This window comes from Vigna unguiculata, chromosome 7 (genome assembly GCF_037176805.1).
Source record: "Vigna unguiculata cultivar grain cowpea cultivar isolate G323 ecotype 2 chromosome 7, ASM3717680v1, whole genome shotgun sequence".
NCBI classification, from domain to species: Eukaryota; Viridiplantae; Streptophyta; class Magnoliopsida; order Fabales; family Fabaceae; genus Vigna; species Vigna unguiculata.
Window position 1 is genome coordinate 38,897,770 of NC_140798.1, and position 127,453 is coordinate 39,025,222.

At 28.4% G+C, this 127,453-nt stretch overlaps 8 protein-coding genes and 1 non-coding gene across 11 annotated transcripts; 5 read left to right on the top strand and 4 right to left on the bottom strand.

Moving 5' to 3' along the window:
* Positions 1-14,199: 14,199 nt before the first annotated feature.
* Positions 14,200-18,876, bottom strand: LOC114191899 (receptor-like protein 4). The gene is made up of 9 exons (XM_028081346.2): positions 18,581-18,876; positions 17,453-18,508; positions 17,217-17,367; positions 17,056-17,127; positions 16,607-16,675; positions 16,444-16,512; positions 16,227-16,304; positions 15,598-15,803; positions 14,200-14,847 (listed from the first exon to the last, which is right to left on the bottom strand). Exons 1-9 carry the CDS (start codon positions 18,675-18,677, stop codon positions 14,741-14,743), a joined length of 1,905 nt encoding a protein of 634 aa, XP_027937147.1. The 5' UTR covers positions 18,678-18,876; the 3' UTR covers positions 14,200-14,740.
* An 11,309-nt stretch (positions 18,877-30,185) lies between these two features.
* Positions 30,186-32,161, top strand: LOC114190069 (uncharacterized). Its single transcript, XM_028078834.2, has 5 exons — positions 30,186-30,339; positions 30,457-30,608; positions 30,933-30,978; positions 31,572-31,726; positions 31,807-32,161. The coding sequence occupies exons 2-5, from the start codon at positions 30,476-30,478 to the stop codon at positions 31,848-31,850; spliced, it is 378 nt and encodes a 125-aa protein (XP_027934635.1). The 5' UTR covers positions 30,186-30,339; positions 30,457-30,475; the 3' UTR covers positions 31,851-32,161.
* A 6,341-nt stretch (positions 32,162-38,502) lies between these two features.
* TRNAD-GUC (transfer RNA aspartic acid (anticodon GUC)) lies at positions 38,503-38,574 on the top strand. Its single transcript has one exon. It is a non-coding gene; the product is annotated as a tRNA-Asp (tRNA).
* A 5,289-nt stretch (positions 38,575-43,863) lies between these two features.
* LOC114192342 (small polypeptide DEVIL 4-like) lies at positions 43,864-44,366 on the top strand. The gene has a single exon (XM_028082037.2). It carries the CDS (start codon positions 43,977-43,979, stop codon positions 44,115-44,117), a length of 141 nt encoding a protein of 46 aa, XP_027937838.1. The 5' UTR covers positions 43,864-43,976; the 3' UTR covers positions 44,118-44,366.
* An 8,417-nt stretch (positions 44,367-52,783) lies between these two features.
* On the bottom strand, positions 52,784-54,713 carry LOC114192812 (uncharacterized). 2 transcript variants are annotated; one of them, XM_085675852.1, is made up of 4 exons: positions 54,494-54,713; positions 53,901-54,015; positions 53,700-53,800; positions 52,784-53,602 (listed from the first exon to the last, which is right to left on the bottom strand). In XM_085675852.1, exons 2-4 carry the CDS (start codon positions 53,996-53,998, stop codon positions 53,058-53,060), a joined length of 744 nt encoding a protein of 247 aa, XP_085531978.1. In that variant the 5' UTR covers positions 53,999-54,015; positions 54,494-54,713; the 3' UTR covers positions 52,784-53,057. The 2 variants fall into 2 exon arrangements, with proteins under 2 accessions (XP_085531978.1, XP_027938434.1); XM_028082633.2 differs by lacking the exon at positions 54,494-54,713 and having other exon boundaries at positions 53,901-54,440.
* Positions 54,714-66,503: 11,790 nt separating this feature from the next.
* LOC114190745 (leucoanthocyanidin reductase-like) lies at positions 66,504-68,753 on the top strand. The gene is made up of 5 exons (XM_028079749.2): positions 66,504-66,796; positions 66,984-67,124; positions 67,621-67,858; positions 67,952-68,155; positions 68,318-68,753. The coding sequence occupies exons 1-5, from the start codon at positions 66,587-66,589 to the stop codon at positions 68,575-68,577; spliced, it is 1,053 nt and encodes a 350-aa protein (XP_027935550.1). The 5' UTR covers positions 66,504-66,586; the 3' UTR covers positions 68,578-68,753.
* A 2,464-nt stretch (positions 68,754-71,217) lies between these two features.
* Positions 71,218-78,682, bottom strand: LOC114192431 (Transmembrane Fragile-X-F-associated protein). The gene is made up of 14 exons (XM_028082148.2): positions 78,257-78,682; positions 76,982-77,072; positions 76,788-76,872; positions 76,579-76,648; positions 76,154-76,223; positions 74,827-74,896; positions 73,725-73,770; positions 73,384-73,636; positions 73,077-73,282; positions 72,896-72,970; positions 72,581-72,641; positions 72,347-72,427; positions 72,006-72,085; positions 71,218-71,551 (listed from the first exon to the last, which is right to left on the bottom strand). The coding sequence occupies exons 1-14, from the start codon at positions 78,397-78,399 to the stop codon at positions 71,473-71,475; spliced, it is 1,410 nt and encodes a 469-aa protein (XP_027937949.1). The 5' UTR covers positions 78,400-78,682; the 3' UTR covers positions 71,218-71,472.
* An 11,626-nt stretch (positions 78,683-90,308) lies between these two features.
* On the bottom strand, positions 90,309-93,297 carry LOC114189911 (transcription factor bHLH30-like). Of its 2 annotated transcripts, XM_085675548.1 has the most exons (3): positions 93,052-93,297; positions 91,991-92,596; positions 90,309-91,018 (listed from the first exon to the last, which is right to left on the bottom strand). In XM_085675548.1, the coding sequence occupies exons 2-3, from the start codon at positions 92,564-92,566 to the stop codon at positions 90,557-90,559; spliced, it is 1,038 nt and encodes a 345-aa protein (XP_085531674.1). In that variant the 5' UTR covers positions 92,567-92,596; positions 93,052-93,297; the 3' UTR covers positions 90,309-90,556. The 2 variants fall into 2 exon arrangements, with proteins under 2 accessions (XP_085531674.1, XP_027934437.1); XM_028078636.2 differs by lacking the exon at positions 93,052-93,297 and having other exon boundaries at positions 91,991-92,935.
* Positions 93,298-116,666: 23,369 nt separating this feature from the next.
* On the top strand, positions 116,667-117,510 carry LOC146884865 (CLAVATA3/ESR (CLE)-related protein 12-like). The gene has a single exon (XM_085675376.1). It carries the CDS (start codon positions 116,743-116,745, stop codon positions 117,220-117,222), a length of 480 nt encoding a protein of 159 aa, XP_085531502.1. The 5' UTR covers positions 116,667-116,742; the 3' UTR covers positions 117,223-117,510.
* Positions 117,511-127,453: the final 9,943 nt, after the last annotated feature.

Sequence of the window (127,453 nt, forward strand, 5' to 3'; positions counted from 1 at the left end):
AAATCATCATATATTATCGTATAAAAAAAATCCTCATATTGTAAAAAAAAGAAAAAAAAATGTTTTTGATGTCTTAAATATAAAGCATACTCAATACTCTATATGTAAATAAGGAGGAAGGATTTAGAATCATTCATAATAGTAACTATTAAGATTTTATATACAGATGCCATTTTACAATTAATAATCGCTTATTTTAAACAGTAACAAAAACATTTTAGCATAAACCAGATACATTCCGGTGCATAATAACTACTTAAATAAAGTAATTAATTTAGAAGCAAATAAAGAAAATACTAGTCAACGAATCATTACAATCAGTAACTGGTACGGAATAATAAATAGTATGGGGCCAAATTACACTTACCCGATATTAATGAAGTAAAATTTATATAACAAGAAAAAATGACCTAAAATGGTATTTCCATTTGAAACGTGGTGGAGTCCCTTTTATGACAATAATTTTGTCTACATCCAATACCAAAAATCAACCTCACACACACCTAAAGATATACACTAACATTTTGTGAGCTTGTCTTGAAGGGATAAGAAAAATTATAGCATTGGGTGATTATAGAATTAAAAGTAGAATTTAGACAAGAGGTAATAAAAGGAAAATAATATACAAGTAGATGAATATATAGGATATTTAAAAAAATAAAAAAATAAAAGAATTATTTGGTAAGATTAAGAAATTTTGTGGTGAATATGGGATGGAGGTGTGGGTTGTGTATGTGATGCAGGACCCACAGTGAGAGGGTGTGGACCATGAGTTGGTGAAGTTCATATTAGAAACATGATGGGGTTCACGAGGAGGGTGGACCTTCATTTTGTGAAGTTCATCCCCCCTAAGCTTTTCTCCTGCTACCCCAGTCTCGACACACACCCACTCTTCTCTTTTTATCTCCTTTCCTTATCTTAACCAAGCTCTTTCTGTTTCAAGATAATGCAACTCTAACACCGCATCTTCTACCTTTCATTGCCACATCAAAATCTCCTACATTATCAGATTAACCATGTTTTTATAGACATCATCATCGTCATCATCAATAACACTGACAATAAATGATGCTGTGTTTTTTTTTTTACCTAAAAGATGCATGCTCTCAACCAAAAACAAATTCTTCCCCATCCATATCCATCCATCAGTCCCCACCTAACTTAACATCCCAGTTCCAGTTTGTCTTTTCGACCAGGTTCGCCTAAGTATTATTCCACAATTTTAACAAAAATGGAAAAGGAATAAAGAAAAGGCACATCCATTGCACTATCCTCCTTTTGCTCACCAGGACATATATATATATTCATTCATTTGTATTGTTTGTCCCATGATTTCTTTATCCACAATCCTAGTTCTTAGAATGACTAGGATTCGGCTAAGACTGCACTCATTCGGACAATTATTGTGAAGCTCAGCTACAATTATATACCACAATTTAGCCTTTTGGAGTTACTCTCCACATTGCATTACTGTCCTTACATCTTCCTAATACCTATTGCATTACCATCACATCACTCACAAACAACCTTCTTATTATTATTAATTATTTTTATAGCTGTGTGTGAGTTGTGGGAATAAATGAGAGGCAGACATGCTATGAACAGGGAAACAGTTTGAATGATAGGATGAGAGTGTAAAAATAGTTTTATGAATAAAAAGAAAAATCGAAAAGCGTGTTAGCATGTAGAACAAAATTCCGTATTATTGGGGAAATACATGATGTACGGAAAGAGTCCTTTGGCATGGGAAGGAATGGACCACATATCATCAACAAGTTGATGAAAACCCGAGGGCTCTAAGACGGTGGGCCACTTTATTAGTTTTTGTTTCATCACTCGGTTTCTCTTCAATGCTTTGCTTTACAACCTATTTCTTCACTGGTTTTGGCTTTTGTGGACCCTCCCTAAATTAGGGTAAGAGAATCCCACCCAAACTTTTCAATTATGGCCTCCAACAAAATTTTAAGGATAATCTTATTCCATGCATGGACATGGACATGGACATGGTGGATCATTAATTATTACCAATTATATATATGCACCCTATACATTAATCCAATAATGCAAACAATCTAATTCATTCAAGTGGTTTAGCTCTCATTTCTTCTATCATAACTCATCAATTCCCTATTCAAAAATATTTTTTGCAAATTTGTTAAAATTTTTCTAAGAATCTTAATTGGCAAGTAATTTTTTCGTAGATAATTATTTTTTACAAAATTATAAAATTCGTAAGTATTTTCTTTAAAATTTATTACGAAAATTATTTTATACAAAATATTTTACAAAAAAATTGACAGCAATTTCCTGCAAATTATTTTTCATAACAAAATTTATAAATATTTCCTAAAAAAAATTCAAAACAAAATTGGCAGGAAATATGAGTTTTTTTAATAGTGATTATATACAACTTAGTTATGCATTATGTTATATATTCTTCCAAAATTGTATTTTATGTTCATATTTTATAAAGATACAATAATATATTGTTTATATTTTCGTGGTTTTTCTTCAATTTAAAAACTGGCTTCAAGATTTTTAATTCTAAACTTTTAATAAAATTGTTTTTTTTAATTTCATTTTGAAAAAAGAATTTTGTACAAAATTATTTAAATTTTTTACTCAAACACTTCATTTGAAACAGGTGCTCCCCCAAAAATCTTGTTTTATGAAAACTGCTTTTTTAAGACCTGATAAACACTCATTAATTTGTCGAAAATTGAACCAACTTTATTTTAAACCCACTATATACTCACCCATAAAAAATACCCACTGCTGCACATTCTTTATTTTATTTTATTTCAAGTGTAGTTCGTATTTTAACCGTATATTGTTTTTATGATTAAAATTTATAGTAAGTAAGTCTACAATGTTAAATAATATAGATTGTTGTAATACACAATGTTGGTTTCATTATTAAATTTTCAAAATATTAAAACTCAAATTATTAAAAATAATAAATTAAAAGAGATTTAGAGAACCCAAAATCCTCATTTCCTACAACAATCCAAAGGAATCACTCGATAATATTGAAATAGAAACCAAACTTTTAGCTTATGATAAATGATTTAACATTTGAACGATTTTGATATTATGTGTTTACCTCATTTAACATTTGATAACATTAACTGATTACTTCATTTAACCTTTGTGCAAAATCAAATAAATAATATGTGCTTATGAACGAAAAAAAAAATGTTATAGTCAATAAGTCCACATTGCCCACAAAAAGGACTCCATAAATTGATGTTATGATCAATTTGATGAAAGAAATCGTTTTAATAAACGGAATAAACAAAAACTAATTGAGAACTTAGAAAGCAAGGTGAAAAAAAATGCAAAGCAACACAATAATAATGAAATGAATTATAATATTAAACCTAAAAATAATCATAAACTACGGATATTGGGGTACGTGAAATTAGTTTATTTGAAAAAGTCTTCGTAAATTTAAGCAAATGTTTTCAAACAAAAGTATAGACAATAAACAGGGTATGTTAGGTTTAGAGTTCAATTTGATCAAAGTAGATATAACATAAAACTACATGATTTGATTAAAATTAAATAACTAAAATTATACATATTTTAGAATAAAAATGCATTTTAGCCTTTACTTTTAAAACAATAAAAAAAATTTTGATTTTTCATATATGAGATAAAAAAGGTGGAAAATATGAGGTAATGAATAAATGGTCGTTGTTGAGTTGAAGTGTGGTGGGAAACAAATATCCATTTGGATTTTTGCGCGCATCTAATAGTCTCCAACTTGTGTTATTTAAATTCCGTGGACGCGACGCATCCCAAACCACAACCATTTTAAAAAAAAATAGAAATTAAATAAATAAAGTGTTAATAAGTATGAATTCTTTATTTGAATTAAAAATGATGTTATATAAATAAAAATTAAGAAGGTAGTAATGGTAAGTAATGAACGAAGCCAGATGGGATGGTTTGTAAAAGTCTTTGGGTTGATATTATTTGTACGCGGAAACAGTTTGGTGGTCAAACACGTGCACACTGACCTCTGCAATGCGAAGCTAATTAAGACTCTAATTAATAATTAATTACCCTAATTTCATGCTTATCTTAATCGTTTGCGTAAATCACAAAGTTCTACTCTATGAGATCTGGCTTTCATGATGAAAGTTATATACTAGGAGTAAAATCCCTTTTATTTAATTTCTCAAAGATGTTGACATGTGAATCTCTAAAATTGTTTTATCTTAAGCATGTTACTCTTTCTCTCATATTTCTTACTAATTGTATTGGTAATGTAAAAAATGGATTAATTGTTGTGAGAGAGTGTACACGTCACCTAATTCTGTGTTCTACATTGTTGTTGTGCTTTATATTCAATTCAGACAAACCAAATTATGTTTATTTCGTACATTTTAATTACGAGTTGATAAATAATTTTCATAATTCCCCTTGAACTCTTTTGTGACATTTTCGGTGTAGGAGTGGCACATTATGGGGATTTTATTCCCTGTTGTGGAATAAAGCAATGAAAACAAAACCTAGAGCTAGTGTTGATGATTTGATCTTGTAAAGGAAGGAATAATGAACGGTGAAAGGGTTACTTTTGTTTCGGGTACAGGAAATTTGGATTCTGTTAGTTTTTTCTATATTATTTTCTGTTGTATTTTTAAAATATCATGATTATTATTAATTTTGAAATTTGTTGGCTTTTTCGGTATTATTTTTTTGTTGTATTTTTAAAATATCATAATTATTATTAATTTTGAAAACTTAAAATATATTAAAAAAATATCGAGAGAAACAATTGATTAAACTTAGCATGATTATCAGGAAATTTCAATTAATTATTAAATTTTTTTAGTTGTTCTTTTATTGTGTTTTTAAAATATTTAGAAGTGATCTTAGTTGTGGCAAAACGGTCAGTTCGACCCGTTTTAGTCCGTTCATCTTTATTGCAAAAAAAACGATCAAGTTAGATTAGTCAGTCATTTTTAATTTATTTATTTATTTTTATTTTTTTAAATATTTTTAATTTTCTTTTAACTTTTTTAATTTTTATTTATAAATTATATATACATATATTTACATTTGTTTATATAATATTAACTTTTTAATTTTTAAACATAAAAAAATTGAAAAGAAAAAAACAGGTTGATGACTCAAGGTGGACTCACGCCAATTAGACGGATTAGACAGATTAGACCACAATGGATTGATGGGTTGAAAATTTTAATCAAATTCGTCATTTTTCTGACGGGCTGGTGTACATATTCGGCGGGCCTGACCTGTTTTGACATCCCTAACAATACTATGATAGGTGACCATTAATTTGAAAGTTTTAAAATATTTTTAAAAAATTTAAAATACTATGAGATTGAACTATGTTATATATAGTTTGGTCCCACAGTCTAGCCTTTCCAAGTGTGTCACAAGTATTAAGTAATGCCTTCTGAGATAAAAAGCCTTTATGATACAGGTCACAGGTGGGAGGGAGGCTAATAATTTTTAAGAAACTGGTTGATTGTCATTGTCATTCTCTTCTCTTTCACCTTTCAAAATTAAACATTAAATTGCACAATACTCTCCCACAGTTTCTGGAAATTCTGCTTAGGCAAAAATTTAAATTCACCAATTAAGTGTTCGTTGCGTTGTTGTTTGATTCCAATTGGAACTACTAATTTAATTAGAGAATTAAAGAAAAAAAAATACTTAAGTTTTCTCCTTGCACTCAGACCTTCATATTTAGTCTTTTCGGAATTTTTAATTTTCCAAAGGTTTTCATAAAAAACACGGTTGTCAGAATAAGTGATTCACTAAATTTAATTTGAACCACTTATGGTTCATTTATTTTAATTGGTCAAATATTCTTTAAAGAAACTTATCTCACCGTATCTTGTAGCTATTAATTTGTATTTGGCCTTTGATATTGTAGGAATAGACTAAAGCATAAACCGGTGTCATTTAATTACAGATTATGAAACTTGTTATTTTTTATTTTTTTACGTAAATGGACAAATCGAATTCCAAATCACGATTTCTTCAAGAAAAAAAAAACATTTTCTCAAGTATGATTTTAATTTTTATTTGTATTATACAAATTAAGTTTATAAAAGTTCGTTTAGGGCTTATATAATTTTTGTATTCAGAATACATGATTTGATTATTTTTGACAGACTCCGGTATAAATTGAATTGAATTTTTTCAATTAAGCTTAAATATTATTGAACCAAATTTTTAATATGTTAAGTAAAACTGTAATATGAATTTAAAGTATTTGTTAAAAGTTTAAGATGAATTGAAAGTTTCACGTAAGATAAAATTGGAAAAGAAAATGACTAATATATAAATATAATATCCATATATTCAGAATTTTAAATAGTTTTAAATATTTGGGTGGAAGTAATGTACTGATTTTTTATATGTGCTTACCGAATCTTTTGATTCGATGAAAAATCTCACATATTTTCTTTTTAACTTAAAGCACAAAAGATTATTTAATAAATATAATAAAATATTAAAGAAAGTAAAAAGAAAAAAATACTTATAAGGGTCTGATTTTTATTATTTTTATATTGTTTATCTTTCGTCTCATTTAAAAGTTGACACAACTTTTTACGCATACAATTGTCAAAATAAGTTCAGTTTCCTTGAAAATTTCACAAAGCATATTAATGAGAAAAACTGTAACTTGAATTGAATCAGATTATTATTTTTTATTTGACTCGTTTAACCTGCTAACTAAATAAACTTAGGTCCATGGACTGACTCATTTAAACAATAGTAATTATATTTAAAAATTGAAGTGATGTTTTCTTAAACATACATATATTATAGTTTATATTTCTATATATAAAATCATTATACCCGAAAATTTAAATTTAAATTCAATTATACGACTTGAAATTTTAAATTATATATATTTGTTTTTTTCTTTAAGTAGATTCATTTGATATTAATTTTTTATTTTTTTTAAAGTAGACCAAGATGGTCTGTTAGCTTACGTGGAGTTAGAATGAAAATTTTGCAAACCAATTAAAAAACGAAACCGGTCCAATACAGATTTTGTTGTGTTATGTTAGTCCAGATCAGACTGGCCCCATATTACCGAGTATTTGCAAAATTTATGAAATTCAATTTCGGTCAATTCAAAATCAAAATTACATAATCAACCATTATTCTCGTCCACATTCAAATAAAATCATGTTTGTAAACACAGGAATATTTCAAACGTGAGTTAAAAAGAGTTAAAAGTTTTACATTAGATAGAATAGACAAAGTTAAACATTATATAAAAATAAAGATCCATAACAACATTGTCTTAAAGTTTTAGAGTTAAAATTATGTCTAAGATCTTATATGTGTAAGACTAATATCATATAACCATATGGAACTACAATCTCTCAAATATAACTAATTTAATTTACACTAAAAACATATTTCTAATCAAGTATTTTTCTAAACACAAAATATATAAACCCCAAATCATATATAAAAAACACGACCTTTAGATAAAAATTAAACGAAAAAAAATCGATTTTGTTTATAAAGGTGTATTTATATATACTTTCAGAAGCAAATTTCAGTATTTTCGTGGTTTGCCTTGAAGGATAATTTATACATTCCCGTTGATATGGTTTTGCTGCGTTGAAATTCAAAGGAAATTGCCCTCGTATCAGGTCACTGTCTCTCACAGGTCACACCAAAACCTCCACTCTTATTTTGACAGAAATAATGACATTGCATCTTTCATATTATTATCTTCATTAAAAGTTTTGAATTTTATTAAACAAATTATGATTTTTTGAGTATTCAATAATATTAAAAAAAATTAAAACTGAAATAGGTTTTTACTTAATATATTAATTATTATAAATTTCGTAAATAAATGTTGTGGTAGTGAAAGAGAGATTAGAAGTTGTGGATATGACATGTGATAGTGGACAAGTGGAAACGTAGATGTTTGACACCTTTTTTATCAGTTCGTTACTTCCACATCCTTCACCCAATATATTTTCATTCTGGGCAATTATGTTAAACTCACATTTAACTGAAATAAATGAAAGGTCAACTTAAATGCATAAAGAAAATAATTGTAATACAGGACCACCTTACATTAATACCGTCTAATCCGGTGCTGCTTTGCATCCTCTAAAACAAATAATTAAGCAAATAACACAGGTTGCACCAGAATTACAACATTGACTTCTGAATGTCTTGTTCAAACAACTAAATCTTTCAACTAATCTTTTGGTTCTAGAATGTTTTAGAACACTAGTTCTATTGCATGTAAATGCAATAATTAAGCCAGGTGAAAAATAAGAATGGCACCAAGAGAAAGCAGTCTACAAGAGCTGCTACCGATAAACGAGAGTCAAAAGCATGTAATTCTTTCACACTAGATTTATCGTGACATGGAATATCAAAATGTTTTTTTTTTTATGTCTCGCGTTGATAAAAGATAAAATAATTTTATTATATATTACCAGGTGCAAACATTTTTTATAAGTGATTTTATAAAATTGAATTAGATTTTAAATTACCTAATTAATATTTATTTTTGTATGGAATGATATGAAAAATTATTACGCAGTCTAGAAATATCAAGTTGTAAAAGTATTTTCATTGTATCACATCATATGAGAGGATTGACGGATCATTTTTTTTTTTAATATGTTGTGGAATATTTAATTTTCATTGTACATATAAAAAAATAGTTATTAGCAGATATTAATCCTTCAAACAGATACTTTAAATGATAAAAGCACCCTAATTTAAAAGAAAAAGAATGATTGTCATAAAACTCATATGACCAAATATGATTAATTTTTTTATAAATTAAAAAACTTATTTATATATAATCGTCCAAATTATGAAATGCTTTTGAATGCAGTATGTCTGATTATAGAAGTTAGAGGTAGAATTATTGAGTCTGAATCCGTGTTTTGAGTCAAAGCATCGGTGGAAGAGAAAACGATTAAAAATGAAATAAATTGAGAGTGTTTAGTTGGAAATAATTGTTGAGTGACAGGGTTTGTTAAAGTCAATTTGAGCACATGCTGGTTAAAGTCAATTTCAACACTTATGTGAGTGACTGTGCATGGGTTTGGCTTGGTCAAAACTGGATGAATACATAATCCAAATTCTTCTTTCAAAATCAAAATGTCGTTGTAGATACGCTTTTAGATGGAACTTATTGTGCAAACAGGGCCATTTCAAAACGCGCGTTTAGTTTACCGCGTGTTTGGAAACTCCAAGAAGTCGTATTTGAGATTTTAAGTACGCTGTATCAAACATTGCTATGTTGATGACTATAAGGAAAACTGAATTTGACCTTAGTAATTTATGTAAGAAAAAGTTGGAATAAAATTTGTACGGGTTACGGATATGCAAACCCAATTCTTATCTAACCTTTTTGTGGTATACAAAGCAATTGCCGAATTGGATCAATGGATATTTGGGCTTAAAGATTTCGGGGTGGCTAGAAGTAGTACTATCATGATGGACCGAAAGCGGAATATAAAAATGGCCTAACCTAATAGAAAATAGCGCGCTTCAGACTTTAATTGACCTAGGCCCGATCTGAAAACGAGTATTGGATCGGACCCGACCCATATCATGGCCAGTACAAGATACAATTCAAAAGGAAAAATAAAAAATATATTTTAAATTGTACGATTCACAATAAAATATTTTTATTTCAAAATATTTTCAAATTTTATATTATAAAACTTGAGATTAAAAAATAAGGATAAAATTATAACTTTTAAATATATAGAGGTGCGTAAAGAAGCACCCAGAAAATATAAAATAGTATTGCAAGGTTCAAGTGGGCTCAATAAATGGGCTATGTGAGTTTCTTTATTGACCCTTTATTTTGAAATGGACTTTTCAGCAAGTAAAAGTATACTTTTTGGAAAACTTGTTTCAAAATGAACGAAAGATGTTCAAGTTTACAGGAATGTAAGAAAGAAATCGTGAGGAAATAAGTCAATGAAGATTTTTTTTTTATCCCTATTATTTTCTCTTCATTTCCCTTCTTTATTGTTTAAATATTGATTTGTAGAATATACATTTGAAATTTTGTAAAATTTTGAAACTTAGGTTCGAAATTTAGTTATTTAACATTTTTTATTTATGATAAGGTTTTTTGTTTGTTTCAAAATTGTTAACATTAAAGTAAACATTAAATTTTTTATTTTGGAAATATGGTACAATAAAAATAAAGGTTTGAAAATTAGTGTATATCATAAAAAGTAGCCTCTGGAAAACGTCTAATCAAGAAATCTCTACCGTGTTAGATTCCTCGTATTTGTAATGTGAACGAGTTGAACAGACAAATATTCCATTTTCAACTCACAAAATATATTTTGAGACCTCATTTATTAATTAAATAAATAAACTTAAATTTGGTATTTGTAATTTAAGTCATGTGACGTGGTAATTGAGTGAAGCTGGAGGGAGGGTGTCTTTGAAGTTGTACACTGAGATTGAGTGATGGAGTACATTCTTAAAAGAAATTACCATTGACACGAAAAAAAGTTTAGAGTGAAGCAATCCGCAGAAAAAAAAGAAGTGATTTTGGTGGTTGTATAAGCATTTTTAATTTTATACGTATAAATTGTATACATTATTAAAATTATATAATAATATTTTTTAATAATTTGATAAGTAAATTAAAATTAAAAATATACATATTTATTTTTTAAAATAAATAAGTTTTAATAATAAATTTTCTAAACAATTCAAAATGAAAATTATTTTATATAAGAAATAAAAATATTATTTTTGTTCATTAATTAAATTCTTAATAAACATCTGAGAATTAAGAATATATAAATAATATATAATTGTATAAAAATGTAAGAAAAGATAAGAATTTTTTTAAAAGCCATTAGCTATATTATTATCAAATAGTATAAAATTAAAAAAAAAATGGTTATATAAAATTTTAAAAGTATAAAAACTACAAACTTCTAAACATATATAAGTAATAAATAATAAAATAAAGAAATTGTTTTCTAGAACCACTATATGAGTTACAATATATATATATATATATATATATATATATATATATATATATATATATATATATATATATATATATATATATATATATATATATATATAAATGGTAGACCTAAATGTAAAATTTTTATAGTTATCAACGATTTGTCTATAAAGTTTGTACACTTGTCTAGAATGTAATTCCTAATTTTCTAAATTTATTAGGGATCTAATTAAAAAAATTTAAATTTATCGCCAACCTAACTCAAAATATCTAAATTTATTAAAGAGCTCATTGAAAATTAATAAATTTATTAGGGACTTATATGTAAAGTTTTTAAATTTAACAAGGACCTAATTGTAAAATTTTTAAATTTATTAGAAACTAATTAAAATTTTTTAAATCTATCAGGGACCTACATGCAATATTTTTAAATTTATCAGGGACATACTTGTAAAGTTTTTAAATTTATTAGAGAACTACTTGCAAAGTTTTTAAATTGATCAGAGACCTACTTGCAACTTTTTTAAATTTATTAGGAACTTACTTATAAAGTTTTTAAATTTATCATGGACCTACCTACAATGTTTTTAAATTTATCAGGGACCTACATGCAAAGTGTTTATAGTTATCTGGGACCTATCTGCAAAGTTTTTACATTTATCAAGGACCTAACAACAAATTTTCTAAATTTATCAAGGCCTTAATTGAAAATTTTGTATATTTATCATAGACCTAATTGAAAATTTTTAAATTTATCAGGGACCTAACTCAAAAGTTTCTAATTTTATCAGGGACCTCATTGAAAAATTTAAAATTTATTAAAGACCTATATGCAAAGTTTTTAAATTTGCGAAGGACCTAACTACAAAGTTTTTAAATTTACTAGGGAACTAATTAAAATTTCTTAAATTTAGCAAGGACCTATATGTAATTTTTTAAAATTTATCAGGCACCTACTTGCAAAGTTTTTAAATTTATTACGGGCCTATCTCCAAAATTTCTAAATTTATCAAGGACCTACCTGCAAAATTTTTAAATTTATCAGGGACCTATATTCAAAGTTTTTATAGTTATTTGGACCTATCTGCAAAGTTTTTACACTTATCATGAACATAACACCAAATTTTCTAAATTTAGCAGGGCCTTAATTGAAAATTTTTCATATTTATCATAGACCTAATTGAAAATTTCTAAATTTTTTGGGGACCTAACACAAGTTTCCAAATTTATGAGGGACCACATAGAAAATTATTAAATTTATTAGGAACCTAAATGCAAAATTTTAAAATTTAACATAAGCCTACCTACCTGTAAACTTTTTAAATTTATTAGGATCCTACATGCAAAGTTTCTAAATTTATCAAGGACCAAATTGAAGATTGTTAACGTTATCATGGACGTAGTTGAAAATAGTTAAATATATGACGGACCTGCAAAGTTTTTAATTTTGTTTGAAATTTATATACAAAGTTTTTAAATTTATTAGAGACTAACCTGCAAAGTTTTTAAATTTATCTGGGACCTACCTTCAAGTTTTTAAATTTATCATGGACTACCTACAAAATTTTTAAATTCATTAGGGACCTACCTGCAAAGTTTTTAAATTTATTAGGGACCTACCTGCAAAGTTTTTAAATTTATCAATGACTACCTGCAAAAGTTTAAAATTTATCAGGGACCCGATAAATTTTTAAATTTATTAGGGATGTACATACAAAATTTTGATAGTTATTTGAAACCTATTTTGCAAAATTTTTAAATCAAGGACATAACCCCAAATTTTCTACATTTATCAAGACCTAATTGAAAATTTTTCAAATTTATCATAGACCTATTGAAATTTTCTAAATTTATTAAGGACCTAACTCAAAAGTTTTTAAATTTTTCAAGAATCTCATTGAAAATTTTAAAATTTATTAGAGATCTAATTGAATTTTTTTTTTTAATTATTAGGGACCTAATTGAAAATTTTTAAATTTCTTTTGGACCTACCTACAAAATCTTTTAAATTTATCAGTGACCTACATGTAAAGTTTTTAAAATTTATCAGGGATCTATCTACAAATATTTTAATTTTAACAAAGAGCTAATCTATAAATTTTGTAATATATATATATATATATATATATATATATATATATATATATATATATATTTAACTTATACAAATAGCGGTTCTAGCATACAATTTTTTTATTTTTTTATTTATTACTTATATATGTTTAGAAGTTTGTAGTTTTTATATTTTTAAAATTTTATATAACCATATTTTTTAATTTTATACTATTTGTTAATAATATAGCTAATGGCTTTTAAAAAATTTCTTATCTCTTATTACATTTTTATACAATTATATATTATTTATATATTCTTAATTTTTAGATGTTTATTAATAATTTAATTAATGAACAAAAATAATGTTTTTTTGATTTCTTACATAAAATAATTTTCATTTTGAATTGTTTAGAAAATTTTATTATTAAAACTTATTTATTTAAATAAATAAATATGTATATTTTTAATTTTAATTTAATTATCAAATTATTAAGAAAATATTATGATATAATTTTAATAATATATACAATTTATAGATATAAAATTAAAAACATTTATACATTCACTGGGATCACATACTTTTTTTTATGCGGACCACTTCATTCCCAAAATTTTCTTTGATGTGAATGGGAGTTTCCTTAAGCAAATGCACTCCACAGCTCAATTTTATTGTACAACTTCAAACACACACACATCACACTTCACTCAATTGCCACATCAACTCAAAAAATTAATTAAAATCTAAAAGTAAAATGTCTTCAAGTGACACGTTAATGGGTTAAAAAAGGGTAAGATTAAGTATCACTAACCTTGTCACAGATACGCATGAGTACGGTGAACACAATTGATTACGGCATTCAGAATTTGTCCAACAACCTTTAGACACAAATTATGGTTTATTTGGTTTATTTGGTTATTAGGAAGGACATTGTTTTAAAAATTCTCGTTTTTGTGCCTACCATCACATATTTGCATTGTTTTCACATTGCATTTATTCCTATGAAATATTAGTTTTCAAGTTATGTTTTTGTTTCAAATACTTTACCGTTTCTACTAAAAGTGTTTGTTAGATATCTACAGGACTGCCAACTGTTGGCATCAATTCTAAATTGTAGCTTTAGGTAACGCGAAGGGACCAAATCAAAATACAAATATTTATGTGCCTAAAAGGCATGGAATCTTCTGTGCGATCCTTTACTTGGTAAATCCGTGGAAAAATTTCAGACAATAATACAATGTACAACAAAACTCACAGATGCTTTGCTACATAAATGAGTATACAGGGTTGTGTATGAATCGAGCAGAGCATGAAAAACTGGAGGCCAAGTTCTTGCTCCAATTGTATACATTGATGGGTTATTTATTTGTCAGTTATGTGTGTTCATCAAAATCTACAGATGGCTAGAGATACAACAAGAGATATTCCTTTCTTTGATGATTCGGGAAACTATTTTCACCGTGTGTGGCAATAGGTATCTTGAGCAATCCTCGACATGGCAAAGTTGTAGAAGAAAAGCAGACCGACCAACCCCTGTAAACCATTTTCTTTTCTTTCTTTCTTTCTAATGTGACCTTGCCTGATGACTCAGGGGATGCTGCTAACCTGTTACATTTAATTACGTTCTCTAAGCAATAACTGTGTATGTTTAGCCGAAACCTGTGAAATGAATCTTCAATATGAGTTGAAAAAAAAAATTATAGTGGAGTAAAAGGTGAAGGTAGTCCCTTGGCATGTTGACTCTCTAGCTCAAGAAGCATCAACGATTTCTGCCTCTGATAGCGGTTTCTCTTGGCAGCTAATGCTGCAAAAGAAGTCACAGAACAGTCGATATCAGCACAGGATTTCAATATTTAGAGTCGATACATACAACTCTTTAAACTAAGTCTATATAAAACCGAATATCTCATCATTTGATGGAATTTAAGCAGCGAGAACCCAACACTTGCTAGATGTAATTAGATGATCCATTTCATCGAAGAAAAAAAAATATTACAGCATATGCTACGTCCAAGGCCCTTAAAAAACGGTTAGATTGGATTTAAATGACTTCTACTTCATTTATCTTTGATCAAACCCCACATTAAACCGGAAATGGAGGTTATTCATAGGAAAAAATAATGATTAATGAAGATCTGGTACATTAACTTAAATGATTTAAATTCCGATAAAGAATGTACATCATTTTGCCACATTTTGGAATAATGACACATGATGAAACTTGAATAATACACATGACAGCTGAAGTAAAATAATATTTATGAAGGATGCTTTTAATGATCATGACAGGAGCAGTTAGATTTGATTGAAAGTTCAACCAGTAAGAGTTTGCCAGAACAAGAAAAACTAATGTAAATACTGCACAAAAATGAAATTCTATGTGTATAAAGTATATTCATAAAGGAGTTCGAGAGTTACAGAAAAGAGCAACAACTACTCCGAGAAAGCAAATAAAGCAACGTTAGGTTAGCCCCAGAAAACCAGTACACATCACTAGGAATATTATAAATAAAGATGCATGACAAACACAGAATCTTATTGAAATCATACTTACAAATTAATTCATGAGGAAGGCCAAAATCATAATCGTTCTTTTTCCTCCTGATGTAGATATATGCCAGCAGCAGTACCACACACAAAACAAAAAGACATGACAAGCCTATTGCAAGTTTACCCCGACTGGATAATCTGCCATGCTCCCAAAACATAGGACATGACGGAAGAGATGGTACACCGCACAATCCCTTGTTGCCAGACAGACTGAATAAAAAACAAATCACATTGAATATTGAAAAGAGATTATTTCTCATTGGATTATACAATCGGTAACACATGTGTGATATGTGGTTCTTTTTTGCATCCATTGGAAGCTAAATAACTAGTAATTTAAGCTGAGTCTAGCATTCAAAGCTGATGACGATTGAATTGATTGACATGCTGATTCCTCATCTTGGATGGGCATAGTGTAACAGTTTTTTTCTTTTTTTTTTTTATCAGGATAGTGTAATAGTTTAATTTAGGAGGTCACACATATGGAGAGATAGGGAAAACAGTCAGACAAGAGTAAAAGATAAGCCAAATAAGGATTATTATATACACAAGCAAGTTTATTCAACATTTCAATCTGAACACAACATTATGAAGAAGCAGATAGAGCAGAGGTAGCAAATTAAAGTGACATACTCAATAGCTCCACCACGCACACCAACAGAATAAAGTTGCTCTGGAACTCGCCCTTCCAATAGGTTACCGTTCAGTAGCCTGACGTGATTAAACAGATTAGAAAATGATATATTTTTTATAAAGCAGAAGCATTGCAGCATCCCCATTTGTGACAGAAAAAGATATTGAACCTATAGAGACGATCACATTAATTGATGCAGATGTAGTTGATACTTACACGAGCTTCAGATTCGAAGATGCCAAACCGTCAGGTATGGATCCCGTTAACTGATTGTTGGATAAATCCCTACAGTAAAGTAGGAGGAGAATTTTTAAGGAGATGTAGCATTATTACTCGTCTGATAGAATTAGTAGCTAACTGGGATAATAACTGATCTTACACTTGTATCAGAGATTTTTGACCCAGTCCAGCTGGTATTTCGCCCGCTAAGGAATTAGAACTCAAATTCCTGTAAAATTAAGTTGCCCATAATATGAAATGAGCAACACTAAACTCGCAAAACACGAGTTGCATGAAACAGAATACGTATATGGCAAAGGTATACAAAATCGTTGCCAACATTGAAACTGAGAGCAACACTCAATCATAAATAATGAATGTGGATACCAGACAGAAGCCTTCACTAAAAAAAATTATGGAAAAAATGGCAATATGAAATACGACAAACAACAAACTTAGAGAAAGGCCAGGTATGGAAAATCGAAATACTTGCAGTATCCATAGTATTCATTTATTAGGTGGAATGCATAACAGATACCAGTAGTACCTACACCACCACATTACATATCAGAAAAAAAATGGGTTAAAAGTAGAGACGGTGATACTTACAAGCTTACCAAGTTGGATAAAAGACTAATCTGGTCGCTTATGTACCCTTTCAAGCCCTGAGTGGCAAGATCTCTGAAACCGAAACAGGTATTAGGATTCACTGCAACATGAATTGGCAGAGTAAATAAATTGAAAAAGGGTGGAAAGAAGAGTTACATTACATCTCACTTATGACGAGAGCAGTTTTATCGGTAGTCATGCGGCAGGTAACACCCTCCCAAGCATCCCAAGTAGTAGGGGCGCAGGGATCACCATTCCAACCCATTCTATCAGGAACACGAAGCGACTCTTTCAACGCCTTCATCGCACTCGCTGCAAACACATTACAATTTGTAACTTTCTTTATGCGGGTATGAAACAGTGAACGAAATAAAATTATACAAAATGTGTGTGAGACCTTGGAGAGGGAGGGTGGCGGGATCGATAGGGACCAATGCGTAATTCTCAACGCCACTAATGAGAGGGGCACCCACAGCCGGCACGAGCTTCAGTGTGAACACGTTGGAGCTCAAGTTCTTGAGGGTGTAATGCAAAGTCAACGCAGAGAAACCACCAACTTGTTTGTATATGTCAACCCTGGTCTTATTATCGCCGTTGATGAACACGTCGAAGACCCTCTCCCCTGCTTTTTTCACGCTGGAATCGATTTCCGCGAAGTGCAGCCACACGGTATAGTCCATCTTCGCGTCCACCTCCAATTCGTACTCCAGCGTCCCCTCCGTGGTCACCGCCGACTGGTACACCTTCATGGGGAAGTAATTAGGGTCCTCGTCGGCGCCGGAGATCGAGTTCGACGTGGAGAGGAAGCGGACGTCGTTGGAATCTTGGGGGCTTTTACGGAATGCAGAGTCCGGCTGCCAGGAGCGGGCGAAGCGGTCGGTGTCGTTGGAGAAGGCGGCTCCCCAATGCTGGGAGGCGCCGCAGGAAATGCGGCCGTAGTTGACGAGGATAATGTTGTCGGGTGCGTCGTAGGCGGCAGGGTGCACCTGGATGAGCTCGATGGAGGAGACGAGGGGGGCATCGGTGGCGAAGCCGTAGAAGCAGAGATCGAGGGAGGAGGAGGTGTTGGAGAGGGAGGCGAAGAGGTCGGAGTAGGCGCCCTTGGCGGCGGTGGACTCGGGCCAGGGGGAGCGCCAGCTGAAGAGGACGGTGGAGGAGAGGGCGACGTCGAAGGAGGGAGGGCGGGACTTGGCGTCGTAGTTGTCGTAGACGGTGAAGGTGCGGATAAGGTAGCGAGAGGAGGAGGGGAGGGAGGGGAAGGTGTAGCAGTTTTTCTTGCCGTAGGAGGAGGGAGGGAAGAAGCGGAGGGTTTTCTCGGAGGGGAGGGGGAAGTTGAGAGGCTGGGAGACGAGGGCGGAGGAGCCGGCGGAGAAGAAACGGTCGGAGAGCCATGTGGTATTGAAGGAGTCAGTGGAGTTGGCAGAAGTGCCACAGTTAATGTGGTAGGATAAACCTGCGGAATGAATGGAAGTGTGTTAGCGAAGAACGAAATGTGAGAGGAAAGAGGAAGAACGAAGTTTATTACCGTAGGGGTATGGAGGAGGAGGTGGAGGTGGTGGTGGTGCAGAGGTGGTGATGGTGATGATGAAGAAAAAGAAAGAGATGTAGAAAGGTAAAGACATGGCGTGTGTGAAAGTGAATGAAGGTGGAAGTGAGGGATAGAGTGGGGTTGTGATAAAGGCAGAGAGATGGCGAGATTAGCGGGAGAATATGGTTGAGTTGAAGGAGAAAGTAGGTGTGAACACTTTACTTCACGCAAATATGCAATGACCTTTGTTTCATTTCTCAAACTCATGCTTACTTCTTCACAACATTTTTTTCAAACAAAATTACGTGTTAATGTCATCTCCAACTTATCACACTCCTTTAAATAATCATTATAGAAATACAATATGACCATTTTTATAAGAATATATATATATATATATATATATATATATATATATATATAAATATTATGAAATTAGTTACACTTTTCACGGGTTCTGCTTTTTTGACGTTATTAAAACATTCAAGCCATCAATTTATAAACTGTTACACCAACATAAATTATATGACATCACTATTCATTCTGTCCGTCTTTTATTTTTATTTTTTTATCGGCACGTCTTTTATTAGTTTTATTTTTTTAATGATATATGTTCAAGTTAAAAATCATTAAATCACCGCAATATTATTTTATATTAGTGAAAATGTCAAATATAATTTACTTAGCTTTTCATGTCAGTTTACAAAATATGGAAAATGACACATAAAAAGAAAAAAATTAAAACGTGATTTGTTTGACAAAAGTTTTACTTAACAAAATACATTAATTGTTTGAATCGGTATAAATTTGATTCAAAATAAGTTCATATCAAAAAAATTTATATTTTTTATTATATTTATTCTAATTAACATTCCGAAAATTATTTTTTAATCACTTTTTTGTGACAAAATTTTAACAATGTCGACATGATAGCACTAAATTAAATGAATAATTTTTTATAAATAATCTATCATAGCTTAAAAAGAAAAGATAAATATTTGATTTTTTATTAAAAAAAATTGTCAAAATTTATTAAGAAAAACTTTGTCAAAGTATTAGAGTCATTAACATTTACAGATTCTATACTTATCGCATTACTTTTTATTATGTCATAGCAATAGATTAAGATCAATATCTTTTTTAATATATATTATCATATGTTTTCTTGAAATAACAAAATAGAATTAATATCTTTATTTAACTCCTATAAGTGAAATTGAAATTTTTATAATTTTAAATATTCCTTTTTTATAAAATTATATAATTTTTTTTATCATTAAACATTTCTAATCCATTATAGAAATTGATTACTTTCGTAAAAAAATTCCCCAAATACACCAATATGTACAAATAACTTTTACTCATAATAAACTTAAGATAAATAATATTTAAAAGCTTATATGTAATTTAATTAGTTACGATTTTATATTTTACACAATATACAATATACTTTTCTAGTAAGTAAGGACTTAGAAAATAATTAAGGGATATTAGTCTTAATTGATTTCTAGAGGAAAATAAGATAGGATGTTATATTTTAAATTTTTTATTTATTTTTTATTATCTCTTCAAGTTCATTCTGTTAATTAAACTTAACACTTTATAGGTTTAATTATGTTTTGAGTCCTTAATAAATATGGAAACTTTCAATTAAGTGTCTAATACATTTTTGTCGTCTACTTAGTCTTTGAAATTATATAACTTTTCAATGAAGTATCACTATCTACATATAAATGCTGTTTTACTTGCACAATGTCATCTTTCTTGAATGTCATCACATCATATTTTGTTCTAAGAGACATGATGATATCTTTCCCAATTATTTATTGTATTTAACTAAAATTATTTTCAAATTTAATTAAATTATAAAATTAAAAATAGGAAAATAAAAAAATATAAAATATAAAATATGTAATTATAAAATTATAAAATACAAAATTATAAAATAAAAAATAGAAGAATGCAAAAGTTAACAAATTATAAAATTATAAAATTATAAAAATATATAATTACAAAATTACAAAATATATAAATATATAATTATATAATTGCAAAACAATAAAATTATGAAATTGTGAAATTATGAAAATACAAAATTACCAACTTGTATTTTTTTAATTTTGATTTTTTGTAATTTTATAATTCATAAATTTATATTTATATATTTAATATTTAATATTTTTATAATTTATATTTTTTCTTTTGAAATTTATAATTTTATATATAGGTAAAAATATTTTTCATTAATACATTAGATATTTGAGATATTTGGAAAGATTTCGACTCGTCGTCACGACATTTAAGAAGGGTAATAGTGGAAGATAACTCTCATATTACAAAATTTACAGAATTATTTAACTACAGTGACTCAATTGAAAATTTTCAAATTTATCTGAAACTCAAAACATAATTAAGCCAAATTTTTAAAAGTTATTTATTGGAATTTTTTAACAATATTGACATGAGTTATTTTTTATTTATTTAAATTTTTGTTTTAGACCAAATTGTTAATTTTATTAGAGATTTATTTATATCGATGAAAACTTTTTTTAATTAACATTTTTTGTGTTCTATTATACTTTATCATAAATATTAAAGTTATTTTTTCTCAATAGTTTGATATAATTTTGTGAAAGTTCTAATAATTTTTTTACCAAAAAATAATTATTATTTTTAAGAACCTTTTAGTTTTCATGGATCGAAAAGTCAATAATACAATTTCAATCAACAATATTGTAAAGCTAACTCTGATTAATACTATTTAATAATTATAAACAAATATATTAAATATTGATATCTCAACCTAAAATCTTAAAATAATGAGTTTATGGGTCTTTATATTTATATAGTGCTTTATTTTCTCATCTCTAGTCAATATAAAACTTAGACTCACACTTGAATTCCTAACAAATATAATATAAATTTAATGGATTATTTAGTAATATCAACCGAAAATAAAGTCTAACAAATTTTAATCGATATTTGTCTTCGACCAATACTCATTAAAAATTTCATAACATCGATACTTTAATTGAGTAAACTACTATCTCGTTAGAAATTTAAATTTACAAAAATAATTGAATAAGAACTAATTTTTATCAACTAAACTGCAATTTTTCATGGTAAGAAAATAATTTTAATTGACCACTTTATTAACTACTTCTAAATAACTTAATTGTAAGTAACCAACAACTAACTATAGAACACCAGGTAGGACCTCTCAAGAAAGTTTTACAAAAATAAATAATTTTTAGTCCTATAACAGTCTATCACCTTTGAAATCTGCTATAACATTCTATAACTAGTTGGTATGACGTTTATTTTCCATCGTTAATACTCTAATTATTATTTAAAAATATATTAACAAAATCTGTCTGATGTAATTTTATATTCCAAAGTTGCTTAACACTTAACCAATGTAAGTTAAAATTAATTTTCTAATACATAATTTTCTTGTGTCTTTTCTTTTTAAGTTTGTAAGTTGTTGAGATAATTTTTCATGTATGATTATGATTATATATATATATATATATATATATATATATATATATATATATATATATATAATTTATTCTTAGATAAGTTTAAGAAACTCCTTTATCTAAGAAGAAGCTTCGGAACAATGATTAGTGTGGCCATTTTTAAAACTATAAGTATAAAGCTTTGTACTTTATCAAATCAGTGAATATATCTATTAACGTGCCAAAAACTTTTATTTTATTTGACATAAAAAGGTTAAAAGTAGGGATGCTTCACTGGTTAAAATGGATAACTCGGTCATATTTTATCTGATTTATCACGAATTGATTATTTAGTGAGTTAATTTAACTCGATTTATTTATTAACGAGTTAAAATAATTTGAATCTGGTCCGACCCATTACAATTTAATAAGTTAAATGAGTTTATTCACTTAATTAAAAAAAATATAATTTTTGTTCTTTAGTTTCAAAAATCTAAATAAATTGCAATATATTTCAAATACAGTCCAAATGGATGTTAAATTCCAAATATAAACCAAAATCAAAAAAATATGAATTACTAATATATTGACTAAAAAAACAACTTAACCCGACCCAAATGCAAAACCTAACATAATAAAAGATACTTATGTGATCCTTTATTTGCGAGTTGATAAGCCAACCCAAGTGAGTCGGGTAAAAAATTAGTCCATATTAAAATTTGTAAACAATTCTCAACTCAATCCAATCTGAACTCGTGGTGAGTCAGGTCAGCTCGCAGATTCCAACCCATTTCAACGATTCTCATGAAAAAAAATTCTAATTTTCTCAATCAATATTAACTTTTTATTCTAATAATCTAAGCAATAAAATCTTACGTCAAAGATAATAGAGGTACTGATGTAAATATTTAGCGCTAATTGATCCATAATAGCATGAGCATTTGCAGAATTGCATTTGGTTTTCTTGAATTCGTAATTGGGTTTGTTTATTTAACCTTAACAAAACTCTTTCTGCGCAAATGGGTGAAATTTATTTATTTTTGTTGAGTAAATAAGAGAGTAAACATGAAGTGATAATTTGATGTTAAAAGGTAGTAATAGGAACATTAAATTTGATAAGTGTAAATATATTAAATAATTTTATGATGCATAGTATATATAAAATAAGTTTAAAATATGTTAGTAGTAAATGTGAGTGGGTGAGTAGTGGGGTTTGATATGCGAAACGTTAATTTGTGTGGGAAAACGTGGTACCCACTAAGTATAGAGTCAACCCACCACTACCTGCACGGCACGCCTAATCTAGTCAAGGGGCAGGTGTGGCATTTATTCTATATACATTCCTCATTTTTCATAATTTTTATAATTCTTAACGTGCACAAATTCACTTAATTTCTGTTGCTACATTTAAATTTAACCAATTCAATGTTTTTTTTTTCAAATTTAAACGAACATGTTCATCAAAATTTATGATTTCAGTTTTTGAGTTAAAGGTAGTGTCAAATATTTTACTCATTTGTGGTTTGGTTTATCATCACTCGGACTGAAGAAAAATAAAAGGTGAGCTTAGTAAAACGGGGTGCAACTAGTAAATGTGAAGTTTTATTTCTAATTCAACCAAAAATAGATCTTCTTCCTTCGTTCTTTACTTCGTTGTCCCCCTCCTTTCTGTTTGTCTCCTTATAAACTCAATTTCCTTTCTCCTTTCTTAATTATTAGCTAATTTCAGAAGAGTGTAGAGAACAATTTGGGAGCGTTATCTTCTTCTTTCCTTTATTTCTTCTTCTTCTTTCTTTAGAAGGCACATGCATGTATGGAATTTTATAAGAACAAATGTTTTGACGACACTGAGTTTATTTTATGATAGTTAATGATTAGGGTTTTAGCTTTGAAGCCATCAAGAGATTTATTTGGCGTGCAAGTAAAGTCATAGGCAAAGAAACTAGCCTTGTTTTAATTTTCAATCTATGTTTTATTATATATATTGAATGGAAACGTTTGTATGTGGATAAGGATATGATAGATAAGTAAATAATTTAGTTGTCTACTTTTTTTGGAGTTTAATGTTGTTACGTATACATTTTTTTTTATTTGTGAAAGAGGTTAATCCTTCTTTTTGTGTGTTATTGAACTAAGAACGAGATTATTTGATTTATTAAATGGTTGGTATATAATTGAAGTCCATCTAATGGTAACATAGACATTTTGAAAGCTATACTTTTAATTAATTTGGTGTTTCCACGGCGGTTTCTAAGTTAACGAAATTTAAACTTGGCTTTGAGAACTATTGTATTATATTTATCTTATTATATGAAATAAATAATTCGTGTGAAGGTTGTATAAAAGTCAACTTATATAAGGTTTCAAAATGGATTGTCTTGTTATTGGTTTGAGTTAGATTGAGTTGAAATAAATTTAGTTTTTTTTTTTTAAAAGTAAAATATTGTTGAATAATATTTGAATAATTTGAATGTATAATTTTTGTTTGTCAAGTTATATGAGTTAAGTTTTTACTGCAATAGATATTAAAAAATTGAAATAACAAAATATTTTAAATGGGTCAACATATTAATCCACGGATTCGTAGTAGATTAACTTAAATTACAAAATTTTTGACTCACCAAAAAGATAAATCAAATTAAGCTAGAATATTTTCAGTTTAAATTTGAATATATGTGGACCAAATTAATTCATTTTGACACCTTGAATCTATTTAAGAAATAACATGATATTAGTAGGGATGACAAATAAACTCGTCATCGTGGGTATTACCTGAACTCGTCCCTGTTTTGATGAGGGGTTCCGCATTGACTGGGTATGACTATGAGAAATCTCCGACTTTTTCAATTAAATATGGAGATGGGTATGAGAATGTACATATTTGTCCCGTTTGTGTTTAAATTATTAAAATATTCATAATCAATTAAGTGACCTTTTATATATATATATATATATATATATATATATATATATATATATATATATATATATATATTACTACACACTTTCTATTTTTTATTTATTCTAGTTGTTTGGTTTATTATGAAATTTATTTGCATCTCCAATTTATTTTTCATCTTATCATGATCTTTGTAAGGCCCCCTTTTTATTTTCTGCCCTAAAAGTTAGTGGGCTGCCCTTGTAAGTGAGCCTAAGGCCGGCCCAACAGATAAAGTCTCAGGGTCTGCCCTAAACACTTCACTTCTTGGCATTTCAGAAAATCGTTATCCTTGCATTAGAGCTGCAGCCGTCTTCTACCTATGTTAGGGTTCCAACGTTCAGAATCACGTTCGACTTTGTCTTTGTTCTGCTCACTTGCGAGTCGGGTTCTAGAGCGGTTGTGCTCTTCTGTGCTGAAAGACCTGTACGAACCCATTTCCAGGTAGGGAAGCTCTAGCTCACTTGCATATTTCGTTTTCGTTAAGTATGAACTGTCGTGTTGAAGTTATGGGCTGGTATGATGTGGTTATGAGCTGTGAATGTGTTAATGTATGTGGGATGGGCTGGCTGGGATCGCTGTTGCAGGAAAACAGTGGCGAGACCTGCTAATCTCGCCCAAGCGAGCCAGTCTCGCCTAGGCGAGACAAACAAGGACTCGCCCAAACCCCTTTTTGCGCGAAAAGTCGCCCAGGCGACCTGCTCAACTTTTGAGCGAGTGAACATCTTGCCCAGGCGAGAAGGGACTCGCCTAAGCGAGATCCCGTGTTGGCTCCTTGTTCCTCCTTCGAGCCCTCGCCTAGGCGAAGGGGTACCGCCTGAGCGAGAACGTCTCGCCTAAGCGAGACTCTTCGGCCTGAGCGAGGGGTTGGGCGAGACAAGGCGCTGTTTGGTGGTTTGATTGCTCTTGGATGATTGGAAATTGTTTGGGTATGATTGTTGTGATAAGATACATGTCCGTGTGTATGCATATGTGCACAATGGATTGCTAAGTATGTATGATATGATTCATGAATGGTGAATGACGGATATTGTGGAACCTTGACATGTGAAATGAATGAGTGGACTGGAATTAAAGTAACATGGTATTGATATGAGAAGAGGTCCTAGACTCATGGGATGGTGATGATCAGTAGCATGGATTCAAAATGTGATGAGTATGAGGAATTGGCCTCAGGGGTTGGTGTGAAATTTCAAACGTGATTTAACGTTCTAATATTGTGAATTTATGATTGTTGGTCCGTGTCAGCGTGTAAATTCCTTGGGGTCTCTAGGTGAGACCTCCAAGGTCGCGCTTCAGTGGTCGGGACGTAATTCCATGACCCCTGTTAGTGGGTGTCCATGGTGGTGCCCCATCTGTATGACTAGGTAAGGATCCAAGTTAAGGTTGCATCCTGACGCTCTAAGGAGCCAGTTAGTCTCACTTAGAGCAGACTGACTCCTGTGGTGAGAGTAGCAGGAGGCCTGAAATTCATTAAGGGCTAACCTTGTGGTGAGGGAGATTTGATTCATCGTAACACTTGTAACACATAGCTCGGGGTGAGCAGCTCAGGGTCGAGCAGAGGTATCCACAAGTGCAAGCATCCGCTGAATCCGACTAAGTTATACATATTCGGATGAGTCGAGTCGAGTCGTAGTGTATTGAATGAAGAGTCATGATATGCTTGGTTGCTGTATGAGTATGGGATGATGAAAATATAATTGACTGTATGATGAATATGTTATTGGCTCTAGCTTACCCTTCTGTTGTTTGTTGTATGTTCTGTGGTGTGGCTTTTCTTTTGCGATGATCATCAATTTGATTGATGGGAGCAGATGGACGAGATTTTCATGACCAGCAAGGAAATGGAGATTTCGCTGCCTAGTCCACGTGGATTGGACTATAGCTTCCTTTGGACTTTTCTTTAAGGCTATGGCCCCCGGTATTTCGTTGTATTGGATTGTAAACTTTTAGTTAAACCGTTATCCTGCTTTTGTTGGCATCGTGGTGTGCCTAGTTTTGGGGTAGGGGAAGTGTTGAGAACCCCAGGACTGCGTTGTTATACTATCTTATGTGTGACGTTTCCTTTAATTTCGTTTAATAATTAAATGAGACGTTACAATCTTTATGCAATCATGTTCAAATGATGTATGTAAATTAAATATTTTTTATGTCTCACATTTGAATATTTCCATTCTTTTTTAATTTTTTAATTTATTATATATTTTTCTTTTACAAGAGAATGTTTAACCCTCCCAATTTAAGTGTTCAATACCATAAACCTTTCATTTACCATGTAATATAAAAAAAATTATCTTGGTTACTCTATTATTATTAATTTTTGTTTCATTTGAAGAACTCTTTTGTTTCGTTAAAATAATTTTCATTATTTCTCAATCATTGACTATCTTGATATTTGAAAAGTTTTCTTAGATCTCTAATGTATTTTTTCATTTTATCATATCCGTAATTATACATTTTTTTCCTTTGTGCAATTTCATTCAATAGTCTCTCAAATTGTTTCTATCATACACATTTGATAAATTTTTAATATTTCTACTTGTTGTTTATTTTTATCATGTTGAATACTATTTTGATATATTTTATATAATTATTTTTTATTTTCTAACTCATTATCATATTGTAATTTTGTCACTTTAATTGTATAAATATTTTTTTTACTATAACATAAAAATTTAATGTAATTGCCATGATTTTTCTTTATCACCATCTCCAACATATATTGAAGTTCAAAAGATTCAAGATCTATGTTAAATTGTTTTTATTATTAGTTTAATTTGTTGCTTTGTGTAATCTTGATTTGGTGATATATTATAACTTTTATTAGTATATAAAAAAGAGATTCATTATAATTTAAAAAATTGAAGTAAACGGACATTTAAAATATATTTTAATTTGAATATTTGTTTTCCTTATATATATATTTTTTAAAATATTTTTAAATTGTATAAACCAAGTTGCATTAATATTTGCAAATTTAATAAATGTTTTAATTCTCATGAAATTTTATTTAGTACTCTAACTTGACATTATACAATTGTATTTTTTTTATAAATATTTGATATCGAGGAAACAACCATTCTCTTAATATTGAATATTTGATAATATTATGTTTCCTTTGTCGTAACTTTTTATTATTTTATAAAAACTAATTAATTAATTAATATTAAAACAATAAGAAAACGAATACGAGTATGAGTACGTGTACTAATATATACCCGTTACCCGATGGAAATAATGATGAGTAAAAAATTTAAAATTCATTGAATTTGGATATGGGGATGAGGATGAATTTTTTGTATGAAGATAAGTATGAAAAAGTGAAACCCGCTGCGTCCTGTTGCCATCTTTGGATATCAATATCTTGCATGTAAACAACATAAAAAATAACATAATTAATATCAACAATATTAATATTGCTTTTGAAATTGATTACAATATCACAATGGAGATTTGTTTCTTATTAATCACGCAGTATACCTAATAAGTACTCACTTCTTTTATAAACTAAGCATAAATTTGATCCAAAGACACAAACAATGTCTCATAACCATTTGAAATTACACAATGTTTCAAATATGCCAAAGTATTTTTATACCATCAACTCTTTTTTTTGTTACCAATTATTGATAGATAAGAAACTTATAATATACATAAAAATATTATCTTAAACAACTATAAAGACCACCACTTGGTCATTACTATATATTTCAATGAATTTTCATCAAAATAATTATATAAGTAAAACTCTAGACACGTTGTTATAAAATAATAGTAAAGACATGTTTACCATAATGTGTAAGATAAAAAAAAAAAGTTTAAAGTGTACCAACACATTCATTGTTTTAACAAATACCACTAAGGAATCACATCATACTCTCTCCACAATTTGAAAACTTTCAAAAGATGATATTGACCTACTATTCACAATATATTCAAGTTAGGTTAGATTACCTACTAGGTAACCACCGCTAATACAATTATATATATATTATATCCAATCATTAAAAAAAGTATCAATTAAATAGTTACACAATTATAATAAAACTATGTAATAATCACAACATTTGAAGGATAGTTTAAACTACTATAATTAAGTTTCATCAGAAAAAGAATATTATTTAAGCGAAATTATTTTATTTAAATGTTCTTTAATAAAATAAAGATAGTTCACAATCATTTATTTGTTTAAATAATAAAATAATACTCGAATGAGTAGAGTCGTCAAATTGGGTCAGAACTTGTAAGTCAATTCGGCCGATCACAGGTTCGGGTTGGATTGAAAATTTTTTATAAATCTCAGTATGAGTCAATTTTTGACCCAGTCCACCAAAATTCTGACTTACCTAAGTTGAACCCGTGGTGAGCAGGGTTGACTCACTACCCACCCGCAGATAAATGGCCACAAATTTTGTTTGTATTTGGGTTGACTTGGATTGTTGTTTTTAGCCAACATATTGGGTTGACAAATGCAAACCTAATATTTTTGTGATTTTGGTTTGTATTTGGAGTTGAACATTATTTTGGATTATATTGAAGTTTATTTAGATTTTAATTATAACTATAATTTAGTGTTTTTGGGGACTGAAGAAAAAATTGTGTTTTTTTTTTTAATTAAGTGAGCCAACTTGTTTAACCCACAAACCCATATTGAATTGGTCCGGGTTCAATTTTTTTTGACTCATTAATAAGTGAGTCAGTCAAGTTGGGTTGACTCACTAAGCAACCAATCTGTGATGGACCAGATCGGGCCGGATGGCCCATTTTGATAGTTCTATGAATATGAAAGTCCAAAGTTCATAAACTTATTAAAAGGCTCAATTTCACTTGAAAGATAATATATGGCTTGAGTGACACAAATATAAGTACTCATTCAACATGCATTCTATAAGTCATCGCTCTAAATTTCAACAAGTCTAAAAATTTAATCAATATATAAATAAACTCAATGGTTTATAGTGAAACAAGAACAATTTTACCCAAAAACATATAACGATAATATTAACTAAATGTAGGCTTTTTTGACATCCCTACTTTGACGGTACGTAGTTCAAATGGTTTGGTAAAAAAAGTCGGAGAGGTGTAACAAGAAAAAGGGGTGAAAAAAAAAGCCCAATGCATGTGTCGTGGAGCCCAAAAAGGCATGGAGGGGGTGTGAAATGGAAGTGGCACTAGCACTGGACTTTTCTTATCCGTTGGATGGGTTTATTGGATGACAAAACCCACTCTATCTCACTTTTTTGTTTGGACGCGTTGAACCCCATCCATTTCCCTTATCCTTATCTCAGTGTTCGCTACAAATTACCACCCAAAATTCGTTCAGTTTTATTGACAGGAGAAAGTTTTAGTCTTTCTTGGTAACTTTGTATTGCTTGTTTCTTGCTCAATGTTTGAATTGCTTCACGATGATTCTTGTTTCACTGTTGGATACACATATTTGGTTTGGTTGCTTCTCATCACGAACACTGTTGCAGGAATCAACCAAGCTCAAAGATGGTGGTGAAGATTCGATTGGCAAGGCTCGGCTGCAGGAACCACCCATTCTATCGCGTGGTTGTTACTGACAGCAAAACACCAAGAGATGGCAAGCAACTTGAAGTTGTAGGCTTCTACAATCCTATCTCAGGTTATTCTCTTATTCTTAACTTATTGTAAAATGGTTCTGTCCAGTGAGGTTGAAAATTTCCTTTTTCAAAAGAAACATTTACAGGGTTATACCATTCAAAATTCCAATTTGCTCTTCAGTACAAGGTAAACATTTTCTTTCCTAAAAGAAACTAAAATTACAATTAAGCCAGTGTCGTACATTTGTATAATACGAAAACCTGCTGCGAATGTAGTGTGTATTCGTTACCGTTATGTCTAATGTTTTTCCATTAGGAATTACAAAGATCATGGAGGATAGTTGTAGTTGGTGCTAATTTTTCTTCAATGTATTACTTTTCTGCAGGCAAGGATGATGAAGAAAAAATGCGTCTCAAACTGGAAAGAGTGAAGTAAGTAACTTTCTCTAATCCTAGGTTATCTAGTTGTGAGTGTATCAATGCGGGAAAATAGTTTTACTGCCCGGAAGATGCTTTGATTATTTGCTTTGCAAAACCTCACCAGGAACATGTAGAGTGCAGGCTTCTAGGGTAATATGAAACATTGTAAAATACTAAAATTCAAGGCTCATAGTTTTTGTTGCCCCGACCAGAATTGTAGCTCCGAATTTTTCAATTTTTTGTTTTCTAGTCTCCTGACATTTCCTTAATACAATAAAATTGTGTTTACACTATATATATATAATTTTTTTTTTCTTTATACATGTATACTTCTGCTAAATTACTTGGTAGATGTTTTCATGGTGGTAATGGGCTTGTGTAATTGTGTAGACGGCCATTGGCAGTATAATGAGATATATTGAAGTTGCGTTTCTTTATTTCTATAATTCAAAGATTAGGATTAAATTACCTATGTCAATTGTCTTTGAGAAAGATAAGCTATTGTTTCTGATTGCACGAATGAAAACCCAAATTTATATTTAAGAATTTAACAGGACAGCCATCTCCATTTGTTTGATAGCATAAATTCTCCCTATGTTTTATAGGTATTGGCTTTCTGTTGGAGCTAAGCCTACAGAGCCTGTCGAGTATCTACTGTATCGAGCAGGTTTAGGACGTGAGGGTGGACCATTTGAGAAGTTCTCTTTTGCTGCTCTTAACCAAGAGCAACCAACCAATGTTGATGACAGTAAAGACAATGGTGAACTGGACTCTCCTCCATAAACCTCTTTCGGTGATATTTTTCGATTTCTTTCTCATTTCTTTTACCATTTATTCTAGGTACATCTCCAGAAGCTATATTTTCTATTGGCCTACAAGTTTGAAGAGAACACCTCCACAGGTTTGGAGGAGTTAGGTGGTGCTGTGAACATGTCACCCAAAGCAAGGGCAAGACTTTGATCAATTGTTTGTACTGTTCAATACCACCTAGAACAATTTATAGGTTATCTTGCTGTTGAGAGACTGATTTCATTTGTTTTCTGGAACTTTTGTATTGGAAAGACGTTAGTACGGTAGCAAAAGCAGTTCATTTATTTTGGCTCTTGTATGCATGTATGACATTATTTTCAACACTTGTGCTTTTGCAATTCTTCTTGATTCTGGGGATTAATTTTGAAATATTTTCTATTTCTTATGTGTCTGTGTGTATGCTATAAAAGAAATAACAAACTATGCTTGAAAACATTTGAAAATTCTGTAATATTTTTATAAATGAACAGAACCTTGTCTCCAAAGTTTGAGTTTCATACACTGTCCTGCACGCACACACGAGACTTAGCTTCTGTCCTACAAGATTTGGCAAGGAGAAACGCTTCAAGGTTCATATTGAGCAATTTTTTGTTTACTTTATTTTGTATTTGTTTGATTCTGCATGGAGTCCGCGGAATTAAGAGAATGAGTTTGAGATCTCCGCACTGTCAATTTGGGTTTTCTGCTCTTATTTCCGGAATTAGTAATTTAGTGGCATATATTGTGCTGTATGTGGATTCTTAGACTGTTCAGGCAATCAAATCAACGCTTTTGATGAGTACTTATTCAACTGATGATGATTTTCCATTAGAGAGTTCTTGTTCAGTTTGCAAGATGTTTATGATTAGGAGCGTTTATCCTGTTCTGAATCCATGCACTTGTCATGCTTCATCTAAAAATCTGTAATTACTGGATCTTTAGAATCGTGGTTTACACATAAACCAAGTCCAAGGTAACTAAGCTCATGAACCACTTTTCGTTCCTATTTTTGTATAATCGTGTGATATGCCTTAGTAACATAATAACTAAAAGGTATCTTTACTGAAATGCTTTATAAAGATTCAAATTTTGGGTGAACAACTCAGGATTATACAATTTGTTCTTTCTATTTAGAGTCTTGGATTTGTTTGTGTAGTGTCCATGTTTCCTAGAGAGCAGTTTCTTCCTTTACCTCCAAATGTTTATTCTTTCACCCATATAAAAAAAAAAAACTTTTCACTTTTGTCTTTATCGAATGCACAATGTAAAAAATTAAAATGATTTCTGGATCACAAAAAAATATTTTTTCTTGAAAAATTGATTTTCAGATTGCTCATTCTGTAATTTTTTTCTTTAAGTTTTTGAATTTCCAATTTGAAAAATAAAAATCATTTCAACTTTTGGATTATATAATTTACAAGAAAAAAAACTTCCAATCATACAATTCGGAAGTAGTGAAATGGAAACTTTTTTCATTTGAAAATCCAAGAAAAAATATATTTTTTTATCGACAAAAAATAAAAATATATAAATGTACTCGAGATAAAAAAGTGTCTCGATCCATATTCTCCAATAATAAATATATGAAGATGCTTGAAGAAGCTGGCACTGTAGAGTCATAAAAAAAGCTGTTGATTAAAAGCAATCTTGCATATTAAAAGAGGAATAAAATCGATAAAAATAAAACATGAAAATGAAAATAAATATAAGATGTTATGAAATAAAGCGATAACAGAGAGAATAGAGAAGAAACAATAGATAATAGAGAATGAGAAAATAGGGAGCAACTCATCTGTATCTTATTATTGATAGGAAGAGTCCTATTTATAGATACAATATGTAATCCATAAAGGAAACAAATCAACTTAGTTAATACAAATATCTACCATAAAGAGTAATGAATCATATGAGGAGTAAATGTATCAAATCAATGGACAATCATTAATTCATAACACTCCCCCTTGAGTGTCCATTGATAAAGAATGTGCCTCGTTAAAACCTTACTAGGAAAAACCCTTTGGGATAAAAAAAACCTAGTGAAGGAAAAAGAGTACAACATTCTGTATTCTTTAATACAATATTGTTCATCACATATTCTATTTCTCCCCCTCATGTAAACTTACATCATTAAGGTGACAGAGTCCGAATTTGTGAGTCATTTGCTCAAAAGTTTTTCTTGGAAAAAACTTTACAAATAGACTTGTCATATTTTCAGATGAACGAATTTTTTGGATATCTATATCATCCTTTCAATTGAACAATATACTATTGTCTTCATATATGGTTGTTGATTCCATCTTTCTCGGGGATAGTCACAAGTTTCTTGCACATGTTAAATTATAAACCTTAACCAAACATATTCACAACTTTCCTCGTAATTTTGTATGATTAGACGATGTTGCTACTATGGTTTGTTTCATATACCTTAATGAAACCATTGTGCTACCACATTTGAACAAACATCTTGTTTGTGATCAACCATTGTGACATTGTAAGAATATGTAAAATAACATGCATATCCATAACCCATTGGTCTGAATTTGAATCATTTGGATGGAATATATTCGTAGTACCCTTAAAGTAACGAAGTATATGTTTTACTCCAAACCATTTTCTTCTTGTAGTTGAAGAACTATATCTTGCTTAACAAATTTATAGCAAATGCAATATTAGATCGAGTATAATTCGCAAGATACATTAGTGTTTCTATGACACTAAGATATGGTGCTTCTAGACCAAAAAGATTTTCATCATTTTCTTGAGGTCTAAGAAGAGTCTTTATCAACATCTAACGACCTCACAACTATTGGAGTGCATAATGGACATGACTTGTCCATTTAGAACATTTTAAGCACCTTAATCATATAAGCCTCTTGATGTATAAAAATACTTTTATTTAAATACTCAATTTCTAATTTCAAACAAGACTTTGCCCTTCAAAGATCATTCATCTCAAATTCTTTCAATTTCCTTGTGAGCTCATTAGTAGTTTCAACGATGTTTATGTCATCTACATAAACAATAATTATGAAAAATTGATTTTCTAATATTTTCATATAAATACAAGGACAAAAAGGATCATTTCCATATCCTTATTTGAATAAGAACTCAATAAGATGGTTATACCACACACGTCTTGATTTCTTTAATCAATAAAAGAGCATGTTCAATTTTATTGAATAACCCTCTTTAGAATTTGTCTCGTTGGGCAAATAAAATCCTTCAGGGATTTTCATATAAATATGATTCTCAAAAGAACCGTATGAATAGGTTGTAACATCATTCATTAGATGTAAATGCAAACCTTGTTGTGCAACTAGAATAATCGAATATTGCAATGTTGTTGCATCCAATACTAGTGAACATGTTTTTTTTTTTTCACTAATCAATACAAGGTTTTGTGAACAACCTTGAGCAACCAATTATGCTTTGTATCTAACAATTTCATCATTTTTAATTTGATTTTTGCGCAAAAATCCATATGTACCCAATGGGTTTCACAACTTCAGGAGTGCGAACTATACGTCCAAAAACATTTCGTTTAGCAAACAAATATAATTATGCTTCTTTGCATATTTTCATTTTGGCCAATCTTTTCTTTGCCGACAATCTTCAATGATCATTACTTATTGATCCTCATTGTCATTCATAGCATTCATCGCTATGTTATAAGTAAAAGTTTCGTCAATGTTAACTTCATTTTGGTTTCATATTATATGTTTCATGACATAATTTATTGAGATCTCATCATTTTCAACCATTTCAGGTACCTGAGGTTCTTCTGGAACCGAACCATTAATTATGTCAAATGAATCTTTTGGGATTTCAACCTTTTCGATTAGGTTATTTTGCATATTAGCCCCCTTTCTCATTCAAGAGTTTTTATCTTTGGGACCAATAGGTCTACCACGCTTCAAACGTGTTCACATGAGTTTTTCAACCCCTTTTTTTTTCGCATCATAATAACTGATCATGTCAAACAAGGCAATCATTTTGATTTGTAAACTTCTGGTTTACCATGACATGCATTTAAATTGTACTAATAAACTTGTAGTACAAACTATAAGAGAATGTTGATAATTTCTCCAATACACTTTCTTTTTCAACTCAATCATAGAGATATAAAGATATTTCATATCTTTTTCATTGTTTGTCTCAATATAATATCCATTTAGACAAATATCATTGAAACTTAATAAGTTTCTATTCAACTTCTTGGTAGAAGTATAATAGCTCTTCTAGAGTCTTCAAATATATTTGTAGTACTATAAATAATACTAACATTGATGTCTCACATTATCAAACAAGAGAAAAATTTATTACTCTTGAGAATTATATAAGTTGTTGCAGAATTAATAAGACACATCTTTTAGTACTAGTGCAAAACATTCATTTTTCATATAAACGTAAATATCAATATGAGATTTTTTTCAACACTCTCATAATCAATTAGGTGATCAATGCTTTTATTTGCTTTAGCAAAGAAAATAACAATATCAAGATGAGTAGCATCCATATGGCCATAATCAGAATCACCATCTTCATAAGCAAATTGTGTTTTATGTTCTTCTCATTATTTGTAAGATGCTCTGATGTACAATAAGTACAACTCAAATGGCTTTTACCATCGTAATGATAATATATACCTTCATCTTTTTGTCAATATTTTCACATTTTCCTTTTCCTTTTTTTTCACATTATCGTGCCACTTCTGGTGACAAAATGTGTCTTCGAAATTTTCTTTATAACCATGTCCAAAATCAAGATCATGATCGATCATGAAAATATAAATCAAATGTTACTGCATTCACTTCTGGGAATGGAGCAGAACCAATTTGGACAGGTTTCATGATTTTTTATCAAAAGCTCATTGCTTTGTTCAGCCATACAAAGGCATGAAATAAATTCATAATATTGATTGCTGCATTCACTTCTGGGAATGGAGCAGATTAGGCGGATCTCATGATTTTTCATCAAAAGCTTTATTGCTTTGTCCAGCCAGCCATACATAGGCATGAAATAAATTCACAATATTTGTGAAATCTCTTCTCACAATATTTTTGTTATGAGCAAATTAGTTGCTTAGATGCTTTATTTCTTTATTTAATGGTATCCCAATATCCATTGCATCTAAATATATTTCAACATTTAAAATCCAATATAAGGAATTCTTCCTTGTAATATCAATGGTCACAAATCCAAAATTTGCAACTTTTCGCGTGTTTAGAACTAGCATATAACATAATAATATTAATAATAATAATAATCACCGTCATAATAAAAATAAAAATAATAAGACGAAGATGAAAATTGATAAAGTTAAATAATTCTTATCACAAGAGGAAGAATATAAGGTAAAATTATAATTTGAGAAAGGATTAGAAAGAGCCTGGATTGAGAGACGCATAACACTGTCGTTATAGAGAAAAAGCTTCCACTAGTCCTCAATTGATTGGAGCATCGTGCTGATAACGTGTTATGAAATAAAGCGATAACAGAGAGAATAGAGAAGAAACAATAGATAATAGAGAATGAGAAAATAGGGAGCAACTCATCTGTATCTTATTATTGATAGGAAGAGTCCTATTTATAGATACAATATGTAATCCATAAAGGAAACAAATCAACTTAGTTAATACAAATATCTACCATAAAGAGTAATGAATCATATGAGTAAATGTATCAAATCAATGGACAATCATTAATTCATAACATAAGAGAGTTAAAATTGAAGGTTTTCAGTTGAAGAAATAAAGAGAGAGAAAGGAGATAGATAACAAATTAGAATAGGTGATAAATAGTCATAATTTATTGTTGTTGGAACATAATTGGAGAAAACATTTTTTTTAATTATTTTAATAAAAAATTGTTTGTAGAAGTAACTATTTTTTTTTTTAAACCAGTCTAAGCATAGCGTACTCCAACCCAAGAGTTTCTTCAAACAAGAGCTGCTTCCTAAAGCATCCACTCTAAACAAACGTTATTCATAAAGAAAAGTCTCATGCTCAAATATGAATGGTTAGGAGTTATTAGAAACCCTTTGATATAAAACTTGGAGTTACTTAATTTTTTTAGTTGTTTCTGCAATTAATTATTGCCTTAAAATAAATAAAAAGCAGTATTTTACATAAATCTATAACTAAGTATACATTAAAAAATATAAAAGTTATTAACTTTTTATATTAAGAAAATTTAAGTATAAATTTGTGACATAAACCACAGATGTAGTAACTCCTCTCATGACTTCTTCCATTGTACATGTAATTAGTAATTGTCTGTTTGAACATCTTTCCAAGAATTACAAGTTGACTTTATAAATTCAAAATCCCGCACGTTAATATGTCTAGATTTTAAAAGCTACAAATATTAAAATATATTTTTCTGCTCACTTTTTTAATGTATTTCTTTATATTCATTAAATAAAAATTACATTCACACAAATTTCAAAAATTAATAAAAAATTACGCTATAATCCGTGTTACCAATATGACATTTATTATTATTGTTTCTTTTATTCAAACACAGCTGTTAGCACCATTGGATAAATTTCATATTCAATTTTAGGTTACAATTATGCGTATCTTAAAACTTCTGTCAAGTAAGTCGTTGTAATATAGTGGTGAGTATTCTCGCATGTCACGCGGGTGACCCGGGTTCGATCCCCGGCAACGGCGTTTGTTTATTTTAAATATTTACTACTCCTTTAATATTGTATTATAAATAGAATATTTTTATTTCAGAACATAAGTCGTTGTAGTATAGTGGTAAGTATTCCCGCCTGTCACGCGGGTGACCCGGGTTCGATCCCCGGCAACGGCGTTTTTACCTTAACTTTTAAAATTATGTAATTATATAATTATAGATATCATTTTTGTTGTTGTTGTTGTAGTATAGTGGTTAATGTTTTTGTCTGTCATCCGGGTAATATGGGCTCGATTCCCAGCAACGGCGTTCACCATGGATGCTTTTTTCCGTACTAATCCTTTAATTACGTTGTTGCTGATAGTGGTTTTCATGTTTCAAACCGATGATTTTTCTCACATTCAATATCTTTGGGGCTGGTATATGATCTTAAAGTGCACAGTGTCATTCTCCTTGTCGAAACTAATCAGTCAATTTCTTAATTGAATTTCGTTTGAATATTGCATAAAGTAGATGTGTAATGTAGGTTCCCATCAAGAATATTGCATGTAAGAATTTTTTTACCCTTACAAAAATTATTATAATATATTTCTCAGTGATGCAATGATCGCATTCTCATTATTTGTAAATTGTTATTTTTATGCATGTTAAAGTAACTAGCTTGTTAGAAATCACACACACACACAGAGCACTCATTCAGTATCATCATTTTATCTTTTATCATTTTCAATCAATATGAATTGCTTCTACAGGACTCCCTTGCTGTTCTTTGAACTTTACGATGTGTGGCCACATCAAATGGGAATCACTTGCATAATCTATCAATTCTCTGCTAACTTCCAATTAGTTCTTTACAGACACTTAAGTACGTGTAACTAGAACACAGAACCTAAACTAGCTTTAAGTAACTGGAGTTACTTAGTGTTATCCAACATTCTGAGGCAATAAAATTTACTCTTTGGTAAATTAATTCATAGTTCTTGTTATACCTTTAATTTTTGCTGCATTTCTGGCCAATTATTTATCAATCCCGTTTATTATGAGCTTGATGAAGGTGGGGTTTGATTTTATGATTCTATTTCAGCATTTATAATCGAGGTGGTAAGTTCTTTTCTTTTTATCAGTAGAAAATTGAGCCAAGAGCAAGAAAGGTATCTTGCAGGGAGAAATGCTCTATTAGGCTCTTAGACTATATTTGGATAAAAATTGAGAATACAATTAAATCACATCAGTAAATTTAACATCATATGCAATAAAAAACTTTGCACATTAGATTTGCCAGTATTTTTACTTGTATGCTTTTCAAGTTTTTTATTTCTATCTGATATACTTTATTTTTACATTTACACACTGACAAGAATAAAAATATATACTTTTGAACTCTCACGAGTGTCATCGAAACACGCACATAGACTTCAGAGAGAGATTATATAAGAACCTTGAATGATAGTATAAATGTGTTCCTCGATGAATGCAGAAAAAGTCTTGATGTAGCAGATGAATCCCCACGGAGGAATGAAGATTATAATTATGGTACTCTAGAAAGACCCAACAAGTTTGTCTGTATTTTGGATATCAAAATTATTTATCTTGATGAGATAGAACGACTTTTGATCTGAAAAGAAAGATAAACAAGTGTGATGGAGATGTAAGAGGAATCTTTTGACCGCACGTGTGAAGCTGCTTTTTTCTAAGAAATGTTGAGAAGGTGTTGAATTATGGAAATGGTGATAAAAATAACATAACACTATCTTAGAATGACACCTTTTATATTTTCCTTCTTTTCTGGCCAGCTGTTATCCCATCATGACTTAAAACTCCATGTTGCCTTTAGACTTTAGAGAGGCCACGAAAAGACCTTGTAACTTCTCACTTTCTATTTCTCGTTTCGTTGCTACTTCACGGAGTGAATTATGGTAACTTCTTGTCAATGGATGACCATTTTACCTGAAGATATGATCCAACTTTGGATCTTCAAAAGTTTAGCACTTTAATAATTTCCTCGTACTCTTTCTCCTCAAATTACGGGATAATAATTGGATTACATTATTTTTTTTAGGAGTAGTTGAGGTAACACACTTATCACTAGATGTGAGAGACAACAGTTATTTATGTATGGCTAAAAATGACTCTGCTAAAGCAAATTATATCAACATGATTATTGTATAACCAAATAGAAGAAGTATTAGTTGTCACTGCCAATCTCAATATGTTGGTAAGAATCCTCATCAATAACTGTGGCTTCAATTCTAAAGTTGCAAATACATCTTGGTAACAGAGTCAATTGATCTGTCATTGTTACATAACCAGCTATGAACCATGTTTGTGTACATAGTAAATTAGCTGGTATTGTGTCCGTACACAAGTGAAACTGTAATTGTTACGTAACTAGTAAACCACAGTGTGAGTTTATGATTACGCTTAAGGAAGGTGTGTGGAAGAAATTTACGTTCCCATCTGTGATCTGTTGGAGAGAGAGGACAGTGTTCCGAATAAAGAATGCAGGAAAATTAAAATCCTTCACAGATGTTGTGGTGAAGAAACATGTGGTGAGTTTGTTCCGTACTAAACAAGCATGAAGAAGAGAATGGAAATGGGGTAGTGGCTTAATGACTGAAAGTACACGTGACTATTAAATTACTATATATGTTGATTATACCGCAGGCAATGGTATTGTGAATCACGAGAACTTCACGTGTAACTCTGACCTCCTTGTTCAGTACAACCGACCAATTTTTTTTTAGCTTCAAGATATGCTGTGTTTGGACCACTTTGATCACAGAGCATTTCAGACATTAATGTTATCACCTCTGTCTCTAATGCTGTTAAGTTCCCACTGTTTCTCAATTACAAAGTTCTGCACCCATGGCTCAAACCAATATAATAAAGTTATAATTTTTATGAGGGTCCAATGCACACGTTTAAATATTTTCAAATCACCATTTCTCTAAGAAAATGAAGTTACCTAGAAAACCTCATTGTTCAAATTAAACGACCCCAGTTTGGTTTCGGATTTCTTATGAGTGATGAAATCTTAGCAAAGTGATGCTGTTTGAATTTCGATAATTTTGTGTAGGGAATGATGCTGAGTCTGCTATATGTTACTGTGAAAAATAGAAGAAAAACTTGGCATGTTAACCTTGACAAGAATTGATTGATGCAAATAAACCGAGGGGATACACAATGAAATATGTGAAGATCTACCGGTTTCTGAGACAGGATCAGATAAAGCTTTTGCAAAATTTTGTTGGGGATTTGTGCATAATTTCACGGTAAAGAGGAATTTTGTGTCAAATCAACGTGATTGAGAAAAGAAAGAAGGAATTGTTCTAAAATTGAAAGAATAAACTGAAACAAGAAGCAATACTAACGCGGGAATAGAACAGTAGTCTATTAGGGGGAAAGTGGTAAGAAAACTCTGTAGTTACTGTTCAAAACGCGTGAGAGGAAGAAACATGAGATTGTATATATTAAGAAGAGTTTTTCTCTCATAAAAAGTTTAATTTGATAGATAATTTCTATTCAATGTGTTGTCACAAGGAATATAGGACATTCATTTCTCTGAACAGGGAATGGAAAAAGAAAATAAAGCTTCGTTTATGAATTATAAAAATTGAAAAAACAAAGATTAAATCATTCAATTTATTCATGAATTCTAAACTAATTTTTTAAAGTATAAAAGAGGAAGTTTTTGGATTAGTTTATAGATGCATAAAACGTTACTGAGGTGTAGCAGGTGTAATACTGAGGTGAGAAGAAGAAGCTGGTAGAAGCAACAAATTGCTGACAAGCGCATTATTCAATATCAAATGCTTAAAATCTCATAAAGACCAAAGCAAAGAAGGAATAAAATAGTAGCACAGATTATTATTTAGAACAAGTCTTTGGAAAAAGGTTAGCATTTGGGAAGAGCACGAGGTAGAGCAAGTGGGTGATCATCCTCTGCAATCTATGACTAATTTAGTAACTCACTGAACTGGCTTTTTATCACATTTCAATAAAAATTTATGCCCCTTCTTATGGAATCTTAGTCAAAAACTTGAAACTTACGTCCTTGGCTACTTTTATTGGGCATATGAGATGCTGCACAACAAAAACAAAAGTTTCTCCCTTTTGTTTCATCTACTTAGCAAAATACTTTCAGGCCTGTGCAAAAGTCACTTTAGCTTATTTTTATATCTTTTCTGGGAAGAGATACCAACAAGGATTTATCTGGATTTCTTCCTGTAAGGTGAAACAAAAATACAGTGTGAAGGGGCAGAAATTTCTGGCATGTGTACGAATCTTGTGATTCAAATCCATTGCTCATGCAAATATCTCATTACTGCTTCTATATTCTTGCTGTCTCCTCCAAAGCTGTCAGAGTCCTGTAACATATTCTGATATTCAGTTGGCTTGGATATCCATCATGCAGCTTTTTGCTGCACATTTTAAACTAAGCTCAACAAAAATCTCCGAAACCCCAAATTTTTAAATCTTCTAAACCAATGTACAGGAGCATGTTTTCATCTGTAATTATTATAATTTATTAAGCCTTCCTTTCTTTTAGTCAGTGAAATTGACATAAAGACATTAATCTCATATTATATGCACATATAATATGAGAGTGCACAGGGTATACTGTTTAGTGCAGATTGTTGAAAGCCACTGGTTTTCATGTAAGAAAATCTGAAGTGAATTTTACAAAAAATGAAGCCAAATCTAGTATACTATTGGTTAGGATGAGGTGAGGGTCATGACATTCTGTTTCTGAGAGATAACCCGAGAGGTTCAATAATTTATAGATTTTGTGGCATTGGATAAGCATGATTTTAAGCCATGGGAATGCAAAGTTTGATGCTGAAAGCTGGGGCCCTAATTATGTGCACCTTTTTTAGATGAAGTCAAGGTAGTAGTAAGTTAGTCCATTATGATGTGAAAAAAAAAAAAACCTTTGTAATGGTTGTTGTTACGAACTGATATATATGTAGGATTGAACAGAGCTTTACTTACCCAACTTCCTGATCCACGACTCACTTCCCTGATAATGTGGATCCAGGGAAAGATAGAAAGAAAGAATGAGAAAAAGAAGAAAAAGGAGAAGGCTTTTTGAGTTTTGTCCTAATGGGCAACCATAAACTCCTCCATCATGCACAAGATTAAGGTAAGGTTATAAAGTAAAGTAAAATAAAAGGGGTTGAAAAATTGGAGACCCATGATGTTGGTGGGTGGTGGGTAGACATAGGATGATAGAGTGTGACATGGCAATGGAAGAAAGAGAGGGGTGGCTGAATTGCTTGGGTTGTTTTTATCAATTCCCGGTTATTGGGGTAAGGATTCCCAAAGGGTGAGGTGGGGCCCAATTGCTGTTTGTCTGGTGGGTTTAGAGGCACTGCACGCCCTTTCATGCCCCATCGCTGCCTCTTTACTAGACCAATGTGAGATAGGACCACAACCTCAACCACTTCTATAAGAACCCCTCATCCCTCACTCACTCACAACACAACTCAACTTCAAAACTTCAAAGCTTCAAAGCTTCAACCTTTAACTTCATCAAACCTTAAAACAAAGGGTAACCCCACAATAATTAACTCTGCAAAATGAAGATGGCTAGTCCTTCCATGGGAGGTTCTAAGAGAAGGCTCTCAGGAAGAGGGCTTGGAGGTGCCCTCAGAGAGCAAAGGGCAAGGCTATACATAATCAGAAGGTGTGTGGTCATGCTCCTCTGCTGGCATGACTAGTACAGCTACTACTACTCCTACTATTACTACTTCACCTCTTCAAAAATCCAACCTTGATTCCATCACTGTGGAAAACAAGATTGGTTGTTTCTCTCCTCTTTATTCTTCTCTTCCTTTCATTCATAGTGTGTATATAGCTGACAGCTGGTTATTGTGGAAGAAGAGTGTTAACAATTTTTTGTATGGCTTCGCGTTATGTACATCACAATAACACAGAATTATTTATAACAATTTCAATTTTATCATATACATTCTCTGTTTATTCTCCTACTGTTTCCGTTTTTTCTTTAGCTTTCTTTTCTGTTCTTCTTTATTTGATGCACTGATTCACTGGGATCATTCTCGTACCCTCCAGGGTAATTCATTTAATGTTTCTTCTAGTGTTCTTCATCTCTCTTGTTCTCTCACTTTCTCCATGTTGGTTAGATCCACTTGGAGGAAATATTATTTCAAAAAATACAGCATATTATAGTTAACAGCTTCTGCATATTCAGAATCTATAGAACAAAATTTGTATCTTAATATCATCTTTTATGAGTTCACTCTGACATGCCAATTTTGAAGAGTGATTCTAGTTAAGGAACATGAGTCCCCCAAAATCCCTTTCTCAACAGAATTTTGTACAGTTTTCTTACGAAGAGGCTTTACCTTGCCATGTAAATATGGTGCTTAATTTCTTCCCACAGATTTGGAAACTGGGAAAGAATCTTCTGACATGGTGATAGCTGGGAATATTCAAGAGAAAGAAGAGTTAATCCGAATCCAAATTATATTTTGAAGTCTTTGAATTTCCGCAATTTCACTGAACTGCAATAGTTGTACACACATAAATTTCATATTTTACAGCAGTTGTGTGTATGAAGGCTCTTAATTAACTCGTTAAAACTACTGTATACAGAAATTTTTGGCTTATGAAATTTACTTAGAGAGAACGAGTTACCTTCCGAAAAAATAGTTTAATACAGTGTAAAAGGTAATATAAAGATTTAATCTTTTTGCTAACTTTATTAGCATGAAACTTTCACCTAAGCTGAAAAAAAAGTAGACATGACATGGAGACATAGGTGTTGTTGGTTAAGACTTAGATGTCATGGTGAGCAATAATGAAAAATTAATGAAAAAAGAGAGCTTAAGAAAGAAAAAGATGTTATATAAGTGAGTTTAAGGTAATAGGAAGTGGTTTTGAATAATTATTGGCATGGTGTAGGCCCTGTTAATCATTTGAAGTAAAGATTTTGTTGATGACTGAAAAATTGGAATAGTTAGCACACAGTTGTAACATTTTATATGGATGGATTTTGGAATCTACCTTTTTATCTTTTACCTAAAAGGGCGGCATCTATAAAGTGTTTGCAGCTTGAACTCAAAGCGTTACACTGTTCGTTTTTCAACCTAAATTGATGTGCTACTTCTTCCATTATTTCGGCCTTTCAAAACAAGTTTTCACGAGTTTCAGTTTTTTTTTTTTTGTTTTTTTTTTCTGTCTTTCTTTCGTATTATTAAAATATATTCATTTTGATATTTTAAAATATATTTAAAACTTGTTTAATATATGAGGATAAATACATTGGACGACACATCTAGCAGAAAGTCTGAAGTTAGTTTTTACACATTGAAAGATTGTCATTAAATTCCAAAGTTTGTTAGTTATTTGTAATTAAGTCTTTTGATTAGGCTATCAGAATTTGGTTAAACTAACTGAATATTGTTTAAAAGTTTTAAATAATTCAGAAATTTATGAATCATCAAGCAAGTGATTTGATCTTTCAACCGTTTAAAACTTTTTAAATAGGTTCCGTAATCATAATTAAGAAATGTTTGGTCTAATTTTGACAGGATTTTAATTCAAGGATATTAAAAATATTTTATAATTTTAGAGAATCAACTATAGATATTTAAAGTATACCTAACTCATTTTTTAAAAATCAAATTGAACTAGTACATGAATATGCATGTCATCAATAAGTGCTTCAATCAACTTAAGATTTAAGCTTTAGTTATATATACTTGGATGAAAATAACTTGTTATTTAATGGAGTTCCCTCAAATTTGAACATGGTGACAAAAAATAAATATTTAATATAATTTGAAAATTGTTTAAAAAATAATAAATGCATGCTATTTAACGATTTAGTCATTTTGTAAAAGCAAAAAAGCAACCACTTACGATGGTATTGGGAAACATGAATTGAGTTAAAACTCCATAGGTAGGACAAAGACATTTGGTTGGTGTGCACATGAATAACCTTGTTCTCCCATCTTAGTGAAATGGAGAGAGCAATTATCCTCTTTGTCTTCAACCTAACAACATTAGATAAACTTTTTTAATCACAATATATTATTTTAAATCAAAGTATTAAAATAAAGTGTTTCCTTCTTTTTAAAGTCTCAAGGGGAAAGAAGTGACTTCTTTTTGTCCAGAAGGAAAAAGAAAAGAGAAAAAAAAAGTGTTTCTGTTCAATTTTTTGGTGAGAAAAAAAAAAAGGTGTCTAAATTAAAACTCTAGACACCGCACTTTTAGCTAAACCAAGCAACAAAAAGGTTGAGTTTACGGTCAAATCTTTATGGAAGGTGGGCCTTGCTGAATTATTGGCTTTGAGCCCACTTTCACGTGTGCCACGTATCCACTTGAATGGGCCTACTTCTTTTATTTATGCATCTAATTCATCAATATTCACCAAAAAAAAAATAAAGAAAAAACTATCATCACCACATGAAAAATGATGAATAAATACAAAACAAATGAATGGGGTGGTGACCCGTTGAAGTTGTATGAAAGTATTACAATCCACAAATTATATTTGTAAACAAATACGTATTATCATGTGTAATTCTAAAAAAGAAAATACGACTCCAGAAAAAAATAGTCTCAAAATCACAATAAATTTTATATCGCTGTATAGTTTTGTTTTTTTGGATAAGTGTCTTAAAAGAATATGCAAATTGGCTCCACAGTGAATAAGGATAAAATAGTAAAATTACTGTAAAATTGTTTTTCTTAGGTGGTTTAGTTTTTTTTATTTTATTTTGTATGAATTAGTTGTTGAATACTCATATCAACTATGTCTTTTTGAAAGTTAAGATGTGACAAAAATGGAGTTATGCAACAATGATTAAATTTAACGATTCACCTAATAATGAAAAACGATTTTAAGACTGAAGATTTATTACTTAACAACATAATTATAGTGGCGCAGGCTTTTGTCGGTGTGCAATTAGGGCAACATTGTAAATAAGGGTAGCTCAATGGGTTGTTTCTCAAATTAAAATGAAAACGAAGGCGACGGATAAAATAATTTGAATAAACCAACTTTTTTAAGATTCTTTGAATATGTTTTATTTAAATTTTAGATTAGAAATTAATAACATAATTAAACTATTTATTATATTTAATTATAATAGTATAAATTTGATACTAATTGGTAATCAATAAATATACATATGAATATTTGTTTTACGGCGGGTACTTCCCTTAATTATAAATATACTGAAATTATGAATATGAATATAATAATAACTATAAAAAATTCTCAATATGTATCTTTATACTGAAATTTTTAGTATAAAACATTCAAAAGTTCTTTATGAAAAGTGATCAATAATTTTATATTTACCAAAATTGTAAAAATCAATCTAAATCTTAATACAATATTATTTTAATTGGATTCAAGTTTTATATTAAATTAAAATTAATTCACCACAAAAAAATCTTTAAACAACAACAATTTTTTTTTAAAAAAAAATAATTATTATAACGACAGATATTAATCTAAGAACTAAAAATTATTTGTATATCTAAAATAATATCTATTATGTATAAAGGAAATATAACTGGTAAATGAATTAAACTATAAATTGACCTCTAATATTAGTTACTTAAATTTTAATTATTAAAGTAAGTAGTGTCTATCTTGATCTGTAATTAAAATCAATTTAGAGTTTAATTCAAATTGATTATAATTTTTTTATATTTATAATAGAAATTATTTAATATGAAAAATAATTTTTTAATTTATAAATTGATATCAAAATTAGTCAATGTAGTTTTTTTCAAAAACATAATAATTATAAATTATTTTATTTATTTATTTGAAATATTAAAATTATAGAAATCTTATGTTTAAACATTTAATACAATTAAAATTAGTATTTTTTATAATCAAACGTACTGATTACAATAAACAAATACAATACACTATATCATATTTTGTGAGTAAATATCCTTGTATAACGGACGAGTTCCTAATACAAATATGAATATTAATAAAATAATATTTAGTAAAATTTAGCCTTAAATATGTTTTTTAAGTATGCTCCACATATTTGTCTTTTCCAACAAAATTTCACGAATTGTATGAAATTTCAAAGGGCCAAATCATTAACTGAAATGAAAATTTAAAATTTTGAAAGAATAAAACTGTGAAAGCATTGTTGAATGGTGTGGATGAGAATATATTTTAGCTCAATGATGGAAATAAAAAAAGACAAGTTGAAGAGAACAAAATATCAAGAATATTGAAAGCATCCATTGATCTGAGTCCATAGAAAAGGATCTAATTAATAATCATATGATTTCTAGCACTTTCCTTTTCATCTCTTTCTATCATATTTATAATGTGTAACTATACTAACTTAATTCTACCATCTTAACCTAACTTGGATCTAGGATGACACGTCACTTTTTCTATACTCTTTCAATTTTTAATGTGATTTTTTTTTTCTGATTCTTAATTTGAAATATGTGTTTAATTTTGGTTTTGCTAAAATCAAATTTGTCGCTTATTTCTTTTATAATGAGATTATCCGTGTATCACTGTTTGTATTGTATTGACGGTGTTAACATACATCAAATCACATCTGCTATAATATATAATGGTATCACCTTTAAAAAACTAGAAGACAAAGGGTTTAGACTGAAAAAGTAGACATAACTAATTTTGCAGGTAAGCACTACAGTATAAAACATATATTAGATTAGATTAGGTTTAGTTGCATTGCATAGGATAAAAACCACGGAATTTTGTTTTGGATAATTTTAATTACAAAACTATAAAGCTCATTGAAGAAAAATTTCGCAATAATTAACATATATAATGAGCTTATCGATGTAATATTTGATATCATAATATTAATACTAAATCCAGGACTCTGTAGTCCTAACCAAAACATCTTAAACTATTAGTTCGGTATATGAGAGAGACGTCTATATTATTTCACTACCAAAATCAAAAGAAATTTATAAAATCTTTTCTCTCTTAATTTATTGAGATATTTTTCATAGATAAAATTTAAAGAAATACTATAAAGAACACAATATCGATGAGTGTTTTTTTTTTACCAATCAACTTTGAAATTCATATACATAATAAAAATAAATTATAATGTGTTAATAAATTATTCTCGACTTATTTTAATAACAATCTGAATTTACAAAAATATATTACACAAATTTTATATATATATATATATATATATATATATATATATATATATATATAATCATCCCTATTTTGCACTCATTCTTAGAGCAACGTGTATGCACAAATATTTATTATAATTCATTTACTTCAAATAATATCCTACTGCAGGATGAGAATATTGGAAGTGCATGCAGAATGATGAGTTATATATATATATATATATATATATATATATATATATATATATATATATATATATATATATATATATATATATATATATTAAGATGAAGAAAGAAGTGTGCTATGTTGTGGATGAGAGGGGTGTAGGAGAGAGAATAGTGGGGTGTTTGGTTGGGTCAAATAAGGTTTAGGGCACCCACGTGCGCCACCCTTATCACAAAACCCCACTGCGTCCTTTTGATTCTTTTCCAGTCACACCATGTCTCTTCTCTTGTCTTGGTCCCCTCCAGTTTTCATACATCCCCCTCTCCTCATTTTGTATGCACCCCTTCCTTCTCTTATCCACTTATAAAAGCCATTATCATCTTATCAACAAATACTTAATCATCACTCAACTTTTCTCTTATTTCATCACCTATTAAAACCTATAAGTAAAAGTGCTTCATTGTTTCCCCCGAAAACAGGGAGAAGGAAGAAAGCGTAAAACAAAAAGTGTCGTTTCTTGTAAATATAGAATATACGTGTTCACAGAGTAAGCATAAATTATATTAGATGATGTTAAACAGACAACAACAATTGTGCTGGGTGTTGATGGTTTCTGACTCCTAACGTAATGACATTCCCTGCACTGCACCTCAACTAATAAAATACCGCTTAATCATGATTAGTAGTGATTACCTAACGAAGGTTATTTGAATCTTGAGATTTATATATTATTTCATAGGTCATAGCACAACATGTATGATGCAATTGTTGACATGGTAATTATAAAAAAAACAGTGACACATTGTTGTTCCTTGGATCCAACAAGCGTATAACTAAGACGTTAGGGCTGTAGTGAAAATGTGCAGGAAGATGATTTTGGTCTATAAACTACAAAATAAGTAATATGATTGCATTGGCTTATGTTGGGCAATGAAGTGAAGAAAAACAAGTTATAATTTTGCGGGTGGTCATTGTCTAAGCCAGATAATTTGTCTGTGAATAACAGCACAGGCAGCATTGTCTTTGGTCCGATAGCTAAATATTTTCAACACTATAAACTGACCATTGCCGGTTTAAATATGTTGCCTCGTGAAGAATTCAATAAGAATGAGAGACACAATTTCATTATGATTTGGATTGTCTCTTCTTCGATGACCCACCATTTTCTAATACAAAGACCACAAAAGAATCATTTATAGCGTCTGTCTCTCTTGTAGAATGAGACGTTAATTAAGATGAAGGGATCAAAGGTTAACAAATGTTTGCATTCGAGGTAAATCAAGACAAAGATAAGGGAAAAAAAAAGGTTATCAACTCATAATTATACATGATATACTTATGCATCGGAAAATACAGCTATTCTAGAGAAGAAACAAGATTAGCATGGCATTAGAAAGAACTATACACTATGCCTTAATTAAATGCCATATATTATTCCTTTTTTTTTGGGTCAAAGTAAAAAAAAAAAAAAAAAACTTCAAAAATATGTTACTTTTGAGGGACACCCTGAAGTAGCTATAGGCATTAATGGTACCCCTGAAAATGAAAGCAAGCTCGTGCCCAGCTCTTGCAAGCCAAAACAAGCTGGAATAAACTGTAAGACTCTTGATGTTCATGAATCTGGCACCACTACAACATTTTTTTAGGGTTTATTGGTAGACAATGCATTTGAGTGTAGGGAATTTATACTTGAAAGTTCTTAGAACAGTAACGTACATGCGAATCTTTCGCTTCCACAGTAAGAAACATGTGTCTGGCTACATTTGAGCAAGTGAGGTCCACATCCAAGATCTTTGAACCTGGAAGGGACATACTACAATTTCACCACAACAAAAGCAAGGTTTTTGATTCAGCATGGTTGTCAAAGCATCGAAGCAAAACCTCACTGTCCTCCACCAAAACACAAGTGGTCAAAGAAGCAAAAGTTCTATTAATTTAGTCCTCATACTAAAACCAGAATTTCTCAAAAAAATAATCGCAGATATCTTTGCTTCCCATCTGAGGTGAACAACCACGTTATAGTCAATCGCATCAGAGGGCTTTGGAACAATGTTGTGCAGCTAAAACAGAAGAATAAGAACTCTGTAGGTAGTAGCAGCAGCTGTCCTAGTTAATGTCACAAGACTTTCAAGTGTGTGAAATTATTTCAGAGTGGTGCCAACAAGTAAGCATGCATCTATTGGAAACAAATCACATCAAATAAATATCTACTCCAAAGCATGTCATTAACCGGAGCAAATTAGATATTTGTTACCGTAGAAATAAAACCACAAATAGACGTTTCATATATTAGAATAATATTTCATTTGAATTTGGCATCTAGCAAATAACAGGCCAAAGATTAAATCATGGTTGAATGCTTAAAATGTTTCTGAGTGAAGAAAAAAGGGGTACAAATTATGATTGCAAAAGAACAGTTTACATTCTCATCCTAAAGCAAAGCAAAACACACGAGTAGAAAAACTTCTGTGGCAGATGATAAAAAAATTTAGACTTGCAAAGAAAGTTTTACCTGAGGAACGTGAAATGATTCTTGTCCTACATCAAGATTTGAGCATCGCTTTTCGATATGAGGAGGTTGACGAGTCACGGATTTGGGAGTGACTTGATCCACTTTCCGTATAGTTTTTTCTATAATTTTACTGGTCATTACATATTACTAAGTAAAATCCATGCTAAGAGTGCTCAAATGCACCCGAGTAATCCAATGATATTGTGATTCTTGTCCTAAATTATGTGCATATAAGTCAGACAAAATTTTGTTTGGAATTTTGATATATTATAACATCTCCTTAGTTAAAGCTTATTAAACTTCAAAACTTGTTACAGTAAACCCTTTAGATTTCAATATGGTTCTACTATTTTTAAAAGTTTTCAATTAGATTTCACTAAAAAAACGTAGCAATTTAGTCTGTTTCATTATATTACCAAAATGCTGTTAAAAAGATGAAGACGTGCAGATTTTTTTTAATGAGTCAGTCTAATTTTAAGTAATCAATCAACAACAACATCACTTTAATTTTTGTTAATTTAACAAAAGAGACTATTAAATCATATCTGCCAGAGCACAACACAAAATTATGAATGATCTTCTCCACAGCACAAGACCCTGTTACATCTCCAGTGGAGTTGAAAATTCATCTTCATTTACACTTGACACCAGTATTAGGAATGAACTTCTTCATGCTGCAAGCTGAAACTGGATATTTGCAATATCTTACAAACCCAACAATAAATTCTTAACATTCCAGATTCTCGTATATTCCAAACTTTTGTTTTTCATCCTGACAAATCAGAAACATACAGCGAGACAAAGTGGTTCGCATAAGAACCCTCCCTCAACTAAGAAATTCTACCTTCTCTGCCTCGGCAGAACTCTGTTCCTTCTAGATATACCTTTTCTTGCAAACTTAGATGTACGAATTACCTTTATGTCATTGATTGTGCCTATGTGGTTGCCATGCTTAATGGCATTGCTTGTGAAATTGGGCTCTCCAAGACTATGATTCCTTTTACTTTTACATCTAAGATCTCTACTAATTTCAACTCTAGCATGATGTCTCCTAGGTTCCAAACACTTCCTTAGGTGGGAGGCTTTATAATCTCTACTACGCGAAATTGATCTTATCCTTTTTGCAGATGTTGGAAAATGGTGCGAAAGACTTTCACCTGAGTAATCTTCTTCTCCTGAGTAGAATTTCTTTTTCATGTCCATTCTGACCTTTCTTCTTATTCTTCTTGTTCTCCTGATATTGTGTAGCTTAATACACAAGAAAGTGCAAGAATACTCCCAAACATGGAAACACGAAGAGAAACATGCCCATATCATTTTGCAAGAAGACCGGCAAAGACATCCACATATGCCCAATTTATGCACCAGATAGAAGAACAACAGAACTGCAAATAAACAGAACATACAAACCTAATTTCAGACATGTCAAATTAAATAGTGCCAGGTTCGTGTCAAGCACTACAACCAAACAGTTGAACTCACCAATGTACGATAGCATAAATACCATGGCTAATTTCAGGATATTGGCAATGCAAAAATTTTCGACATAGCACATGAAATCCCATGTTGGTCCACACACTGAGCTGAAACATATCCAGAGACAGATATATGAAGCATGAAGTGGTAGTGAAGAAATACATACATGAATGGTAGTGAGAGTAGAATAACCCTGCATGGTTTTACCTGCAAGATTTTCCAGAAAGAAATTCAATGGGAGAACTAAATAGTTTGCCAACAGCCTGTCCTAAGCCCGAAGCAAACGAGTCAATGACGTTGCCCATATTCAAGAATCAAAGAGCTGTAGGAGATATTCATGAACTGTTAATACTATTTATTACTAAACAGAAGTATTCAGTGAGGGTTAAGCAGAACACTGATGGGAATGCATTCAGGAAGAAGCAAATAAATATCTTTGATTTCAATATTATAGTCTGTGATTTCTCAATATCCAAAACCTAATTTTTCCACAATCTATGGGCATGGTTACAGCTTATAATTAATGTCTTTATATTTAACATAAAAATCAAAAACACATACATGTGTATATTAATTTATAGCAAACAGAGTAAATTAAAAGAGACTGGTGCATGAGCATAGCAGCATCTATGTTTTTTGTATGCGGTGTGGACAGTTATTGTTACTACACTATTGCATTTCTTGCTTTTCTTTAATTCTAACTTGTGTAACTCTAAACTAAATGAGGTTAATTGAGGGTTCTTCTCCGTTGAAAGAAACAAAGGACAACGCAACCCAATAACAACAAAATACAGAAGTACCTGTATGTGGATGAATAGTCAAAAAAATGTAACGTGATTGAACAAACACTGAGAAGAAGAAAAGATGTGAAAGAAGGTGGATAGGCTTCTATTGTAGGGCATTGATTCCAACATAAAAAATTAACATCATTTCTAACCACTTTATTGTCTCTCTTGTTCAGGATGCACCCACCATGATAAGAAGTTAAAGAAAAAGTGAAAAAAAATTGAAAAAGTGGTAACCGTTAAAATTTATTACATATTTTTCAAAGAAAGAAAAAACTGCCCACAAAAAAGCTTGGTCTAATACATTCATCATAACTGCCTGAAGAAGAAGAATCAATATTGAATAAGCACACTCTCGGGTTCGGAGTTTATAAGTGAATAATATCGAATAAATAAGAGTAAGTAAAATAGATAATCATGGTCGGATTCCAAATTAGAATTTTATTGATCTTTGATTCGATCTAAATTTATATTTTTTAATATAATATTTTTATTGTTAAAATTAGGAATTTATTAATATTTGATTCAATCTAAATTTATATTTTTTAATATTTATAAATATATTTTAAATTTTAAATTTATTTTTAATATAATATTATATTGTTAAAATTTAGTAATAAGCATATAAAATCATATTTAAATTACACATGTCTTTTATTTTAGTTAAAGATACATTACATTTATGTTATTATTATTTAAAAGAAAAATAATTTATTTTTATTAAAAACATAAATTTAGTATATGAATCCAATTAATTAAATAAGTTAAATGATTGAATAAAAATTTTAAAATACTAAATTCAGATTATACTGGATCGGGGATATTAGATCTAATTCGATTCAATTAATTCGATTCAACTTGACGTGTGTTTACCACTGCATACAATTGAATATAAAACATGGAAGAGAGGTTTGTGATGGGAGAAAAAAATCAAGTTATTCTTTAAAAAAAAAAAAGTTTTACATAGTAATAACTTTTATGTTTAGTTATATTGATAGGATAATTCTAGAAAAATAATAAGTTTAATTATTACATTAATTTTTGTTTAGATAAAATATTTAATTGTTTTATTTAATTATATATATTTTTTTTAAATCGAATAATGCTGGTCCTTCCTTATTTTAGTCTTAAGGAAGTTTAAATTGTAATGAGTTAATGGTGAATGACACGTGATATATACACGTATAGCTACAACCAAAATTCTTTAAACTTTTGTTTGGATTTGGGGATGCCACAAATTCGTAGGTGCAATGCAAATACACGCAATGAGTGGTATCCACACAAAGGAACAAACACAAACACTGCATTAGTGTGAAGATAGATTTGCATATAGGTTGGTTGTTTGCTTTAATGGTTTTGATAGGATATGCAGGTAATCATTTGAGAGAATGTACTGTTCATTTCAGTGAATTACTAAAATATCATTCATGTATACATGTTTCTTTAATAAATCAACCAATGATTTTTAGTTACCGGACTAAACTAATGGTTTTTAGTTACAGAATTAATATTAACAATAACAAATTATAATTTTATTTTTATTTTTAATTAATTTATAACAATATATAAAAAGAGATATCCTCTTTTGAGTCTACATTTTATATTTTCACTTTTATCCTTAATTATTATTTTAAAAATTAATTATTTTATAAATAGTTTATTTTTTAACCGTTATTCTAAAAAACTCTTATTATTTTAAAAATCTCATTTATCTTTAATAATTATTTTAAAAACCTCTTTTATGTATATATTTTATTTTTTAATTAACATTTAATAATTATTTTAAAAATTATTTATATATTCTTAACTCAAATCTTTATAAAAATTAAAAAATACGAACACACATTATTCACTAGTATCAATAATAACAATAATGAATGTTAACACTAATTTAAATAATAACATAAAATAAATTAGTTTGGAAAATAATTTGAAATTTATTCCAATTTTTTTTATTAATTTTATTTCCATTTTAAATATTTTTTCATTACAATTAAGAAATTCAATTCTATGTTAATATGACTTTTAATTACTATTTAGTTTAAATTTATTCACATTTCTACACGAGAGTAAATTGGTAATAATACATTTTTATCGATTAAAATAATTTTTTTAATTTAGCTCACATATTACATTATTCACAAACTTTTATTATACGTACTCATCCCTTCAAATCTCTTACTCTCTTCATCCCCTCACATCTACTCCATGATCCAAACACTACCTAAAATTGTTATTTTTCTTTTACATCACATATAGATATGACAACGATTTAATTATTTTTATTTTATTACTATTATATTCATTATTGTTATTATTATTATTATATCTATTATTGTTGTTATTATGTTTTTTATTTTAAAAATAAAATAAAATAGTTAAATCTCTTTTCTCTTGTCATACCTAATAATAGTTTACAAGAAATTCTAGTTATACCTATAGTTCTATGTAGAAGTATAGAAGTTCCATATATGTGCCACATGTTTTAGCTTGTTAGGTCATCACAAAGTTAAGGTTAATGTAACGGAAAGACCACCATTATCTAATTTTAAAAATTAGAATATAATTATATAAAATATACTAAAAAATAGTTAAACATTTAACATAAATATAGAAACTAATAATTAAAAAGATTAATTGTTACGCTACGGATAACATTTAAAAAAAAAAAAATCATAGTAGTCCGTGACAAAAAAATGATTCTCAATAATAACAATTTTTTATTTTGAAGACTGCAGAATGCACGCTCCCTGACATGCAGAGACCAACCATTCTTCTTCTTATTCTTGGTGCTGGTCTATGAAACATTATGTTCAGCCTTTCTGACAGAATCATGTTCATAACAGACTGTTAGTTGTTTAACCACATCTCAAATACAAGATTGATACCATGAGTTTTATAAACAAATTTTATTGAAACATGTTATTTATTAGTGTATAAAAATTCCAAAGTGGTCAAAAAGTGATCAAACATACTCAATTTCAAATCATAAAAGTGGTCAAAACGTGGTCAAATATACTTAATTATAAAAATATGTTGTTACTGAAATTTGATATAAAAATGGAAATGATAAGTTGGAAGAGATAAGTAGTCAAAAAGATTAGTATAAAATTGAAATTGTCGGAAAATGGTTTGTTAGATCAAACACAAATTTAAGTATATTTGAAAAATAAATATAAAAATTAAATGGTATACAAGTTCATTTATTTCTATACTTTATATTATGCTACTGATAATCAATTTATATTGTATATGATTGACAAATGATAACAACTTAAAATAAGAATCAAATGTGAACATGTATAGATCGATTCCAGACAGAAATATATCCCACTTGCTAATACTAGATGTTTCTTTCCATTTATTTTTGTTACTTTGTTGAACTAACATTCATTACAAATCAAATTATATAATTATGAAACCAATTATTTTGTAACCAATATTCAAATAACAATTTTGAGAAGTTATTAAAAAAATAATACTGTAATATTTTAATAATAAAATAGTTAAATTATAAATAAATTTTCTTTTAATCGAGGTTAAATTTATAAAAAACAATTAACTTTATTTTGTTTCTAAATTTATAAAAACTAATCTTCATTCTTTTGAAGATCAAAAGCCATATGACATACGATGGTTCTTACTGAAAATCTTTGTATACATTTAGTCGATCATATCAAAAAACATAGTAAATTTATTCTTTATCTTTTTTGAGGTAGTTTTTTGATACTACATGTGTACTCTATTGCAATGCATGTGGTTCGAATGTGCTCAAATTGAATCTTTGTTATTATGTGATCAGAGTGATATGTTTAAATCTCTAATCAGGATTTTCTTTGTCTAAATAGGTCATCTGATGAAAAATACAGTTCAAAGAAACAATTGAGTAAAAAAATAATATAACTAAGGTAAGAGGAGCTAATAATAACTTTTTCATGTTTGATTTTACTATTATAATTGATTGCTTGATTTACTGTATATTAATTGTTGAATTGGTGTATTTCATCAGTTGATTTGGGAAAATTATGTTTGGTTAAAAAACTTTGTATATTTTGAAAACTATATCATTGAAATTAATAGAAGACTAGAAATACAAATTATATATTTATGTGATGGTCTATTTCTTAATGCTTAAATTCTAATAGTTCAATTAATGGTATAAACCGACTAAATTAGAATGTTACACTCTTTTTTTATTATATTTCCTTTTATATATATATATATATATATATATATATATATATATATATATATATATATATATATATAATGTAATAATTAATAATAAATGTATTCTTTTTGTTAATAGTTTATTATACTATGACTTTTTTACATTAATTATTTTTATTTTGATAATTATCAATTAATTTAAAAAGGAAAATAATTGTTTTTATTATTATAGAAAATTGGACAGATAGTTATTATAAACATGTGTTTCTTCCACTAATTAAAAGAATAACTCTAATTCAAAAAGTTTTAAATGGGAATCTCTATAACATTTTTCTTGCACAATTTTATTTCACTCGAAAACTTTTTGTCTATTTTTGTACTTATTATCGCTCTCATCTTCATTTACATATAAAATTATTTATGATCATTCAACATATAAATTATTTTGTCTATCGAATATTAGAATAATAGGTTCATGATAAAAAAATTATATTTACATGTGTATGTACAAGTGATAGTTCCTGCTATACACAAAAAGAAATAACATCAAATTAGATAGTTTTAAGTTTCATTTTTTATAAACTAATTGGAAATTTTCATGTTTCTATGTAAAAGCAAACCGAAATCATGGATTGCAAATAAATAAAAAGTATAATCAATTAATACTTTAGTATCAATGAACAAAATCTTTAAGGAGCAAGGTGGCTTCTTTATTGAAATAAAGTCACACGTGGGATCATTTGAAACTCTCGTATTTAAGTTAGTTTGATTTTTGTACATAGCATAGACGATTGATAGCATATCAATTTTATGTATTTTAAACTAACTTAAATATGTTTAGTGATGATTTTATACATCATTTTTGTAGATATTTGTACAAAAATAACGATTAAATATGTACAAAAATACATAGTACCATATGGTTTAATGATCCATTATTTTTTTAAAATAATGGAAAGAAATAACTCAACATGTTATTTTTGTATATAGTGACTAATTTTATGATAAAAAAAAATGTTTAAAGACCAATTTAGAAACTAATTTTTAAATAAAGACTAATTTAGAGATTAATTATTTTGGTAGCCAGAACTTATGTAGCTAATGTTTGTGACTAATTATTGAAAATCTGCACCAGCTTACCTTTTTTTTTTTTCTTTAGTGGTGTTTTGACATCCATCCGCCATGATCTTTTATATGATACACGTAGTTAGCGGATGACGGGATAAATTTTCCTTAAAATGATAGTAAAGAATAATGATAGATATTTAAAATACTTTAAATTTCACATTAATTTAATACTTATAATATATTAAATTGATTACATTTGAGAGTAAAACAACTTTTTGTTAAGTAAAACAACCTTTGATCTTCATGTAACGTTTTTCTAAATTTTGTTTCCCGAGTCTTCTTAATTACACTTTAAAAGATGATTTTCACTCTTATGTTAAACATTTCTTGATATTATTGATAATGTGTGATCATCTCTTTCTTATTCTTTTCATTAATTTATTTACCCTAATTTTCCATTTGATCCCTCTCAATTTCGATATGAATCACAATGAAATTGATTTGAAGGAAACATAAGCATTGGTAGAGACAGAACAGATTTGGCCAACTTATATATTTGTTGCTATCCGTCAGTCAAATTGTAGGCTTAGAAACAACAAACTAGTTTATAATGTTTAAGAAAAGTTGTAATATAACAAAACGAATGTAAGAAGTAATCATTTATTATTCCCCTGCATCTGAATTTGGAATGGATGTGTGTCAAAAGGTTTCTTCCTCCCTTCCTCTGTTTTCTCATAAATATAAATAAGTGCTTTCATTGCTATCCTTTATAAAATCAATTATGTACGACACATCATGAACATCCAAGAGGATGTTTAAAACAAAACAAGGATCTTACAACACAACCATAGCTGATAATCGAAGCAAGTGCTCTGGATTCTATTATGCTATCTCTTCCATTTGGTTTATAGAAAAAAAAATAGAAAAAAGTAATTATAAAATTGAATATTTATTTATTTGATAAATTTTAAAAAATATTAAATAAAAGTAGAATATGTTGACTGATTTATAATATTTATTATATCCTTAATCTTACATTATATAGTTTTTCGATTGGAGACTACAAAAGTTTAAACTAGCAATCTTATTATATACCAAATAATCAAATTCGATCTCATTTTCCACTTATTTATGTCTATTCGCCTCATTAAATGAGGAATAACTTAAATATAAGAGGATAAATTGATCGAAAAATAAACATTAATTTAATTACTTTAGTTTCTGATAGTGAATTATTTGAAGAGAGACAGATGTCAAAAGTTGAATGCAACGTGAAGCTTCTAAATGATTTATTTTAAATTACAATAAACGTACGTTATCCTTCCTTAGTGCAAAACTTGTGTTTGTTATGACGAAGGAAACTTGACAGTGAATTATGTGTTAATAGTGCGAGAATCATGTATCAAATTGCTAAAAATGAGAAAACAATTTAACTTTTACATGTGTAAATTTAATTTTTTTTAGTCAATGTTAATTTTTTTTACCTTTGCAGCAGGTTTTTTAGTTAAAATTGAAACAAAAAATATGATCATGAAATAAGAAACGGCAAATAAATTTAATAAATAAAATCTAGTTAAAAAACTATATTTTGGTATATCTAGAATTACAGATTAAATTGCATGGATATTTCAAAGAAAAATTAATTTTAATCTTTAGGCAAAAATAAGGAACAAAAACATATTTAATTTTTTTTATAATATTATATATCTTAAAACTATCTTGTAATTAATTAAATAAATATCATTAGTTAATTAAAATTGAATAAAATACAATAAAATATGTATAATGTATTAATATTAACATTAATTTTAAAAATATATTTACTCAATAATTTTACTAAGTTAGTCAAATAATTTACAAATTTTAATAAATTTTCTTTTCATTTTTCACTATCTTTCTTTTAATCGAAACGATTTTACTTATACATTTCTTTTTCCTGAAATAAACTCATTTCAACATTTATTTTTTTAAGGATTTAGCACAAACCTTAATAAATAAGAACGTGCATAAAAAAATTGATCAAATTCTAATAGTTATTGTGTAAAAAAAAAATTGGACTCATAATAATCCATACAAATCAAAATTATTATTTGAAGACCTCTTGAAAACAAGAAAAACTGTTATTTTCTTTACTAAAGATATCCATGATTGGATGTTTTATTTATTTATTTATTATATATAGCATCATAATTAATTCGAGTCCTGGGTCATTTATTCTCTGTAGATTACATTATTTATTATTTTAAAATTGATTTAATGTAAATTTAAAATTCACTTGTCAGAAATAATTCACTATCAAATGTGTAATAAGTTTTTAGAAAAGTGATTGTGTGATATAATTTATTGTTTTCTACTTATAAGAAATATTAGTCTCTTAAAAAAAAATGAAATGATTGTTACAAGTTTTTTGAAACCGATTTGTAATTAAAATAGCAGTTTTAATATGGTGAAAAGAAAAACTTAAATAAATGTTGTAAACTTAAATATCTCACTGTGAACAGTGTAACTTGTTGTAAACTTCTCCCATAAATTTTTTTCCTCTTTTAAGTCAATTTATTATTTTGATTTATCATAAATCTGTCGGCATTGAGAATGGAAAGTTAAACAAATCTTAAGAAACTAGAAATGAATAAATAGATAAAGGGAAAGGAATTAAAGAAGTAAATCAAATTAATAATAGGGAAGAGGACTTATATTTACTAAACACAATTGTAGAATCATTCATTATTTTTGGACAAAAGAGGTAAGTATCTATCAGTCAAAGAAGGGAACTTATTTTTTCATGCACACAGTAGATAAGCACATTTTCTGCATTGCTACCAAAACCTTTTTCATGTGTACAAATAAATCATTTATAATATTTTTATATCAAAAATTATAATTTTTCACAAATACGTAAAATCAAGATAAAAATAACTAGAATACCTATGATTTTACAAATTCTAATTAAGCTGTACACATCTTTATATCATAAAAGTTTTTGTATAATTCTTTGTTGTGAATTCATACAAATTATGAAAGTAAATTTAACACGTACTCATTTATTCTTTATCTATATATACATATTTGTTTTTCATTTTTATTTTAAATAATTATCCTTTTCAAAATAAAATATTTTTTTTCATGGGTTTCTTATAAAAAAATTACATTCATTAAAAAATATCTCATTTAGTAATATTACTTTTTTTACAGGATAGAAATGAAATTTATCGATGTAAAATGAAATTACATTATGAGGCAGTTGCTCCCACAGATAGGGATGGCAACGGGGCGGGGCGGGGACGGGTTTCACTATCCCATATCCATCCCCACAAAAAAAATTCATCCCCATCCCCATACCCAAACCCAACGGGTATCAAACTTTTGTCTCATCCCCATCCCCACCGGGTAACGGGTATAATCTCGTACCCATACCCGTACCCGTGTTCTAACAACTTTAATATTAATTTTTATAAGAGAAAAAAATTACGGTAAAGAAAACATAATATTATCAAATATTCAATATTAGGAGGATGATTGTTTCTTCCATATTTTAAATGTTTGTTTAGTTCAATTTTTTAAATTCTAATGAATCTCTTTTTTATACACTAATAAAAGTTATAATACATCATTTGATCAAAATGACACAAAGAACAAATAATAAACACAATAATAAAATTTTGACAGATTTTGTATTTTTTAAACTTCAATATATGTTGGATAGTGACAAAAAAATATTCATAGCAATTACATTAAATTTTTATATTGTAGTAAATAAAAGTTATTTATACAATTAAAGTGAAAAAATTACAATATGATTAATAATGAGTTATAAAATAAAAAAAATTAGATAGAATATATCAAAATATTATTCTATATGATGAAAATAAACAATAAATAAAAATATTAAAAAACTAACAAATGTGTGTTTTAGAAATAATTTGAGAGACTATCGAAAGAAATCGCACAAAGGAAATCAAATGTATAATTAAGGTATGATAAGATGAAAAATATCTTAGAGAACAAATTATTAAATTATGTTTGAAGTGGTTAAAATTAAATAGAAATATTATTAGTGCCCAAAAAATTTGTCACTAAATTACAAATAAATTAGTAATTAAATTGGTCACTAAATCAAGTACCAATTCAATCATTGAATCGGTCACTAATTTAATCACTGATTCAGACAATAAATCAATTACTACAACCAATGACGAAAAATAGTGATTGATATGGGTTAATGACTAAATCAGTCAATATTTCATATTTTTCTTGTAGTGAATTATCATATATTATTCCTAAATATCATTATATATATATATATATATATATATATATAATTTTAACCATTTCAAACATAATTTAAAATAAAAAAATTACAGTATGATTAATAATGAGTTATAAAATAAAAAATAATTAGATAGAATATATCGAAATATTATTCTACATGATGAAAATAAACGATAAATAAAAATATTAAAAAAACTAACAAATATGTGTTTTAGAAATAATTTGAGAGACTATCGAAAGAAATCACACAAAGGAAATTAAACATATAATTAAGGTATGATAAGATGAAAAATACCTTAGAGAACAAATTATTAAATTATGTTTGAAGCGGTTAAAATTAAATAGAAATATCATTAGTGCCCAAAAAATTTGTCACTAAAATACAAATAAATTAGTAATTAAATTGGTCACTAAATCAAGTACCGATTCAATAACTAATTTAATCACTTATTTAGTCAATAAATCAACTACTACCACCAATGACGGAAAATAGTGATTCATATGGGTTATTGACTAAATCGGTCACTATTTTATGTTTTTTTTGTAGTGAATTATCATATATTATTCCCAAATATCATTATATATATAATTTTAACCACTTCAAACATAATTTAAAGTGAAAAAATTATAGTATGATTAATAATGAGTTATAAAATAAAAAATAATTAGATAGAATATATCGAAATATTATTCTACATGATGAAAATAAAAAATAAATAAAAATATTAAAAAACTAACAAATGTGTGTTTTAGAAATAATTTGAGAGACTATCGAAAGAAATCGCACAAAGAAAATCAAATGTATAATTAAGGTATGATCAGATGAAAAATACCTTAGAGAACTAGGAAAACTTTTCAAATATCAACATATATACTCAATAGTTGAAAAATAACAAAAATTATTTTAATGAAATAAAAGAGTTCTTCAAATTAAACAAAAATTAATAATAATAAGTAAATATTTTTTTTTATATTACCTTAAATTGAGAGCATAAACATTCTCATGTGAAAGGAAAATATATAATAAATAAAAATATTAAAAAATAATTGAAATATTCAAATGTGAGGCATAAAAAATTTTTAATTAACATAAATCATTTTAACATAATTACATAAAAGTTATGATAAGATAAAAAATATATTGGAGATGCGAATGAGTTTCATGACAAACCAAATAATTAAAAGAAATAAAAAATAGAAAGTATATATATATATATATATATATATATATATACTTAATTAATTATGAATATTTTAATAATTTAAATGGAGATGGAGATATGGCGGGGACGGGTATTATGGCGGGGATATGTACATCCTCATACCCATCCCCATACCCAATTGAAAAAGTCGAGGATTCCCCATACTCATACCCATACCCAGTCAATGCGGGGATTCCCCGTCAAAACGGGGATGGGTTCGGGCAATACCCACGGAGACGGATTTATTTGCCATCTCTACCCATAGATATGCATGTGGATCCGTCACTAACCTATTGATTTAGTATAACGCATATAAACTCTTGAAAAGTGGTCTTATATTTAAACTAAGCTTAGCTAGAGATGACAAAATATTCCTAACTAATATTACGAGTATATACAATTAATTGCATATATTTATAAATAAAATTTATAATAATACTAAATGAATATTCATGAATATATATATATATATATATATATATATAATTATATATATATATATATAATTATTATTATCCGTGAATTTTATTTAAATATTTTAAAAAGTTAAATAATTAAAATAAAGTTGTTAACGAAAAAAATATTAATAGTTAAAAATATTATTTATAATTTGATTTTATATATTTTTATTTTTTACTGAATCTATGAAATTGAAGTGATTTTAAAAGAAATTAAGTTTTTAAATTTATATTTTGGTGTAACTTATTAAATTTGTTTTCTAAAAAGACGTATTTATTTATATTAATTTTATTTAAAATTGAAAAATGTGTGTGTACAATTAACCTTATATTATATTTTAAAATACTTTCAATTAAATTTCAAAATTAAGTAAGAAAATGTATCTAGATGTGATTATGTTGGTATCAATTAGTGTTTTGATTAAGTAAATAGCTAAACATAAAAAGTAAGAAAGGAATAAAAAACAAAATAAATGTATCATTATCCATTTCTTGTAGTATACTATTAAACATTATTAAAAATAGCTAATCTTTGAAGAATTGGAACATGAAGTACATCTAAAAACCAGTAAAAGGTAGTGTAAAAAAGTTTGTCTGGCGAATATGATTAATTACATGAAACAAAATTGTTAGCTAGTAAAAGAAAGTATCTGAAAAACCCTGATAAAATTTTGATACGGTGCATGCTGCAGAGTATGGCTACGCGGCATTCCCACTTAAATTTTCAAGTATGGCTTAAGGATGTTGAAGAGTAGGTGAAAAAAATATTGAGTAATGTGTTCAGTTTGGTAACTATTACTTTTCTAGCTAGCTATATTCTAACGTACACACTTGCCTATATAAACCACCTAGCACGGTTTTCTTTTTGCATGCCCCAATTGTCTTTAATCTCTGTTTGTACTTGACTTCAATCCCATTAATTACCACACTTCTGCAAAACCATGGTAACGTCACCAACCATTCCCAACGCCACCACCACCAAGGGTCGTGTTCTCATCATCGGAGCAACGGGTTTCATAGGCAGGTTTGTGGCTGAGGCAAGCCTCCTCACCGCACACCCCACCTACTTGCTTCTCAGGCCACCACCTCTTGTCCCTTCCAAGGACGCCATTGTTAAAACCTTCCAAGAAAAAGGGGCCATAGTCATTCACGTAATACACTTTATCTTTTCTTTCTATTATCTTATGTTATATCACAGAGGTAATAATGTGTATGTGTATGATAGACCTTATTTGTCAGATTTACAACTTTTTTTCATTAATAAATACTTGTTTTGAAGAATGTGCCAACTTCTATTCTTTTCATAGAAGATTTTACCCGTGTTGTATTTTGTGGTAGGGTGTGATAAATAACAAGGACTTTGTGGAAAAGATTTTGAAAGAGTATGAAATAGACATTGTCATTTCTGCCATCGGTGCCAAGAGCTTGCTGGATCAGCTAATACTGGTGGAGGCCATGAAATCTGTCAAGACTATTAAGGTGCTACTTTCTTACTTTTTTCTAATTTATTACATGACAAGTTTCAATAAGTAAAAAATAGTAATGGTTACAAGAATAAGAATAAGAAAAATAATGAATCAAGTGCGTTTCATTTACCAGATGGTTGTTTTTTTCTTTCGTATGTCGTAACCATCGAAACAATTTACCAAGAACTGTTCATCTAGTGAGTTACGCGTATAAATAGTTAACGTTTTTGAAAAAAAAAAAAACTATATATATTCATACATTTCTCGAGCAAATCTAACATGATCAAAGTTTGAATGATCAATATTTGAGATAAAAACAAAAATGAAAATTATGTTATAGTTTAGTTTAGGACCTTTATTAAAAGAAACAGTGGTGAACAGTAATATGGATAAAGGGTGATTTTCATAGAGAAAGACCAGCCTTACCAAATATTGTAATAGCTAAGTTTCACCAAGAGATGTTAAGGGTTTAGTATAGAAATACTTACGTGTTATAATTGATGTTGCAGAGGTTTTTGGCTTCGGAGTTTGGGCATGATGTTGACAGAGCGGATCCTGTGGAGCCAGGTCTAACAATGTACAATGAGAAGCGATTGGTTAGGCGCATGGTTGAGAAATCTGGGGTGCCATACACCAATATTTGTTGCAATTCCATTGCTTCTTGGCCTTACTACGACAATTGCCACCCATCTCAGCTTCCTCCACCCTTGGATCAGTTGCAAATCTATGGTCACGGTAATGTCAAAGGTATATAACTAAACAACACCAATCATTATTATTCCATAAATGCTTCTTTTCAACAAATTGCCCTAAACTCCATTTTTTTTTTCATCTATGCAGCTTACTTTGTTGATGGCATTGATATTGGAAAGTTCACCATGAAGGTTATTGATGATGTAAGAACAGTCAACAAAAATGTTCATTTTCGACCATCTAACAACTGCTACAGCATCAATGAACTCGCTTCTTTGTGGGAAATGAAAATTGGCCGCACAATCCCCAGAGTGACCGTAACAGAAGATGATCTTCTAGCAGCAGCTGCAGGTTCAATCATTCATCAATTCTTTTATGTCTCACAATTGCTAAGTTTGACTACAAAGTAACATTAAAGTGAAGATATTTACTAATTTGTAAAGTTAATCTATGATTAAAATCTCAAGTACTGAAGTGGGGCATGAGAATTACTTTTAATGTGTACATTTGCAGAAAATTGCATACCCCGAAGTATCGTGGCATCTTTCACTCATGACATATTCATCAAAGGTTGTCAAGTTAACTTCAAGATAGATGGAGTTGATGATGTTGAGATCAGCACTTTGTATCCTGATGAAGCATTCAGAAGCTTGGAGGATTGTTACGAGGACTTTGCTCATATGATTGACGACAAGATTCATAAAGAGGAACATAAAATTAAGGGCACAAAGTCTGTAGTGGAAGCAGTGCCAATCACAGCTTCCTGTGGATAAGATTCACCTCCTCAAAAATGTTTTAAATTTGTTGCTATTTATTTACCAACTACTAGCCTCTGGTGAGGTGGAAACATATATGAGTAGTTAGATATGGACTTTTTATGTTCAAGTTATTTGGAAGACCATATTATCTACTATATTATCCTATAGTATGTTCCCCTGTTTTGGTGTCATATCTTTTAAGATTTAGTGTTCATAGTCAGAGAGAACTACACCGATATTCTCCTATTTTCTTTCTGACAAAACATAAAGCAAATAATCATTCTCTAATAATACCATGATTTAAGCACTTTATTGAAAATTTAGGGGGAAGGGACACCTGTAGGTTATTTTCTATTGAAATAATAGTTGTACAATATTGCAAAGAATTTAATCAATCAATGAAGCTGTGCTGTTACCCCACCGTTACTGTGATTTACGCAATTAATTGATTGCAATGTAATAGGCCTCTTTGCATGCTTGGTATCCGTCAGTCAAATAGTATATTTTGCAAAAAGAGATTAGATTGGAGTGAGAAGTTGTAAATTACATGAATAAACTAAATATATGAAACATATCATTCGAGGAAAGTGAGGTAACAAGTTCTGGTAGATGTGATTTAAAATGTGCAAATGCTTCAAGATTTTAAGTCTTGTTACTTTTGATTGATTTAGATCTTCATTATAGGAAATATGTTGATAGTTACCATCAATCCAACACTTAAGTTGGTTAGGATCTAAGATAAATTATGTTCTTTACATAGTCAACATTTCTGATGAAAATCAATTTAGTTATTGATTGAGTCCGGTTAATGAGTTAATGATCGAATTTTAGATATTAAGAGATAAAAATATATTATATAAGTTAGATCCGTCTAATGTTATAATTATACTTATTGGATGAACAAAATAACTTTACTTAAATGTAGGAAGGATGTATTGTTCAATAGTATATTTTAAGATTTTTGTTCCTGTAACAGGAACTCGATCAACTTGTGAATTTGTACTTATGTAAAGTCTAAACGGAAATGAACATACAAATTAGGTCTAATATCAATTTGAAATACCTTTATTGTATCTTAAATGCATAAATTTCTTAAGAGAAGTTATATTATTTCAAAAATAATGTAAGATTAGTCTAAATTTATATTTAGGCTTACAGATATAGATTTAACATATTAATGGTAAATTAATATTACGTTGGTCTCAGTGAAACTAAACTTTACAAAAAGTTATTGTGGTTGAAAAGTGAGGCACGATTAAAATGATTATCAATTAAAAATAGACCAGTAAATAGTATAATAGTTAAAGAACATTATTTGACTAAAAAGGACAAGGATAACCTACCTGCACTTCAACCTACGGAGTGTATTGAGTTGAAAGTTAAAAAAAAAGTTACATAAAAAGTCTAACAAAATTTAAAAGAATATGAAAGAATATTATAACTTACCAGTTTTATTTATTTTTTAAAATAAAAGTCTTAATGACCTAGATTTTGTAATTTAAATTTTTAATAATTTTATATTATGAGAATTTAAAAGATTCGAAAGGGTTTTATGAATTCATAACATTTGAAAGAACTCCACGAAATTTTAAAATATAATTTTAATATTTTATTAGTCGTTTGTTTCTAACTTCGGATCGTCATGTACTAATCTACTCTATATTAGCATCTTATTTTTTATTCCTGGTTAAAATAATAAGTTCAAAATTATGATATGTATTATTCAGTAGTAATGATGATGAAAATCTTTGGGATTATTAATTCATCATAACGGTTTTCCTTCATAAAAACATTATCAAGTGATGCACATTAATACTTATGAAAGTCTTCAAAAAGAGCTCTATCATTGAAGAGAGAAGGCTATATTGATGGCAGAAATTAATATCCTAACTAGCACAAAAAGAATATAGAATCAAACCAATCTCAAGAGTTTGACTAGAATTTTTTATTGGTGTAATATTTATGATTCTACTTAAAAGTCATGCAAATTTTACTAAAATTTGTATACTTTTAAATACCCCCAACAAGTTTTTAATGAGTTGTAAAAAATCTTAATTAAATCCTAAAAATACCATCAGACTCTATTGTACTTTATGATAATCTCGATTGAATGGAACACGCTTTATTCGTATCATTTAATTAAATGCCATAAAAGTTATTAAGAAAAAATCTTTTAAATGAATGGAGCGGTGGTCCAAGATTCTTTTTCTGGTACATCAGAAAAATTTCTCGGATATAGTACGATTCTAGAAGCAACTCTATTTTCAGGGCCAGTTCCTTATATCTGTGAGTGACAAAGGAAAATGTTGCAGAAAAGGATTCTTTGTCAGACTAAGAAATGAATAGCTACAACACCAACCAAACATTTATAAACCATTGTTTTAGAGTATCATGTGTTTTTGTTTTGCCATTTACATGTCATTTTTTCCTTTCTTTGTCCTTGTTAGAGAAAGATGTCTCCAATGGCAGGTCATCCCTAAAACCCCTATTTTTCCATCAACCCATCTGACAAATTTGACCCAATGGTGGAGAAAATTAGGTGATTTGTACCAAGTTATAAAATTTAATCTAATCCATCACATGTTTGAATCAATAATTCTGAATCTTGGCATGGTTATGATATGAATCCTTAATTCCATGGTATCACTCAAAGAGTTCAACAATCATCTTGCATTTTCTGTGTAGAATAATCCTCTGTAACAAAATTCAAAACAACATAACTATTGGCAATTCGTTCAGAATTGCAAGAATGCACTATGGGGGCAGAAATGTTTGAGATTATATACATCTTCTGGTCTTCAACATATAAAATCTATGAGCAGAGAAATTGATACTTCTCAGTGCTTGCTTCTTCTAAAACCACAAGCTGGATGGTCAGTGAGATACCTATACATACATCTTCAATACAGTCTACACATCATATACAGGCATCCTTTCTTCAATGGTGCCACGGCAAACAGGGCACCTTTTACATTTTTCGCAGCAAGTGCTGTTATTCACATTGGAAAAAGGCAAAACAGAAAAATTCAATATTTTGAACACAAGTCCCTCATAACATATTTAAATGGAAAGAATTAAATAGATTCTTTGCAGATGCAACAAAAACTGGTGGAAATTTCCTCATTAAAAATAAAAAAGGTTGTGATCCTGTCACTGTCTACTTTTTCTTCAAACATTGCATATGGGACCATTTGGTTTCAGAAAAGTCTTCTGTTCTTTAATTAGTTACTTCTATTTATAAAAGTGTCACCTTATTTTTCACTGTTTCTTGTATTCAAAAGTTTCTATAAAAAACTATCAGAACATTTATTTTTATATCTGCTTTCACTACATTTTATTCAAACTTTTCAAAGCAGAAAATAAAGTGAAAATATGATAACAGAAAGCATTTTCTCAAACCAAACATCTTTAGAGTGGAGCAACTGTAATGCAAGAGCTCTTACCTGCAAATAATGTGATGCCTACAAGGAAGGAGGACCACGTTAATCTGCTCTTCGAAGCAAATTCTACATAAGATCTTCTCCTGATTTTAAATATCATTCAATTTTGAATTTTGTCAGATCCTGATATGCTTGACCATTCAAGCACAATTAATGAGCAAAAATAAAAAATTCATAACAAGGATTTCAGTGCAAGATGTTGTAAACTCCTCGCAATAGAGAAAGGTTCAAAGCCAGTATAATTTATATCAGCCTATTGACCCATGAAACTGAAGATTATACTTCATAAAAAGTTGATAATTTACACAATGCCAAAAACAATCGATCAAGGTAGAGAACGTTACATTTTGAAGCCTTTCATACTCCTCCTGGCTAAATTTTGTAACTTCTGTTTGCTCACCCAGTGCAGCTTGTAATCTCCAAATCTGTGTGTTATAAAGAACAGCGAGATAATATAACGTATGAAAAAAAATTAAACCTACTAGTGTAAACTAAGATATTCTTATAAATGACGAAGCAATATCATAAAAAATACTTAGGTAGCTATTTATTTAAAAAAAGGAAATTAATGTCTTCACCTCCTCAACCAGATCTGCTCTAGGCATTTTCTTCACTGTATCAGGGGTAAAAGTATTATACCTAAACAGTAAATCAAATGACATATCATTAGAGAAAGAATGACATAACATTAGAGAAAAGCTTGTTTTATTGCAAGCACACTGCAAACTTTGCTAATTTTTTAACCAAAAAATTGTTACACTACACAATCAGGACTTCCAAGAGAAAGGTATGCAAGTGACAACTACAGGATTCAAAAACTGCTCATAAGCATGGCAAAAAATACTTATGACGTTAAACATATGTAATTTTAGGGTTTAGGATGGCGTACTGACCCAGAACTCCCAGAAAAAAAAAGTCTAGCTTCTTCCTCTTTACTTCCTTCATCTATTGACCACCAACCAAGTAACCTGTAAAGAGAGAAAGCACAGGCAATAAAAAACTATTTACTGTAAATTCGGCATGGCATCTACAAAGACAAATCATTTTGAAGCAAAAAAAAATTTAAATCAATACCTTGAGCCATGTCGAAAGAACCCAAAGCACTCACGAGATTTTGATGCTATAGAGGAATATCTTTCAGGAATATCTCCACTATAGAGTAAAAGAACTATCTTCTCCATTAATCTATATGCAGCAAACAAAACCCCAGCTCCTTGCAACAAAAAAAGTGGTGAAAAAATGACCCAATGTTGCAGATTTTTTGCACTGGATGGCGTTCCCTAAAATTTAAATGAAAAAAAGGTGGAAAGACAATCAAAAACTAAGGAAAGTTACAAATTCCAAGACAAGATGACAAGATTTTTGTTCAAAATTATCATACCTCTAAATGCATAAAAAGAATTATTTGAAAACCAATGAATGGAATTTTCATGATATGCCCACCAATATCCTGCAGATTGCAGAACCCATTTTGCTGCCTATCTTCATCTGCATAAATAACTAAGCCTCCTCTACTCATGTCAAGGTATCTTATGGTATTTGATGATGAACATGGTTCTGTAATGTGACAGCCTCCATGAATAGTTGGATTGTGCCACTTAGTACAAACAAGAAAGGCAAAGCACTGTGCAATCCTGCCAAAGAATACATTGATTTTATGAAGGAAAAGGCACGAGACTAATGCAAATTACTAAACATTCGACCACAAGATATTGATCATACCCATAGTTAATAAATAAGTCCCACCAGCCTAGAGCAGCAACATCACCTGCAGGTAATTGAAATAATGTTAGTCGCGAAAAGTTTGAGTATCAATCTTAGTCAACAGTAAAGTTTTACAAGGAATGTGATCAAAGTAACACAAAGCAGATTGAAACCATAATGAAAAAATCAGACATACAGTATACATTCTAAGCAACGTGTTAAAACGTGTGCATAGAGAAATACATTGCAAATCTGCCATATATATGCTATAGTGGTCAAAATTCCTTACATTAAGTAGAATTTATTACACTATACTTTTGTTTTACATCAGCATAAAAAGGAATTTAGATTACAAGTCAAGGTGAGTACAGCTTATGTGACAATGATATAATTGATTTTCAAAACGTGGAAGATTGATTTCTAAATGCTCAACTGTGTCAAATAACTTCAATCTGAGCTGTAAGTTTTTATCTTTTTTGCAATAATTATCCGTAGACTGAATGCTAGGTATAAATTCAGGAACAAATAAAACTTTATTTAAGCTTATATGTGCCAGTTTGGACGAGTTTCTCTAATAAGCCCTTCTAAGGGATTCCGGAGAAGTTTGTCCATACAGACCCTGGATCAATAAAAGTAACCCAGGATATTTCTTGATCATATGCCAAAGTAAGGAACCAAAACAAGAGTAATTACTTAAAACCCTACCACCCAAAAAATCATAGCAATAATACCAACAGAAGAATGCAAAAAAAGGAGGATTTAAATCCATAACTTGAAAAATTAATTCAGAACCTCTACCGATGTAAGGACGCCTCAGTTCAGAAATAAAACTCTCTCAAGTTAACTTCCTAAATTCTTCATTAAATAAATACAAGTCATTGCTCGAGAATATTGGAGACAGCTAATATCTGTATATTTATAAAAGCTAGTATCATAAAAATGAAGCAGGAAAAAAATTAGCCAACATCACAAAAATAGATGTAGAGAGGTCAAGAAAAGGTGGGGAATGATAAAGCCGTAATTAAATAGCAAGAAGCAACTCCAAGTTAACCATGAATTTAAAGAGAATTCAATCTCAATATAAATCACAAATAACTTTTAAGAGAAACTTAAAACTTACCACATATCTTTAGAAGAGTGAACACTGTGGCAGCAATCAAGAAGACCATGGATATTGAAATCCAGAAGTGCTAGAAAACAAAATTATACAATTTAGTTTTGAACTTTTCACAAATAAAAAACAAAAGAAAGATAACAATCTACGGAGTGTAACACTCAAAAAAAAATTTTTGCAGTAGACATGTGTTGAATAAGGTAATGTCAATTATAAGATGAGAAGAAAATAAAAACAAAAAGAAACATCTCAATGCAAAGAAGCTATCAATGTTGTACATATTACTTACATGTCAGTGTTACAAGGCATGGCAAAGGTTAAATATAACAATGTTTGAAACCCAACATGAGATGTGCAATTGATAGTTGAAAGGCACTTGTGCTTCCCTATACTCTTAAGATATATAGGCACCAACACTTCCTAACTACACATATATTCCAATAGTGAAGTTCAATCGTTTCCAACACTGGGATCCTCCTAGATTAAAAATAAAGAGACCTCATTTCAGAATGTGCATGTGCATTGTACTAGTGCCAATAAGCCACAACACAGTGGCTATCCATCTCAACCAGGTAGGATTCTTCCATAACATAAACCCACACAAATCACGATAGACTCTTTTTCAAAAACTACAGCCATGCTTGCAGCACACACACACACACACAAGTGGACAGTAGAATGTTTCTATGGCATACCACAAAAGACTATTTATAATCATGTGAAATGTGAAATATCATTCAACTTCAGTGTTGATCATCGGGCACTGAAATGAACGCCCAAAAGGATGTCAACCACCAACAAATAAATTAATCATTGAAGTGAGAGTCACACACACATTACACTTAATAGACATAAAAGGAATAAAAGTTAATCCAATGCAAAACAATGACAAAATAAAAAGAAAGGAAAGAGTTTTTTTATATTTATAATAATTATATTACTTGAAGGTTCCTTTTTTCTTTTACTTACCATAAAGCAAAAACAAAGAGACTTGAACTTTGATTACTAATGTATTTCACCTAAATTTAAGTATAAGCATAGCCTCCAGCCAAGGCTCCGTAGACAACAAAGACTTTTGAAGTATAGATATAATCACAATCTATTGCCGCTACATATTCCTCATCCCTCTATAGACTCTAACAATGACACTCCAAAATTCACTGAGGATTTGAATATATGTTACTTGAAAAATCATCACAATCGGGAGTCTTAAATTGCCATGAAAAGCCAGTTGAGATACTTATTTCAGTAGTTTCATTGAGGATCCTCATTTATTCTGTTACAGATCATATTGCAGCTTAATTAATCAATCAGCTAAAGAATAACATCTTACAGGAAGAGTTTCCCATACTGCTTCATCAGTCAAATTTTCATCATCCCCAGGCATCAAAGCCCTACACATCCTATGGAAAGACATTTTTGTCAATAAATTATCCATTTGTTAGAAGAGCATAAAATAGTATTGCATGTTGCATAATTCATTAAAGTTCGGCCTAAGCACTACTTCCCATTTCATTCATTGAAACTTCTCAACAATCACAATAATTAGTTGAAAGTAGACCTAAAAATGCAGGTAATTTTACAAATCACTTGATAAAGTTGAATGTTTGTGGTGAATTTATTGCAAACTTTTTTAGCAGTGCCAGCTAATATTACAGAAACTGGAAGACTATGAATGGGTTAAAATATATCTGCTAGCTCCTTATGAACTACTGGAATATAAATTCTGGTACACGAATAGATGAAGCAAGATATTACCTGACGTTATCAAACAAAACCACCATTTCAAAAAATACCAGGGGCATGAAGACAATCCTTAAATTCATCTCTGCATCATTAAAATGAATAATATTTAATTTCGTAGCATCTTGTAATTAATAACTATTAAAAGAAGTATCACACTTTTGGTGTAAAGATACACTGATTAAAAAAATCCATTTAGCCATGCCACAAGAAATGTTGCCTACCATAACTGCTCCCGAGATGTATACAAAGAAGTAGCTCAAATGCAACAAGTAGTGGAGTTGCTACGAGTGAATGAAAAGGAGCCCACTGCCCATTAACAATTTATGTTTAAGTTCAGTAACAAAACCCTACTACAAGATAAATTTCTAATTTTCTAGAAAATAATAAGGAAGAATTTTCATGAAGTATATCTTACTCGCCGATCATGAGGAATCGAAGGAGCGGGCAAGGAAAACCTGCCTCGTGCCACCACAGCATGAAAAAGCCATAGAGGAGAAAATACTTTCCTGTTAAAAAAGATGTTAAAGTATGGCTATGATTGATAAGAATATGTTATACATTCTTAATCTATTTCTTCTTCTCAATATACAACAACCTAAGATCTATTACCCAAAACTCCACTCCTCAATAATATTTTAAGAAAGATTTGAAGAACTTGCCAATGATTCATACTGAATGATCAAATGTTTACGTTCAATTCGGTGTTCGGCATGACATAAATGGGCACATAAACGTGAAAATGACACACCCATACATATTCCTATTTACTCGGTGTATAAAATTTGACAGTATTGTTGTTGGTTTGAATCACATGGTACCATGATTTTATTACTAAGACTAAAAGTTTCATTGAATAAAATCCTGCGGTATCTTGTACAATCATAATATGAGACATGCATAACAAGAATAATCATTTCATGCTCAAAACCACAGACAACTCTGAATCCTTTGATGGCTATTCTTATAAGTACAATTCGGTTGGGATCAGTACCCATCAAAGTTGCGAATATTTAGTGAGGCGATGGAGGATATTGGTAACAACCCATAATGCTAATGTATTAGTATTAATTTTAGAAAACCTCATCAATTATTAGCCTAACTGTAGAGAAACATTTTGGAACATAACAAAGTTGAGAAATGAGGGTGGGGAATTAATTAACACGTTACTAAAGCGATGTACTTTCATCCTCACTAGCTAAATCAACATGGCCAGAGCAAGTATGTTCCTTATTACATATAACTACACATCGAAATTTTAAGTTCTCTCTTTACTCTCGTCTCAAAAACATCACACACAAACAGACAGTTCCACATATGGAAAGCGGAAACGAGGGTATCCCAGTTCCGATCCCATTTACAAATGAACAAAATAAAATAAAATAATAATAAGTTTGTATAACGCAGCAGAAGGACAGTAGCGTATAAGGTAAGCAAGTTTGCATTTCCAAAAGGAAAATAAAAAAGAAACTACTAGTGTTCCTCCCAATGAATGCCATTTTTTTCCAGAATTACAGAAAAAAACAACTGCATGCATTGAAATTCAAAAAGGGGGGAAACAAAAAGCACATGACAATTCATAACAAAAATCAACAAAAGGTGGAATTTTGTAGAGACCCTTTGATTCAAATCCACAATTTCTAAACTGGGTAATAAAAGAGGAAGTGTGTGAATGAAGAAAAAGAGAACCTACCACCATGTCCATGAGTCAGGAAGGAAATGGTCAAGCTTGAGAGCAAGGAGAAGAGTGAAAGAGAAAAGCAAAGCATGAGCTACGAGAGCTTGCAGGGCCTTCGCCACCCTTCTCCAACTCATCACCCTCCTTCGAACCAGCATTTCTCCAAGCAGAAAGCAAAAGCAACAATGGACAAAAGAGAAGAACTTTCTGACACTCACAAAAACAGCAACAGGACCAGAAACTCACGTCTCTCTCTCTACCAAAACCGAAACTGATGACAAAATATCACAGAGGATGCTACCAAAATTCCTCGGAGGTTGCAAAGAGAGTGACTTGGGAACAGGCTTCAGCTTCTTGCGTTACATAAATCTTTGCCTTTTTCTAAAACAATTTACTCTCTCTCTCATTGCCTTCTTTTCTACGCAAAAGAAACGCTAAAGAAACGTTTCTATCCTATGATAAATTAATTTATTATATCTTTATGCCGATGTGATTGAATGGTCGAAAATACCCATTATGTTCAAATGCAAAAGTTCGAAAAGAAAAGTAGAAGACTCACCTGGAATCTTATTAAGATGAATTCAAGAACACAGTTCTAAATGGTGTTTATATTTATTTGTAAAATACATTTAAAGGAAAACGAACGCACTTAAACTAAACCGAAGACTCTCTTTTTCTCAGAAAAAGTGTTTCCAGATTTATTCTGTTGACCAGTTTTAATCTCGTCTAGATACACAAGATAAATACAGTAAACATAATTATGGATATTTGATTTTTTAAATATGTCTGCTTTTTTTTATCTTCTTTTTTACCAGAATATTAACTGTGACAACTCAGTCACATTTAACTTAATTAAATTCAAGAGTAGTTTTTCCATAACTGACTTTATTAGATTATGTGGTCAGTTATAGGTAAATATCGTGCAACTGAATTGTTATATACGACTTTAAAAGGAATTGCCTTAATTACTTCTTTTTTTATAAAAAAAAAAAAACAGCGTATTGGTCCAATCTGTTTAAAGAGATAAACCAATTTTGAAAGATTTAAATACATTCTTGTCATAAATTATTAAACTTTTTTTGTTCTTATCTTCAATCTTTTTTTAATAAGTCAGAGACCGGTTTGAAGAATAAAATAAAATGTTTTAATAACGTTATATACACAAAAAAAAAAAAGAGTAAAGTCGATAATTTATCATAAATAAAAAATATATTTAATCCAATTTCAAACTAGCATTAAATATTGAATGATAAAATGGAGTGGTGGGGATAAGTTTGGCATATAAGAGAAAACTAAGGGTCGGTGACTTCTCCATCTATTCATAAATGGGAATTGATGTTTTTTTTGGGGATTCAATTAGTGAAATTTGATTCCATATTCATATTTTATTCCGTTTTTCTGCTCAATTTTTAATCTATTGGTCTTTTTATTAAATTGAAATGCCATATTTTTATATATATAAAAAAAAAAACCTTTCTCCATGGCTTAAAAGTCATCCATGCTAAATCATAATATTTTTTGAAGGATTTGTATGAGTTGGTAGGAAGAATAACATAAGTGGGTTGCCTTGTTTATTCGCACAGTTAGTGTCGAACATTCCAGCCACACACGTTACCTTAAAATTTTATTAAGGCCGAATGGAACATTATTAAAAAAAAAAAAAGTTACATGATTGGCTGAGAGGGTCAAATGTACTGGAAAACCATCTTCTGATACGTTATCTCTTTTATTGTTAAGGTGTTTGTATCGAAATTTCCTTAAAACTTTGGAAACATTTATGTTATATGCTATAAGAGAATGGAAAAATATATTTATTTAAATTATTTTTTATTTTCAGTCCTAAAAATTATTGGACATAATAAAATATGTTTCTTAGTCGAAGTATAAAGAGAAAACGATTTATTTTGAAAAATACTTTACCATTTATACATATTTATATATATTTATAAATGTTCTCGAGTCGATTTAAAATAATATTATGAGTTAATTATGACGTCAAAATTGAATTAAAAACGAAAAGTATATTTGAGAATTATCTTTTACGTCATCTATTTAAATTCGAAATACAATCAGATTATTTTTAATTTAACGTACGATTTTTTTTTTTAAGATTATTGGTTATAATGGGCACAGAAGAAGATATGTACATCACGTCAGGATTGTTCTGAATTGTAGGGACCCCAAAATGAAACCTGTTCACTTTCAAACGATTAATTAGTCTCACGGGATACGTGACTGTGATGTTTTCTTCTAAATAGTAAACTCCATTTACATAGGAAAAAAAACAGTTTGTAAAAGTAACAAAATTATTAAATAAATTATGACTTACGGTGAATTTTAAATTTGAATTATTATTTAAAAAATATTTATAATTTCAAAAATAGTTTTGTAAAAAATGAGACGTGAAAATAGATGGGTATAGAATTTTCAAGTTATAAAAAAGAAAATAGATTTGAAACTGATAGCAAACATAAGAAAATAAATAGTAATTTTTCATACATTAAAGATTATATTCGAAAGTAATTATAATTTTTCATATAATTTTAATACTTTTTTAATTTATATTAATTATTTATATAACATCAAATTACAAAATCATTCTCTTTTTCATTAACGATATTTTTGGTAATTTTCTAATTCTATCTATTTTTACAATTTATTTTATCTATCACATTTAGGGATGTCAAAAAAATCCGTACCCGCGGGTATCCGCGGATAAAACCCGCAACGAGTAGAAAACGGATATTAAAAATGGATACTCGCTACCCGTGGGTATGGATATTTTTGATACCCGCATATTAACGGGGCAGGTACGGGTATCATAGTATCCGTACCCGTGGATACCGGTACCCGCTAATCTTTAATTCACAAAAGTACTCTCATATATATATATATATATATATATATATATATATATATATATATATATATATATATATATATATATATATATATTAGTAAAAAACATTTTGGCCTAATTTTTTTTAAGTTGCACATCTAGTCTTATGTCTTCATTTTTCAAACTTCAAAAGTATTGGTATATTGTTTTCTTTTAAGTACACCCCTTGACATTCTTCTCTTTCCTTTATTTGAAATTGGACATATACATCAAATCCTATATAGAGAATGACATTTATGGTATGCTTGTTGTTAAATGATGAAATCAAAATAAGAATACTTGGTGGCATGTGACAATTAAGGTTTATTATTTGTTTATTTTTTAGGAATCAATTGGAGAAAGTGAACTTTTTTATCAAAACACTAATTAAAAAATTTTCATTGTGTTGAACGTCATTTTATATCTACTTTTATAATTATTTGGACTTGTATGAACTTGAGTTTATTTGAACATTATTTAAAATTTATGACAATGATGTATTTTATTTTATTTTGTTTGAATCTATGATTAAATATTTATTTTATAAATAATTTTATAAATATCCGTGGATACCTGCGGGTATGAAAAAAATAGGCAGATACCCGCATAACAGATACCCGACGGATATGGGTACGGATACGGGGCGGATATTTATCCAGCGGGTAGGGTACGGGGGAACTACTACCCGTACCCTACCCGCCCCGTTGACATCCACATCAATCAAATATTTTACTAGCTCTTATAAAACTTATCTCCAAATTTATTCAAATCCACACAAATTCATCTTCACACTCTCTCTCAAAGGAACACACCCTTAGGTTATGTTCTTTTGGGTGGATGTACTATTCACAATGAATGGAAAAAAATGATTAGGAAGTGATACAAGGTGATGAGAGAAGATGATTAGAGGGATTGACTGGAAATTCAATCTCATCATCTATAGTGAGATTGGACGGTGACACAACTGGATTTATCAAATTACCCTTCATTATTTAATTTTTGTTACATGTGATTTAGCAGTTAAAATCAATACAAATGGTTTTAGTTCACTTTCTTAATTTTATGTTAACGATAATAATAATAATAATTTATTATGGTTATAATAAAAAATTATGACTTCTAAAATTACTATTAAAAAGAAAAAAAAAGTTTCCATGTAAATTAATTATTTTCCACCTTATATATTAAATTTATTTTTATACAAAAATATTATATCATTCGTTTTTTATAAATATTTTTTATATATTTTCAATCATTCAATAAAATTTATAAAATAATTTTAAATTATTTATATATAATTTTATATTACCTATAACAATAGGGACATTTTGGTAATCTAACTTTTTTTTCTATTAAAATTTCTTTTTAATATATCATATTAGTCAATTCAATCACAAACTTCACTCTCTAATCTACTCTAAAATCACCTCTTAATCACTTCAAAAAAAACAACACCAACTTCACCCTCTAATCCGTTCAACCTCTTCCTCTCCCTCTCCTCGTGATCATTTTCTCTAAAAAAAAAAATACATTCTTAATCTCCATCGAAATCATTCGTAATAATCCCCTTATAACTGCACGACAATGTGCATATTTTTTTTTGCATTTTATTAGTAAAAACTATGTCAGATTAGCTTGTTCTTTATAAGAAATGGTAAAAGATTATTTGGATGAGTTGTTATGTGATTATTTTCTCTAAAGCAAGGATTTAGTAAGTTTATTTTATTTAATTAAATTAGTATAGAAAATAAAATATTTAAGTCTGTTTTTTAAAATAATTAATATTCATAATTTTATAATTTTTAATATTTAAGTATAAAATTTTTTAAAATTTCATAATAAATGTATATAACTAATACAATAATAAAAACTAAATTTCAAGTAACTAAAATCATTGAAGAATGTATATAACTAATATAACAATAAAAACTAAATTTCAAGCAACTAAAGTTGTTGAAGAGAATTAAAAACCGATGACATACCCTCCCAAAAAGAAATTTAGTTAGTGACATATTAACATAATATTTACATTAGTGAACACATTACAAGTTTTTGATATATTTTGAAACAAATTCACACAATGCAAGTCGACGTGTCTTATCTTATTGTTGACTCACGTAGATTACAAATTGTGCATAATCGTCTAAGTAGACCTACCAACTAAAGTACACAGTTCGTTCCATATTTTTTCTTGTTGATCGAACCATATATATATTACAAGGTTAAGAGAGCATCCAAAAGCTCTCAAACATGAGATAAACAAGTTTTATTTTAAAGAAAAATTTAGTAAAATCATTTCGTGTTTGGATAAAATTATATTAATAAATATATATAAATCATTTAACAGAGAACAAACTCGATACAAGTTATTTCATTAAGATTTTACTAATTTGCTTTTCAGTTAATTTATAGAGTAGATTGTAAACGACACTGGTATTTTTAATTTGTAAAAAACGTAGAAACCCATTAGGTTACCTAAACATTTGAGATGGTTAATTTATTTTTTCAGCAAAGAAAAAAAAATTATGAAGAGAGAGAGATAAGAGGTTGAAGAGGGTACCACAAAGCTTAGGAAGGAAGAATATAGAAAGAGGGAAAGGTACAGTACACATGACATCGTTCGGTTGATTTAAGAAGGTGTCGACCACAATCGATAGTGCCATGGCGGAAAGACGATAAAAAAAGGAAGATTCCTTACCATTTCAAAAAATTAAGCAAGTAAGGTCAAAATCCATTATATATACTTTCAAATGCTACAACATAAAAGGATGAAGTTTATCGACTGTAACGTCCCACTCCTCACTTTTGTCACTTTATTATTTAAGTTTTATTAGTTGGATGACACGTGCTTCAATTTAGATGTGTCAGTTTAGTATTCATTTTTTAAAATGTGTCAATCTAATTTCAACTTTTGAACAAATATTTTAATCAAATTTTGTTCAGACAAAAATTATTAAAGTCGTGAACTTAATTCATGACTTATACCACTAAATTTTGATATAAATATCAGTAGTTAATTTTGTAAGTCATTTTAAATATCAATATCTAATGATATTAAAAATTTTTTGCTGAAAATGACTTAATTGAAACATCTTTTCAAAAGTTGAGATTCAATTAACACATTTTTAAAAAAGGATATCAAACGAACACATCTAAATGAAGATGTTTACTGTGTAAGTAATTAAACCTTAAGTTTTCTATCTTAGTACTGTTCAATGAAATCTTCTTTAATACGTGTTAATGAAAAACAGTGTTTCAATGAAAAATTCAATTCTTAACTCATGGTCAAAGTTTAACTTAAATGAACATTTTGAAACTTAATTTAATTGTCTCGCTACTTTGATTTGTAATTTTATAATGTATTTAATAGTATGTTTGATTTCACATTCAGTCAACTAACATGCACCATTATGTCTAGCGCGTCAAAGTGAAAGTTATTCTACAGAAAAACTTATTTGTAAACAATTTTACAGAAAAAAATTGTAAGTTAATATTAATCTATAAATTAGTTAAATAAATAAATTTAATTAGTTGAATATAGTGCGGGAATGTTGTAAAACTTTTGATGAGTGTTGCACTGATAAAACAATTCATAAATAGATAAATTTATAAAAATATTTTTCTATCAGTTCTTCCAATTATTTTTAATATATATATTTTTATTATTTAATTTTAACATCCATATAATTCTTTTGTAATGGTCACTTAAAAAATAAAATTAATAAAATGGTATGGACAAAAATCGACGACACTATTGGAGGATATGTGATTTCAGAAACAAAAATGGGGAATAAGAACAAAGGGCTTGGGTGTAAAAGAGGAATCAATACAAAAGAGGTGTACAAAAAGGCCGAAACTTATTAACATTGCGAAATTGCCTGTTCCTTCCTATATATATATATTTTTTTTCCTTCTATACAATTCATAGATCTCAAATTAATTCTCATTAACATTATAATAAAAAGATAAATAGGATCCTGCATTTCTTTTTTTTAATATATTCTAAATGTGCATTTTGAAAGATAGTTCCATGTTAGAAATATATTTCAGAATATGTATTTTTGTATTTCAAAATGTATTGAAAATATATTTCAAAATGTATAATTTGAAAGATATTTCTGAATTTAAAACCATCTTAGAACATTCTGCAATATATTTAAAAAATATCATTTTTTTAATACAAATTTCAAATGGTTTTTAATCGGTTTTCAAACGTACCCATCTATGTCATCCCCTGAGCATTTTTCATGTGTAGCATGTATCATATCAGCAGTGATGGCTAAAATGGATCCATGCTAATCCATTCGCGGCTAAAAGGCTGAGTACAGGGGAGAAGAAGTGGATAAAATTATCATTTCATCAAGATTGTAGAGGTGCTGAAAGAAAAAAGAGTGGTACAGGAAGAAACAGCCTACTAAACTATAAATTAATGGCTCATAACAATTTCTTGGAACTTCTGAATCTCTAAAAATTTTCTAGATTTCCACTTTGCCTTCCTCTCTCTCTAATGACCCACCCCAAATTCTTTCTTGAAACGGATATAGATATTTGGTACTTTATTTTAGTTAATAGATATCGATATTTGTTTTTTTTTTTTTTTTTTTTTCTATTAGGGATGATGACATCTAATGTTATGTTTTTGGAGAATGCTAACCAGTGCCTAAGGGTACTGGTTAAGGAATAATAAATGTGTTTTGATATCATTATTTTTACATTGAAAGCTGAAATAATTAAATACAATAATTAAAATAGTATAAATGCACATAATAAATTTTATAAAGACAAAAATATCTTTTTAAATGTGTAGACAATAACTTACTATTACAAAACAAATTTTTTGAATTTTTAAGGTCTCTACTAAAAAGAAAAAAAAATCAATTAAGTCTTAAATTGACACTTTAATTATTCTTTTTTTGTAACAATTTTTAGATGTTTAACAGTATTTTTTTGTTGGTTTTTCTATTAATTTATACTTTCTTATGTTATTTTTGTTTAAGTTTTAGATGTTTAACACTATTTTTTTGTTGGTTTTTTGTTAATTTAAATTTTAACAACATTAAAATATAGTTATTTTATTATTTAATTAGTTTTTAAATTTTATTTGTGAACATTAAATAAAATATGAAATACACATGTACAATATTTATGAGCATTTTTGTCTTTTAAAGAAAATAAAGTTACATTAATGGTTATTAGGTCAGGTTTTATTTAATATTATACTTATCTATGTATTTTTGTAAGATCCAATGTATATTAGTTATCCTTAACCAGTGCCCTAAGGACATTCGTTAACAAGAACCTTTAACATATGTTAACTAAAGGTGGAAATCTAGATAAAAAATCTTTAATTTAAAAAAAAATTAAAGGTACTAAATGTTAATATAATAACTTTCTAAATATAAATATAAATTTATACAAGTTAATATAAAATAAAATATATTTTATTTGTTTAAATTTTAATTTAATTAAAATGATCAAATATTTAGATTAACATAAATGAAAAATTTTAACATAATTTTACATATGTTAACTAATGTGAAAATCCGGTTAACATTATTTTAAAAAATGTTTTATTTAAGTTAAAGTAATAAATATAAATAATAGTTTTTTTAAATTTTTTATAAATTAATATTAAATAAAATATATTATCTTTTGTTTAAATTTTAATTTAATGAATATTTATAGAAAATATAATAAATATTTAAATTAATAGAAATTAAAAATTTATTTAATTTAACATATTTTAATAGACCTGGAAATTCAGTTAATGTTTTTTTTTTAAGTTTTTTGGTAAATTGAAAATTGGATGTCGACGTTGTAAAAAAAACACTGAATATCAACATTTATAAACAAAATAAAACAAAATTAAATTTGGATGTTGTAACAAGAAAAAGAAATGAATTACTAAATATATTAACATCCATAAATAAAAAAAAAACTGAATACCAAATGTCGACATTCGGAATAAAAAAAAAAACTAAAAATCAACATCTATAGAATAAAGCAAGTATCATAAGAACAAAACTTGGGATTGGTGTTAGATAGGGAAAAAGATATTAATTTTACCGAGGAAAAAGTGAGAATTTAAAATATTTTTGGGATACAGAAGGAGTGTTTGGAGGTGCAGGAGGAGAAGCCCCTAATTTCTTATATGTACTTAAGAGTTGGGCTTTATTAATGCTTGACCCAATTTCTTTGAAGTGGGCTTGCTTAGAATGAACTTTCAAAAAGAAGCCCAAAACTGCCTCAGACAGACAATCCCAAAGACATCGAAGCACTGGTTGCTTATGACATCCAAAAATATAACAGAAAAGAAGAATAAAACTTACAATCCCTCTAATAACGAGCATAAATATTAATGTTCTTTCGCTATAATGGCTATATGATATCTTTAAATTTTTTATTTTCTTAATTTTTTTGTTTATAAATTTTGTAGCCTTTATGTATTTATTACTTTTATGACTATTTCTAATCATCACAATTTCAAAGTAGTTTTAATGTAATAGAGTTCAAAAGTAAAATAATTTCTAAATTAAAACTATTTGAGTTCAATATAGTAAATTTCATGAATAAACATTAGTATAAGTTATGAGTTGAAACCTCCTTATTTTAATGAAATTTAAATTATAATTGTTTTCATTAGAATTTATATTTTGTACTAAAATGATCGATTTTAGAGAACACATTATGGATAAATCATTTTTCAATGTGCTAATGCATTTGTTTTTACAGTGTTTTATAGTAAATTTGAATATATTCTGTGATTAATTGCCATAGTTTAAAAATAAAATATGTACAAAAAACTTCAAAAATTTGACTTTAACAAGTTAACCTTTTGAATATTAATAATTTCGATTTTCGAGGGTTTACTACAAAAGCTCATTTTACATAACACCTAGTAAATACAATGTGTTTGGTAATAGTTGAATTTTACTTATAATGAATAAGGAAAAATGTCACATTGTCTAATTATCCATTGTAGAGTAATTAGTTTAACTGCCTTATGATTGAACTTCTTTTTTTGCAAATAAAACATCTTTAATATTCTATTAATATTTTTTTACTATAAAGAAAATAATTTTGTTAGTATATTATTCTTAAAAAAGCTCGTTTTTATTTTTTCTTTTTGTGTGTGTTATTTATAGATTTAGCCAGTGAATTCAAGATTGCTTAATTTACACTATATCCAGTATATTCATACAATAACATGTAAACATTTATTGGAAGAAATTATATTTTAGCTAACTTCATATGTAAAACAAAACTTAATTGTAAACAAATAGAGAAATGAGTATTTTTACACTTACATTTTATTTTATATCCTTTCAAAATAAGATGTGACATTTACATAATAAATTAAAAAAATAAAATAAAAATAAAAAGTATAATTACCGTGTGATTAAATTCAGATAACTCTTGGTAAAGAATTTAACATATTCTGGAGAAAAATATTTATAAATAATGAATGAATTGTACTTTGTAATTTAACAGTGATATGTTTTGTCTTAAGTTAACTTGGTTCATGACATCATTCTCCTTGCCACTCACCACTCCCCTTCAAACTCAAAAATAATTTGTCTAGTGTCAATTTAGGTAAGGGAATGCTAACCACTACAAACACAAATAATTTGTGTAGTGTCAATTTATGTAAGATGAAGGTTAATGAATATATTTATGTTGAAATATGAAATAATGAATTCCACTAATTGAAATAATATAATTTTATATAATAGATTTTCAAAAGGACAAAATTATTATTTTTTATCTTTTATTTCTACAATCATTCTCCAAATACAAAAGAAACACTTTATAATTTCTGATGTCTTTATCAAAAAAAGCAAGAAAAATATTTCTTTGATACTTAAATACCACTTCTCAATGAAATCTTAAATGTGAAGGTTTGAAAGAAGAAGACGATAAACGTTTGAAAGACAAGGTCTTTAATTTTTGCAAAAAATAAAAAAAATCTCTTTGAAATTTACAATCTTTTTCAAATTCTTATGTGATGAAAAGATTGCACATTTTTATGAAATTCTTTTCCATTTTCTTCATATTGTTGTCTATCACTCCTTTAAGTTATTTTTTCTTGTTTGTTATTGTAAAAAACAAAGAAATATCTGAAAAAAGGAATTGTGTAGTATTAATTATGTATAAAAGATTACAAGAGGTGTATTATATATACATATAAAGCTAAACTAGAAGCCACAAGTAGATGGCCTCAAACATGGGTCTATCCTAACATCTCTTCAAACTCACAATGTTACACTAAATGCATTGAGAGTTTGTTAAATAAAAAACGAAAATGTAAAACGGAGTGCGGCTTGGTGTGTGTGTGTAATTTGGAAGGAAAATCTCATAAAAATTTCTAATAGTGATACATGTATTTCTATATATTTAAATCAATTCAATTTAATACTACCTTTATTTTTATGTTTTTATTAACATCTTCAGATTTTTACTTTTTATGTAAAATATGTAAAAAGGAATATCTAGGAAATTTTGAATATTTCCAGGAGGTATAAAATGTGGAATAAGTTCTTTCTGATTAAATATGGAGTAAAATTTGCTAGGTATATCCACCAATTTATATTTAACAAGTGTCTTAATAGGTTAAAATAAACAATTTATAAAAATTCTCTCGATAGTATTTATTAACTTATTCTTGTTTTAAAAACAAGGTTTGTAAATCTGATATTTATGGATATGTATGCATTATTCAACCATTATCTATGTTTTTTTGTGTTTGAAATTCAATATATTATGCCTTGAAATTGTTGGACTGAACTAGGTGATTGTAGACATGGTATGATAAATGTTATGGTTAATTTCCAATGATCTTATTCGGGACTTATCACATGTCTATTACTTTACCAACTTTCCATGGTAACATTTGTAATTATAATGTGATGCACCGGAGAGGGCAATGCTTCAAATCAATACAGAATATCCCAAGCCATAGTTATACTGCATATCCAAGTTTAAGAATATTTTTAATATCTTCTTATAAATACTTCTTTTGTAAACTTAACAACTTATAAAAAGAGAATTTAACAATATTCGATTCTCCAGCTATATATGAAGAACTTATTTTCCAGTGAGGATTTAACAAAGAATTTATGTTCTCACCAAGAAGATTTCCACTTCCCAGATACCCTCCTGGATCAAGATGTGTGAAGAACAAAGAAGACATTTAAAGTAAAAACCCTCCAATATCATTACCTCATTTCTTAACGATGATGATGTTGATGGAGAAGATACATAGAGTAATATAAGATTTTCCAGCACACACTGTTGAAAAGAAAGAAAAGGAAAAGCAAACCACACCCCCAAAAAATAAGCAGATGAAAATATGTAAATATATATAACAACTAAGTAGATAATAATGGTAATCATATAGGCCTTTAATTAAATAAAATTTATAAAGACCTCGATCCTTTCTAGGACATTGATATTATATTGGTCCTTTGTCTCTTAATATTTGCTGAAGCAGACTCATCACCCACGCTCTTCTCCATCACTGCCTTCAGTGCTTCTTGTATTGAGCTAATGCAGTACTGTTGTTGGTGGTTGTGGTCCTCGCTGCCGCTGCTCGAGTCTTCCTCTTCCCCGGTGATGAACAACACGTTCTTCACACGCCCTCCCAGCGTTGTGATCTCAGCTTTAAGGGTTCTTAGCCTCAATGCTTTCAGGGTCCTGATGAGTTCAGGAAACAGATCTGACCTATCTTCACAGCACAAAGAGGCTTTGATCACAGACCTCCCATCTTCATCCGCTTCATCCACCACAGTTAACTCATCAGCCTCCGTAGGAACCGGACTCGATTCTGCTATCAATGAGGTTTGACGCTTCAGCTCCTTCACATGCTGAATCACTTCTGCTAGCAATGATGCTTTATCTGTCTGCAAGAAAGAACAAAACAAAAAGAAATTATGTTATGGATATGATAATAAAGCACTGAAATTAATTGTACAATATGATGGTGCCAAAACAAATGGTGGGGCTTTGGAGATGTTGTTATATGAGGTTGGTAGGTAATGGCGTGATGATTGTGAAATGGAAATAGTGGGTATCTTTGAATGGTGGGAGTGTCATGCAGCATATGATAGAGGAGATGAAATATCGAAAGGGGTATATAGAATAGATAGTGTGTGCGTTTGTGACTGACAAGGGTGCTAGTTTGTCTCTGGCTTTATTCTTTTCATTCTCAAACTGAGTTTGACTCATCAACATCATCCGGCAAGAAATTTCTATGCCAAGCTTTTCCACTGCTAGTTGGTTCCTCTTTATCATGCCAACCAAGCGACATTAACGCTAATACGCTTTTCTCTCATCCTCTTTTATTACTACTACTTTTTCTAGCTCTTCCTCGGAACTACCACACCCACATAGAGACTACTCTCCGAACACATATGCATAATTAAAGTCATTAGTGTCAAGAAATTAAGCCCAAAAGGAGAAACAACAATATCATGAGAACAGATTAAACAACACTAACAAAGCCAAAAAGACAGGTAAAAAAAAACAGGCAAAAACAATCTTTGCACCTCATTTTCTAAAAGGTTATGATATTTTGATTTTGTTGTTTTACTTACTATGCCAAAGTAATAAGTAGAATCTTGCAAAGATTTACAAACCACTCTTTGAAAAGAAAAAAGTCCATAAAGAAAGAACACATTCTTGCACTATTGTTTATACAAACATGTTCTTTACAAGGCGCGAGTGGGAACAACATGAGATTGAGATCTTGGACTTTTGTTGAGATGATTAATTACACATGCAGACTTTTTAAGTAATTCACTATATATTGATGGATACGTGAATTGATTTGAATGAATGAATATTAATCTGGAAAATGAATTAATTAGACTTACTTTGGTTGTGCTAGGCAACAAGCTGCGAAGCTTGGCAAGATGGTTATTGATCCTCTCTCTGCGCCTCCTTTCAGCCTCACTGTGACTCTTGGATGCTGCGAGGGCTTTGGCCTCCATGATTTCTTGAGCAGTCATCTTAGCCAACTCGGTTTGGAGGCCAAAGGGTGCGGAACCGGGTTGAACGACCGGTCCAAGGGTGTCCGATATGATCCTAAGATGGTCAGAAGACGAACCATCATATGCAAACTGAAGAGAATGACCCCTTCGGTTGAACAAAGTTGCATAGGGTGAAGGTTGGGGAGGGACAAGAAAAGGGTCATGCTCTCTCACCGTGTTGAAGGGGTGATGAACCGGATTATGAGGCATAGACCAGGGTTGATGCATGATTTGAGAGACTTCACCAGGGTACATGTTGAGCCCTCCTCTTCCTCCTCCCACTCCTCCTCCTCCACCAAAGATATCATTGTTTTGTTGATGCTGCTGCATCTGTTGCTGAAGGAGAAGCTGGTCTTGATAGGCCTGGTGGTAGTTATTGATCGCTTGAGAAGAACACTGCCCTTGATCTTCCTGTATCATTTCCCTAGGGTCTACAGCCGCTGCTGCCTCCTGTTTTATATGGAACTCTATTGAAGGATAATACAAACTCCAAGGCTTTATATATAACAATATTTTGCTGGAGAGAAGAATCAATAATTAAAATAAAAAATAAATTGAGATTCAAATGTCAGAAAGAAGCTGAGGTGGGTTTGTATTTGTATGTTCTACTGATTTTTGTTTTGTTTTGTCTGATGTGAGTAAGAAAAAGGAGGTTTGGTTTGGAAGAATAAAGAGTTGGGAGAAGTTTGCTTTACACTTGCACAAGGAATAAAAATGAAAAGGGTATTTCAAGAGACAACGTGGGTTGAAAAAAACGGGGGGCCTTTTTTCACACCCGTTACCATCATGAGTATATAGTTTGAGATAAAAGACAGAAATGTGGAAAAAGGAAAGAGAATAGTAAGCATGGTGAATGATGTGTACAATATTAAAATAAATAAATAAAAAAAGAGAGAGCTTAATACCCTGTGAAGTGTGTGATTTGTTCCTTTGTTTCTCTTGTGGTGGTGGGCGGTGAAAGAAAAGTCGAAATGCTTTGGATTTCTGTTTCTGCCTCAATGTCAAATCTCTTTCACTTAGTAGTGTTTTTCTGCCACAAACCTTTGTGCGGGGCAAGGTTACCATCCTTTTACATTCAACAAAACTTTCCTTTTTCCTTCGTGCTTTGTTGCTCTCTTTTCGGTTTCTTTGTTTTTTTTTTTATGGTTCTAATCTTGCAGCCTTCTGCGCACCAACACCCTCTATCATATACAGAGACTGTTTAGTGCTGCTACTTCACTTTCCTTTCTTCTTACGGCTCTCTCTATCATACCTATACATGTATGTATGTAACCATCTATACCTATGTATGTCTGTACTTTCCTTTATCATTTTAGTTACACATGCTTTGTTGTGTGTATATATTGTGAAATTATTAAAGACGCTTTACATAGTTAATTAATAATTCTTTATATTAAATATTACCATGAAATTTATATTTATGGGTATGTATGAGAGAGAGAAAGAGGTAGAGAGAGGGACGGGAAACACAAGCAAAGCGTAGTGAAGGCACACTACACAGATTGTCGACCGACCAACGACCAAAAAGACTGATATTATCATCATGCTTGCTTAACCAACCCTTCTCTTTATTCCATTAATATTACTTCCACTACTCTCTTACTGCTAATTAATTTTCTTAAAGATAACAATTTTAAATTAAATTAATTACTCACTCATTAAAAAGGCACTGATTAAAAGAATTCAAAAAATGTAAGTGCATAATTTTGAAACGCCTCCTCTGTATATATTTTCAAGATTTTACGTTTAACAACATCCTAAAATTACAAGTCATGTCTAATGATTAATAAATGAGAAGAAATCAGCAATGAACAAATCATGCAATTAAGATAATGAATAAAATATTTTTTATGACATTATAGTGAAGATAATAGTAAATAAATTACAAGTAAACAGATTTAAATTCTAATTAATTTTTTAAAAAATTATTAAAAAATGTAATATTTAGATTTTACAATATTTTTCTGTCGGTGTTTTATGAAAATTAATATTATCAGTGCCCTTAATACACCGATCAATATGTTGTAAAAATATAGACTCAATACAATTTATTAACTCATTGAATGTCACAATTTTTTAAAAACTCATTCAATGATTCTTTAACTATTTTATTCAGTACAATGGTTACAAAAACCATGAAACATTTCGCTATATTTGTATGATTTTGAAACAAAATTACATTACAAAGATTTTTAAATATGATTTGCACTATTTTTTTTGGACGGTTGACAACCATTATTCCCTTTTGACACTCAAATACATTAATATTTTATTTAAATAATAATATTTTATTAAAAAAAAATTGGTGTCAAGTAAGAGTTATTTGTAAATAATAGTGTGAAAGTAACTTTTTTTCATTTTTTTTTTCAAAATAATTCAAGAATAGGCTCCTATATGTTAAATAAAAACTTAAGATTTAGAATTTTCGATGACATTATTTCTTGATTTTAAAATTAAACAAAATCAGGTTTTCATAAATTTTCGTTTCTAGAATATAAATTTGGAATATTAAATAATTTTCAAATTATAAATTTAGTGAAAATTTACAAAATTTGAAAGATCATACAAGTTATCAGACTAATGAATGAACAAAATTCTAATTTTAAATATGAAAAGTCTGATGAAAAATATTAAATATGAAATCGAATTTATTTAATTTTAAAAAATAATTTCATAATCATAAACAATATTAAAACCAGTGTGTTAAAAAAATTGAATAAAATTTAAAAATATTCTGTGAAGATACATAAACAATATATTTCTAAAGATATTTTAATACATGCTTATATAGGTTTTAATAATAATTATTTAATTCTTTAATAAGTAAGACCATCTTATATTAAAAAAAAATGAAAACAGGTTTACTTCAAAACTTAAAATAAAAGATTTATTTACGAAATAAATAAATAATTAATAAGTAAATAGTAATAATTTGAAGTAGTGATATTGTAGGGTAGCATTTTAATTTAGGGCTTGGGGTTTTTGGCGTTTCCTTTTCCATGGTACCTCGGTCAAGCCCCCCACGTTCTTCTATACTCTTCCTATGTCCACGCCACCCTTTATGCTTCCCCAAGACCATGTAATCATTGTGTCTTGGAACACACTCTATCCCTCTCTTTCTCTCTCTCTCTTCCTTCCTATGTGTCTTGGTTTCAGCCATAACCTACACCTTTTCAAACCTGTTTATGACAAAATTAATTAACCATGAAAGGATAAACAAGGAAAAACCAATGCCATTTCAAATAATAATGCACTGCATAATTATAGAGTACTGGATCTTCACAATGCCTTCATTTTTACGTGCCATGCTACTATGCTATGCTAGAACTCAAAGACAGCCCAAACTTAAAGTTTAATCCAAACTAAACATCAGATCATTGTCACTTTTAGCATATATTATTACTAGCAACCCATCATCATCTTGCAAATCAACTAAGATGAAATTAATCATTCTTAGCTATTAATTATCTTCTCAATTTCAATAAACAACATTTGGTAAAGAAGCACGATTAATTGGTTCATGGATTCTTCTTCTTCAAAACGCACATTCTCTCAGAACAAAACATAATCCCAATTCTATAGCCTTATATAGGAGTATGATCTTTTTCTTTGGTAACCAACCACTTCTTCTACTTGTTTGTATTTTAATTCAACTTTGATTCTATTTGGTTGACGTAATTGACTTAGAGTTAGGAGACAGCAAAGGGCAGCCAATAACTGTGGTTTTTATAGGACAAAATTATTTTGTTTGTTAGCTAAAATAAATAAGAAATAATTTTTGTGTATGAAAAGAATGCATAAATATATGTCACTTTGAAATGGGTTGGTAAGATATTGTCCACCAGAATGTTAGAACTCGAAAAGGCCACACAACACCGAGGAATAATAGATGTTTCCGTTTACTTTTGACAAGTGGCACAGTTTATCAAGCTCTCCATCTTTATCTTTCTACTTTCTTTTTTTAAAAAAAAAAACTAATTTAATTAGTTACCTAAGAAACAAATTGTTTTGAAGGAGTGTTGACTTTTCAAATTAAATCATTTGCAAAATAGTGTATGGTTGTCACTTTCTACATATCATTTTCAATTTTCCGCACATAATAAATAGTACATTAAGGTTGATAAAAATATTAATGGAATTTTTTGGTGGATGAATTTTTGTGCCATAATATGAAAAGAGTAGCAATATTTTGTTGCATTGCAAAAAAAGAAGTTGAAATTGATTGGTAGTGGTGCATGGTGTAGGGTAATTTAGTAGCCCTAGCTTAAAAGGCAAGTCTTAGATCTCTTGCAAAGCCTGCAAGTAAAATACACGATTCCATAAGCAGTTTGGCCATCAAAAGTTAAACAAAAATCATTAAAGTCTATACACATTTCATTTCCCTATTCAACATTATAATTGCCCACGCATAATCACACACCAATATATATATATATATATATATATATATATATATATATATATATATATATATATATATATATATATAAAATTTATTAAATTTTTTATAAGTATATTCATTATAAAAAATCAGAAAAAAAGATATCCCCATATATAAATCATATTCTTATTTGATTGTTTTTACTATGATGCCTTAAATATACTAATGAAAAAAATCATAATATTAAAAATGATTATAAGAATTCTTAAAATTAAGGTTTAATTATTGATTTAGTTCTTCAATTTTGTTTTTATTTTGATCTTTTTGTTATTTTTTTAGTTCAAGTTAGTTCTTCATTTTCTTAAAAAATTTAATTTAGTTCCCTTATTATTTTTTATTTAATTTACTCCTCATTCTCCTTAACACGATCAAATTTTTTTCTTTTCAATTTAAAACCAAATTAGTAATTAAGTTTAATTACAACTTATATATATATGTTAAAATAATTTTTAAAAATTTATACATCAAATCACTCCACCCGAGTGTAAAAAAATTGAGTATTTAGATAAAGTACTTTGATATATAAATTATAAAAAAATATTTTAATATTTATATATAGTAGTATTATTATTTTTACTTTTATAATAGAAGTTTTATTGATTAAAAGCTAATAATATACATAAAATTAAAAAATTAAAAATATACTTAAAAATATCATAACTCATAGCATATAATAAAAATATATTTAAAATAAAAAAAATATCATATTTTGAATTTAACAATGATAAATAAAATTTAGTACTTTAAAGATCTCATGTCAACTAGTTGAATATTTAAACTAATTAATTTTGTTGGAGTAGAGGTCGATTGAATTGATTGATGTTGGAAAAACAACAAAATTATTTTTTATCATGTTTAGTATATGATTTTGTTGAAGAGTTTTCATGTTAAAGTAGGTCTATGAAGTTTGATTTGTCATTTTACTATTATCTTGAGCATAAAAACTTATTTTAAGAAAATTATTTAAAATATGTAATTTTGTAATTAAAATAAAAATGATAATATAATTAATAAAAAAATGGTTGATAACTTATTGTTACACTAACTTTGATAGAGTGTTAGAAGTGACCTTTATGCCTAATTCAATCCCACAAAATCAACTTATAAGGTGAGGTTTGCATCCCACTTATATGTTGTGAATTGGCCTTATCTCTAGTCGATGTGGGACTTCCAACAAAGTAACCAAGGAAACTATCCTATCATCAATAATGAAATTTATTCATTTTATTTTCAATGAAAAATGATAAAAATTCATTATTATATCTTAAAAATTCATTGTTATAATACCTCAACCCATATACAAAAAAAAAAAAATGTTTTACTTTCCTTCACCATTACCCACATAAAGTAGTATCTTATCATCATCACAAACTGAGTATAAAAATAAAGATTATAACGATATATACACCCAAGCAAGAAGCAAACCCTTCATGGCTATGATTTGAATACAAAGCTTAAACATTCTCCCCCAATAGCATCATTTATCCTGCAAAAGATGAAGTCGCAAATACAATGCAAAGAGCTAATTCCACAGTACTTTTGATTTAAACCAAACCAAGGCTATAAAAAATAGTGGGTGGAGTCCAAAACATGAATACCAGAGTGTACAAATAATACTACCTCTAACCAGTGACAACATACATCAAGCACAAAAGCTATATCATGGAGAGCTAAAAAGTGATAAACCATCCCAAAATCGAAACTTTTAGATTGAGAAGAGGCATGTAATTGGACTTAAACATCAGTCAAGATAAGAGAATGTTGCTTATGAATGCTTATTGGTGATCCAAGCCCATGCTTTAGTTTGAGCAACATAAAAACTTCTTTGTTATACATATCGTTTATTAATGTTACGGATTAGTATATGTGACAGTCATTCTTGAGACCGACTCTAGTGACCAAACCGATGTGACAAGAAGTAGCATTAGGGGTTAATTCAAAGATTACCATGCTAAATAAAATTAGAAGGTTGTTGAGCCCTTATCAGGTCCTCGTAAAGGTAAAAGTGTATTAAGGACCTGAAAAATAAGGCATGTAGATGAGATATTTAATATATTTTTAACTTTTCACAATTGTTGTATTCAACTAAACTAAATAGTTACCGTAAATATTTGTTTAAGCTTGAGAATGCATAGATAATTAAATAGCAAAAACTTAATAAAAAAAGTATACAATTTTTTAATACTTAATAAAAGAAAATCTTAATTAAATACTTAAATTTATTAGAAACTTAATACATGATTAAATCTTTAAATTATTGTCAAATTAAATTTACACGTGTCATAATATTTTAAATAAAAAAAATTTTTGGTGTTTATTCTATTTTCAACGTCTACTTACCATTACATTAAAACAAAATACATGTTTTTGCGATTACTTCGAAACGTATGCATATACATATTTTTTTCTTGTAATAGTAACCTTAACGTTGTTACACTAGCACTCTCTTTCATGCTATCCAAAGAATGCAGGACATTGTGCATCCTTAAAAAGTCATTAATATTAAAAGGACAATGATATGATGTAGACATTTTGAAGAAACCACTATGTATGTAATGTGTTCTAATGTTTGTAAGAGAAGTTTAAGTAAATGTGTAACGTGTCAAGTTTGAATTGTTTTTAATTGGGATGTTTGTTTCAATCTACAATTAAAACTGTCTTACTTACTCTAATTAAAAAAAAAAAAAAACATGTGCATATCCGGTGAGGAGACTTCAAGTTTTATACTTCATAGAATTATGTAAGAAAAAAAAGTGTGTGGATATACATCATAAGTTTTTCAAAACCCTCCCCAAACTTATTGATCCTTAATAGAAAGAAATATTAGAAAAGTGAGAAGAACGAATTTATTCTCACCCATTTCTCTTTATTATATAAAAAAATTCATCAAAATGAATAAAAAATTTACCACTCGACGAATTTATCTGAAATCAAAATAATAGTCATTGGATATGTTATCGATGAAATTATTTGTCAATAATACGTATTTTAATTTATTAATAAATTTATTTAACAAATTTTATCGATAAAAAATTCTGTCAATAATTTAAATTCTTGTATTGAAATCAATGAGTAATAGTTTATAATTCTATTGAAATTAAAATATTAATGAAGTGAAGTTATCTTCGTAAAACTTTTTATTTACTTTTTGTTTAAATAAGAGAGTACCGGCCAAACATTAATTTAAGCATTATTCTTCTCCCTTTTAAACTTTTTTTCCCCCATATGACATAATTAACCCTTGTTGAGAACAAAATTACTGGGTGAGTAACAGAAGTAGATGAAACATGAGATTTTAATTGCAAGTACACACAACCACATTACTATGTCTCCTCTCAGGCCTCCTTTCACTATTTCTTTAGGGAAAGAGGCTTATCTTTTTTCTAAATTAGGTCAGTCACTAGGCACTGTTTTCTTTTCTTTCTGCAAGTTACTATTAATATGCTTCAGCATGGAACCCCTCTTTTAAGCTTTTCTTTTTTATTATTATTATTATTATTTCACTTAATTATATAATGTTTTTGCTGTAGGGAATGGAAGCTTAGAGAGAAAGGGTAGTTGTTTTCTAGGGCACTTTTGTGGTCATCACACGCATGTCTGCTTCGGTCCCATTCTTCTTAGCTTTTTATGTTCCATCTTTTTATAATAATTAAATATACCTTTTTATATGTACATGTTTTTTATTCCTCGATAGTTTTGAATACAGTGTTAAGAATTTAATTTTAGAATGAAGAAGCCTATTCAAACATTTGATGATAGCTGCAGCACCACTACCAATTCCATAACCCACGAGAAGCTCCTCTGAGTGGAGTTTATGATGACATCAGTCCCACCCTGTCATGACGTGTGCTCTTTCAATCTTAGTGCCTATGCCTTCTTTACTTATTCTGCTCTCCAGCATTCACAACCAACTCCACCAATCACTCATCATTCAACATTCTTCCCACCCTTTCCTATCAACACAACATTCATGCATTTTTATTAAAATACAAAAATTTCTAAGACTTGAAAATTTTTTATTTGATTGTGTAAGTTTCATATTAAATAAAAATGTAAAATCAAATATTATATACAGAAAAAAAGTCTTAAACATATTATTTTAAGATTTTGAGTCAAAGTAATACCGTGAACTAAACTAATGTCTTATTATTATTACATTTTTTCTTGACAGATTTATCATCAAGTTTCTTCACAGAGTGAAAAAAATATGTTTTGAATTTTTATTTGCAATATCTAGGTCGGTAGACAGGTGGATTGTAGTAATATTTATAAATTATCAGGTTGTTTATTAGAGATTCCTTATTAATTAAACTAAAGTAATTTATAATATATATATATATATATATATATATATATATAGTTGAATGTACATTTTATCTTACAATTCTATTTTATTGGTTTGAATTAGATTTAAAAAATTAATTTCTTAACTTTGATTGATTTTGCTGTGATTTGATTTTTTATATAATTTAAAAAAAATAATACTTTAACAAAGTTTTATTTGATAAACTTTGACAAATAACCGTGGTAAAAAAAATCTTTAAACATTATTATTTTATTCTTGTAACTTCAATACACAAATAAAATATTATTTTATTTAGTAACTTTGTTATAAAATGTTCGTCAAAAAGTTATTTATGAATTTAAAATTTTTTACAAACAAATTAATAACGCATAGTTGGTACTCGAGCTATGAGAGCACTAGTTTCAAGTTTCAAGTTTCAATCAAAGTACATCGTTTTGAGAGGCAGTATTGGATGGAAATTTCTTTGATTTCTCGTTACGTGAAAATCTCCATCTTACCAAATGATGATTAGAGTTGCTTGATTACAATTAAAAAAAAAACAACAAAATTGGGGTATGAGCAGCATTTTGACAAACCCATATCATATAAGATTTTAGATGGTGTGTGGTGTTGTGCTTATGATTCTATGCAGGATCCATACTGGCATTAAGAGTGATAGATTAAGTTCATGTTTTAATCTCCTTTATTATTATACTTTTTTCTTGTAATTTGGTGGACAACAATTACGGGAGACAAAGATATATGGGTTAGATTTGTTGTTGTTGTTATTTTTTTCTTTTTTTCTTCCTACTTTATTTAATTTTTGTATATGGGTTGGGGTAATCATATTGTCCCTATTAATATATTTGTTATTGCTGATAAAAAAAAAATATAAGATTTTATATTTATTTCTTTTTTATTTTATTGGTTGGTAGCAATTTTAATTGGTCATTAATAAGAAATGTAGGTAGCCAAAATGAAGCAGCACTAAGCGTGTATTTATGATGATTGCTTGTTCTATGTGATCGTATCATGTTTATTTAGTTTATCAAGTACATTCTTATATAATCTCACTCGAGATCAATTAATTCAGCGTGAGCCATCTTCGTTGAGCACAAAACCAGTAATGATGTTAAAACAAACTTTACTAAGATACTTTTCTTCCTTTCCCAAAAAATATTGGTATGATCATGACCATGTGGCAAGTTTGAGCAGTGCCACTTATATCATTCCTACACTCATAATTACCTACTATTCTTCAACTGTTTTGTATTTGAGTTTCATAAATACAAAACACTTGAACAATGGATATCCGGTTATGTGTCTCCATTTGCGTTTCGTACATATCAATAGATATACGTAACCTTATAATAGTAGTATACTGGTTTGTGGTGGAAAAGAAATGTTCAATGGGTAGTTTAAATATTATCTGCCACCAACCACGCACAAAAGGAAAAAAAGGATAAAAGGTACCACTTGATATATTTATGACAAAGCATTAACATGACTAAATAATATGTACGAGCCAGATTATAACCCTGAAATAAAAAAATAAAAAAACACTACTCCTCGTTCACATTACAAAAGGGGAATGCGTGTTAAGAATAATGATTGTATAGAATTTTTTATAAATAACATTCTATAATTTACTATTATTATTACTACGTACTTTTTCACTTTCTTTAAATAACATTTAGTTTCATAGTCATGTAGAGATTTGATAAAATGTGGGAAGTTGAAATTGAGATTTACTGAAACAAAATTAACATTGATTCTTAATTAATAAAGATTACGTTGAATAATGGGACATTGAGATGAGGTAGCTGCGATTAATTGATTTGATTTGATGAAAACACAATCCACTCCAGTATTACTGGTCTAGTCCAATGTTTGTTTCTTTGCTTTTGCTTGTGAGCTACAACTAATTATTATTATATATATAATTGATGTTGAAGAAATAATTAAGCAAAATAGTAATGATCAGTGGAGCTTCTAAGCCATGCTTGTTTTTCTCAGATGCATGTGTTACACTCATTACCTTAGTGCTGGTCAATTCAAATTTGCTTCCTTGAATCCTCAACTAGCTTCTTCTTGTAAGAGAATTGGAACTGTAATAGCAGACCTGCACCATTCTCATTCTCTCAAGAGTTCAGACTTTGAATTTTCTCTCAAAACATTTTATCGACTCTTTAACGTACAAATTAAATAACTCTAACACGCAGAAGTTAATCAAACCCACCAACTCTAGCCAGATAGTACTATATTATATATATTCCTGAACTGATGAATATAATCTTGACCATTGCTCGTCACGTAGCAAGAAAGTAAATATTAGGCATTATTGGATGTTCAGTTTGGTTTGGTTTCAATATATAGCAATCGAGGATTCCATTGAAGATGCACGTGGTCCCAATGAAACAACTAATGTCCACATCTTATACATTCAACATATCCTAGTGTTTGTGTGTGTGTGTGTGCCATAAGACCTAAGCTTTTATACTATCAAACAAGCACTTCAAAGTTGTGTGTATATATATACATATATGTAAATGCTATATAACTTTTGTTCTCTTTTTACGTAAGGTGTAGTATCGCCTTGAATCAAGATGCTTCCATTTGTTCATACATGCATATATCTTTAATATATGAATTAAAAAACCAGAAACTTGTTTTCTCTTTCCTCTTTTTCTTCGACTCAATCGGACCCATATTGAGTCAACACTTCAGTAAATAAATCTTGTTACAGTACTGCTTAATAAGTTAAGTAATGTGTAAGAAAATAATATTATATAGGGTGAAGTAGCCGCAATCATTTCATAGTAGAGAGTATTATTGCCCCCACAAGTAAGTTTTCATGAAGATGGTTCACAATATGAATGAAAGCCATGTATCTAAAAATTTATGCATTGAATCTTTCCCCTCGGGAATTTCCCACATTTGCAAGCTGAATACTTCTCGTTTTAGATACAAACTATATATGGCATTGTTGTAGATCATAACAAATCAAAATACTTATATAGAATGTCGGTGAGAAAGATTATGGTATGGGAATCTACTTGAATTTGTAGAAACTCCATGGACTCAACTCCTAGAATTGAGTAGTAAATTCGAAAGAATAACCTTCACATGAAAAAAAGAAATTAATTATATCATATCGACTTAACATTTCAATACCGGTAGATACTAATTTTATTATTTTAAAATAATTAAAAAGTTTAGTAATACACAACTATTATATAAGTTCAAACCACACTAAGTAAATAATTTTATAAAATTAAAAAATATAAAGTTTTAAGGATAACAACTAAAAAAAAATCAAGTCTATGTTTTTAATCCTTTAATGATGTAATTTCATACTCACCGGCCCAACCACGACCACAACCACAATCAAGACCACAACTATGACCATGAAGATATGAATCAGAAATATTATTGCTTTCACTTTTGAGAATGGAGTAGAATCATTTGAGCGGGTCTCATGATTTTTCATCAAAAATTTCATTGTTTTGTTCAACCATAAAAAGACATGAAATAAAGGAAAATTATATTATAACTCCCATTTTTTTACTCTCATTTGTTACTTCCTAACGTGACTTAGTGTGGGTCATTGATTTTGTCAAAGGATAAGATAGTGGTACATTAATCAATGACTCACACTAAATCACGTTAGGAGGTAAAAGATGAAAGTCAAAAGATCAAAAAATGGATTCTTAGCATCATTGTCCTTAATTAAATTAAGAATATTTGTAAAATCTTTTTTCACAATATTATTATTACAAGAGCAAATTAATAGCTCAAATGTTTTATTTATTTCTTTAATGACATCACCAACATCCATTACATCTAGATGTATTTCAACATTTAATATCCAAGTAATTCTTCTATGTAATATGAGTAATTATATTAAATCAATCAATCATATTCATCCATCATATGAATAATTATATCAAATCAGTAGACAACCATTAACTCATAACAAGTCTTATAAAAAATAAATATATCTCGGTCTAAAGATCTGATTTTAATTTAACTTAAAACATGTCAATTTGCAATAGTTGTGAAAGTTAAAATAAATATTTATTATATATGTTCAAAATAAACTTTAAGGAACACAAAACCTATTTTACTCCAAAATGAATTTAAAATAAGCAAAAAAAAAATAATGTATATTAAAATTAATTTATGTTTTATGCGTTTTAAGTTTTCTTAGAAGTTTTCCTTTATTGATTTTTCTCTATAAAATAAGGTATATAAGTTAAAAAAATTTATTTGTTTTATTACTCTTGAATTTACCATATTTATTAGATCATAATTTTGATGGTATCAAATGCTTTATGTTCATGCTTAGAAATATCATGCCAAAATAATACTAATCATTTAAGAGTACTAGTTAAAGTTGGGTGGGTTTCAATAAGTTTTTCCAAACTTCAGTCAGCATAACTTTGGTGGGAAAACTGTCATTCAAAAATATCTTGGAATGGAAAAGAAAATTGTATTTTCAAAACAAAATTATTTTAACTTTAAATAACTTGTATACAATATTAAAAATCTATATCTAAATTGAAAATTTTACATTAAGTAAAAAATGAAAAAAAAAATTAAGATATAAAAAAGAACTCACAAACAAAGCTTTGAATCAAAAGTTATATATACTCTCTTATAAGAATTTGATTCATATTGCATTTTTTTTTCGAGTCTATTTTTTTAGAAAAAAAGCTCAACTTCTTATGAAAGTTGTTGCCTTGATTTTTTTGCTAGAATGTTAAAAAGAAAAAGAAAATGGAAAAACTAACCCATCAGAGTCGCAACAATTTATTGGTGATATTTTGTTAGCAATTTAAGCATACTGCATATTGGCAAAGAGAATCGATCTGAAATAATTTTGGGAAAGTTTTCCTCATTCTTTGATGCATTAGCATGACCTCATGTCCCATAACTCAAAAGATTCAATTATGGTCTAATGTTAAGCTTAAACAAATAGTTTTACCCATTTCTAATTATACTTAGGATACAATAATTTGACTTTGACTATGATTATTATTTACAAAGTCAACCCTTTTGTAATAATTATGACAATGGATTAAAGTTAAATCCTTGGTTTAAAATTGAAGAAAAAGAAGCGCAACTACTTATTCAATCGATAGTGTTCAGCAGTAACATTTTTACTTTTTATTTTCAAAATTTTTAAACATGAATTGAAGTGAGAGATTCTAATACACCATAAATTGTTGAAATTTAATGTTAATTGGACTTATGAGAAAACTACATCCTTATGCTTCCTTTATACTAAACATACTTTTTAAATGTTATTTAGTATTTTATTTAAATTATTTATGTATATTAAGAAAGTTAGTTAATCCAGTTACTAAAATATAGTTTGTCAACTATATATATATATATATATATATATATATATATATATATATATATATATAAATTACCTTTAAAGTTATTGAGACTCATCATCTCTTATTGAATTTGTAGATATTTATTTCATCTGACAATCAAGTAATCATACTAATTTATAGCACTTGTGGTAAATAATTAAAGATATTTTGGCAAAATATATATATAATTTTTAAAGAACAGATTTTAAAAAAGTTATATATAAGGACAGAGGCAATAAGAAAAAACTATATCTCTATAATATCTAAGTAAACTTTTATAGCAAATATTTATTAGTCAAATCACCGAGTGGAACATTAATTATAGTCAAAGAACAACACTAAAGAGTATTTGAAGAACTAATTTTAGGTTTTGTGCTTAATAAAAAATTTACAAGTTTAGCTACCAATTTTAACTAAAAAAAATTGGTTATTTCAAAGTGAAATAACTACATACTACCTAAAAAATTTATTTCCAAATTGACAAAATTTTGAAACTATAAGAAAAAGTCAAAGTTATATTTCGGCTAAAATATTAAAATTTTTCATTAATTTAATATGATAACTTATATTTTTAAAATATTAAAAATGTGGAGATAGTATATCAATTAGAGATAAGACTAATTTATAATATATAAGTTAGTACAAACCTTACATTACAAGCTGATCTTGTAAGATTAAATTAGACTTAAATTTACTTCTTAATATAATATCATTGTAGTGAGTTATTGTTTATCCTAATGAGACATGTTGTTTATTTGATCTATTGTGTCATCCTTTACTGAAAGATTAGTTGTTTGTTAGGTTTATAGATCACTTATTAATGTCTAGTCATACACTGGAGAGCATGAACAGTGTGTTAGAGACTACATTAACCGGATATAAGACTAATTTATGATATATAAGTTCCTAATCTATTTGTACAGATTCTATTATTTTAAAAGGGTTAGGACATAAAAAAGTGCTCTTTTTAATTCTATTTATTTTTTGTTGATAAAAAAAATTACAATATATAAATAAATACAAATTTCACTTTATAAGGCTTTATTATAAAATTAAATTAAACTTAATCTACTTCTTTAATATAAAAAACTCTTAAAAAGTATTATTATTAAAAAATCTTAAATATATGCTAAAAATATATTAAAATTGTTTGACAACTTTTTGTCCAGATCTGTTGGCTTTTCGATTAATAATTTTGTAGAGAAATTCCCAATACACAAGCTTTGACAAAACCCTTATCTCTTTTCTTCGTTGAATCTTCCTTTACTTGTATGGTTTAGTTTCGATGGAGACAAACAGCAAGGAATGGACTGAAGTAGTTTTGGGAGCTTAGGATTTTTGTTTACCACAATTTTGTTGGTTAGCTTCACATTATATATGTTAATTGTCTTCCTTGTGGTTCCAACATTACTGCAACTAATTATGTGTAAAATTATATTCTATCATGAACAACGTAAAATTGTTGAACACCAGTCTTTTAACCCTTGTGAAATTACGGGATTTTTTTAGAGCATAATTTAATATTTGTTAATTAAAACAATATTATAACGTATAAAAAAATAGTTAAATACCGTATTTGAATTAGAATTATAATAATAAAAAAAATAATTAAATAATAAATAATAAATAATAAAAATCAACATAAAAGTGCATATATTAATTTAAATTGTCATTATTTTTTTCAGAATAATTTAATGTAATATAATGTGTTTATGTTAAAACATATTAAACAAATAAATAAATTGGAGGTTTAGCGACAGTTACTGATAGATCTGGTAATATATATGCTACTTACTTGGTTTAGCCACCACTCTGTTTACCTTAAACCACATGCTTACAACTATATCGTTTGCTTTTGTTTTCGGTTGGTCCAATGCTGATATCTTATGTGTATGTATGTACATATATTACTCACATCTAATTGTATAAGTAGGAGTGACATCGTAGATTCACAGAAAAACATAAATATGTTGATCAGTCTATAAACAATAATTATTTTTTTATCAACATGTTTTTTTTAGATAAAATAAATCTGAACATCAGGAATAGAAAAAGCATTGCAACATGGTGACAACTTTTGTTGGATTATCCCTCCAAGACTGTAATGTGTGTATGTGTGCAGGAGAGACGAGAGTGAAGAGTTAAGAGTGGAAGAGTGAGGGGTGTGGCAGGAGAAAATAAGAAATAAAGGATAGCAAGAGATGAAGTGTAAAAGAAAAAGATAAAACAAGGGCTTCTCCATGCCCTCTAAACACTTCTTTTGTACCCAATTTTTTTTTTTTTAAATTTTCATTTTATCCTTTAGTTAAAACTAACTATATTTTTTCTCTCTCTAGTTTATCTATTACAATTTTTTTTTCTTAATGAATGTCAATATATGATGTCTTGTTTTGTTCTATCGATGTCAATATTCAATATAATATTTTTTTATTTACAGATGTCAATGTTTGATTAGCATATATTAAAAAATTTTATATATATATATATATATATATATATATCTCGAATGTTAATATTCATAAATATCATAAATATAAAATAAATATATAATACTAGATGTTAGACATTTATAACGACCAAAAATTAAAAAAAATAAATAAAGTATCAGAATGTCGACATCTGTTTAGAAAAAAAAAAACTTAAAAGTGGATCGGTTAGAGAAAAAAAAAATAGTTATTTTAATCGAAGGATTGAGTGAAAATTTAAAAGAATTTTGTAGATGCACAAAAATGTTTGAAGGTGCGAGTAGAAACCCAAACACATAAATATGAGAATAAGAAAACCCGTTTAAGGCTCACTACTCAGATATACTTATTTTGGGCTCTGGGCTATTATTCTTTGGATATTCCGGAAAGCAAAAGTCAGGGTGTGAGAAGAAATTTGATGGGTAGAAAGAAACACTCTAATCTTTTTGACACTTAAATATTCTCCAAACCCATTTCATTAATGTATTTTTTTTAATCATATAATTGTTAATATTTTGTTAACTGCCCACTCCCACCTTGTTTTTTTTTTTCCAATTATTAGCATTAATGTGTTGACTCCTACTATTTAAATTAATATATCAAAAGTGCTTAAAATAAAGAAAAAAGGTACTCCAGGAAAAATCCCTCTAGATACAAATATATGAAAAAATATTATAATTTAATTAAATATAAGCAAATTTCAATTCTCGAAATTTTGATTAATATTATTATTTCAAAAATAAACTTAAACATAATTACGAATAAATAATCGAGTGATTTAAGAAAATTACTTTCATGAAAGCAAGAACATTAAATAAACTCAACTAATATTCTTAATTAATATGAAAATAATTAATTTTTCTTATAATTAAGATGAGAGATAATGCTTTGAAAATTGAGAAGCTAATTATGTTTGAATATACGAGCCAAGAGTTGGGCTTTGCAGAAACAAGCTAAACAGCCCAGCAATGCGGTAGCCGGATCCGTTGTCCAGATTTTTCTTTTCCAACCTTTTTAACGACGACATAGGGTAGTTTGTTTCAAAAAATATTGAAATTTTTTGAATAAATTATTAAAATTGTCAAGTAATAAGATTTTAAAAGTTAAACGATAGGTTTAAATACAAATTTTTTAAATATTTGTTAAAGGTCATGTTTGGCAAAAATATTTCTTAAAGGGCATGTTAGGCAAAATATTTGTTAGCTTCAAATCCTAACATTTTCTAGTTCTGTTTTCAGTGTATATTCTTAATTATGTTAGTTTAATAATAAAAATTAAAAATATTAATTAATAGAACTCGGATAAGAAAGAATATGTCAGATTAATAAAATTAGACTTTTCAACACCTAATTTTATAACGAAATGTATTTCATATTTCATAGGAATATTTTTGTTTTTTCTAATCAGTGATTACTTATTAAAAATAATCGTAATTTACTTATATGTTTATAATTTATTTTCTATATTAATTTTATATTATAATTTTGAATGATGGTAAATCATTTATTTTATAGTATATCATAAACAATAATTTAATTTATAAGCACCAATATTTTGATTTAGATATACTTTATGATACTTTATTAATATTTATCAACAAAGAATCTAATTTACAAAACAATACTACTTTTTATGATGATAATAATTCATTAATTTTTATGTTGATCACTTTAATACACATTATTTGAATTTGGATTCATAGATAACAATCATATATTTGTCATATTTTTAAGAATTATCGTATATTTTTCAATATATATATCATATATTGTATATCTTATTATTTTCAAAAGAAATGTATCGATTCATCGGATACCGGTCATATCCGATATACACGTATCATATCATATCTGTGCATCTATGATACTTTTTTTTATATACATAATTTTTATTCCCATTTTACCTTTTATTTTATAATTATTAAGTGATTTTTTAAAAATTACAATTGTTAATTGATTTTTTAAAGTAACTGTTATTTTGAAATATTTTGTATAGAATGGTCCATGTTATTTTTTTTTTATATTTATGATTTTCTACTACTAACAGCTTCTTACTATTTTCTCATTATTTTTTTATATACTAAATTAATCAATTCACATATATTATTTATTTATAATATAATATAAATATTTAAAAAATACAGATACAAAGATGACGGTGCTTGTGTTTACTATTTTTATATAATATTAATTAAGACAAATATTTAAAAATTTAAGACATAAATACATATTTAAACCCTGAGTCAAAATTATAGTAAAGTTTGAATTTAAGAGATTGCAAACAAAATTACCAACATCAGTGGACAATAAATAAGTGAAATTGTACATTCTTACAATTTTAGTTTAAAAAAAAATATATTTCATGTACCATTTTACTCTTTATTTAAAGGGGAAAAAAACTCTTTAGAATTTGTGGATTTAATTTAGCAAATAAGTATATGATGTATTTTTGGTAGAATAATGGCTTGTATTATGAACAACTCTAAATAAGAAATTTACAAGGATAATACACTCTATAATTTATTGTTTTTTTATTATAAAAAGGTAAAACTAACATAGGAAAACCTACGTGAAAAGAAGTAGAGTGATAAACTTCTAAAAGAAAAAAATTAAGATCAATAGACTCTTTCCTTGTATTAAAAAAATATAACTATACTCTACCTCTTCTCTAACTATTCTTCGTTTACCTTCCTCTCTCGAATTATCTCTTTTATCTCTGTTCGTGAAATTAAGCAATTACTACTACTTGACATGTAATTGAAAAGGGGTTAATTATTTAATTAAGATGTAAATGATTGTTGATTTTGCATGATAATGGAGTATTTGTTAAGATAAAATGCATTACGAGTTGCATGCATTATAATGAAATGTTTGACTACACGTAAATTTATACTGCTTGGTAAAGATATAATTATTTCTTACAGCTAAATCTTGGTGAATGCCGATGAATGTTAGCGTATTCGGTAAAACTTATGACATATAGAACCTTTAATTAGGATAACATCGGTCGGCAGATAGTATCTATTCGCAACTTGATTTATAATAAAAAAATTTATACAATACATGCTTTGTTTTATACGTAGGTATTCGTTTAAAAAATATCTGCGAATATTTTAATATTTGCGGTACCCGTAAAAATATATAAAAATAGATATTTAAAAAAAAAATAAATTAAATTTAAATAAAATTATTATTTTTTTAATAAAATATAAATTAAATTAATATAAATTTAATTAAATCTAATAAAATATGAATTAAAATTTAATTTTAATTAAATTTAACTTACTAAAACATAAATTTAATTTAATTTTTATTTTTTTGCAGATAACGGATACCCACAGACACAAATAGTATGCTAACCTCACCCGACTTGTTTATAAATAGGTATTAAAATAACCGTTATCTATTACTCGCAGGTAACAAATACCCACATATACCAACTATTCGTCACAAATTTTATTCGCAGATATTTACGGACACAACTATTTTTGCCATCCCTACCCTTAACCGTGTAATGGTAGTAGTTAATTTGGTTCTGACCTTAATTTAGTTAATATTATCATGAATTCGAGTGAGTTGATGTTTCAAAAATAAATAAAATTGTTTAAAAATTCATTCATAAATAAATAAAAGATCCATAAATTTATTATTTTATTATTTTAGATTGAGAGTTATTTTCTAATTCTTTATATAAAGTTATTCATAATTTGTTAGTATCGAATTTTCTTGTATTTTCTTTCAAAAAATAATGTGCAATCAAAGTTAATTATTAAATTGTTCGAAGATAAAGACTTTCTTTCAAATGGCACACTTTAGACTGAAATATTATGAACAAATGTTGAATATCACTTAATAAGAGGTTAAAAATGAATTAGATTTAATGACATCTGTTTTCAAGGCTTTTTGTGTTATTATTTATTTTGGTTTATCAACCCCATAATTCATCAACAAATTTATATAATAGATTATGATATTATTTTTAAGCCAAAATCTTACAATAAGTTTTCTTATATTTTCTTTATATATTACTCAGTATTGTTAAGAGTTGTTCCGAGCCAACCCAAGTATGTACATATGTACATTCTAATACATCTGAGCTCGGTCATATAGACGTACATGCATATAGACGTGCATTTCAGTATATATTAACTTAGGCAAGAGACATACAAAGGTACATCCCAATACAATACATATGGACTTAGACATATGTATTTAAGAATATAAGACTATTTAAAAGTGCATTTAAGAATACTGGTAGCACAAGGAAATGTAACGATAGTTACGGTTACGATAAGACATGCATGGGAAAAGTATTTAAGTGTCCAAGGTAAGGGAACTATCTTTACATTCATATTTTACTCATCCCTAGAAAATATTACTAACTTGAACATCAGAATGCCTCCAAGTACCCACTCTCTAAGAACATCGCTAAATAGTTGTTCAAAGATAACTCTACAAAGAAAAGACAAAGGTTTTCTTTAGTGTACATATTTATTTTCAAATTTTATCTTTAAATTATTTTTTATATTAAAATAATTATTTTATCAATATTATCTTTTAGGTGATCATTTGTTTAAATTTAACTATTATTTGATTTGATGTTTTCTTAAACTTAACTCTTTTTAACTAAAAATTATCTACAAAATAAATAAAAGTTACTCACGTTAAAATTATAAAAATTATTTATATTTAATTTTATAATTATAATAATAGTAATAATAATTTTATAATTATAATAATAGTAATAATATTAAATTTGTGTATTTTTACTATCCTAAACACATATCCACGTGTGTTCAGTTTTCATTTGAATTAAGTTGTAGAAATTTGAGAATAATATACCCTTTTTTACCATGATACCTATTTAATTTGCATGCAATATTGTTTGTCATGCTTTTGATACGATGATAAAAATCATAAATGTTTTTCATTTTTTTCTAATCAAAGTTCATCCATCCAAAAAATTAATTCCATAAACGTTCTATTTTCTAATTTTTAAACTCATATAGGAAGAAAATGATCGAGAATTGTTAAATAGAAACTTTTTAATATAGAATGTCATTAAATATTAGAAAATAATTATGAATTATATATTTTTAAAGTATTTTGAAATATTAAATTTTATCATTGTTATCAAAATGTGTAATGTGGTAATTTTTTAATATATTTCAACTAAGATTTCCAAAATTTATAAAGGGTATTTTGTTTAAGCAATCTTGATCACAACAATAATCACTGTCAGTTAATAATAATTGTTGCAGGTAACATTAATTGTCTCGTGACAAAGGTCAAGTGGTCGGGTCACAATCTAATCGTGACGCTTGGACTTGTGTTACACTCTTAAGTAAAAAGAGTTGTGTCCTAACTAATAGTTATAGCTTTTGGTTAAGTGGTAAGTGCTTGATCCTAGTAATTGGTATCAGAGTTGTGGGTTACAATTGTCTCGTCGAGACCAAGTGGTAAGGGCTTGATCTTAACAATAATCAAATATATAGGTTTTAAAATTTATTATAAAATGAAAATTATTTCAACATGTCAATAAAATAATAAACACACTAATATTTATCATCTACTTTTATACCAAATAACATTATTTTCTTTATTTATTACAATACTAATTTTTTTCTTCAAAACTATTTATAAACCTCACCTCTAAAAAAAATTGTAACTAATCCAAAAATTCTTTTATATTATATTTACATACAAGGAAAATTGGGTAATCTTTAATTTTTATCTATTATATTTTTTTATCTATTATATTAATTAAATCACTCACAAACTATGACGAACCTCGGTTAGGACATAAGAGGGTTGTAACCCTATTCCAATTTCTTTTATGTTCATATTATATTATATTATATTATATTATATTATATTATATTATATTATATATATATATATATATTTTTTTTTTTTTAAATATTGTTCAAATAATTGGTTTTGCTATAGATAAAACTTAAATAACTATTGAATTTAATAACATGAAAGATAATCACTTTTTTGCTTGCTCACATACTATTTATTAATAATTTAGTAAGTAAGTTGCCAATATCACATTTAATAGTAAATTAGTTTAAAATTTGAACTTCAATATTTGATTCTTAATGCTCTTAGTTATTCAAATTTAAAAAAAAATTCAACCATCTTTGAAATATGTCAATTTTTTACAATAATAAAAGCTACATTTTACTTTTAATTGAATGATTTTTTTAATGATCATCATCTAAATAAGATTACGAAATAAAATGGAAAATGCATTTCTTATAGATAATATCACTACAAGAAAAATCGATATTATCGACAGTCAAAACCCGTCGGTAAACCAAAATTACTGACCGATTAATGAGGTTAAAAATTCGTCACTAAAACTCTTGTCGGTAAAATTTTAGCGACAGAAATATCTATCAAAAAAATCTGTCTGTAATTACCAACAAATTTTTTTGTAGGTAAATTCGTCAAATTTGTCGGTTATTACTAACGGAAAAATTCATCGGTAATTACAAAAAAATTTGTCGGTAAATAACACGCATTGATTCATCTTCTTCCTCCTCCCTTTTTCTTTTTTTTTCGTTTTACGGTTTCTCTTTTAGTTTTTTATTTCTTCCATAACCTCCTACACTCCATCTCGGTAAATCCATTGTCACCATTATCGTCACCGTCGCCGCCACCATTGTTGTTGCCTTCGCTGGTTTCCCACACTCTTCTTTCTTTCTTTTTTTTCTCTTTCTCCTTAACCACCCTATTGTGCCACCACTGCCTCCACTGCACCACAGTCCCACAACCACCGCGTCGTCGTTGTGCCACTACCTTGTCATCGATGCACCACCACGACATCTCCTCCTCGTGCTCCTTCTTTTCTAGTTCCTCTTCCTTCATCTTTTTCTTCTTCTCTTTCTTCTTTTCTTTTTCTTCTGTTCTCTTCTATTTCTTTCTTATATGTTTATGACGCAACTCCATAAGTGAGATTGGGCGGGAAATTTTCAGTTTCTTATATCGACGAATTTTACCGACGAATTTTATGTAAGTAGTGACAGAATTTACTGACTGACATTTTTGTTGGTAATATAGATTTGGGCGAGAAATTGCCCACTCCTTTTATCGACAGCTAAATCTGTCAGTAAATTTTTGGAAAAGAAAATTTTAAATTTTCGACAAATTTTATCGATAGATTTTTCTGTTCCTAAATAAAGTCATTATTATCAATGGATTTTACTGATGAAATTTTTTATTATTAAACAAAATTTTACATTATCAACGAATTCTTTTATCCATAATTAAAATCTCAAAATTTGTCTGTAAAATTTGTCAATAACTCAAATTTATGGACGAAAATACATCTCTTGATAAAATTTCATTGATAATTTTAAGATATATATTTATCAAATTGTTCTCAACAGTTAAAACATTTATTTTTAATTAAATCAATAACAGGAAAAAACCTCCTAGTTATCCATAATGTAGAAAAAAATTGAATATAATACTGAATAATAAGAACAAGAACAAAAGAAAACTTATAATAATTACAGTCCCTCTCTCTAAATTCACCTTTTCAGATAATTTCATCTATTACTTTGTGGTTCACTTTTATGCAACAGTTAAAATTGTATTGTCCCCTACCTTTGTGAAATAGTTCTTAGATTGCTTTGACGATAGAAAATATGGATTGCACATTCCCCACCCTTTTATTAAGTTGCAATACACTCAAAACCAGCACGGATCTTTCCTTGTACCAATCATCTCTTATTTTATTTCATTCCTTCTTTTTTTTTTTTTTCAAGATAGAAGGTAATCTTAATTATACTCATTTTCCCGATGCATCTAGGTTATACAAGAGAATATATAATCATGCATAATTCCAGATTTGACAATTGACATTATGATTCTAAAAGTTGAGTATTTTTTTTTCCCTTTATTTCTAAGGAACTTCCATTGGGAAAAGTGTCTACCTCTACTCCCATATTCCTCCCTCCTCTCATTGAAAATAAACCATGATAAAAGGTACTAAAAACTGAGGTTTCAATGAAAAGACCAATTCACACAGTTTCAACACTCTTCCTACAATTTCTCATCTTAAACCCTTCTCAAAACTCCATCTTCCAAATTCCTTTCTGTCTTAACACTTTCCTCCATATCTTTCCATGCGTCCCCTTCTCACCCTTTGCCACCTCCTTCTCTTCCATCATGGCCTTAAAAATCTCTCGACCACTTCACATTCTTTTATTGTTGTCCCTTCTATTGCTAGTTTTTCATGAGTTTTACAATCTCAACTCCAACATCAACAAGAACCACACCACACAACCAACTCACTCAATACCATCATCTCATCACCTTTTAACAGGCAGAAAATTTCTTGCAACAAAATTTGACTTCTCTCCTTTCTTCAAACACCACCAACCGGGTGTTGCAGCACACCACGATCCTTCAGACACAGAGATTGATCCACGTTATGGGGTTGAGAAGCGTCGCGTGCCAACTGGTCCAAACCCATTACACCATTGATCATGGGTTCATTCTCAGTTCAACCGGACATGTTTTGCAAAAGAAAAAAAAAAAGTGGTTAGTAGTGGAAGCTTCATAATGATATAACCTCATTACCACTAAATTTTTTTTTTTGTTTTGTTGATTAACTTTCTTTTCTTCCCATTTTCCTTTCGTGGTCTATATTGGAACCAGAATTTGATCAAAATTGACCAACTTATATTGTGTATAATATATCTATGATCATCATCATACTGGCACCATGAGATTGTACTTGTATATTTAAGTTCATTTGTTTGATTTGAGTTACCGAAAGTGAATACTATCGATTTTGGAGTTTTCAGTGCATTTTGATTTTTTTTTTTCTGTGGTTACCATGATTTGCTGATTTCTTGAACGTAAAGATTCATGAAAGTTATAAAAAAGGGAAACTAGTGTTGAAACATGAGTAGCTGAGACGGCACAACACATACTGAAAATTTTTAGTTGGAGCAGAATAATGATATATAATAATATGACGCGTTTGGTTAGCGTCAAAGCATGATTTTCTCTCTGGGAGTGAAGATTAATAAACACACTTTCTCGTTGCAAGTCATCGTAAGTGGTTGTGGTCGAGAATGTGAAAGGATTTATCGATCCAACATTGGATTCAAATTTCTCATCAGCCGCATTTTTCTTGATATTTTCTCTCTCTGTATAAACAGTATGTCAACTCAAGAACTGATATGGCCGATTTCATTTTTTTTTATTAATTTATTCACTGGTTTTTTTTTATTAGGAATATAGTTATAGAGAAAAAAAAAATTTACATACGTTCGTCTTGTAATTTTTTTTATTAGATTTTTTCTACTTTTTTCCATTCTTCTCATTTTTCCTTTTTTTTTGGTAAAAATATTAAATATCTATTCAAATTTACCTAAATCTAATTAAGATTGGTTACTTCTTATATTAATATACAAAAAAGAAAAACTCAAATTGAGTCATCACGAATGTTTGTACTAATTTGCAGGAGTGGTTATTTTTTTTATAATTTATATATTTCCTTTTACGTAATTCATAAAAAAAACAATTTTCTTTACTATAATACTTCTTCAGGAGAGGAGGCTAAAACTAAAAAATAATAATTAATATTTAGAAATTAATTACTGATCATAATATATATAGAAATATTTTTCTTGCAACAGATTTTAAATAATCTTTTGTGGTTGAAAAATGTGGATAGACAATTCAATTAAGTAATAATATTTTGAAAAATACAAAATAATTAGAGCGAGCGAATATTTATGAAAAAAAATATATTCACAGAATAAACGTGGAATTATCTTAGGTGCGTTTGGGATACGTTTACATCAGCACAAATGAAAAATTAGGCTTTCTAAAACATGGAAGTAAGAAAAGAATTTTGTGTATTGTTAGTTCAACATATGTTTACTAGATTGTAAATGGAAAAAAAAAAAATACATACCTAACTATGAGTTTGGGGATTTATAAATTTGTGATTGATACTGCTGCATATAGAAAAGCAAGGAGCATGTACAAGCAATGATGGGTTATGTTCCTGAATTAACATTTAAAAGTACTATATATGTGTGTGTTTTTGTCAATGAGACAAGTAACCTCTTTGGTTTCTTCAGATGGAGGTGGGTGGATGTCAATGAACGTAGATATTGTGGGCCAAAAACCATATCTCCATATTAGGGGATAATCATATCAATATATCTTCATTATCACTTCGTTTCCCAATAATATAAATAACAACTTCAAAACTTTGCAAATCGGTAATTTTTTTTTTTATTTCTCATGATAATAAACGCGATTATACATAGTTAAAAACGAACAAGACACGAACCATTGTTTAGGATCATTCAAATTAAAAATATTATTATACACCTTTTACATTTTTAATTATGTCTCCATGAATTTTAACTACCTTGGATGATGCTTTCACATCTTCTTTTATTTGTCTCTCACCATAACACATGTCATTCTATCACCAGCGATCATCACAAAGGACACAGAAATTGTTGATGCAAGGAAGAAACTCAACATAATTGTGCACCTTCTCTACTCCGACATGTTTCAACTGTTCACATGTCCCGAGTCCTGGTGCAATGGGACAAGCTTTCGAGTGAGAAGTTCCTAATTATACATTAATCTTACATTTCATTATGTATTTTACAATTATATATACATTACCTAATTAAATATAATACATATATTTTCAGAAATAAAATTTAATACATATATATAAAGGCATAATTAGAATTAGATTTAGCAGGGCGAGAAGATTTCCTTATCATGATCTTTTTAAAGTGGTGCTTTCGATGTTGATGTGCGTAATTCATTGATATGATGAGGGACAAGAAAAAGGTAGTGATACTTGATGTGCATAATGCCAGCATATTCTAAGCGTATGCCTCACGCTTTTCACAAATTATATACATACGGTTCAAAAATTTTAGACATTTATATTTTTTTTAATACAAAATCTAAAAGCAAACTAAGATAATGCTTTATCATATGTTAACTTTTGTTTATTTAAAATTATTCTAGCCAAAAAATTTATAATTCGATCGATTAGGGCACTCAAACTGTCTTTTCTTTTTTTTTTCTTGAGATCCTCTTTCACGTCGATCTTTCTGATCCTTTGTATTCTCCTCCAATTCAATGTTTATCAAAATTTTTTATTTAATCCATATCTCTTGCCATAATTTAGACAATTACTTAAATTATCATCATTAGACTCTTTATTTACTCTTTATACTTTTGTCTTATAAATTTCACTGATATTAATAAATTGGCTTTTTAGAACTAAAAATCAAATCAACCCTAACTACAACAATAAAAGATAAATATGACAAATATTATTATAGAATAATAATATCTTAATTAGATTTTACACCTGAATTAAGTTTTCATCTCATAATTCCATTGAATAATATTTAAGTGAATGTAAAAAAAAAAACATAAAAGATAATGAGATCAAAAGCGAAATAGAAAAATACGAAAACGGTAACTCATATCTATTCTTATAAATACATCGCGCGTAACATCAAATAAAAAAATTATTTTTATCGGTCAAACTAAAGTTAGTTAATTCATTAACATGTTATATATATATATATATATATATATATATATATATATATAATATATATATATATATATATATATATATATATATATATATATATATATATATATCCTCTCCCTAAATGCGCCATAGTACCACAGACCACAGATACATTATTAAACAATGTAATGATCAATTATGAATCATATTATAATCAAAGCTTATGTCAGTACTTTAATTTGCTTGTTCAATAGCATTAATGAGGACCAAAATATCAACAATGCAAAGAGAAAATGCTTGACGTACACCACCATTTTGCGCTACACTAGCATAGTGTAAAATATTCAATGTTTTTAAGTGAAAGATGACATGGCATTGCTCCTTTATTTACTTGATGAAAAGAAGAAGAAGAAGCAGCGGAACCGCGGGATGCGGGTGGCATGTGTGACGAATGGAAAAAGGTGAAAATACAAATAAAAGGAAAGAGAGAAGTAGAAGAAGAAGGGTGAATAAATAAATAAATAAATGATGTCGACTCAAGAAAATAAATGAAAAAGAGAGAAGTGATAAATTTTGAAAGGAGAAAAACATTTGTACAAAGGTAAGCTCTGTTTTTGGAAATAATGAATTCAGTGTTTTTAGATATCAAGGTAACCATTAGACATGAAATTGAGTGATTGTACATTGACTTTCGCTTAAAAGAGTTTGGTTAATTCTGATTTTATGATTAATAATGTTTATAAAAACATGCTAAAACTTACTTGTGTAGATCTATTGGATAAAAAGGTATCAAATGGGATTGTTATATTGACTTTCTCTTATTAAATGTTTTTAAAAGTTTAATTATTTTACTTTTTTTATCCAATCAATACAGTTTATTATAAAATATTCAAATTATGTATAAAAAATAGTTTCCATTTTTGACTTACCTAAACTTGTTAATTATTAAAATGAGATTTATATTTTTATAATATTATATCTTTTTCATTTATTTTGAAAAATAAAGTCAGCAGTTATGTTCATTAAATTCAAAAATCCAATTCTTATCACAAATTAAATCAAGGGTTTTATATGTTTACTTGGTGTCCATCATGTTATAGTAGAAAAGAGTGACCGTCATGCTGGTTTTCACGTGTTAAATCATGGCAAGATACTATTCATGTTACCAATTCTGAAATGCTTACTCAAAGAAAACAAATAATATTAACAATGATATTATATATGTATCTACACAGACAAAGCTTCACTGATAACTACATTTCTTCTATAATGACTAAAGCTGTTTCCCACACATGTCAAAATCATCTCAACTTCAATATTTACAGAAAAATTTCTAGAATATGATAACATCATACTCTATAAATTTACATATATTTAAAGAAGTGTTTGAAAAATATTTGCATATAAAAATGAAAAGAGTAAATATAAACTTCACAATTACAACAGAAGCTCAAATTGTTTCAAACAACATTGAATAAAAAAAAAAGTAATTTCTCATCCATATTACTTATTTTCTTAAAACCTAAAAATTAAGATAACCCATATGTCACAACCATTACATTTTAAAAAAAATTAATAACGTGAGCCCAAACACCAATAGTTTGGAATGTTAGGGTTTTAAGGAGGAGTATCATTGGAGAGAATAAATATCAATGAGACTTAAGTTTAACCACATAAGATATTAACATTATTTTCAACTCAAAATTTTCAAACAATAAATTTATGAATTTTATCTTTATATAATACTCTACTTTTTCATTTCTAATTAATATAAAATGTATACTTACACTTGAATTCTTATCGTCTTGAATTCTTATCGTGAAAATGGTAGAAAGAAGAGTGGTGTTGTGTTTTGTTAATGTTTTTAAAAATGTAAAAAATAAAAAGGGTTTGCCGACTGTCCGGGTTGGCGTAGAGAATAATGGGTTCATGCACTTATTCAACCGGGCATGTCGTTGTCATAACTGCATCTTCAAGTTTAGGTATTAATTAACAGTTGTAATGTAAAGTAATGGATCCAGTGGCATTGTCACTGTTGTTGCAATTGATGGAGGCAAAGACAGTGACTATGAATGCAATTCGTACACAATAACTACCCAGACACACACAGTGAATGTGGAACCTTACCTAATCAAAAACCTTACTTCAACTTCTAAGTTCCACTCTGCCCCCATTCCTGCGATCTCATATATTGTCAAATCAATTATCTGTTCCTAGTTTTATATGGAATAAATTTTATCATAAAACAAAAATATTCGTATTATATTTCAAATACTTTAATCACTATTAAAAAATATTATATTATTTTAAATAGAAAAAGAATAATTGTTAAAAATATATTTTTGATATATTTTATTGTAAAAAAATATGTGTCGGTAAAAGTAAAATTTATTAAATATTTTACTGTCAAATTTTAAAGTTTTAATTATCAAAAAAAATATTTATAAATAATTACATCGGTAAAATTTATTAGTAATCGATAATATTTAGTACCAATGAATATTTTTACCATTAAATTTTGTCAATAAAATGAACACCCAAATTTTAACTTTAGTTTTTGTTATGTCATAATAAAATTCAACACTAAATCAGTTAGTAATATTTTTCTTTTAAATTTATTGATAATTATATTTTAAAATTTTGTTGATAAATTCGTTAGTAATTTTATTTTTTTTAAATCAACAATAGTTCCATTGGTAAAATAGTAGCCAATTTTTATGTCAATCTGACAAAAAAATTATTATAAATTAAATAAAAATGGATGAGAAGAAAAATAAGAAAAGGAGAAAGAGAAATAGGACAAGGATAAGGAAATAATCGCAACGAAGGAAGGAAAATAAGGGTTGAAAGAAGAGAAAATGGAAGAGAAAAAAGAAGAAAGAGGAGGAGGAGAAGGCAACGACGACATTGATAATGGACACAATAGTAGAAATGACAATGATGATAATGATAAAATAGAAAGAGGTGGGAGAGAAAAGAGAAGGAAAAATGGAGATAATAAGGGAGGAGAAGAACAAATTACAATATTTATCAATAAATTTTACTGACAGACAAACATTTCATCAAATAATTATCAATAGATATTCATTGACGAATAAATGCGATCAATTTAGATCATCAACAATTACTAATTACAGACAAATTTTTTATCATCAACAATTAGTGATGAATTTTTTGACTCATCAAAAAAAAATTATTAATTAACATTTTATTGACGAAATTTTGATCATCAATATTAGTAATGTTGTTTTGTTAATGAGTTTTTATGATTATTAATAAATTTTAACCGTTGATAATATTTAGTTATCTTTTAATATTGTTATGATTAATACTAAATAATTTATATTAGTTATAAATTATCTTAAACTAAAAATATATAAATAAGGGTAAGTTGATTTTATGAAATTAATTTAGATTTCAAATTAACTCTATGATATAATATAAACTAGAACATTTACACTTACCTATGTAATTTTATGTTTAAGATATCTAATTGTCATTATGAATTAGTATGTTAATATAAGAACTAGAAATAAATTTAAATTAATATATATATATATATATATATATATATATATATATATATATATTTATTTATTGACGAACATCAATATTAGTAATGTTGTTTTGTTAATGAGTTTTTGTGATTAATCAATAAATTTTAAGCATTGATAATATTTAGTTATCTTTTAATATTATTATGATTAATACTAAATATTTTATATTAGTTATAAATTATCTTAAATTAAAAATATATAAATAAGGGCAAGTTGATTTTGTGAAACAAATGAACTCTATGATATAATATAAACTAGAACATTTAAACTTACCTATTTAATTTTATGTTTAAAATATCTAATTGTCATTATGCACTAGTATGTTAAAAACATATAAAAACTATAAATAAATTTAAATTAATATATATATATATATATATATATATATATGAAGAAGATTTATTTCTTTTATGTTTATATCTCATAATTTTAATTTTTCTTTATAATATAATTATTTATTAAATTTTAAAAAATAAATCATTATTTTTACATATTTTTCTGTAAAATTATCTATATTCTTTTCTTTTTTCTTTTTTGTTAAAAAAATTATTTTTTCATTGTTTTATTTTACTTCTAATCAATATAAATTTAAATTTATTTTATATATTAATTTAATAACATTATAATATTATTACCTATTAATATAATGTTATGTATAATTAAAAAAATATATATTACACGTGTTCACGCTAATTAATATATATATATATATATATTATTTAAATTATTTTTAGGTTCTACCGGAATTAATCGCTATAGTTAATTAGTGAATTTTTTGATAGGTAATTGGGTTGGCGAAAACAAATTATCATTTATTTTGAATAAAAGATACATGTATTATCATATCATAAACCATCAATCAGATCGATTTAATTCGTTAATGATTACAAACAGATTCGATGCTTACTTTGGAACTCACTTTATGATCACAAGGGGTAGAGAGAGATCTGTTAATTAAAATTTGCTTGTGCAAATATCAAAGGTGATGAAGTGTTCACTGTTAATTTCTGCTTATTATTGTAATCAACACTATTAGGTGATTGACACTCTGATTAATTAGCTTTCACGTCTTTTTTTCCTTTCCTGTCCAACAATATAATTGTATGTGCACCATTTGATTATTAATTAATTACCATCTAATTAATCTCCAATGTTAACAATTAATCATCCACTTGGTTAAGGTGGAACCATCCGGTAGATTATAATATAAATCAATAACCTAATTGCAATCAGTCCCAAGCGTAATCACATCTTACTAAAAAACAAAGTATTATCATTTACTGACCGTTTAACATTAAATTAATCTTTCTTTTATAATATGTTATCCAACAACAATAGTTAAATTATTAATATTTGAGATTAAACTAGCGTTTTAACTAAAAACATTTACAATAAAAAACAATTTCTAATTGAAAAGTTAACATAGATTTAACTTAATTGGACAAGTTTGACCGTAACGAACAAAGAATTAAAATTATGTTATTTTTATAAACTAAAATTAAGTTACACATAGTTAATTCTGTCATATAAATATTTTTAAAAAAATATTTTAAATTTATGTATGAACTAATTGTGAAAAAAATGGTAAACTTAATTTTTTTATTTCTTTTAGAGTATGTTAACCGGTGTATTAATGTGCATTGGTTCCATCTTTTTATATTGAAAGTGAGAATAATTAAATTCATTAATTAAAATATTATAAATGTATATAAAAGATTTTATAAATATAAAAATATCGTTTAAAATTTCTAAACAATAACTTTATGATACAAATAAATATTTTGAAATTTCTAAAATTTTTACTAAAAATAAGAAAAAAAAATATTTTTTTTGACATATTGTTAGTTTTATACATTTGTAATTAATAATTTTAAATATTGAAATATTGTTTGTTTTTTTAATATATAAAATTTTGTTAAGCTAAGAAGAATGTTACAAAAGTTCATCAAGAAATCAGAGAAAAGAAATTCAATGAAATATCAATTTGATACTTTAATTATTATTTTTTTAAAACTTTTTAGATGTTTAACACTATTTTTTGTTGGTTTTTTTCTTAATTTAAACCTTCTTATGTTTAATTATATTTTATTTTTTAGTAATATTAAAACATAGTTATTTAATTATTTTTTAACTTTTATTGATGAGAATTAAATAAAATATTAAACACAACTATACAACACTTATGGACATTTTTATCTTTTTAATAAAATAAACTGCATTAGTGGCTATTAGGTTAGATTTAATTTTAATCATAATTAACTATGAACTTTTGAAAAATTTAATTAATGAGTATTAGATCAAATTAAGGTGAACATGTATTAAACTGCGTAAACTACTCAAATGTTATTATGAAAACTTAAATATTATAATGAAATGTGTTTGAAATGTTTAATAAATTTAATAAATTTTGTTTTAAAAAGAATAAATCCATGTTTTTTTAAATAAGACCAAAGATTGAATTTGTCTAGAATTTAAAAATAAAAATAATTTTTATTTTTATTTAAAATTAAAGATAAAAAAATATATTTAACTCTTTATATGTAAATATATATGTGAATAGACGTCACTTATAGTTCACAATTTATAAAATTCAATTTATTTAGCGGAATTACCGGTTGTGAATTTAGGTCTAATGAAAGCTTTTCGTCGTGCACAGCATAAGAAATCAAGATTAAAATTTTTATTTAGAAAATTTTTCATACTTAATTGTCAGTAATACTTTAAATATATTGTTGCTGAATAATTAAAGAAAAAAAAGTGTAATAAAAAGTTATTTTTGTAACAATAGATCACATTTCTTGATGAGTTTTCATTATCGAAACAGCCAAATGGAAATTATAATCCACTTCAAAATTTTAGCTAAACACTTCATCTACATTTCGTTTTCATCCCTTTCTGGAAAAGGGTCGGCGAAGGGAAGAAAAAGTGAATGTTGGTAACTTTAGTGGCTTAGAAATCTGATTTCCTTCATTATCATAAAAAATTGCACCTGAAAATTGCAATGGTTTGCATTTCTCACCCATCAGTATGGTCTTCTTCCACAAGCATTCACCATCTTCTTCTTCCTTTATTTTCTTCCAGCCTTGTCGCATTGACTTGTTGGTTTTCTTTGTCATCTTGTTTGAGATGGGTAATGACTCTTCTTGCTGCTTCCTTTTCAAGCACCAATTTTGATTGATTGCTTTCAGGATTTTCTGTATTATTTTTTGAGGTAAAAAATTGGGAAAATGTGATTGATTAGGGGCAAGTTGGGTTTTCTCTGATAATCCCTCAGTATCTTTTGCACAGAAAGGTACAACACAGAGATGGGTGAAAAATCTTGTGGGTGAGTTCATATGATTGTTGAAGCAACTCAGATTGTTCATCTTTCTCAAGTAAATGGGAGTGATAATGTTAAACGTAAATAAACTTGCATTCAACTTGGATTTATAGGCCTTTTGTTGGTGAAAAAAATGAAAAATATATTACTTCTTCATTTTATAAGTTTCTTTATTTTAAAGGAGTCAAATTTGCAATAAATAAATAAATAAATCTTTTATTCTATTATAATTACAAAGTATATATTGAATTTATTAATTTTTATAAAAAAGATAGACGTATATTTTTAGTAGAATTCTCTCCT

What these genes read in the sequence shown, in the direction of transcription:
- LOC146884865 (XM_085675376.1), top strand. Translation starts at nt 116,743, where the DNA reads ATGAAAAGACCAATTCACACAGTTTCAACACTCTTCCTACAATTTCTC.
- LOC114192342 (XM_028082037.2), top strand. Translation starts at nt 43,977, where the DNA reads ATGAAGATGGCTAGTCCTTCCATGGGAGGTTCTAAGAGAAGGCTCTCA.
- LOC114189911 (XM_085675548.1), bottom strand. Translation starts at nt 92,566, where the DNA reads ATGATACAGGAAGATCAAGGGCAGTGTTCTTCTCAAGCGATCAATAAC. An exon ending in TGTTGCCTAGCACAACCAAA is followed by an intron (nt 91,019 to 91,990) that starts GTAAGTCTAATT and finishes TCTTTCTTGCAG; the next exon opens with ACAGATAAAGCATCATTGCT.
- LOC114190069 (XM_028078834.2), top strand. Translation starts at nt 30,476, where the DNA reads ATGGTGGTGAAGATTCGATTGGCAAGGCTCGGCTGCAGGAACCACCCA. An exon ending in CTTCTACAATCCTATCTCAG is followed by an intron (nt 30,609 to 30,932) that starts GTTATTCTCTTA and finishes ACTTTTCTGCAG; the next exon opens with GCAAGGATGATGAAGAAAAA. An exon ending in CTCAAACTGGAAAGAGTGAA is followed by an intron (nt 30,979 to 31,571) that starts GTAAGTAACTTT and finishes TATGTTTTATAG; the next exon opens with GTATTGGCTTTCTGTTGGAG.
- LOC114192431 (XM_028082148.2), bottom strand. Translation starts at nt 78,399, where the DNA reads ATGCTGGTTCGAAGGAGGGTGATGAGTTGGAGAAGGGTGGCGAAGGCC. An exon ending in CAGTATGGGAAACTCTTCCT is followed by an intron (nt 74,897 to 76,153) that starts GTAAGATGTTAT and finishes TTTGTTTTCTAG; the next exon opens with CACTTCTGGATTTCAATATC. An exon ending in AGTATGAAAGGCTTCAAAAT is followed by an intron (nt 72,086 to 72,346) that starts GTAACGTTCTCT and finishes ATTTAAAATCAG; the next exon opens with GAGAAGATCTTATGTAGAAT.
- LOC114192812 (XM_085675852.1), bottom strand. Translation starts at nt 53,998, where the DNA reads ATGGGCAACGTCATTGACTCGTTTGCTTCGGGCTTAGGACAGGCTGTT. An exon ending in CTTTCTGGAAAATCTTGCAG is followed by an intron (nt 53,801 to 53,900) that starts GTAAAACCATGC and finishes GATATGTTTCAG; the next exon opens with CTCAGTGTGTGGACCAACAT. An exon ending in ATTTATGCTATCGTACATTG is followed by an intron (nt 53,603 to 53,699) that starts GTGAGTTCAACT and finishes GTTTATTTGCAG; the next exon opens with TTCTGTTGTTCTTCTATCTG.
- LOC114191899 (XM_028081346.2), bottom strand. Translation starts at nt 18,677, where the DNA reads ATGTCTTTACCTTTCTACATCTCTTTCTTTTTCTTCATCATCACCATC. An exon ending in CGCCACCCTCCCTCTCCAAG is followed by an intron (nt 17,368 to 17,452) that starts GTCTCACACACA and finishes ATGTGTTTGCAG; the next exon opens with CGAGTGCGATGAAGGCGTTG. An exon ending in TCTTCGAATCTGAAGCTCGT is followed by an intron (nt 16,305 to 16,443) that starts GTAAGTATCAAC and finishes TAATCACGTCAG; the next exon opens with GCTACTGAACGGTAACCTAT.
- LOC114190745 (XM_028079749.2), top strand. Translation starts at nt 66,587, where the DNA reads ATGGTAACGTCACCAACCATTCCCAACGCCACCACCACCAAGGGTCGT. An exon ending in TGGTCACGGTAATGTCAAAG is followed by an intron (nt 67,859 to 67,951) that starts GTATATAACTAA and finishes TCATCTATGCAG; the next exon opens with CTTACTTTGTTGATGGCATT. An exon ending in TCTTCTAGCAGCAGCTGCAG is followed by an intron (nt 68,156 to 68,317) that starts GTTCAATCATTC and finishes GTACATTTGCAG; the next exon opens with AAAATTGCATACCCCGAAGT.